Here is a 144,179-nt window from a genome sequence, read left to right as displayed (position 1 = left end):
TTCCTGAACACCAACGAATTATAATGCAACAGGCATCCCTGAGCCCTCTTTCGAGCCTGATCCCCATTTGGGTACCAAAGCAGAAATGGCTGCATCTCAAGGTCAGGCACTCATGGGGCAGCTCAGGGCGGCTCAGGGCCACCGGGTGTCATTCCTGGTGCTTTCCTGAGGTGATCCAGGGAGCATCTCTCCAGGGAGAGTCAGGGAAGTGGTGTCCCTGACTGTGCAAAGGGGTGGACCCTGCGAACATAGGCAAGTGAGGGCTGGAACCCTCCCCCCTGCAAGGGAGCAGGTCCTCTGACTGTCCAGAGGGTCCGGCTCCAGGGCACACACAGGGATGGTACATGGATAATTCCTCGTGTACCAACTCCTGTCCATTAGTATATGTTGGGAAGGATTCCATGACTGTGCTTGAGTTCAGTGGGAAAGAGCAGCTGATTGATTACTGTGTGAGTTTCCTGTGGCCGCTGTAAAAATCACCACAAACTTAATGACTTAAGGCAACATAAATTCATTGTCTCACAGTTACGGAGGTCAGAAGTCCACAACGGGTTTCACTGGGCTTAAATCAAGGTGTTGGGAGGGCTGGTTTCTCCTGAAAGCTCTAGAGGAGAATCTATTTCCTAGTCTTTTCTAGCTTCTAGAGGCTGCCCACATTCCTTGGCTTGTGGCCCCATCCAGCAATCACCTCACTCCGACATCTGCTTCCATCCTCACGTCTTCTCTGACTCAACTGCCTCCCTCTCATAAGGACCATTGAAATTACATTGGACCCAACCAGATAATCCAGGGTAATCTCCCCATCTCAAGATTGGCAGAATCCCTTTTGCCATGAAAGGTAACATATTCACAGGTTTCGGGGACTAGGGTATGGACACCGTTGAGGGGACATTACTCTGTCTACCACAGTTATCAGTGTCTGTTTCTTAGTTTGGGTTCCCCGATAAGCGTATTGATCCTAGGCCGAAGGTTGAAGTGCAAGCGGTTTATTTAGGAGGTGATCCCAGGACACACAGTAGGACGGGAGGGGGAAGTGGGTCAGGGAAGAGAGGGGGCCAATAAAGGAAGCGTTGTCAAGGAAGAAACGCCTGTGGGCAACTGGAGCTGAACCCGCTGGGGAACTGCAGGAGATGGCGTGGAGCACATGCCTCCGAGTTATCCCTGCATGCAGGCTGGGGGAGCTGGGGTGTTTTACACCAACTCTGGTCAGTCATGGGTTGAGGGCTATTGTGTGCGTAGTTCATTCCCCTTCACTTCTAGCCTGCTGTGCCTGGGCAGAGCAGGCTCTGCTCACCAGAGAAAGCCTATTGGCAAAGAGATGCAGGTCCTGGCAACAGGAAGTCAGCCTGTCAATCGCTAAAATGGTAAAGGCCAACAGGATGTGGTCAGAGCGTTGACAGTCTCTGCCAGTCTGCCGTGGGTACGGGAGGAGGGTGTGGTGGCAGCATAGCGAGTCCCTGTCCGTCTCTATATCCATAGGACTCTTGGAGGGGCATGTGGCCAGGGCCATCAGCCAGTCAGTCCACCTTCTTTGCTCATGACAAACAAATGACAAGCAATAGGATATACTGGAGGATATGAGGAAGCCATTTGGTGTAAACCTAATTTGGCCTGACCTTGTTTTTCCAAAAGGGCCCAACATGGCCGTCGAGCATGCGTTGTATATCTGCTTTAAGCATTTGCTGTGTCCCAAAGACAAGAACACATGGCCTTAAGATGAAGATGCAACTTCCCCCACATTAGCATTTCCTTAAGGATAAGCATCTCCCCCTAGGTTAGGGACTGATCACTGTGCTCACTCTGGGACCACCCAGCTTGAGACAATAGACCTGTTACCTACTGTGTGAATGGCACACTGTGTGAATAGCTGTGCTGTGCTAGCTAGGCAATCTCGTGACTGTTGTAAAAGGGACATTCTTATCATATGTGACGTCTGCTCTTTGTTCCAAGGGGGTATATAACCACTCTGTATCCCCCACTTCTTTGGTGCCCTTCCTTCCTTGGGGAAGGAAGGCCCTGGGCTAGTCTAGTGCTCACATCTGGCTCATAATAAACTCACCCTACTTGTGATTTATAGATTGGTTATGGTGAGAGGGTAGGCAAGAGTACGCCACCATCCCCTACCTCAGCCACCACACGTTCAGAGCCTCCATCTCATCTGACCTGTGAAATAGAGATTCGGGATATGACTTTTGCTCACTTGGAAGTCAGGGTGAGAAAGCTTCCCTTCCAGGACCCAGGGAAGACCGGAGGCAGAGGCGGGACATTGTGGAGACAAACGTAAAGAGGCCGTATTACCGGGTGAACAAATGGGCATTTACTGAGTGCCTCTGTCTGTTACGAAGCCCTCTGTCTGTCTGCATTCATCTAATTCCCACAGAAACTCTTATCCTTCTTCTTCTCTTTCTCCTCCTTCTCCTCTTTCATCTTCTATATTTTCCGTTCTTAAAATTGTCATTTTTGCCACTTTGGAATTAAAACACACACCAGACGCATGCACAAACACCAGCTCTGACTTGTACCATCGTTTACTAAAACTTTATCTTATGGAAATATTCAAACATATACTAAGATTCTTCAGCTTCAACATTTATCAGCATTTTGCTAATTTTATTTCACTTATATCCCCCCATATATTATCATTTTTAAAAGGACAATTAAACATTACAAACGTAAGAAGGATATGATCTGAAAATAAACGACAGTCTTAAATTGAAGAATTTTAGATTAAATGGAAACTTTTAGCATCTTATTCTTTCTCATTTTGCACCAAAGTGGAGTGCACAAAGTTAACCATTATGCCACCGGGCCAGCCCTCAGTGGGTACTATTCAAGGTTCTGCTTGCATCGTGATTGGTAACGTCTCGTCGGCCAAAGCAAGTCACACAGCCAAGGGGCTGGAGCAATAGACTCCCTTTATTTCACTACATTACGTGTTTATTACAAAGGATGTTAAAGGATATGAATCAACAGCCAGATGAAGAGATACATAGGGTGAGGTCCAGAACAAAGGAGTTTCTGTCCTCATGGAGTTTGGGGCTTGATACTGTGGCACATGGAAACGTTCTCCCCAACCTGGAACCCAGGCTCCACTTCTTGATGGAAAGATCAAATCTCATCACAGGGGTGTAGATGCAAAGGGGCAGGGGGGCAAGGATTTGTGGCCATTTCTGCTGTCTACCACAGTGTCCTAGTCTGCTTGGACTGCTGTAACAAAATACCATAGACTGGGTGGTTTAAACAACAGGAATTTATTTCTCTGAGTTCTGGAGGCTGGGAAGTCCAAGATCAAGGTGCTGGCAGGTTCAGTGTCTGGTGAGGACCCACTGCTTGGCTTGTAGACAGCTGCCTTCTTGCCCTGGGCTCACATGGCCTTTCCTCCCTGTGTGTAGAGAGAGGGAGATCTTGCTGTCTTCCTCTTATTGTAAGGGTGGTAATTCCATCATTAGGGTCCTACCCTCATGACCTAATCTAAGCATAATTTTCTCCCAAACCTGTTTCTCTCTCCAAATAACCTCACAATGGGGGTTAGGGCTTCAGTGTAAGATTTTGGAAGGACACAAACTTTCAGCTTATAACATACAGGAACCAAAGAGGATGTCAGTATATGGAAATAGAGTGGTTAGTTTATAATTAATATTATAATAATTATAGTTACTATTAGTTTCCTGAGGCTGCTGTAACAAATTAAAACAAACTGCGTGGCTTAAACCAACAGAAATTTATTCTCGTACAGTTTCGAAGGTTGGAAGGCAGAAGTCAGGATGTTGGCAGGGCTGCACCATCTCTGGAGGCTCCAGGGGAGGATTAGTTCCTTGCCTCTTCCAGCTCCTGCTGGCTCCTGGCGTTCCTTGACTTGTGGCCTCATCCCTCTAGTCTCTGTCTCCACGGTCACATTGCCTCCTTCTCTTCTGTCCGTCGAATTTCCCTCTGTCTCACTCTTTTTTCTTTTTTTTGTGAGGAAGATTGGCCCTGAGCTAACATCGGTGCCAATTTTCTTCCATTTTGTATGTAGGACGTCTGCTACAGCATGGCTTGAGGAGTGGTGTGTAAGTCCACGTCCAGGATCCGAACCCATGAACCCCGGGCCACTGAAGCAGAGCGCAGGAGCATAACCACTACACCACCAGGACAGCCCCATGTCTCACTCTTATAAGGACACTTGTCATTGAATGTAGGCTCCACCTAGATAATTCAGATAAGCCCTTCCTCTCAAAATCCTTAACTTAATCACACATATTTTTTCATATAACGTAATAGTCACTCTTTTACCTTATAAGGTACTGTTCACAGGTTTCGAGGTCTCGGATGTAGACATATCTTTCTGGGAGCCACCACGCAGACCTCTACAAGTGGATTTTGGAGCACTGGACTTACCTAGCTCAATTTCGTAAAGGTGGAAAGAGAGAGCATGGGTGAGAGAATAAGCAGGTGCTAGGAGAGTTCAGGAGGGAGTGGGCTTGTCGTGAAGCCACTGGATGGCTGTTAGGAATGTGATTCCGGAACTTTCCTTAATGGAGGCAGCATGCAGACTCAAAATGCACGCTTCTTCACTTGGCTGGAACTGGCCCTGCTGCTCAGTCCCTCCACTTCATTTCCATGTCATTCAGAGGAAAATCCAAACTTCGCTCTCCCAAATACGCATTGCAGATCCTTCCACAAAGAGATTCCTGTGGAACATACTTTCTTAGCTCCTCACTACTGTGTAACAAGTTACCCCCAAACTTAGTGGCTCAAAACAACACATATTTATTAGCTCACAGTTTCTGTGGGTCAGGATTCGAGACCTGGCTCAGCTGGGTGCCTCGGGCTCAAGGTCTGCTATGAACTTGCAGTCAAGCTGCTGGCCAGGGCTGGGGTCTTATCTGAAGGCTCCACTGGGGGCAGCGGATCTGATTCCATGCGATTGTTGTCTGGCCTTAGTTGTCTGGCCTTAGTCCCTCACCGTGTGGGCCTCCCAGAGTGAGTGATCTGAGAGAGAGCAAGAGAAAGAGAGAGACAGGCAGAGAGAAGGAGAGACAGAGAGAGAGGCTCAAGATGGAAGCCAAAGTCCTTTTATAACTTAATCTTGAAAGTGACAGCTTGTCACTTTTGCTGCTTTCAGTTTGTCAGAAGCAAGCCAATAAGTGCAGCCCACACTTAAGGGGGAGGATTACACAAGGGTTTGAATACCAGGAAGTGGGAGTTATTGGAGGCATCTTAGAGGTTGCGTGGGATAGTCTCCAAAATCTGATAGAAGACACAGAATGAATCTAATTACTTTTACAGCTAACAGTGGATTTGTTTCTTAATTTATGATAATAAACCCAAACATCCTAAAACGAATGTTTATGTTCCTGAATCGTCAATTACACCAACATCAAATGCCTCAGCGGGATTTTGAGTTAGATTGCATTTATCCCTTCCACCCTTTGTTTTTCTAGATGGAGAAAGGCTTAGAGAAGTGAAAAACGTCTCTGAAGGAAACCCAGCCAGTGAGCCAGCATTCAAACCAGGTCTACTCAGTTCCACATCCTAGATGTGCCCTTTCCACCCAGCCACCATGCTTCTCCAGGGGAGAGCAGGTTTTAGCAGGGACCCTGAACTGCCTGTTAGCAATCAGCTTCTCTTCCACTCAACTGACTCTGTTTGATTCATTTCCTAGGGCCACTGTAACAAAGTCCCCCAACCGTGTGGCTTAAAGCAACAGAAATTGTCTCACAGTTTTGAGGCTAGAAATCCAAAATTGAGGTGTCAGCAGTGTCGGTTCCTTCTGAAGTTTCTTAGGGAGAATCTATTCCACGCCTCTCTCCTAGCTTGTGGTAGCTCCAGGCCTTCCTTGACTTGTAGACGCCTCACTCCAAACCTTCGTCTTCACAGGGCATCCTCCCTGTGTGCCTGTCTCTTCTTGGAAGGACACCAATCACATTGGATTAGGGCACCTTCCCTACTCCAGTATGACCTCATCTTCTCTAAATATATCTGCAACCACCGTCTTTCTGAATAAAGTCACATTCTGAGGTAATGAGGGCTGGGACTTCAACATATCTTTTTGGGGAGACACAAATTCAACCCATAACAGACTCCCAATGAACGGAAAAGAGTAGAATTTAGGACATTTGGATTCAGGTTTAAAGCTAGTTAGAAAAACTACTTTCATTTTGCCTAATTAAAGGCAGTGTTTGAAGTTGCTCATTCAGCTTGATGTTTTTCAGAGCTTTTGACTCTAGCATTTGCCTGACAGATTAAGGCTGTCCCAATTTTAGCCACAGGAGGTATTTAATTGGGCTGCCACATGCACAAATACTCCACTTGAACCCTTCTTTGCTGTCAGCTATGGGACAAGGGCCTAGAGGCTGGGGGGATATTTCCTTTGGCAACTGTCCCTGTCACAAAATACTGAGCTATTGACTGGGGCTGGGAGGAGAGGATGTCCCTAGGACTTCTGGGGAGGCTTTATTCCAAGGCATCTCTAAAGCCTTCTTTAGAAGGTAGTGGCCTTCTTGGATAAGGGACCGACAACCCACCCATGCCTGGAGGGTGCTGGAACACTGCGGGAAGCTGGCTCATCTCAGTCCACTCCAGGCCAGGGACCATGTAAGCTCAAAGGACAGCTTGCATAGCAAAAATAAGCTGGTCCTAGAAGAGGGCTTTCCACCTCATTTTGCCCGTTCTTGGATCAAGAATCGTCTCAGTGTTAGGTGGGGATCCATTCAGTCCAGTCACCTGGAGAGTTCCTTAAATTGGCACTTTGTTCCAAAAACAAGAGAATATATTGAGAGTGATAAGATCCCTGGTCTGAAAAGAGAATTATAATAAATCCTGGATTTCCCCCCTTTTTCATCAACTCCCTCTCCCCCATCTAATCCACCAGCAAATCCTGTCGTCTCCACCTCCACAGTGCGGCCCAGTCCTTCCACTTCTGGTCCTTTACTCCTTCCTTCCTGATTCAAGACACCTTCCCCTTTCGTCTGGACTTCTGCAGTAATCTTCTGTCTGGTCTTCCTGCTTCCGTCCTTGTCCCCTACAATCCATTTTCCAACTAGAAGCGGGAGTGGTGTTTCAGAAACCCGAATCCAAGCATATGGCCCTTGCGTGAAAGCCCTACGCAAGTTCCAGCTGGTGTCCAAAGTCCTCTACAATCTGGCCCATGTTTCCGTCATCTCACACCACTTGTACTAAGTATTTCTCACTTGTTATCATCTGTTCCTTCCCCGTCCTTGTCCCCTCCTCCTCCCATTAGAATGTAAATCTTTGAGAGCAAGGATCTTGTTTGCCTTGATCAGGAGAGACAGAACCACGCCTGGACTCTGTGGGTGCTCAGTCAACGTGTTTAAAATGTGGATGACGTAAACAGGAATTAGGCAAGGAACCATGGTTATTCTGTACTCAGTTCTGACATTGGCTTTCAGTCCTTTTCGATAAAGAAGTGGTGAGAGTCCTGAGCCAGGTGGTAGGGGGAATGATCGGGATTTCTCCTCTCGTAGGTTCTGTTGATAGCGTTTTGCATATCTCCGTATTCTTGTTCTGCACTGACCCCTGTTGCCCAGGTGGCCCTTTTCACACTCTGCCCTCAGCTTTGCCAATGCCAAGTACCAGATCATTCCACTAGAGGGCAGTAGAGCACAGTGTTAAGAATTTGGGATCTGAAGGCAGTTCTTTAGATTAGCATCTCCTCCCTTTCAGGTGAGTAGAGTGCAGATGAGGGCATGAATCACTTTGGATCAGGATCATGAAGACAACACCCTAAGGATGGCAGACGAGAAGTCTGGAGCCAGTGGCAATATAACGCATATAATACGATGGTTAAGAGCTTAGGTTTTTGTTTTTGTTTTTGTTTTTCTTTTTTGGAGGTGGGCCGCCTAGGTTCAAAAGTGGCAGGAGAGGGCATATCTCTTCCCTTTTAAGACAACCTAGAGTTTGTGCACCTAACTTCTGCTCACATCCCATTGTCCAGGAAACACTGCTGCCAAGGATTCACGCGGCCACATTTTTCTGCAAGAGATGCTGTGAAATGTGTAGTCTTTCTTCTGAGGGGCCAACATTCTGTATTATGGAAGAAGGCAAAAATGGGTTTTGAAGGTTAACTGGCAGTTTTGACCACAAATTCTCAAACCAGCTGAGGTTAAATAATCTGGGTTATAAACGGACTGATTTTTAGTTAGAATAGAGGACACAAGGTTATTCAGATCCAAACCACTGGGCATCAGGCTTAGCTTCCTTCTTTGTTTATAGTTTAACTTAATTTGTTAAATCAAGTAGATTTTTGGATTTCATAACTTGGACCCTCCCCCTGTGAGGGTCTTTTTGAATTCTCTTTGCCTGGTGTCCTGTCATGATTATGCTGAACCAGTCTGTTAACATTATTAAATACTTTTGTTTGCACGATTAGCATATTCTTATATTTAGTGGGGCCATATGGAAATTTCATCTCCTAGGAGATGGGTGATGAAGCCTGAGTAGTCAGCTTTCTTCTTTTACATTTGGCTGATGGATCACTTTGGAATACAATGTTGACCCCACCCTTGTATTTGGCCATTTTGTGTCACTGCCAGGGCTGGTTCACTGTCGGACCTCTGATCCACCTGACTGACCATTGGTATTCTTCATACACTTCACACTCTTTCCAGACGATTTGGATGGCTCCCTGTCTACTCACACAAATGGGAAAAAAGTGCGTATTAACTACTTACAGACAAACATATACTTGCTAGAAGAAAAAAAAGCTCAAATATATAAATACTCTTCTACTTGTTAAAAATCAACATAAATGAATCATTTGTGTTTTTTTTTTGTATTTTAATTCCCTTTTCTTTTCCATGCACACTTGGTATTAACTTTTGTCTTTTGAATGTTATAAATTCTTGAAATTTCGCACATTCAACTTTTTTCAATTAACCGTCTTTCCCCGTTATTCTTTCCATACCCTCCCTCTTTCTCTTCTTCTTATGCCTCCTTATGCCTCTCCTTGAGGTTAAATTATTTCAACACTGCAAAAGGCAGCCCCTAGAAAGTGGCTTATTGGTTCTTTAAGCTTTGCCCTAGTATTTTTGACAGCATCATTGTTTCCTGGCAGCAACAGGCTTATCCTGGATGTTGCCTGTTTTCCAAACTTAATGTAAACTTTCTTCAAAAGACCCTGCTTCCTTTCAGTGGAGAACAGCATTCACGATTAAAGTCTGGGGTTAGGAAGTACGCATGAGTGTTCATGGTGGGCAAAAGTGCTGGCTGTGGTTGTTGGATTACGTTTAGTGATAAAGCTGGAAAAGAGATTTCTTTTTTAAAGTTAGAAACTCACATAGCGCTTATCTTTTGTGATTTTCTCAACAAGAGGTCAATTGTTCAGAATATTTGATGGACACTTAGGTTGTTTCCATGTCTTGGCTATTATAAAGAACGCTGCAATGAACATGAGAGTCCAGACACTTCTTTGATATCTGATAGTGATTTCATTTCCTCTGGCTATATGTTGCCAGAAATGGGATTGCTGGGTCATATGGTAGTTGCATTTTTGATTTTTTGAGAAACCTCTGTACTGTTTTCCACAGTGGCTGTACCAATTTACATTACTTCCAACAGTGCATAAATGTTCCTTTTTCTCCACATCCTCACTAGGACTTATCTCTTGTCTTTTTAATGATGCCATTCTAACATGTGTGAGGTAACATTTCATTGTGTTTTTTTTTTTTTAAAGATTTTATCTTTTCCTTTTTCTTCCCAAAGCCCCCTGGTACATAGTCGTATATTCTTCATTGTGGGTCCTTCTAGTTGTGGCATGTGGGACGCTGCCTCAGCGTGGTTTGATGAGCAGTGCCATGTCCGCGCCCAGGATTCGAACCAACGAAACACTGGGCCGCCTGCAGTGGAGCATGAGAACTTAACCACTCGACCATGGGGCCAGCCCCTCATTGTGGTTTTGAATTGTATTTCCCTAATGATTAATGATGTTGAGCATCTTTGCATGTACCTGTTGGCCATTTGGATATCTTTTTTGGAAATATGTCTATTTGTTCCTCTCCTTGTTTTTTAATTGGACCTTTTTTTTTTGCTATTGAGTTTTATGCATTCCTTATATATTTTAGATCTTAACCTCTTATCAAATATATGACTTTAAAATATTTTCTCCTAGTCTGTTGGTTGCCTTTTCATTTTGTTGACTGTTTCTTTTGCTGCACAGACACCGTGATATAGTCTCACTTATTTAGTTTTGCTTTCGTTGCTTGTGCTTTTGGCGTCGTAGCCACAAAATCATTGCCAAAACCAATGTCAAGGAGCATCTTCTCTATGTTTTCTTCTAGCAGTTTTACAGTCTTATGTTTAAATCTTTAATCCATCTCAAGTTAATTTTTGTGAGTTGTATAAGATAGGAATCCAATTTCATTCTTCTGCACATGGTTATCCAGTTTTCCTAACACTATTTATTAAAGCGACTATCCTTTCTGCACTGAGCATTCTTGGCTCCCTTGTCAAATATTAGTTGACTGTATATGTGGGAGTTTATTTCTGGACTCGCTATTCTGTTCTATTGGTTTGTGTGCCTATTTTTACGCCAGTACCATATTGTTTTGATCACTATAGCTTTGTTAGACAGTTTGAAATCACAAAGTGTGATGCCTCCAGCTTTATTCTTCTTTTTTGATATTGCTTTGGGTAGTCAGGATCTTTTGCGTTTCCATACAAATATTAGGATTATTTTTTCTATTGCCGTGAAAAATGCCATTGGAATTTTGATAGGGATTTCACTGAATCTATAGATGGCTTTGTGTAGTGTGGACATTTTGACAACATTAATTGTTCTGATCTGTGAACACAGGATATCTTTCCATTTATTTGTGTCTTCAATTTCTTTCGTTGAAGTCTTATAGTTCTCAGTGTATGGATCTTTCACCTCCTTGGTTAAATTTATTCCTAAGTATCCTTATTGTTTTTCATGCTATTGTGAATGGGATTGTTTTCCTTATTTCTTTTTCAGATATTTTGTTGTCAGTTTGTAGAAATGCGACTGGTTTTTTGAATATTGATTTTTTTTTGTGAGGAAGATTGACCTTGAGCTAACATCTGATGCCAATTTTCCTCTTTTTGCTTGAGGAATATTGTTGCTGAGCTAACATCTGTGCCAGTCTTCCTCTATCTTATGTGGAATCCACCACAGCATGGCTTGATGACTGGTGCTGGGTCCGCATCTGGGATCCGAACCTGCAAACCCTGGGTTGCCAAAGCAGAGAGCGTGAACTTAACCACTATGCCACTGGGCTGGCCATGCATGTTGATTTTTATCCTGCAGCTTTACAGAATGTTTCGATTAGTTCTAACAGTTTTTTGGTGGAATCTTGAGGACTTTTTACGTATAAGATCATATCATCTGCAAAGAAAGACAATTTTACTCCTTGCTTTCTGATTGGGAACCTCTTATTTATTTTTCTTGTCTGATTTCTCTGGCTAGAGTTTCCAGTGCTATGCTGAATAGGAGTGGCGAGTGTGGGCACCCTTATCTTATTCCTGATCATAGAAGGAAAGCTTTCACCTCTTTACCATTGAGTATGCTGTTAGCTGTAGGTTTGTCATATATGGCCTTTATCATGTTGAGGTATGTTCCTTTTGTATCTAATTTGTTGAGTTTTTATCATGAAAGGATGTTGAACTGTGTAAAATGCTTTTTCTGCATCTATTGATATGATCATATGATTTTTATCTTTTATTCTGTTAATATGATGTATCATATTTATTGTTTTGTGTATATTGAACCATCCTTTCATCCTAGAGGTAAATCCCACTTGATCATGGTGTATGATCCTTTTAATATGCTATTGAATTCAGCTTGCTAATCTTTTTTTGAGAATTTTTACGTCTATGTTCATTGCAGATATTGGCCTGTAGTTTCTTTTCTTGTGTCTTACTCTGGCTTTGGTATCAGGGTATTGCTGGCCTCATAAAATGAGTTTGGGGGTGTTTTCTGTTCTTAAACTTTTAGGAAGAGTTTGAGAAGAATTGGCATGAGTTCTTCTTTAAATGATTGGTGATATTCACCAGGGAAACTATCTGACCCTGGGCTTTTCTTCGTTGGCAGATTTTTTTTTCTTTCTGAGGGCGATTTGCCCTGCGTTCTGTGCCACATCTGTGCCAATCTTCCTCTATTCTGTATGTGGGTCGCTGCCACAGCATGGTCCGCACCTGGGAACTGAATCTGGGCTGCTGAAGCAGAGCACGCCAAATTTAACCACAAATCTGCAGGGCTGGCCCCTGGAGATTTTTGGTTACTGATTCATTTTCCTTACTTGTTATTAGTCTGTTCAGATTTTCCATTTCTTCTGATTCAGTCTTGGCAGGTTGTATATTTCTAGGAATTTATCCGTTTCTTCTCTGTTATCGAATTTGTTGGTGTGTAATTATTCACAGTAGTCTCTTAGGATCCTTTGCATTTCTGTGTTATCAGTTGTAATTTTTCATTTCTGATTTTCTTTATTTCAGTGATCTGTATTTTTTTCTTAGTTGAGCTAAAATTCTGTCAATTTTGTTTGTCTTTTTGGAACACCAGGTCTTAGTTTATTGATCTTTTCTATTGTTTTTCTTGTGTCTGCATAATTTGTTTCTGCTCTGTATAAATTGTTATAATTTCCATGTCTGTATAATTTGTTATTTCTTTCTGTCTGCTAACTTTAGGCTTAGTTTGTTCTTCTTTTTCTAGATCCTTGAGGTGTAAAATTAGATTGCCTATTTGAAATCTTTCTTGTTTCTTAATGTAGGCATTTACTGATATAAATTTCCCTCTTAGAACTGCTTTTGCTGAATCTCGTAAGTTGGTACGTTGTATTTCCATTTTCATTTGTTTCAAGATAATTTTTGATTTCTCTTTTGATTTCTTCTTTGACCCACTGTTCAGAAGTATGCTGTGTAATTTCCACATATTTGTGAATATTACAACTTTCTTCTTGTTATTGATTTCTAGTTTCATACCACTGTGGATGAAAATGATTCTTGGTATGAGTTCAGTCTTTTAAAACTTACTAAGACTTGTTTGTGGCTTATGATATGATCTATCCTGGAACAATGTTCCGTGTGTGCTTGAGAAGAATTTGTGTTCTGTTGCTATTGGATGGAATGTTCTGTGTATATGTGTTTGATTCATTTGGCCTAAAGCATAGTTCAAGTCTAATAGTTCCTTAAGTAAGTCCCCTACTGTTATTGTATTATTGTCTATTTCTTTCTTCATATCTGTTAGTATTTGCTTTATATATTTAGATGCTCTGTTATTGGGTGCATATATGTTTATGACTGTTATGTCTTCTTGATGACATGACCCCTTTATCATTATATATTGACCTTCTTTGTATGTTGTTACTACTTTTGACAAAGTCCACTTTGTTATAGGTATAGATATCCTTGTTCTCTTACGATTTTCACTTGCATGGAATATCTTTTTTCCATCCCTTCACTTTGAGACTATGTGTATTCTAAAAGCTGGAGTGAGTCTTTTGCAGGAAGCATATAGTTGGGTTTGTTTTTTTTTTTCCGTTCAGCTACTCCAGGCCTTTTGATTGGAGAATTAGTCCATTTACGTATGAAGTAATTATTGATAATTGAGGACTTACTAATACTGTCTTATTAGTTGATTTCTGGATTTTGTTGTTTTCTTGTTCCTTTCTTCCTCTTTTGCTGCTTTCCTTTGTGAATTGATTATTTCCCATAGTGGCAAGCTTTCATATCCTCTTCATCTTTTGTGAATCTACTGTAGGTTCTTGCTTTTGTTACCATGTGGCTTATGTTAAACTACTTATAGATGTAACAGTCTATTTTACGCTGATAAAAACTTAACTTTGATTGCATGAAAAACTCTGCCTTTTTATTCCTCCTTTTATTTGCTTGACGTCACAACTTACCCTTTTTATATTGTGTAGTCATTAACAAATTATTGTAGCTATTGTTATTTTTGATACTCTTGGCCTTTTACCTTTATGCTAGAATTAAGTAGTTAACACATCACCATATTAGAGTATTAGAGTTTTCTGAATTCGACCATATACTTATCTTTGCCAGTGTGTTGAATATTGTCATATGTGTTCATGTTACCAGTTACGTCCTTTCATTTAAGCGTGAAGAATTCCTTTCAGCCCTTTGTGTAAGTCAGGTCTAGTGGTGATGAACTCTTTCAGCTTTATTTTGTCTGAGATAGTCTTTATTTCTGATGGATAACTGTGCCATATGGAGTATTCTTAGTTGGCAGTATTTTTCTTTTGGCACTTTGAATATATCATCTCTCTCTCTCCTGGCTTGCAAGGTTTCTGCTGAGATATCCATTGATAGCCTTATGGAGTTTCCCTTGTAAGTTATGCTTCTTTTTTCTTGTTGCTTTTAGGGTCCTCTGTCTTTGATTTTTTGACAGTTTTATTATAATGTGTGTCTTATAGATCTCTTTAAGTTGAGTTTGTTGAGCTTCATAAATTTGGATATCCAAAATCTCTCCCCAGATGTGGGAAGTTCTCAGCCATTATTTCATTAAATAAGCTTTCTGCCCCATTCTTCCTCTCTTCTCCTTCTAGAATGCCAATAATTTGAAAATTATTTCTTTTGATGGTATCCCATAGGTCATGTAGGCTTTCTTCACTCTTTTTCATTCTTCTTTCTTTGTTCTCCTCTGATGGGATAATTTCAAAGTTCCTGTCCTCTAATCCACAGATTCTTTCTTCTGCCTGATCCATTATGTTGTTGATGCTCTCTATTGCAGTTTTCATTAGAATGCATGTCTTCCTCAGCTCCAGAATCTGTTTGGTTCTTTTTTTTGTGTGTGTGATTTCTATTTCATTTTTAAATTGCTCATTTTGTTTGTGAATTGTTTTCCTGATTTCATTGGATTGTCTTTCTATGTTTTCTTGTAGCTCATTGATTTTTCTTAAAAAACTATTTTGAATTATTTATTGGCTAAATCACAGATTACTATGTCCTTGGGATTGGTGACTGGAAGATTATTGTTATGCTTTGGTCATGTCATGTTTCCTTGATTTTTAATGTTTCAAACTTTTGCATTACTGTCTTTAGATTTGAAGTAACAGTATTCTCCTTCAATGTTTACTAACTGCTTTTGGGAGGGAAATAACTTCCATCAGTTCTGCTAGAGATTCTGAGGCTTTCTCAGACTTTCTATGGATACTCCTGTTTCACTCTTCGTGCTCTCTTGTGGCAGAATTCTTAAGCTTGTATGCCTTCTGTTGATTCTGCAATGCACCAGGCTGTCTGTTGATAACCTCTCTTTTGTTTTCCCAAAGGTGGCACTAAAACTCAAGTTTGTGGTCTCTCTCTGGCCTGCAGATTTGGGCTGGCTTTTTATGCATGCTCCTGAGATGTCTGCCAAAGCTTGATCTTGACTCTACTGTCAGGAGTGCACACAAAAAGCCAGTCACAGGGTGGGGAGGTGTGTGGTAAATGTGCATGAAGCACTGAGAGTTCCTGTGGGCCAGTTAGGGGCATCAATAGGTGAGGCGTCCCCAGCAGCTCATGAGTAGGCTTCTTGATGGAGTCTGCAATGCAGTTAGTAGGATTTGTGTCCCTTTAATGTCCTCTGAGAGTCCTATCTGCTGCTCTCTTACCCTCTTCCTGCCCGCCCAGTCATGTAGCTCATGATTCAGTACTCTGAATGGGGTGAGAGAAAAAGGAGCTTCTTTGGCAGCATCCCATGCAGCTGGGGAATCTCAATGCTCACTCACATGCTCTCGCGTTCCCCCATAGGAGAAATCATAGACCAAGAAGGTCTCTCCTGGCCCTAATCTGTGCTATGTTGGATGTAGAGTGATTCAGGTAAAGTCATACTCTTCCTCTTACCCTCTCCAATATGTCCAAACTTGTATTTTATTTTTCTCCAATGGTGTGCTGCAACTTCTTCACTGGAAACCCGGACTTCTAAAAAAGACTTTCTTGTCCATGGGTGATTGTCTAAGAAAGTGTTTTCCAGGGGCTCCTGGATTGTGATTGAGAGGGCCTGGAGACAGTTCAGGGGCCACTGCATGTTCCACAGCCAGGACGGAGGTACGTATTCCTATTACCCAACACATGGGTGAATGAGACTCCTCTTGGGTCCCTTGGTTTATGATGCTGGATCCCACAGGTCCCACAAAGGTACTCTTGTCCATGGACGGATGCAGAATTGTTGTTGTTGAGATGGGGGCCATGATAAGGGATGTTTCATTTAGCCATGATGCTGATATCACTGTCCCTGCAAACATTTCTTAACCAGTTTTTTTGTGGACATATGTTTTCAGTTCTCTTGAATAAATACCTAGAAGTAGAATTGCTGGATTATAGGATGGATGTGTGTTTACCACCATAAGAAACTGCCAGCTCTTCTCTGAAGTGATTGCATCATTTCACATTTGCACTAGCAATAATAAGAATTCTAGGTTGCTCCACATCCGTGCCAACACATGGTGGGGTTAGTCTTTTTGATTTTAGCTGCTCTAGAGGGTGTGAAATTGTATCTCATCATGGTTTTTGTATTTCCTTGGTGACTAATAACGTTAAGCACCTTTTCATGTGTTTGTTTGCCATCCATAGATTTTATTTTATGAAGTATCTGTCCAAATCTTTAGATAATTTAAGAAATTTGGCTTTATTTTTGATTTATAGGAGATCTCTATATATTCTATATACAGGTCCTTGGTTAGATATATGTATTATGAATATTTTCTAGTGGCCTGTGGCTTGCCTTTTCTTTTTCTTAACAGTGCCTTTTGATGACCAGAAGTGTTAAAAATTTTGATGAAGCCAAATTTATCATTTTTTCCTGTTATGGTTAATGTTTTTGTGTCTTATCTAAGAAATTATCATCTATCTCAAGGTCAGGAAGATATTCTTTTATGTTTTCTTTCAGAAATGTTCATGTTTAGGTCTATATTCCATCTGGAATTAATTTTTGTGTATGGTGAAATGTAGGGTCAAGATTCTTTTTTCCTATTCAATTATCTGGTTATTTCAGTGCCTTATTGAAAAGATTTTCATTTCTTCATTGGATTGGTTTATCCTCTTTGTCTAAAGTCAGTTGACTTTTTATGTGTGGGACTATTTCTGGATTCTCTATTTCATTCTATCGATCTATTTGTCTGTCTTTATGCCAACACCAGATTGTCTTCTTTATTGTAACTTTACACTGTCTTGAAGTCAGGCAGTATGAGTCCTTAAACTTTGTTGTTCTTTTAAAAATACTGTTGGCTCTTAGGTCATTTACATTTTCACGCACATTTTAGAATTAATATGACAGTATCTTCAAAAACACCCAATAATATGTTGTTTGGGATTGTACTGAATCAGAGAATGGACACCTTAAAAGTTTGAGACTTCTAATCCATGAATGTCTCTCCACTTACTTGGATCTTCTTTAATTTCTTTCAGCAGTGATCTTTACTTTTCAATGTAAAGGTCTTGCACATATGTTGTAAAATTTATTACTGTGTATTGCTACTGTAAGTAGAATTTTAAAATTTCATTTTCCAGTTGTTTGCTGTTAGTGTATAGGAATGCAACAAATTTTTGTACATTAGCTTCTATTGTGACTTTGATACATTCATTTATGAAGTCTAGCAGTCAAATTTACTTATGAAATCTAGCAGTCATTTTATAGATTTTTCTAATACAATATCACAGTGACTGTGAATAAAGGTGGTTTTTCTTCTTCACTTCAAATCATTATGCCTTTATATCTTTTCTTGCTTTATTATACTGGCTAGGTCATTCAGTACAATGGTGAATAGAAGTAGCAAGAGTTACACAACATCCCTTGCTCACAGTCATAGTAAGAAAGCATTTGGTGTTTCACCATTAAGTATGATAATAATTGTAATTTTTCATAGATACTCTTGATGGTATTGAAGATTTTTTTCTATTTCTAGTTTGCTGAAAGTTTTTTTTAAAAAAATGAATGTGATGGAAACACTCTAAGATGATGTTCCAGTGATTCACTCACATTTAATCCTCTCAGTGATAGGATATCCCTCCTAGTATTATGGTTTCTTGATGTCAGCCAGGGGCTATTCTCAGCTCCTAAAGGCCATCCACAGCTTCTTGCATGTGGCCCTCTGCATAAGCTCTCTTATAACCTGGAAACTTAGTTCTTCAAAGCTAGTGAGGGAGTCTCTCTTGCTGGAAGATGAATTTATACATATTTATATATATATTCATACATACATATAGGTACATACATATATACATTGTTGATTTACTTTTTTCTCTATTCTTTATTTCATTGACTTTTACTCAATTAAATAAACTTTATATTTTAAATATTTAAATAAATAAATTATTTATAAATGTAAATAATATATCTAATTATAAACATATTTAATAATTTAATATTATAAATAAATAAAATAAATTTATATTTATAAGTATAAATAAAATGATAAATTTATAAAAATAAAGTAATATTTAAATAAATAAAATAAATAAATATATTAAAAATATTTATATTTTATTATTTTTTTCTATTTTATTTTATTTATTTATTTTTTTAACTTTCAGGTGTACATCATAATATATTTCAAATTCTGTGTAGGTTACATCATGTTCACCACCCAGAAACTAATTATAGTGCATCCCCTCACATGTGAGCCTAATCATCCCTTTTGCCCTCCCCCCTCCCCTCTTCCCCTATGGTAACCACCAATCCAATCTCTGTTGCTATGTGTTTGTTTGTTGTCGTTTTTATCTTCTACTTATGAGTGAGATCATATGGTATTTGACTTTCTCCCTCTGACTTATCTCACTCAGCATAATACCCTCAACGTCCATCCATGTTGTCACAAATGGCCGGATTTCATCATTTCTTATGGCTGAGTAGTAGTCCATCGTGTATAAATACGACATCTTCTTCATCCATTCATCCCTTGATGGGCACCTAGGTTGCTTCCAAGTCTTGGCTATTGTGAATAATGCTGCAATGAACATAGGGGTGCATGTATCTTTATGCATTTGTGTTTTCATGGTCTTTGAATAAATACCCAGCAGTGGAATAGCTGGATCATACGATAGATCTATTCTTAATTTTCTGAGGATACTCCATACTACTTTCCATAGTGGCTGCACCAGTTTGCACTCCCACCAATAGTATATGAGGGTTCCCTTCTCTCCACATCCTCTCCAACACTTGTTGTTCCCTGTCTTGTTAATTATAGCCATTCTGATGGGAGTGAGGTGATATCTCATTGTAGTTTTGATTTGCATTTCTCTGATAGTGAATGATGTTGAGCATCTTTTCATATGCCTGTTGGTCATCCGTATATCTTCTTTGGAGAAATTTCAGTCCAGATCTTAGCCCATTTTTTAATTGAGTTGTTGGTTTTTTTTTTGTTGAGCTGTATGAGTTCTTTGTATATTTTGGATATTAACCCCTTATCCGATATATGCCTGTTATGTATTTTTGAAGTTAGATGCATACACATTTAGAGTTATTATTTTTTCTTAATGATTTTACCCTTTCATCATTGTTATATATACTTCTTTATTTTTGGTAATATTCCTTGTCTTGATGTCTATGATGTCTGATATTATCATGAGAAAGCCAGAGTGTTTATATTTAGTGTATGCATGGTGGATCTTTTTTTATCCTTTGACTTTTAAATTATTTGTGTCATTATAGTTAAAATATGTTTCACTTTTAAAACATCACCCAGTTAGAGTTTTGAGTTTTCATTCAGTATAAAAATCTTTGCCTTTTAATAGGAGTATTTAGCCCACTAGCATTTAATGTATTTGATTTGGATCTACCATCTTGTTACTTGTTATCTCTTTGTTCCATTTGTTCCTTGTCCTGTTTTTACTCCTTTCACTGCCTAACTTTGGATTAATCCAATATTTCTTGGTATTTCATTTTATTTATTGTGTTGACATTTTAGCTATTTCTTGTTTTATAGTTGTTGCTCTAAGGATTACAATTTGCATTCTTAACTAATCATAGCTTACCTTGAATTACTATTATGCTACTTCCTGTATAATGTATGAAACTTTCACTAAAATACTTCCATTTATCCTCACCTGTTTTTTATGCCAATATTGTCATTCACTTTACATGTATATGTATTACAAATGCTGTAATGCAATATTGTTTTTGCTTAAAACAGTTAGTTGTTTTTCAAAGACATTAATACAAGAGAAAAATGTCTTGGATTTGTCTACATATTTACCATTTAGTCTCTCTCCATTTCTTTACATAGATGTGATTTTCTGTCTGGTGTTTTTCCCTTTAGCCTGAAGAACTTTAACATTTCCATAGTACTTGTTGGGTGACAGCTGTTTTTCTTTCAACACTTTGAAAATGTCTTTCCATTGTCTCCTGGCTTGCATTGTTTCTAATGAGAAATTAGCCATCATTGTATTGTTTTTTCCCTTCATGTGATACATATTTTTTTCCTGTGGTTCAATTTAAGATTTTCTCTGTCTTTTTCACCCAAACATTTTGACTAATGTGCATAAATTTGATTTTATTTTTGTTTGTTTTGCTTAAGGTTTGTTGAACTTCTTGGATTTGGGGGCTGTTGTTTTCTTTAAATTAGGAAAAACTTGCTCATTATTATTTTAAATATTTTTTTCTGCTTCAAACTTTTCTTCTTTCTAGGAAACAATTTTCAAGTGCGTTAAACTGTTTGCTATTGCTTCATAGGTCATTGTGGCTCTGTTTTCTTTTTTCTAGCCTTTTGTCTCTTTATTACTATCAGCATGTCTTCAAATTCAGTGATCTTTTCTCTGCTGTTATGTCCATCTAGTAAAGTTTTCATTTTGAAAGTTATATTTTCAGTTTTAGAATTTCAATTTTGTTCTTTTATCATTTCCATTTCTTATCTTCCACTTTTTATTTCTTTCTTTACCTTTAAATGTTTGGATACATTTTAAATAACTGTTTTAAAGTAATTTTCTGCTAATTTTAAAATTTTTGTTATCTCTGGGACTGTTTCTATTGACTTTTCCCCCCCCTCAGTTATAAGTCACACTTCCTACTTTGTATGTGTAGTAATTCTTTTTAATTGTGGTGAAAAACATATAACATAAAATATACCATTTCAACATTTAAAAGTGTACATTCAGTGGCATTAAGTACATTTACAATGTTGTGTAACTATCATCATTATCTTGTTCCAGAACTTTTTAATCACCCAAGATGGAAATCCTGTACCCGTTTAGCAGTCACTCCTCATTCCTTCTCTTCCTCCCTCCATCCCCTCACAATCACTAATCTGCTTTTTATCTCTATGGATTTGTCTATTCTGGATATTTCATGTAAATAGAGGCATACAATATGTCGTCTTTTGTGTCTGGCTTGTTTTACTTATCAGAATGTTTGAGAGGTTCATCCATGTTGTAGAATGTATCAGTACTTCATTCCTTGTTATGGCTGAAAAATATTCCATTCCATCTAAAATGTGGATATACCACATTTTGTTTATTCATTCATCTGTTGATGGACATTTGGGTAGTTTCCACCTTTTTGGCTATAGGAGTAGTGCTGCTATGAAAGTTTCTGTTTTAATACCTATTTTCAATTCTTTTGGGCATGTAACTAGGAGTGGGATTGCTGGGTCAAATGATAATTCTATGTTCAGCTTATTGAAGAAATTTTGATTGCATAAAGAATGTTGAATTTTTTTCCAATAGCAGTTAATTTACTGGTGGTTCAGCTTGATTCTGGTGAAGATTGAGGTTCATCTTGTCAGGGTGTGTGAGTAACCCTGACTTTAGAGATAGAACAGGCTTATTCTTAAAATAAGGAGTTCCCAGGATTAGCTGTTTCTAGGTTAACTGATAGAGGGCCTAGGTTAATATTCTAATTAAGTTTGAGTGAGAAAAGGAAGAGAGAGTCCAAAGTGTATCTATATCATTATTTTTATTTGTTTTTAGAACAGAATACTCATAAGAATGTTTATAGGCTAAGGGAAAGGACTGAGAAGAGAAGCAGAAGTAGACAAAGAGTGAGGGAGTGTGTGAGGGGTGAGGTCACGGAGGAGGCAGGTGGGATACGCTAGAGCTCCCCAGCTCCATCTCCAGCCACAGTCCCTTGGCATCCCACACTCTAAACATACTGAACTTCTCTATTCTTTTCAAATGCTCCAGGCTCTCTCCCACCTGTGAACCTTCAAAAAACCTGTGTCTCTTATCTGAATAACATTCCCATTAATTATTAGTCAACCAACTCTCAAACTTTAATAACCGATAAACATCTTTCAAGTGTCAGCTTAAACATAATTTTTTCCAGGAAGCCGTCCCAATCCCAGTACATTATTTTAGGACCCCTGCTATGTTTCTATCTGTTATTTAGCACAATGATTCTTAACTTTGGCACATATCAATTACCTAGGTAAATTCCCAAAATCCACGTCTCTGAGCCCACAGCTAGAGTTTCTTATTTAACTGATCTCACTTGTTCATGTTTGTGAAGATCCTATTCAGATGAAGGAGCTGCCACTGGAGGTGGAGGAAATGTTGAGACTTCTATGGCCTTACTTTTGTGTTCTATGTGATGGAGATTCACACAGGAGCATTTAAGATCAGGGTCTCAGTACCATTAGCAAAGAGTGTCATGGTCGAGGATGTGCATCTGGCAGGAATGACCAGGGATGGCTTCAGTGAAGTTCTCCAACAGAATGAGAGTCTATTATCGTATTTAAAGTAATGAGGAAATCATCTAAAGGTTTGGAGGTTTCCCTAGCCTTCCAGCTTCAGGACCTCTTCAAATGCCATTGATTTCGAACAAGTGACCCCAGCTTGAGACAGAATGACTTTATGGAGATAAAAAGAAAATAGCTCCTCCCCACTAAGTCATATTATGTCACTGTTGACCCTAACAGCAATTACTCCTCATTGTTCCCTTCCCTAACATTTTAGCAAAGTAGTGTTAGCAGTTTCTCTAGGTTTTTCTTGGGTCAGGCAGACACATTTTTCAATAAAGTCACAGAGGCAATTATTTAAAATGTTACTTCCAACTATTGACAAATACACCTCTTAAACACTTCCTCTGGAAATGTCTCTGACCTCAGTGGGTCACCAGAGGACAAGAGTGGACTTGCAGTTAAATGTACCAACTATATAAACTAAAATACATTTGTTTAATGACCTGTAGTGATTTCTCCCTAAAATGGAATTTTGACTCAAGTTGGAACTGCAGTGTGATTTTCTTCTAGGAAGAATGAAGAACAAGTCCATTGCTTAGTTAGTATTGCGTTTGGTTAAGAGAGCTGGTTAAACAATCCTGAGTTAAATTAAATCAATGGAATTTTCAATGTAAAACAATTTTAGTAGCTGAAGATCTATTGCAATGGAGATCTAATCAGGGGTTCAGAAGGATTTTAAGTTTCTGGAAATTGGGGAATGGATTTGGGGAAAAGAGAGAAGGCACTGGAGAATAAATGCTTCTTCTGATAAAACAATGTATATCTTCTGTTTTATTTTTCATTTATTTAACATTTTTGAGACCTCATCTGTGCTAGTGCTAGGAACCCAGTGATATACAGAACATGTTGAGTGTCCTTAATGTCTCCTAGTCCATTCAAAGAAAAGAGTTAATATCATAAGTGTCGCATATGGAGGATGCCCAATGTGCTGTGGAAGAATTAATGAGTGTTTAATGCTACTGAGTAAATGGCATAAGGCAGGGAAGTCTTAATTGAGGGGTGAGGTTTCAGTCAGATATGGGGAACGAGTAGATCCTCATTCATTAAGAAGAGATGGTGGGAGTAAGAAGGGGAAGAAGATAATTTCAGGTAGAGTGAATAACAAGTACACAATTATGGCTGCAGGAATAGAAGAACATGGAGTGATTGTGGAATTACCACATATTTAACGTAGCTAAAACCTAAGGGCATGCATAACTGGAGAAGAGAGGATTTTCAATAAATAAATAAATAAATAAATAAATAAATAAAGGAATTTGGACTTTATCCTGCAAATCAGAGGTTCATGTTTTCAGCTTCATAATAATCACTTGTGGAACAAGTTATAATGATTCTGTTCAGTAAGTTATTCTGAGGAAGGAGGTTCAAGGCTCAAACTTGAGGAGTCAGTGCTGTAGACCACGGATTGGCAAACGTTTCCTGTAAGGTGTAGCACTGGACTTTTACATAGTAAAGAGCTTAGGATTTACAGGCCAAGAGGCAAAATTAAAGATATTATATAGGTGCTTGTATAACAAAAGATAAAACAAATTTCTAAATTTTTAGATGGACAAAGTTCAAAATATAATAATAGTAATTGAGTACAAGTGTTTGTAATATAGGTCTACCAATGAGAAGAATGGAATTCTTCTTTTTTTTGACATAACATTTCACTTAATTAGGGTTCAAAGTTAGTCTTACCTATCATCAAAATCAATTGCAAATGTTATTTACTAACGATAATCTGTAATGAGATTTTTGTGTATTTCATCTTGAAACTGTCCTTTCACACAGGCAGGTACTGCCAAATACTGATGCTAATCCATGAGCATGTGATTTTAATTGAGCATATGTATTTCTTGGAAGGCATTTATAGAATTCTATTCAAGTGTTCTCTTGGTATTAGATTAGGTGTAAGATCCTCAATTGCACAGTTACATGGATATTTAAATACAGAAATTTCCTTAGCACTTGCAATAAGGTGTGACAAATGCTGCTGAGTTATAATTTGAGATTGGAAAATACATCTGCTGCAAATTTGTGGGGAAATATGGTTCTTGCTTCTTGCTTTTACATTTGACAGCACAGGGAGCATCTAAAGTAGTGACATTACTTGTGATTTTATCAATATTAGTTGTCATTAGAGTGACTTTACTTTTATTACAGTGTAAAAGTTACCTCTAAATGATGTTTCACCTTGTAATTTCAGGTTGAACTAATTAAGAAGCATTATCAAGTCTGCAGCACAGTCTAATTTCCAAAGCCGTGTGGTGTTTAATAATAGAGGATGTTTTTCTCTTTATTCAGAAAAATTTCATTGTTGGCCCTGAGCTCAAAGCATTGTAATAGGGCCAGCCCAGTGGTCCAGTGGTTAAGTTCATGTGCTCCGCTTTGAATGCCTGGGGTTCATGGGTTCAGATCCCGGGCGTAGACCTAGCACCTGTCGTCAAGTCATGTTTTGGCGGCATCCCACATAAAATACAGGAGGGCTGGCACAGATGTTGGCTCAGTGACAACTTTCCTCAAGTGAAAAGAAGAAGATTGGCAAGAGATGTTAGCTCAGGGCCAAGCTTCCTCACACGCACACAAAATTATAATAAAATTGTACCATACTAATCCATAGATCAGCCTCTGTAAAATTAGCACAAGGTAGAGAAAGTCTAATTCAACAGTATGCAATAGAATCAAGTATTTTCTGCAAAGTTCATGCTGATGAACAATAAAATCACCAGTCATAAGCTTTAAACATCTTACATTTTCACCACCTTTCTAAATTTATCCAGTTAATCCTTTTTGTGCTCCACACACACTTTTACCAACAATCAGTGTAAGACATCTCAGCATATTGCACTTCATATTGTGTTGAATTAGTGTTTTATTAACTTGTTTAAAAATATTCTTGGGGCCGCCAGTGGTGTAGTGGTTAAGTTCATGCACTCTGCTTTGGTGGCCTGGGGTTTGCAGGTTCGGATCATGGGTGTGGACCTACACACTGCTCATTAACCTATGCCATGGTGGCATCCCACATACAAAATAGAGGAAGATTGGCACAGATGTTAGCTCAGCGACAATCTTCATCAAGTGAAAAGAGGAAGATTGGCAACAGATGTTAGCTCAGGGTCAATCTTCTTCACCAAAAAAAGAAAGAAAAAAAAATTCTTGTCTTGGTTGTGCAGTGGGCAGAGGCTGGAAGAATTTTGAGGAGCATGATAGAAAAAGTCTAGATTGCCTTGAAAGAGTGTTAGTTGAAATAAGAATGTTAATGACACTTCTGGTAGGACTCATAAGGAAGTAAAGAGCATGGTAGGAAAAACCTATTTAATCCTAGAGAACATCTAAATTGTCATAAACCAACTGTTGGTAGAAATACAGACATTAAAGTTGCTGCTGCTGAGGACTCACAAGGCAATGAGGAACGTATCATTGGAAACTGAAGGAAAGAAGATCCTTCAAGCACAGTGTCAAGAAAGCTTAGTGGAATTGTGTCCCACAGTATGTAGAAAGCAGTATTTCTAAGTGACAAACTTGGATATACAGACCGAGAGATTTACAAGCAGAGTGTTTAAGGTACTTGCTGGTTTCTTTTTGCTGCTCATGATAAAGTGTGAGAGGAGAGAGATAAATAGATGGAAGAATTATTAAACACAAAGGAGTCAGGTCTTGAAAACTGTGGGAATTCTCAGCCTATCCAGATCAAAAAAGATGCTAAAGTTAGGAAATTCACTGTCAGGAAAACTTTTGCTCATGCTTTCGGAGATTTACAAAGCTGGAGTTTGAGCATCCAGCTACAGAAAGGAGAGACCTAACAAAGAGACAGTTCCAGAGACCTGCACAGGGTCCACCACAAGGATTCATCAGAGGGACCACCTCGAGTATTCAGCTGAATAGTGATTGGCACATGCATGTGAGAAAAATACTCATGGCTGGGGAAAGACCCACCCAAATGGTCAGAGCTAAAAGTCCCTGGATTTCACATCAGGATAGGAATAGTGCCTATTCCTTCTCGGTAGGACAGAAAACTTTATCATTCAGGGATCCCTGAATAGAGTATCCACAAGAATTTTGGCTCAGTGATGGTGAGGGGTGTTTAACTATAGGCTAAATGCTTTTATGCTTTGCTTAGGAGTGCTAAACACAAGACCCAGGAGAATCAAACTATCTCCTAGTGACGGAGGCAAATCCCAGAGTTGTTCAAGAATATCTGTAGGAATAAAAAAAAATCAAGCATCTAAGTGAGTAAAATCATAATATCAGGCATGAAATAAAAAATTACCAGGCAAGCAAATAAGCAAGAACATATGACCCTTAATGAGGAGAAAAATTACGGAGGAAGAAATAGATAACTTGAAGAGCCTTGTACATCAAAAAAATGAAATTTGCAGTTAAAAAACTCCCTCTACCCTCTTTAAAAAACCAAGACCAAACAAAACAACGAACAAACAAACCCTATGGGGCCAGATAGATTCACGGGTGAATTCTACAAAAAAATTTAAAAGAGAAATAACTTCAATTCTATACAAACTCTTTCAGAGGAAAAAGCCAGAATTATTCTGTGAGGCCAGAATTATTCCAATACAAAAATGAGATGAAACTATTGCAAGAAAAATAACTGGAGACCAATAAGCCTCATGAATATAGATGCAAAATATCTCAACATAATTTTAGAAAACCATATCTAACATTATATAAGAATAATACATCATGACCAAGCAGAGGTTATCCCAGAATCACAAAGATGCTTTAACATTTGAAAATGAATTCCTATAATTTTCCATATTAGGAAGCTAAAAAGGAAAAAAAAAAGATTATCTCCATATATCTGGCAAATTATAGCATCTGTTCTTGATAAGAAATTTGCAGTATTGGAGGAATAAAAGGGAATTCTTCAAACTGTTAAAGGTAATCTATTGAAAATTTACAAATATCATAGTTAATACTGAAATATTGAAAGTTTTCCTGGAAACATCAGGAAAAAGGCAAGGATTTCTACTCTCACGACTTCTGTTCTATGTTGTGCTGGCGTTTCTCACCAGGGCAATAAGACAAAGAAATAAAAGGGAATCCAGAATGAAAAGAAACCTTTCTTTATTGGCAGAAGACAGGCTCTAGCATAGTAGGTTGTACTAGCTCAACAAGGGTTTGCTGAATGAATAAAGATTGTATTGAAGCTTGTGATAAGAAAGACACACTTCTTTAGCTTTATAGCGTGCTTTCCTTTATACTTCCTCGAGCTCTGAATGAGTGTCCATTTCACTGCACTTCACCCACTGCAAGAATGAATAGCACATTGAAAAGTCTTCACAGCTTTGGCAAATGAAAGTTGGAATTTCATTTTAGTGTGTTTTTCTTTGATCACTATTAAATTTGAGCATCTTTTCATATAATTACTATTCATGTGGATTTTCCTTTTGAAAATTATGTGTTCTTGCTCTTTGCTCATTTTTGCATTGAAGTATAGTCTTATTTATAATGATATTTATTAAATAATGTCCACGTGTATACTGTACATATACATTTTGAAATCATTTACCATGTCAATTGACCTTTAATACTTGAGTATTTAAAATATTTTTAAATGATTCATGTTAATTGTTTAAAATATGAAGCTAGAAAAAATGCAAAGGAAAAGCAATAAAATTTTGTTAATTTATTTCTAAAAAGCTAAGTAATGCTATTTATTACATAAGTTTTCAATTCATAAGTGATTTGGTTACCAGAATGTCATATAGCAAGTATTTATTCATACTTGGATGTGTCTATGGAATTATTCTGATTTGTGGTGGCGTCTGCTGTTACTGTTTGATGGTTGTGGTTTTGCATAAACTCCTCCATATGCTTCTTTACATACCAGCCAGTTCCACTGTCACTCCATGATGCTATTATTAATTTCTAGATGAATCTCAAACTAATTTTGCAGCTTATTCCCAAAACCAAGCGATTGTTCACAGAATTACTTGAACTCATAAATTATTTTAGGAAATTGTTATTTAGTGCTGTTAATTCTAATAGTCTATTATATTTTTGGCTAGTTTTTCAAGCATAAAGGAGCAATCTTGATTTTTTCCCCCCTTATTTTGCTTAGCTCTTGGAAACTCCTTAAAATTGGGTTAGTTTCATGGAAATATCTTCCTGCTTTGTTTTTCTTGAATCTCTTCTGCTGTGAAAAAGAAATACAAAAAATAAGAAAATCAGAAACAAACAAAGAAGGTATAGAATAAGTGAGTATAGGCTGCATGTCTGAGGACAAGCTGATCCTCTACCCACCAGCTTTGTTACCCAAGACCCCCAAGATATTGACGCCATTATGCTGGAAAAGGCCCTGAGACCTGGGCACCCTGGGAAGGCATTTTAGATCCTGCTACTCTCAACATTGTCCCTTTACACCTTTGACCGATGACATCTTAGGAAAATCAAAGGAAGAACTGAAATTTTTAAAGGTACTTTCTTATTTTTCCTCATTTCAAACTCTGTTTTCCTATTTGCTTTGTTTTTCTCTCTCCTCAAAACTTCCATTACCTGTGACAGAAAATTTAACTTAATCTCACAGGTATCACAGGAAGATCCACTTCCTTTAGATACACTGTCATCTTTGCAAGAAGGATCTTGTTCTATGCTCCAGTCCCTAAATTCTTCCTCAACCCAAGCAATAATCAGGTTGTATCTGTGAGGCAATCCTATTCCCTTCCCCAAAATTTATCAGGCACTCAGTGGGCTGATGGGTGATGAAACCAGCCTCATGAGAATGAGACATTTGAGTCTTAGCAGACTTATGAAAAAACATCAGGTGCCTGTCTCCCATGAGAGGCAGAGAGTATGTACCATTCACAATAGAACTAATTTTGATGTTTTCACCACTAAACCTACTGGTGCTAGGTGGTCTGTGGGACCTAGGGAGCCTCAAGAAGAGTCTGACACCATTGTGAGTAGGGGTGAAGCTGCTACAGAACCAAAGGACATGGACACAAGTGGAAATAGCCCAGATCTGAGCCTGCATGAAGGACAGAGGGCTCCAAATGGTCCTTTGCCTTCTTTATCACGGAGCTATAGCACACAACCCTTTCCCCATCTGGTGACAACTAGAGGGTTTACTCACTTAGTTTCCACATCCTGGATGGTGTTAGGAAGAGGCTGATTCCTGGTTTCAGGAAGGAGGAGGACAACAAGACCAGCAAGGATGGAGGAGACTCCATAGATGATCCAGGGCAGGTCGGGGGAATACACTGTCAGGATCATCAGGAGAGGAGCCAGAGTTGCCCCAAGCCTACTGAACATTGCATTAAGTCCTATAGCTATTGACCTAGGGTGCAAATAACAACAGGAAGAAGAGTTTGAAAAAACCTATACATATAAGTTCTTATTTATCATTTTCACTTCATTCTGGGGGACAGTCCAGCAGAGTTGTTAAACACGTGGGCTTTGATGGCAAGCCCTAAGTTCTACCTCTGTTGTTTTCTGATTGACAGTATCACGTTGGTAACTGCTTTAAACCTCAGTTTCATTGTTACTAAAATATGGGTACCCGTAGTACCAATCCTGTGGAGTGGTTCTTAAGATTAAATGAAGCGATGCATTAAAGGACTCGGCACAGTACCGGACATAAATTCATCTTTCATAATCGTTGGCTCTCAGTTGCTGCCTTGATTCCTGTCACCATTCACTCTTCTGACACCTAAGAAGTCTCAGTTTTACCCCCCCCAATACATGTCAATTATTTCAGAAAGTCCTGTTTTGAAATCAGATGGACGATCTGTTAGCCCATGTACCTGAGCACTGTGGGAACAAGTTCGTTGTGGTGGACGGTATGAGTTGTAAAAATGGCAGTAGTAGCACCAATTCCCAAAGTTGCTAGAGCCACACGCAGGGTCTGCATTTCTGGAGAGGAAGACCAGGGAGAGTCAGGAAATCTTGGCTGAAGAATCTGTCAACCCCCAAATAACCATAAAAAGATCCTACTGGAAGGTTTTACATACATATTCTAGTTGGGAGTGCCTCAGGTTGTGTTATGTGGCATGCCGCCTCAGCATGGCCTGATGAGCGGTGCCATGTCTGCGCCCAGGATCCGAACCAGTGAAACCTTGGGCCGCTGAAGTGGAGCGTGCAAATTTAACCACTTGGCCATGGGGCCAGCCTCAATTCTGTCTAATGTTTTGTGTGCACTTTCTGCAGGACGTAGGACTAGATGTGGATAATAACTAGGAGTTTATGACCTATGCCTTGAGTAGTTTAGAATTAAAGGGGTAGGAACAATTTTTGACCAGGGACAGGTGTTCCACCATACAGTAATAAAAGGACTGGACTTATTTGGTAGCAGACAGTGGGAAGAGAAACAAGTTCTAGAACAATTCAGGATTAAAAAAACAGTATTAAAACTTCTATTTGGAAGTAAATCATGTAATAGTGGGAACCACTGATACTGAAAATTCAAAAAGGTGCTTTTTATTCAATAAAACATCATAAATAGGACTTTATAACAATGGAGAGGGCTGCCTATAAGGCAGCAGGCTGTCATCAGGAGGACGACTGGGATCCTGAAAATTACCTTCTTGCTCTGGGAGGTAGGTGAAGCATGGTGACTACTCAAGTTCTCATAATCATTGCCTATGGTCATTCTGTTAATTTACTAAATAGATTTTAAGAGAGGCTGGATTAGCTTCTTAATCTATTACTTGTTTAGGGGTAGGCTAAGAGATATATTAAGATTAGCCTCTTCCCTTGTTTCTACTGTATGCTTCTCTGCCTGAAGACAAGTGTTTTTTATTCACTGAAGTCAAGAAGTCTCTCATAATAAAGTGTTGCATTTATGGTGAATTAATACCAGCCTCAAAAGTCAATACATGGGGATGAGGAAGTAGGCATATCACAGAGGCCTTAAAAATCAGTAAGAGCCCTAGACAGAGGAAGTAAAGCCCCCACTGTGGGATATAATTGCAAGGCCCAGCCCTTCCATGGTTGTTATTAAAAGTGTGATTGGCCAAAGGGCAAGTGGTTAGTTGTTTTTCTAAGGAAACCTGAGGAATAATTGGAACTGATGTCCAGATTCATCCTAGATGTGATGAAGACAAACATGGGTCTGAACTACTCCCTGCTGACATTTGTTCTGTAAGAGCCTAAGTCTTGCTAACAACTTTTTGTCAGACTCAGTTCTGAACCCTCACACAGACTTCAAGAAATCCTTTGATTTTCAGTGGAAAATGCCATTATTTTGGCATTAGGCAGGTAAGACAAATGTAATCCCTGAGGAATGGGGGGCAACCACTTACTTTCTCCAAACTCCTGTCTCTCTCACCTTGGGACAAAAAGATGTTGACCAGAATGGGAATTCCTACCAGGAAGGAGGACACCATCTGGCTTATTCGACGACCCACATGATTCATTGTCAAAAGAACAGCACATCTGACTATGAAGGTGACAGCTCCAAAGATAATCTGGAACAGGAAAATGTTGCTCCCAAAGTGCTGCAGATTGAGCATCAGGCCGAGAAAGGGTATAGTGGCTGCAAATCTGCAGTGAATAAATGGAGTAAAAACATATTTCATAAGATATAGAACTTAAGACACGCTCCTTCAGATTTCTAAGAAAAGTCCTACAATTGATGACAATATTGGCCCAGGTGGCCTGTGGTCAGTGTTACAGAAAAAGGTCCATCTTGTTCATAGAACATTTATTTTTAAGGCAATGATCTTAAATTAACATAAAATTATTGTGGAACATGATGTTAAAATGGGCTCTTTATTGTTATAGTTTTTACTGGGATCTCAAGAAAAGAGATAGCAAATACACGCATATTCTAGTGAATGTTATAAAACCCTCCATGCAAGGAAGAAATATTAAATTTGACCTCATCACTCAACTGGAGGGTATGAAGGGTTGAACATAGATAGGGTAGATGTTGGAAATCAGGGAATAGTTTCTGTGCAGAGGTTCAGCATTGTGCCAGTTTCTCTTCTTTGCTCCCCAGTGTGGACACCTTCTTCTTGACTTCATCTGAGTGAGACTTCAAGGATACTATAGGGAAGAGCTTGACATGTGCTTCCTGGATTCAAGAGTAGAGTGGCCTGACTTTTCTGAGTAATCGAAGATCTAGAAGCAATTGACTATTAGCCTGAAGCATCAGAAGAGAGATAAAGAGACCGGCATCTAAGAATACCTCCAGTAACATAGGCAAGGATGCATTTGCTCATAGATTAGTTAGGCTCTGGAAGAGAGAGTGGGTCTGGGTCATTTTAATTTCTGTGTGAGAAGAGGGAAGGGAAAAGGGTTTGGGATGGGCAAAGTTACCAAGAATAGGGCAATACATGACCAAATTTGCAGGGCCTGGAGAGAAAATGTACCCAGGAGCCAGGGAAAAATGCATTTCTTACATCACAGGAAATGGAGTGCCATGACAAATGGTTCCAGTGGCAGCCTCTAGGGAACCTACATACAAGTGCTCCAAGGAAAGGAGTCTGCTTTGATCGTCTACTGTGTCCAGCTTCCAACATTTACCAATGCTCAGACTTTTCCTTCCCATTAACTCAGCTCCTTCCCCAACTCTGAGTATGTGGAATTCAGAAAAGTGGCCCATAAATTAGAGCATTGAAGAGGACGCACAACATGACTAAATGGAGAAAGAGGCAACAATAGCTTTGCCTGTTGCCGTCTCAACCCCTAAGCCTTCTGAGACAGGTCTGAACTAGGCAGATAGAGAAGGTATAACTCTGAATGAAGATCTGAGGTCTAATTCCTGTACTTGGCTGAAATACACTAATTACTAAAATGAGGCTATTCTTGTGAGTGAAAGGATGGGAGGTTTTTCTTTAATGAGAAGAGTATACATTATGTGGCCTGTCGGAGGTTTCATCTAGGGATGGGGAAAGAGCCACAGAGCAGGTTTAAAAAGAAAGGTGAGGAGATATGAGGCGAAGATTACGATTTTTTGTATGGCCCTCTGCATTCTGATTATTCAACAAGAATTATTGTGATAAGAATCATAGACAAAATTTTTTTAAAAGCATGTTTTAGAAAAATACATAGACTATGATACAATTTATGTATACATTTTATAAATATGAAAGGATACTATGTATTACTTAGGGATAAATACCAATGTAGAAAGGTATAATGAAAGGCTTGGTAGTGATAAAAAATGGTATGCCAGTACCATTTGAAAAAAGTGATGGATATGTGCCTAAGGAAGATTACAGACCTCAATTGTCTTAGATTGGATTTCTTAATCTTGGAAGTGGATATAGATATGTTTATTGTTTTTATTACTATTATTATTAGTTATAACTTTATTATTTTTGTAACATTAAATAATCCATATTATATTTCAAAATTTTTAAATTTAAGTAAGCTAAATAATGGGTATTTGTTTCCTCCAGCTTTATTGAAGCATAACCGACAAAAATTGTATATATGTAAGATGTACAATGTGATGTTTTGAAAAACATATACATTGTGAAATGATGATCACAATCAAGCTAATTAACATATCCATCATTCCACATAGTTATCATATTTTTGTATGTGGTAAGGACACTTAAGATCTGTATCCTTCACAAATTACAAGTATACAATATAGTATTATTAACTACAGTTGCCATGCTGTACATTAGATCTCTACAACTTAATTCATCTTGCAAACTGAAACTTTTTAACATTTGACCTACATTTCCCCATTTCCCACTTCCTGCAGCTTCTGGCAACCACCATTCTACTCTCTGCTTTTATGAGTTCTACTCTTTTAGATTCCACATATAAGTGAGATCAAGTAGTATTTGTCTTTCTGTGTCTGGCATATTACACTTAGCATAATATCCTTTAGGTTCCCCCATGTTGTTGCAAATGGCAGGATTTCTTTCCTTCTGAAGGTTGAATAATATCTCATTGTGTATATATATTAATTTTCTTTATCCATTCATCTGTCAGTGGACACTTAGATTGTTTCCATGTCTTGGCTATGTTGAATAATGCTGCAATCAACAGGGGAGTGCAGCTATCTCTTCAAGATACTAGTTTCAATTCCTTTGGATATGTAACCAGAAATGGGATTGCTGGATCATAAGGTAGTTGCATTTTTTTAAAGATTGGCACCTGAGATAACATCTGCTGCCAATCTTTTTATTTTTCTTCTTCTTCTCCCCAAAGCCCCCCAGTACATAGTTGTATATTCTAGTTGTGAGTGCTTCTGGTTGTGCTATGTGGGACACTGCCTCAGCTGGCCTGATGACCAGTGCCATGTCCACACCCAGGATCTGCACCAGCGAAACCCTGGGTTGCTGAAGCTGTGTGTGTGAACTTAACTACTTCGCCTCAGGGCCGGCCCCAAGTAGTTTCATTTTTTGATGAAACTCCATACTGTTTTCCAGGATGGCTGTACCAATTTACATTTCTACCAACAGTGTACAAATCCTCTCCAACACTTATTGTTTTTTTGTCTCTTTGATCATACCCATTCAAACAGGTGTGAAGTGATATCTCATTGTGGTTTTGATTTGCATTTCCCTGATGATTAGTGATGTTGAGCACCTAGCTCTGGCTAGGATTTCCAGTATTGTGTGGAATAGAAGTGGCGAGAGTGGACATCTTTACCTTGCTCCTGATCTTTAGAGAAAATCTTGCAGCTTTCACCACTGAGTATGATGTCAGCTGTGGGCTTATCGTATATGGCCTTTATTGTGTCGAGGTAAGTTACCTCTATACCTAATTTGTTGCGAGTTCTCATCACAAAGTGTACTGAGTTTTGTCAAATGCATTTCCTGCATCTACTGAGGTGGTCATATGATTTTAATTATTAATTCTGTTAATGTGGTGTTTCACATTATGTGATTTACGTATGTTGTACCATCCTTGAACTCTAAGTTTAAATCCCATTTGATTGTAATATATGATTCTTTTAATGTGATGTTCAATCTGGTATGGTCATATTTTATTGAGAATTTTTGCATATGTTCATCAGGGATATTGACTTGTAGTTTTCTTTTCTTGTAGTGTCTTTGTCTGGCTTTGGAACTAGGGTAATTCTGGTATAATGAAACTAGTTTGGAAGTGTTCGCTACCTTTCAGTCTTTTGGAATAGTTTGAGAAATCGTGTTAATTTGTCTTTAATTGTTTCATAGAATTCACCAGTGAAACCATCTGATCCTGGGAAATTTTTGATGGCATATTTTAAATTACTGATTCAATCATTTTACCAATGGGTCAGCTCAAATTTTCTATTTCTTCATGATTCAGTCTTGGTAGGTTGTAAGTTTCTAGAAATTTATCTTTTTCTTCTAGGTTATCCAATTTCTTGGTGTATAATTGTTCATAATAGTCCCTTATGACTCTATATTTCTGTGGTGTCAGTTATAATGCCCCCTCTTTCATTTCTGATTTTGAGTCTTCTTTTTTCTTGTAGCTAAAGTTTTGTTAATCTTTTCAAAAACCAGCTCTTAGTTCCATTGATCTTTTTAAATTAAGATTATGACAGTTTACAACCTTGTGAAATTTCAGTTGTACATTATTGTTAGTCATGTTGTGGGTACACCACTTCACCCTTTGTGCCCTCCCCCCAACCCCCCTTTCCCCTGGTAACCACCGATCAGCTCTCCTTGTCTATATGTTAACTTCCACCTATGAGTGGAGTCATACAGAGCTCGTCTTTCTCTGTCTGGCTTATTTCGCTTAACAAAATACCCTCAAGGTCCATCCATGTTGTTGCGAATGGGACGATTTTGTCCTTTTTTATGGCTGAGTAGTATTCCATTGTGTATATATACCATATTTTCTTTATCCAATCATCAGTTGCTGGGCAAAGTTGCAGGGTATAAAATCAACATACACAAATCAGTAGCATTTCTATACACTAACAATGATCTAACAGAAAAAGAACTCAAGAACTCAAGCCCATTCACAATCGCAACGAAAATAATAAAATACCTTGGGATAAATTTAACCAAGAAAGTGAAAGATTTATACAATTAAAACTACAAGACTTTCTTGAAAGAAATTGATGACAACATAAAGAGATGGAAAGACATTCCATGCACATGGATTGGAAGAATAAACATAGTTAAAATGTCCATACTACCTAAAGCAATCTACAGATTCAACGCTATCCCAATCAGAATCCCAATGACGTTCTTTACAGAAATTGAACAAAGAATCCTAAAATTCATATGGGGCAACAAAAGACCCCGAATTGCTAAAGCAATCCTGAGTAAGAAGAACAAAGCTGGAGGCATCACAATCCCTGATTTCAAAACATACTACAAAGCTACAGTAATCAAAACAGCATGGTACTGATACAAAAACAGGTGCACAGATCAATGGAGCAGAATTGAAAGCCCAGAAATAAAACCACACATCTGTGGACAGCTAATCTTCGACAAAGGAGCTGTGGGCCTACAATGGAGAAAAGAAAGTCTTTTCAACAAATGGTGCTGGGAAAACTGGACAGCCACATGTAAAAGAATGAAAATTGACCATTCTTTTTCACCATTCACAAAAATAAACTCAAAATGGATCAAAGACCTAAAGATTAGTCCTGAAACAATAAGTCTTCTAGAAGAGAATATATGCAGTACACTCTTTGACATCAGTTTCCATCAGTTTCAAAAGAATCTTTTTGGACACCATAACTCCTCAGATGAGGGAAACAATAGAAAGAATAAACAAATGGGACTTCATCAGACTGAAGAGCTTCTTCAAGGCAGGGGAAAACAGGATTGAAACAAAAAAAACAGCCCACTAATTGGGAAAAAATATTTACAAGCTACTTATCCATTGATCTTTTTTAAAAATTGTTTTTCTGGTTTCTATTTCATTTATTTCTGCTCTGCTCTTTGTTATAGCCTATCTTCTGTTAACTTTGGGCTTAGTTTGTCCATCTTTTTCTACTTCCTTGAGATGTAAATTTAGGTGGTTTATTTGAAAACCTTCTTTTTTCTTAACATAGGAATTTATTGCTATAAACGTCCCTCTTAAAGCTACCTTTGCTGCATCCCATAACTTTTGGTGTGTTGTGTTTCCACTTTCATTTGTTGCAAGATACTTTTTGATTTCTTCTTTGGCACGTTATTTCAGGATTGTGTTGTTTAATTTCCACATATTTGTGAATTTTCCTATGTTTTTCTTGTATTGATCTCTAGTTTCATATCATTATGGTTGGAAAAGATAATTGATATGATTTCAATTTTTTATAATTTTTTGAGATTTCTTTTGTGGCCTAATGTGATCTATTCCTGGAGAATATTCAGTGTGTGCTTGAGAACAATGTGTATTCCTCTGTAGTTTGATGAAATGTTTTGTACATATTTTATGGGTCCATTTGATACATAGTGATATTCAATTCCACTATTTTCTTATTGATTTTCTGTCTGGATGATCTATCCATTGTTGAAAGACTTCTACTCTTATTGTGATGCTGCCTAATTCTTTCCTTAAATTCTGTTACTATTTGCGTCATACGTTTAAGTATTTCAATGTTGGGTGCATATATATTTACAATTGTTATCCTCTTGATGAATAGACCCCTTTATCATTATGGAATTATCTTTTTTGTCTCTTTAGATGTTTTATGACTTCAAGTCTATTTGTCTAATGTAAATATAGCCACCTGTGCTCTTCTTTGTTTACCATTTGCATGTAGCACCTTTTTCCATCTTTTTGCTTGCAGCCTGTTTGTGTTCTTTCAGTTGAAATGAGTCTCCCATAGGCAGCACATAGTTGAATCTTATTTTTTCCCATTCTGCCATTCTATGGTTAATATTAGGATCATATGCCTTCTCTTGCCCCTACAAAGCCAGGCCAGATACTGACAGTTTATTTTGCCTGAAGTGTTTATTTTCCCTGAAGTGTTTAAGGTTATCTGCTCTCTCTCAATTCATCTGAGTCACACTTGCCATCTGTATGTGCTGATGCATGACTGGCAGAGGCTCATGTGTGCTGTCTGTGGTGGTGCACACAAGGTGTTGGCTACAAGGGGGAGTTGTAGATGCACCGTGCTAGGGTAGAATGTGGGTTAGTTGGAGGGCTTTGCAGGTGATGATGCAGAAACTCCTGTTCTGCTATCTTAGTGACGTCACTCAGTAATGAGTATTCTTGATTTCATAATCTGCTTTGCCAGCCAGTTTTCACCTGAGGCAATAAATCAGTTTATATCATTCAATTTTTTTTAAGATTTTATTTTTCCATTTTTTCTCCCCAAAGCCCCCCAGTACATAGTTGTGTATTCTTAGTTGTGGGTCCTTCTAGTTGTGGCATGTGGAATGCTGCCTCAGCATGGCTCGATGAATGGTGCCATGTCTGTGCCCAGGATTCGAATCGGTGAAACCTGGGGCCACCGCAGTGGAGTGCTCGAACTTAACCACTCAGCCATGGGGCCAGCCTCTCACTGAAATTTTTGAATTAAAAGGAAGATAATTTATGGAGAGGTAAGGAAACAGCAAACAAAAACCAATGCCCATCTTTCTCTTTTAAGTTTCTTGAGTGCAGAGAGTAGATCTTGATGCCTCTTGTATCTTTTAAACATAGCACAGTGACTTTGCATGCTTTATTTTTTACTAAGAATCTGATGATGATGATGATGGCAAAGATGATGATGGTGATGATGATAAGCAACGTGTTATCATAATGGTGCCATGACTAATGATTATTCTCCCTGCATACATGGACAAAACTCATCTAGTTTCTGCTGTTGACTATAGTATTTCCACTAGCAGGTACTCCAGCCTTTAGTTCCAGAAGGCAGCCTGGTTGACAGTCTCCTAATCTACGATGAGAAACTTTATCAAGGACCAGATGACTATAGCTGCGTTATCCACTCTTTTTTTCTCCCCAGCTGAAGTGGTGGAATCTCTACTGGTCTGCAGAAAGGAAAGGACAGTTTTTCAGAGTAATAACTTCCAGTACAGGTAATAGTTCCAATGAATAAAAGTATGTTAGAGACAAATGAAAATGTTGAGTTATAAGAATTTACTTTTTATTATCTGATGACAAATTATTTCAGTTTTTAAATTTGTGGTGTGAAATTAAAAATCCTCAGTTCAACATGAAGGCATATTAAGTCCACATTCATCAATTAATATAGTTGCAAAATTTGTGAAGCAATTGTTTACAAAATTAATGTGAAAGATTCATCTACAATCATAGTTGAAAATTTAAAAACATGTCTCTAAGTTACTGATAAAAGATGGAAACAAAAGTTCAACAAGGATGTAGAAGTCTTGTATAACGTCATTATCCAACTTGATCTAATTTCAGTATATAGAACACTACAACCAGCAACAGTAGAAAACTTATTTTTAAAAATATCATATTAAATATTTACCAAAATCAACCATATTGTGGGTCACTAATCAATTCTCAATAAATGCCAAATGAATAAAATCATATGGGGAACTTAAGCTAGAACCAAACAGAGAGGAATGAAAGTAGAAATCAATAACAAAAATATCTAGAGTGTCCACAGGTAATTGGAAAGTAAGTAGACCATTTATAAATAATGATGGGTCAAAAAGGTGCCAAACTGCAAATCAGAAATTATTTTGAATTGATTTAGAATGAAAGATACAGCATCTCAAAACATATGAGTAATGCTAACAGGTAACTTTATGGTTTTGCATGCATTTATTAGAAAAGATGGGAGCTTGGAAAGAAATGAACTAAGCTTCCTTACCTGGAGGATAAACACAACACAACACACACACACACGCAAACAAACCCAAGTAAGTAGAAGCAAAGAAATAATAAAAATAAGAGCAGAAATCAACGAAATAGAAAGCATACAATAGTGCACATTAAGTTATTCTTTGGAAAAATTATTAAACTTCAGAAACTCCTAGCAAGGTGGATCAAAAAAAGTTCAAACACTTGTTATCAATATCAGGAATAAAAAAGGATAATATTCCATATTTCACAGTTTTCTAAAAGATACAAAGAGAAAATTGTGAATAATTTTATGCAAAAAATTTGACAACAAAGGTAAAATGGGCAATTTTCTTGAAAAAATAAGTTGACAAAATTAACACACGTAGAAGTAGAAGTTCTCAGTAGTCCTATCTCATTAGAGAAGTTGAATCTACAATTAACAATTTTCAAGAAAAACACTTAGGCCCAAATAGATTCACTCTTGAATTATTACAAACATTTAAGGCAGAAATAGTAACAATTCAACAGAATAGAGAGTTGAGAAACTGCATATATACAGTCACCTGATTTACAACAAAAGTGTCGCTGAAATTCAACGTGGAAAGGACAGTCTTTTCAATAAGTTGTGACCAAAAAACTGACAATGGGTCTGGAAAAAATGAACCTTGACCCCTTCCACATCTCAAATCCTACACAAAAATTAATTTGAGATGGATCATAGGCATAAACAGGAAAGGTGATAAAAGTTTTGAAAAGAAAACATAGAATATCTCTATAAACTTAGGGTAGCAAAAATTTCTTAAACAAGATACCAGCACCACTGACCATAAAAGAAAAGGTTAATAAGTAGAAATTCATGGAAAATAAAAAATCTAGTCCATCAAAGCACACCATTAGGGAATGGAAAGGTAATCCATAGACTGGGAAGAAATTTAGAATTTATATCTAAAAAAAGAAATAATTGAGAAAAAATTGACAATTTAATAAAAATGGACAAAATTCAGGCGAGAAATGATGTTCTACATCATTAGTAATCATGAAAATGCAAGTTTAAATCATGATATGATGCCATATACTGCCATTGGAAGAGCTACATTCAAATAATTCAGAATAATTAGGATTTGCGAGGATACGGAATAACCAAAACTCATACATTTCCTTGTTGGAGTGTGTATTTGTACAATGAGCACTTTGTATCCATGGGTTTGGCATCTGGGGATTCAACCAAACATGGATTGAAAGACCCATGATGGCTGCATTTGTATGAAACACGTATAGACTTTTTTCTTGTCACTTTTCCCTGAACAATACAACAGCTATTTATATAGCATTTACATTGCATTAACTATTATAAGCAATCTAGAGATAATTTAAAGTATACAGAGGATGTGCATAGGTTATATGCAAATGCTATGCATTTCATATAAGGCGCTTGAGCATCAGAGAATTTTGGTATCCATGGTAGGGAGGTGGTGGGCCTAGAACCATTCCCCCAAGGATCCAGAGGGATGACTATATATGCACTTTGGAATATTGTTTGTGGCTGACTATAGCCAAATATACACATGCCTTACTCCCAGGAATTCATAATAGCCAACAAGTGGGAAAAAACCCAAATCCATAAACAGCAGAATGGATAAATAACTTACGGTATATTCATATGAGGGAAAAAGACCAACAATTAAAAGGAATAAATTACTGCAAAACAAAACGGGAAAGTGATGTCAGCCTCATGGTGGAGTGAGCTTTTCCTTTTGTCTCTCCCCTCTAAGTTACAACTAAATGGACATTCATTAACAAATAGAGGATTCCCTACACAGCACAGTGGGAGGTCTGAGAGATCCATGCAGCCGTACAGCTGAAGGTGGGTAGACTGGATCCCCAGGAAGTGGTGGAACTGAGTGAGCAGACCCCTCCCCTTTCCTGGTGGCAGTGGTCCAGGTCGTGGGGCCTCACACAGTGGCCAGCATGACTGTAAGAGGAGACTGGGGCAGCCCAACCTGCATTCGAATGCCTTTGGAGTGGTGGCCTGGCCTGGGGGAGCACCCATCATGCTATGGCAGCCCCACCCTTGGGAACATTCCCCATGGAGTGATGGCAGCTCAGTCGCTATGAGAGATCCCAGCCATCAAACACAGTGGCTCAGTTGAGCCACCATGAGTGCAAGGCTGGCTCTTGTGTGAAAGAAAGTGCCTCTCCCCTCCTGACTAATGCAGCACCTCAGCTGGCTGCCTGCCAAGCACAGTGGTCCCATCTGCAGAGACCTACTGGCAGAGCACAAAGGCTCTGTCTGCATGTGTGTGCATGACTCACCAAGCAGCTGAGGCCAGCCTGAACAAACACTGAGCAGCCCTACCAGCACAACTTCCAGCAGATGAGTTGGGCTCAGAAAGCACAGCTCCTGCCTGTCCCTCAGTGGTGGCAGGTGAATCTGCTACTTGATACTACCATAAAATGCACTGTCAAAGGGTCAACTCATCAGAAACCATAAGAACTACAGAAACACTTCAGAGCAGAAGAAAAACAACAAGTCTCCAGAAACCAATCCCGAAGTCATAGAAATTTACAATCTAAATGACAGAGAACTCAAAATAGTTGAAGAAACTCAGTGAGTTACAGAAAAACTCAAAGATAGTTCAATGAGCTCAGGAGTAAAATTAATGAGCAAAGGAATTCTTCACTAAAGAGATTGAAGCTCTAAAAAAAAACAAAACAGAAATTCTGGATATGTAGAACACAATTCTTAATAAAAGATAATCTAGAAACCATAAGAAATAAAGCTGACGCTATAGAGGACAGGATTAGTGATTTAGAGGACAGAAATATAGAAATGCTTCAGGTAGAGGAGGAGAGAGAACTAAGATTTAAAAAAATGAAGACACTCTTTGAGAAATATCTGACTCAATTAGGAAAAGCAACATAAGGATTGTAGGTATTCCAGAGGGAGAGGGGAGGGAGAATGGAGCAGAGACCTTCTTCAAAGAGATAATTGTGGAGAACTTCCCACTGGGGAAGAAACTAGACTCACAAGGTTATTAAATCAATAGAACTCTTAATTATATCAGTGCAAAAAGACCTTCTCCAAGGAATATAAAATTAAAACTGACAAAAGTCAATGAAAAAGAAAAAATATTAAAGGCAGCAAGACAAAAGAAAATAGCCTACAAAGGAACACCTATCAGGCTTTCAGTGGATTTCTCAGCAGAAACCTTACAGGCTGGGAGAGAATGGAAGGATATATTCAAAATATTGAAAGACAAAATCCTTCAGCCAAGAATACTCTATCCAGTAAAGTTATCCTTCAGATATGATGGAGAAATAAAATCTTCCCCAGATAAACAAAAGCTGAGGAGTTCATCACCACTAGGCCTGCCTTACAAGAAACATTGAAAAGAGCCCTCCCATCTGAAACTAAAGTGAAAAGGTTTAGAAAACCTTGAGCAATGAGATAAATACTCAGTTAGAATCAGAAAATTTCAGCTCTATATCAGAATAGGTTAGTAAACAATTAAAACATAAAAGATAAAGGGAAGGAAAGCATCAAAAATAACTATAAACACTTCAGTTTAATCACAAATTCACAACACAAAAGAGAATTTGTGACAAAATAACTTATAAGGGGAAGCAGAAAGGGATAAAACCTGCTTAGGCTAATGGAGATAAGAGGCTATCAGAAAATGCACTATCTCATCTATGAGATTTTTTTTTTAAGATTTTATTTTTTCCTTTTTCTCCCCAAAGCCCCCCGGTACATAGTTGTATAATCTTCACTGTGGGTCCTTCTAGTTGTGGCATGTGGGATGCTGCCTCAGGATGGTTTGATGAGCAGTGCCATGTCCGCACCCAGGATTCAAATCAATGGAACACAGGGCCACCTGCAGTGGAGCACGAAAACTTAACCACTCGGCCACGGGGCCAAACCCAAATCTATGAGATTTTTTATACAAACTTAATGGTAATCACTAAGCAAATAATCAAAGTAGAGCCACAAATCATAAATAAAGGGAAAACTGAGAAAATCATAATAGAAAATCACCAAACAGGAATGGCAGTCAGAAATACAAGGGAAAAGAAATAATGGAAATATAGAACAACTGGAAAATGAGATAAAATAGCAATATTAAGCCCTCATATATCAATAATAACTCTAAATGTAAATGGATTTTCTCCAGTCATGAGACACAAAATGGTTGGATCGATTAAAAAACAAGACCCAACAATATGCTGCCTTCAGGAAACACGTCTCAGTTTGAATGACAAACATAGGCTCAGAATGAAGGAATGGAAGACGACATTCCAAGCAAATGGCAAGCAAAAGAATGCAGATGTTGCCATACTTGTGTCAGACAAAGCAGACTTCAAGATAAAAAAGACAAAGAGAGACAAAGAGGGGCAGGATATAATGATAAAAGGGACACTCTATCAAGAGGACATAGCACTTATGAATATATAGTGTTCTATAGTACATAGTATACCTTACACAGGAGCACCAAAGTATATAAAGCAACTATTAACAGATCTAAAGGAGAAATTGGCAGCAACACAATAATAGTAGGGGGCCTCAACACCCTACTTGCATCAATGGATAGATCATTCAGACAGAAAGTCAACAAGGAAACTGTAGCCTTAAATTAAATACTAGACTAGATTGACATATATATATATATATAACATTCCATCCAAAAACAGCAAAATACAGATTATTCTGGAGTTCACATGGAACATTCACAAAGATAGATCATATGTTGGGAAACAAGGCAAACCTCAATGAATTTAAGAAGATTGAAATCATATCAAGCATCTTTTCCATCCATGTGCTGTAAAAATTGCAATAAATTACAAGAAAAAGGCTGGGAGAGTCACAATATGTGGAGACTAAACAACATGATACTGAACAACCATTGGATCAATGATGAAATCAAAGTAGAAATAAAAAAATACCTGGAGACAAATGAAAATGAAAACAAAACATACCAACTCTTATGGGATGCAGCAAAAATAGTACAAAGGGAAATTTATAGCAATACAGGCTCGCCTCAACAAACAAGAAAAATCTGTCTGTTTTTGTGCCACAACCATGCTGTTTTGGTTATGATAGCTTTGTAGTATATTTTGAAATCAGGGAGTGTGATACCTCCAGCTTTCTTCTTTTTACTCAGGATTCGTTTGGATATTTGGGGTCTTTTGTTGTTCCATATAAATTTTTGGATTCTTAGTTCTATTTCTGTAGAAAATGTTGTTGGAACTTTGATAGGGATTGCATTGAATCTGTAGATTGCTTTAGGAAGTATGGATGTTTTAACTATGTTAATAATTCCAATCCAAGAGCACACAATATCTTTCCATTTCTTCTGGAGTGTCGTCTTCAATTTCTTTCAACAATGTTTTATAGTTTTCAGTATAAGATCTTTCACCTCTTTGGTTAAGTTTATTCCTAGGTGTTTTATTCTCTTCGTTGCAATTGTAAATTGGATTGTATTATTAATTTCTCTTCCTGTTACTTCGTTGTTAGTGAATAGAAACGCAGCTGATTTTTGTATGTTGATTTTGTATCCTGTGACTTGACTGTATTCATTTATTATTCATTTATTATTTCTAAAAGTTTTTTTAGTGGATTCTTTATAGTTTTCTATATATAAAATCATGTCATATGCAAATAGTGACAGTTTCACTTCTTCCTTTCCAATTTGGATCCTTTTTATTTCTTTTTCTTGCCTGATTGTTTGGGCTAGGATTTCCAATACTATGTTAAATTAGAGTGGTGAAAGTGGGCATCCTTATCTGGTTCCTGTTCTTAGAGGGATCTCTTTCAGTTTTTCTCCATTGAGAATGATATTAGCTGTGAGTTTGTCATATATAGCCTTTATTATGTTGAGGTACTTTCCTTCTATACCCATTTTATTTAGGGTTTTTATCATAATTGGATGCTGTCTCTTGTCAAATGCTTTCTCTGCATCTATTGAGATGATCATGTGATTTTTAGTCTTCATTTTGTTAATGTGGTGTATCACGTTGATAGATTTGTGGATTTTGAACCATCCCTCCATCCCTGGAATGAAACCCACTTGATCATGATGTATGATCTTTTTAATGTATTGTTGTATTCGATTTGCTAGTATTTTGTTGAGCATGTTTGCATCCACGTTCATCAGTGATATTGGCTTGTAATTTTCTTTTTCTGTATTGTCCTTGTCTGGTTTTGGTATCAGGGTAATGATGGCTTTGTAGAATAAGTTAGGAAGCTTCCATTTCTCTTCAATTTTTTGGAAGAATTTGAGAAGGATAGGTATTAAGCCTTCTTTGAATGTTTGGTAGAATTCACCAGGGAAGACATCTTGTCCTGGACTTTTATTTTTTGGGAGGTTTTTGGTTACTCTTTTGAGCTCCTTACTGGTGATTTGTCTAATCAAATTATCTCTTTCCTCTTGACTCAGTTTTGGAAGTTTGTAAGATTCTAAGAATTTATCCATTTCTTCTGGATTATCCAATTTGTTGGTGTATAGCTTTTTGTAGTATTCTCTTATAATCTTTTGTATTTCTGAGGGGTCTGTTGTAATTTCTCCTCTTTCATTTCTGATTTTATTTATTTGAGCCTTCTCTCTTTTTTTTCTTGGTGAGTCTAGCTAAAGGTTTGCCAATTTTGTTTATCTTTTCAAAGAACCTGCTCTTGGTTTCATTGACTTTTTCTGTTGTTATTTTAGTCTCTATTTAATTTATTTCTGCTCTGATTTTTACTATTTCCTTCCTTCTACTGATTTTGGACTTTTTTAATTCTTATTTTTCTAATTCCTTAAGGTGCACTGTTAGATTGTTTATTTGGGATTTTTCTTGTTTGTTTATGTAGGGCTGAATTGCTATAAACTTCTCTCTTACAACTGTTTTTGCTGTATCCCACAGATTTTGGTACGTCATATTTTCATTTTCATTTCTCTTTGGGTATTTTTTGATTTCTCCTTTGATTTCTTTATTGACCCAATCGTTGTTCAGTAGAATTTTCTTTAATCTCCACATATTTGTGGCTTTTCTGATCTTCCTACAGTTGATTTCTAGTTTCATACCTTTGTGGTCAGAAAAGATCCTTGGTATTGTTTCAGTCTTCTTAAATTTATTGACGCTTGTTTTGTGGCCTAATATGTCATCAATCCTGGAGAATGTTCCCTGTGCATTTGAAAAGAATGTGTATTTTGCCATTTTGGATGGAATGTTCTATGTATATCTACTAAGTCCATCTGGTCTAATGTGTCATTTAAGGCCAATAGTTCCTTATTGATCTTCTGTTTGGGTGATCTATCCATTGGTGTAAGTGGAGTGTTAAAGTCCCCTACTATGTTGTGTTAATGTCTATTTCTCCTTTTCTGTCTGTTAATCATTGCTTTATAGATTTAGGTGGCCCTATGTTGGGTGAATAGATATTTACAAGTGTTATATTCTCTTGTTGGATTATTCCCTTTATCATCATGTAGTGCTGTTCTTTGCCTCTTGTTGCTGTTTTTGTTTTAAAGTCTACTTTGTCTGATATATGTATTGCTATTCCAGCTTTCTTTGCCATTTTCACAGAGTATCTTTTTCCATTCCTTCACTTTCACTTTGTGAGTGTCTTTAGGTCTGATGTGTATCTCTTGTATGGAGCATATATATGGGCCTTTTTTTTTATCCAGTAGGCCACCCTGTGCCTTTTGATTGGAGCATTTAGTCCATTGACAATTAAAGTAGCCATTGATAAATATGTATTTATTGCCATTTTGTTACTTTTTTTCTGGGTGTTTTAGTAGTTCTTCTCTGTTCCTTTCTTCTTCTCTTGGTCTCTTCCTTTGTGGCTTGAAGGCTTTCTTTAGTATTATGCTTGGATTCCTTTCTCTTACTTATTTGTGTATTTATTATAGGTTTCTGGTTTGTGATTACCAAGAGGTTCGTATATAATAATCTATGTATATAGCAATCTATATTGAGTTGACGGTGTCTTTAGTTTGACCTCTTTTTAAAAACTGTAGTCTTTTACTCCTCTCCTCCCACATTTTATGTTTTTGATATTATATCTAGCCTCTTATTTTGTGTATATGTTTCCATTACCCTTTTATCATTGAAATAGGTAATTTTAGTACTTTTGTCTTTTGACCTTCATATTACCTTCATAGGTAGTTGATCCACTTATTCTTATTTGTGGTCTTACCTTTCCAACTTAAATTAGTCCCTTTAGCATTTCTTGTAAAACTGGTTTCTTGGTGATAAATTCCTTTAATTTTTGCTTGTCTGGGAAACTCTTTATCTCTCTTCCCATTTTGAATGATAACCTTGCCAGGTAAAGTATTCTTGGCTATAGGTTTTTTCCTTTCAGCGCTTTAAATATGTTGCACCACTCCCTTCTAGCCTGTGAGTTTTCTGTTAAGAAGTCAGCTGATAGCCTTATGGGGTTTCCTTTGTATGTCACTTGCTGCCTTTCTCTTGCTGCTTTTAGGATTCTCTCTTGATCTTTAATTTTGGACATTTTAATTATAATGTGTCTTGGTGTGGGCTTCTTTGGGTTTATCTTGTTTGATATTCTCTGTGCTTCCTGTACTTGGATGTCTGTTTCCTTCCTTAGGTTATGAAAGTTTTCAGCTATTAGTTCTTCAAATAGATTCTCTGTCCCTTTGTCTCTCTCTTCTCTTCTGGGACACCCATAATATGAATGTTATTGTGCTTGATGTTGTCCCAGAGTTCCCCTAGGCTGTTCTTGTTCTTTTTCATTCTTTCTTCTTTCATGTGTTCAGCTTGGGTGAAGGGAGTCAAAAGGTACAGACTTCCAGTTATAAAATAAATAAGTTGTGGGAATGTAGTGTACAGCATGGTGACTATAGTTAATAACACTGTATGGCATATTTGAAAGTTGTTAAGAGAGTAGATCTTAAATGTTCTCATCATAAGAATAAAAATTCTGTAACTATGTATAGTGATGGATGTTAAATAGACTAATTGTGGTGATTATTTTGAAATATATAAAAATATCAAATAATTATGTTGTTCACCTAAAACAAATATATATCAATTATACCTCAATGAAAAAGACAAAAAAGTTAATCATCACCAAATGGAACTTACCTCACAAAGGATAGGTAGAAGATTCTTACACGCAGTTTGGGTGGACGCAACAAATCAAAAAGCGACACGTTGGTCTGGCCTTCATCCAACTCCTGCTTCATGGTGGATTTCACAAACTTCAACAACAAAAATAACAATAAGTCTTTATGAGATGCAAGTAAGCACCAGGTATGGTGGTAAATGTTAGAGGATGAGATGGACGTGTTGTTCCCTATCCTCAAGGACACTTCCAACTAGTGGGAAACATGGGCATTAAACAATCTATCTTGTGTGGAGAGTTACAAAATGCATAGGGAGAAATGGAATTCAGGGAATTATACAGGATAGAGGTCAGTTTAAATACAGAGCTTGGGAGAGGGAAAAGGCATTGACAAAATGATTTAGTCTAAATTGGAACCAATGAAAAGGTACTTGTTTTTTTTTTTTTTAAAGATTTTATTTTTTTCCTTTTTCTCCCCAAAGCCCCCCAGTACATAGCTGTATAGTCTTCACTGTGGGTCCTTCTAGTTGTGGCATGTGGGGCGCTGCCTCAGCATGGCTTGATGAGCAGTGCCATGTCCGCACCCAGGATTCGAACCAATGAAACACTGGGCCGCCTGCAGCGGAGCGTGCGAACTTAATCACTCGATCACGGGGCCAGCCCCGAAAAGGTACTTGTTTTAAGGAGAGGTTTCTTTCCCATCCAGAGGACATGAAAGAATTGTCCTCCTCTTGTTAGAAGTGGAATTGTCTGCTTTTCCAAGGCCATGGCTTTCTTGAAAACTGGGTCCACTTTATGGTTTTGTTCAGAGCAATCTTTTTCAGGCATGCCAGGCAAGCTGTCTCCCTTCATGACTGGAGTGCATGGAGTTAAAGGCAGAGAAAATAGCAGAGGATATGCCGTCAGAGTATAGTCTATGTCTGGGCCAGATACTATGAAAGGTAGGGTACAGTGGTTGGAAAGGAATTGGTTTTAGGGTTGGACAAACCTGGTTTGGAATTCTTGCCCTGCCACTTGATAGGTTACTTAATATCTCAGGGCCTCAGTTTCCTTATCATTTAAAAAATGAAATTTGCACTTATCTCACAGAGGTTATCTAAGATTTACCTAAAGTCACACATTCAAATGTGAAATGTATCCAGCAGAGGGGTAGGCACTTATTATTTTTCAAAACAATATTATTTCTTATACCAGACCTATGGTTATTTGGTGCAGGAGATGGCGGACTTTCCCTGTACAGCTCCAGAAAGTAAATATTTTAGGTTGTGCAGGCAATAGTTTCCATCACATTTGTTGGATTATGATATCATAGCATAAAAGCAGCCATAGACAATATGGGAACAAATGGGTTTGGCTATATTCCAATAAAATTTTACTTTCAAAAACAGGTATTAGTTTGTATTTGGCCCATAGGCTAAAGTTTGCTAATCCTGAATTTAGTGGATGCTGTTGTGTTCTACTCAGATTTCCCATTCGAGTCTAAGACACTCACTTCTCCAAGTTCTTGGAATTTTGACAGCTGATGTCTCTCAGTTGTGGCCTTCTCTGGGAACTGCCCTTAGATGAAGAGATCCTCCTCACATGGGCCACTCCCCTGTCCTCATCCAATGGCTGATAACTTCAGACATATGACGCTAGGCCTCATTACCTTGGGCAGAGAAAATTTGATGCGCTATCCTGGCCCCAGAGTTCCCTGCAGGGTTAGCTGGGGACTCTGTTGCAACTGTATTGCATTTTGACTTCTCTTTTTGTCCATTCCTGTGCTCTCACTCCTCACAGATACTGTTCCTGAAAGAACTCCCCAATAAACCTCCTGTACCCAAATCTCAGATTTCCCAGATCCTGAGGAACTGGGCCTTAGATCCACTGCTACTGGCCGGGAGTGATCAAAGAAGTCAATGCCACAAGGAGAATTCAGAACTAGATCATCCTAGCATAGAATATGCTGTAACTAGTGGTAGTTGGGGCATGCAGTTGTGGTACAATCATTAAAAATTTCACTGGTGGTGAACAGGGATGGGATACTGGTGGAAGGCAATACACTGGTATGTGTATGATTCAGGATTTTGAGGGTTTCAAGAAAAATAATAATTACCAGGACTTTGGAATTGGATGGCTACTGTGAAGGGCCATAGATGCATTTAAGAAAGACAATTAAAGACTGATGGTGAATGACTATCAACAAACAGTGAAATGTAAAACTCAGATGATGCATATAAAGAGACCCTCATCTCCCACAGGTGGAGGGTAGAAAACACTGAAGATCAAGCTCCAGGATTTTTTTAAGAGTATCTTTAGGTGAACTGAAAAATCTGAAACTTGGGTGGTTTCCTTTGTCAAGCTCATGGCCCCAGTTGAGAGGAAGTAGGACTCTAATATTGGGATAGGTATATCTGAGTTGAGGCATTTAATCCTTTTGAATCCCTACAGTCACTTGTATTTCTTGGTCTGAAAAGCAGACCATTCCTCTCTGTTAGAAGCTAGTGCTCCTGCATTGCTTTAAAATGATGCAGAGCTTTGTGCTTTGCAGATAAATAGATGCCCACCCTCAATGATCTGTCACCATTTGTTTCCTACCAGACTAATAACTAGAGTTAAGAAAAAAATATTATTTAGCTTGGAAAGTGTTGTGTCTGTTAAAGTAGGAAAGGGGCCTGTATGCACAAAATACTCAAATAGGAAGCCAATACATCCTAGCAGGAGAGTAGATATGGGAATAAATTCTAAGGGTCCCAGATCAAGGTGAACAGAATATAGAGTTGAATAAAGGAGAATTTTTTTCATAGGAAAGCCGTGGTTGGCAGCTTTGAAAGATGGTCTTCTCTGATCCCCATCTCTGGTATTCATACTCCCATGTAACCCCTCCTCTTGAGTGTGGGTTGGATATAGTGACTTGCTTCTAACAAATAGAGTACAGCAAAAATTATGCATTAGCACTTCCATGAGTAGGTTAGAAAAAACCGTGACTTCCATCTTGCTGAATCCCCTGTATTGTCTTCTTGGTCTGTACACTTTCAAGAAACACCTGTCTTGTTGGAGACACGTATGACTGGAAATGAGATCCTTAGTCCAACAGTCTAAGAGGACCTGTGTCCTTTACAACAATCCTGTAAGTCAGCTTGAAAGTAAATCCTTCCCAGTGGAGTCTTCAAATGATACCACCGCCCCAGCAAACACCTTGATCGCAAACTGTGAGAGACCTTCAAGCAGAAAATCCAGCTAATCCCTATTCAGATTCCTGTTTTAAGTCAGCAAATTTTGAGGTAACTTGTTCCACAGCAAGCGATAACTAATTCTAATGCTGGTACTGGGAAGGGAGTGCTACTATAACAAAGAGCTAAAAATTTGGGAATGGATTTGGAACTGGGCAGTGGGTGGAGGCTGGGAGGGTTTTTGAGAACTGTGATAGAGAAAGCCTATATTGCTTTGCCAGATTGTTAATAAAAATCTGTACCTTGAGCAGGCTGTTTTGAGAGCCCAATAGGAAGTGATAAACATGTTATTGAAGACTGGAGGGCAGGGAATTCTTGCTATGTAGTGGCATAAATTTACGAACATCGTCATCTGTAGTTATGTGGAAAGCAGGCCTGTACTTAATGAACTTGATGTTCTAGCTAAGGGGACTTCCAGTCAAAGTATTGAAGATGCCTCCTGATTTCTTCTTGGTGCTAATAATAAAATTCAAGAGGAGGAATAAAATTGAGCAAAAACTTTTAAACAAAAATGAGCTAGGACTTGATGGTTTTGAAGATTTTCAGCCTCTCCAAATCCCAAATGATGCCAATGTTAAGAAATGGCTTTGGAGCACTGTCAGGAAAACATGGCCTAGAAATAAAGCCTGGTCTAGAGATGAAGTCCAGCATGTGATTATACAACTTTTCTCAAGGTCACAGAAAGATCAAAGTGTCAGTGTATTATTCAGAAACAAAAAGAACTCTTTAAAGATATTAAGGATGTACTTCTAGCATACTTAAGCGCCTTGTCTCTCAGCCATCTCACCAGAAGCCCAAGGTAGAGAAGGGCTTATGTCTGGAGCTGAGAGCCAATTGATTTCTATTTTTGTGAAATGGAACTATTTCCATGCCTAGAAACACAATTAAGGAACTTCTAACATTTGCCTAGCTGGATTTCAGATAGCCCTCGACTCCTTCAGGTCTCACATTTTCTTCATTTTTGAATAAGAATGTCAACAATAGCTATCCCATGCTTGTATCATCATTGTATGTTGGATGCGTTGGGGACAGGTGTCTTGTCTCTTTAGTTTCACAGATCTATATATAAAAAGGTGCTATAGTTAAAAAACCATAAATAAAGAGTTTCCTTCATACTTGGGCCACATTTAAATTTTAAGATTCTGACGTTGAGCACATGCTATAATGCAGTAAGACTTTTGGGGACATCGGGCAGGTGTCAATTTATTTTGCATCTCAGAGGGAGGGAATCATTTGGAACCAGAGGGTAGAAACTTTGGGTTTTTCTTTACTAACATTTTCTTCCAAAGGGCATTTTTTCACTTTCAGGGCTGATATGGGCTTCTGTCAATTGCACCTCTACGAACCAGTTCATGTGATGCTTGAAAAATGCCTTTCTCCCTCCTTTTATTTTGGCTGAGGAAGATTAGCCCTGAGCTAACACCTGTGCCAGTCTTCCTCTATTTTATGTGTGGGTTGCTGCCACAGCCAGGCTGACCAATGATGTAGGCCCACGCCTGGGATCTAAACCCGTGAATCTGGGCTGCCAACATGCAGCACGCTGAACTTAACCAGTAGGCCACAGTGCCAGACCCTCCTCCTCTTTACCAGCTAACTCCTAATCCTTTCCTGGCCCACTAAAGCTAGAGTAGATACTTTCTCTAGCTTGTCTCAAAAGCACTCTGCATACAACCTTGTCATAACACCTATTCTATATTATGATTTCTTAACTTTTGTGTCTCATAGTAAAATGTAAGTTCTTTGAGCACAGTCTCTAACTTATTCCCTTATTGATATCTAGCACCATGCTGGTGCGAATACATAAGTATTTGTAAATGAGTAAGAAAGAGCTTGAATGAGCCATGTCAGGATCTGGCATCCAGGGCAAGAGGAGAGAAACTTCCAAAAAAAATTAAAGGCTTCTCAGAAGTTTTCCTACTCAAGCACAATCTTGGTACTTTCTAATGAGGAGATTGTAAATAACAAAAGAAAAAGACTTTTATCTATTTCACTGCCATAGCCACATTGTGTAGAACAGATTTGGCTTATATTTGGTGCTTAATATTTATTGAATTATTGAATAAACGCATGAAAGTTAAAATCTTATGCCCTAAAGCTATCTTCCACATGGTGAATTACCCTTCCTTTTATTGACTTTCTTATTTCCCCTAAATGGGACCATGAGTTAGTGAAATAGTGATACATGAATTGTGCTTGATTGCTTTCCCTTACATGAATAGGGTAAGAGCAACTGCTTGTTTCTTTAACAATTAAGTGCACTTCTGCCAGTGAATTGCAATAGCTATGTGCAAATCCATGACAAAGATGAGATATGTTTTTTTTGCAATGCCCCTCCCTCTGCAGTGGTGAATCCACAGGGAACCAGGACAAACTTTAAGACCCATTCACAGCATTCTAGTTCTGGCCCAGTAGTCACCACAGGAACCCAGACTAGTGTGATTGCCAGGTCGTATCTTCATTTCACCCCAATAACCAGCTCCCTTTCCAGATCACCTCAATGGTCAGGGTCTCTCCAGTATCCTTTTTCCCGTTTATATGTGCAGCTCTTCTAAGCTCCTTTAAGGCCTCATCTAGCTGATTGGTAATAATCAGCCACTGCGCCGACTCCAGCACACTCCTGATGAGAGAAGACAATTATTCAATTGCTTATCTTCCACATGACATTTAACTTGAGATTCCTTTCCCTTCCATTTAATATAGAACAATGCTTGGGATTTACTCTTGAATGGAAACTCAGTTTCTCATTAGGGAAAACAAATAATCACAGGACGATATTGGGAGACATCCACAGGCAGTGTGTGGGCATGGTTTTCTCCCTTTCTTGATAGTATCCTTTGACATTCATGTTTAAAAAGAAATTTTGATAAAGAATAATTTATCTATTTTTTCTTTGGTTGATTGTGTATTTCGTGCCGTATCTAAGAAACAGTTGCTTAGTCTGAGTTCACAAAGGTTCACCTCCATGTTTTCTTCTAATAATTGTATCTATTACATTTAGATCTTTGATGTATTTTGAGTTAATGTTTATGTGATGTGAGGTAGGGGTCCAAAATAATTCTTTTGCATATGGTTATACATTTGTCATGGCACCACTTGTTAAGCAGGCTGTTCTTTTTTTCAGTTATTTCACTGAGGTCATGTTGGTTCATAACGTTGTGTAATTTCAGTTGTACATTATTATGCGTCAGTTTCTGTAGAGACTGCATCATGCTCACTACCGATAGTCTAATTCTTGTCTGTCACCAAATATATGTGCCCCTTTACCCCTCTTGCCCACTCTCCACCCCTTTCCAGTCTGGTAATCACTAATCTATTCTCTTTATCTATGTGTTTGTTGATCTTCCACATATGAATGAAATCATATGGCGTTTGTCTTTGTCTGGCTTATTTCACTTAACTTTATACCCTCAAGGTTCACCCATGTTGTGGCAAATGGGACCATTTTGTCTTTTCTACAGCTGGGTAGTATTCCATTGTTCTATATATGTATATATATAGAACATTTTTATCCATTCATCACTTGATGGGCACTTGGGTTGCTTCCACATCTTCGCTACTGTGAATAATGCTGCAGTGAACATAAGGGTGCATAGATCTCTTTGAATTGTTGATTACATGTTCTTTGGATAGATACCCAGTAGTGGGGTAGCTGGATCATATGGTATTTATTTTTTGAATTTCTTCAGAAATCTCCATACTGTTTTCCACAGTGGCTGCACCAGTTTGCATTCCCACCAGCAGTGTATGAGCATTTCCTTCTCTCCACATCCTCTCCAACACTTGTTATTTTTTTGTCTTGGTAACTTTAACCATTCTGACAGGTGTGAGGTGATATCTCATTGTAGTTCTGATTTGCATTTCCTTAATAATCAGTGATGTTGAATATCTTTTCATGTGCCTGTTGGCCATCTGTATATCTTCTTTGGAGAAATGTCTGTTCATATCCTCTGCCTATGTTATGATTGGCTTGTTTGTTTTTTTGTTCTTGAGCTGTATGAGTTCTTTGTATATTTTGGAAATTAACCCCTTGTTGGATATATGATTTGTAAATATTTTCTCCCACTTGGTGCGTTGTCTTTTCTTTTTGTTCATGATTTCCTTTGCCTTGCAGAAGGTTTTTAATCTGATGTAGTCTCATTTGTTTATTTTTCCTTTTGTTTCCCTTGCCTGGGCACACATCATATTTGAAAAGATGCTAAGACAGATGTCAAAGATTATACTCTTGCCTTTTCTTTCCGCTGGGTTCGTTATTAGTGTATAGAAATGCAACTGATTTTTCTAAGTTGATTTTGTACCCTGCAACTTTTCTGTAGTTGTTGATTACTTCTAATAGTTTTCTTGTGTATACCTTAGAATTTCTATATATATATGTTGTCTGCAAACAGCAAGAGTTTCACTTCTTCCTTTCCTGTTTGGATACCTTTTATTTCTATTTCTTGCCTAATTGCTCTGGCCCAAAGTTCCAGCAATATGTTGAATAGGAGTGGCAAGAGTGGGCATCCTTGTCTTGTTCTGTTCTCAGAGGGATGGCTTTCAGTTTTTCACTGCTAAGTTTGTTGTTGTCTGTGAGTATGTCACACATGGCTTTTACTATGTTAAGATTCTTTCCTTATATACCCATTTTATTCAGAGTTTTTAAAAAATCATAAATGGAAGTGGATCTTGCTAAATGCTCTCTCCATATCTATTGAGATGATCATGTGGTTTTTATTGCTCATTTTGTTACTGTGGTGTATCACGTTGAATGATCTGCAGATGTTAAACCATCCCTGTGTCCCTGGTGTAAATCCCACTTGGTCATGGTGTATGATCCTTTTAATGTATTGCTGTATTTGTTTTGCCAATATTTTGTTGAGGATTTTTGCATCTGTGTTCATCAGTGATATTGGCTTGTAATTTTCCTTCTGTGTGTTGTCATTGTCTGGTTTTGGTATCAGGGTAATGTTGGCCTCATAATATGAGTTAGGAAGTATTCCGACTTCTTCAATTTTAGCAATAATTTGAGAATGATAGGTATTAAATCTTCTTTGAATGTTTGGTGGAATTCTCCGGAGAAGCCATCTGGTCCTGGACTTTTGTCTTTTGGGAGGTTTTTGATTACTGTTTCAATTTCTTGACTTGTGATCAGTCTATTCAGATATTCTCTTTCTTCTTGATTCAGTTTTGGGAAGTTGTATGACTACAGGAATTTATCCATTTTTTTCTTGGTTATCCAATTTGTTGGCATATCATTTTTCATAGTATAGTCTTGTAATCCTTTGTATTTCTGTGGCTTCCCTTGTAATTTCTCCTCTTTCATTTTGAATTTTATTTATTTGAGTCTTCTCTCTTTTTTCTTAGCAAGTCTGGCTAAGGATTTGTCAATTTTGTTCATCCTCTCATAGAGCTAGCTCTTACTTTTGTTAATCCTGTCTATTGTTTTTTAACTGTCTATTTTATTTATTTCTGCTCTAATTTTTATTATTTCGCTCCTTCTGCCGACTTTGGGCTTTGTTTGTTCTTCTTTTTCTACTTCTGTTATGTGTAGTTTAATATTACTTATTTGAGATTTTTCTTGTTTGTTGAGGTGGGCCTGTATTGCCATAAATTTCTCTCTTGGCACCACTTTTACTGCATCCCATAAGAGTTGATGTATTGTATTTTCATTTTCATTTGTCTACAGGTATTTTTTTGACTTCTCCTTTGATTTCTTCATCGATCCAATGGCTGTTCAGTAGCATGTTGCTTAGTCTCCAAATATTGGAGTGGCATTCCTAGCTTTTTTCTTGCAGTTGATTTCTAGTTTTATAGTATTGTGGTAGGAAAAAATGCTTGATATGATTTCAATCTTCCTAAGTTTATTGAAGTTTGCCTTGTTTCCCAACATGTGGTCTATCTTTGAGAATGTTCCATGTGCACTTGAGAAGAATGTGTATTCTGCTGCTTTTGGATGGAATATTCTCTATATATCTATTAAATCAATCTAGTCTCTTGTTTCATTTAAGGCCACTGTTTCCTTGTTGGCTTTCTGTCTGGATGATTTGTGCACTGATGTAAGTGGGGTGTTGAGGTCCCCACTATTATTGTGTTGCTGTTAATTTCTCCTTTTAGGTCTGTTATAGTTGCTTTACACACTTTGCTGCTCCTGTGTTAGGTGTACGTATATTCACGTGTTATTTCCTCTTGGTGGAATATCCCTTTTATTATTATATCCTGCCCCTTTTATCTCTCATTGTTCTTTTTATCTTGAAGTCAGCTTTGTCTGATATAAGTATGGCAACATCTGGTTTCTTTGCTTGCCATTTGCTTGTAGTACTGTCTTCTATCCCTTCTCTCTGAGCTTATCTTTGTATTTATAGCTGAGATGTGTTTCCCAGAGGCAGCATATTGTTAGGTATTTTCTTTTAGTCCATCCAGCCACTCTGTGTCTTTTGATTGGAAAATTCAGTCCATTTACTTTTTGACTGATTATTGATATATGCGGGCTTAATGCTGCCATTTTATCTATTGTTTTTAGGTTGTTCTATATTTCCATTGTTTCTCTTCCTTTGTATTTCTGACTGCCATTTCAATTTGGCAGTTTTCTGTGATGGTTTTCTCAGTTTTCTCTTTATGATTTGTGGCTCTATTCTGAGTCTTTGTTTAGTGGTCACTGTGAGTTTGTATAAAATATCTCATAGATGAGACAGTCCATTTTCTGAGAGTCTCTTATCTTCTTTAGCCTAAGCTGGTTCCATCCCTTTCCTCTTCCCTGTCTGAGCTACCATTGTCACAAATTCTTCTTTTCTGAGTTGTGAGTTTTTGACTAAATTGAAGTGTTTATAGTTGTTTTGATTTTCCTATCCTTTATCTTTTATATTATACTTAAGTAGTTGCTAATCTTTTCTGATATAGAACGGCAATTTTCTAATTTTCTTTGTCTGTTTATCTCCTTCTGAAGGCTTTGTAAACCTTTGCATTTTTGTTTCAGGTAGGAGGGCTTCCTTCATAATTTCTTGTAAGGGAGGTCTAGTGGCAATAAACTCCCTCAGCTTTTGTTTATCTGGGAAAGCTTTCCTTTTCCCATTGAATCTGAAGGATAGTTTTGCTGAATAGTATATTCTTGGCTGTATGTTTTTGTCTTTCAGTATTTTGAGTATATCATTCCATTCTCTCCTAGCCTGTAAGGTTGCTGCTGAGAAATCCGCAGAAAGTCTGATGGCGTTTGTCTGCAGATTATTTTCTTCTTCCTTGCTGCCCTTAATATTTTTTCTATGTCATTGACTGTTTTAATATTATATGCCTTGGAAAAGGTCTTTTTGCATTGGTGCAATTCTGAGTTGTATTGGCTTTATGACCTTGTATGTCCAGTTCCTTCACCAGGTTCGGGAAGTTCTCAGCTATTATTTCTTTGAACAAGCTTGCTGCTCCTTTCTGGTCCTCTTCTCCCTCTGGAATGCCTCTAATTGTTATGTTGCTTTTCCTAATCAAGTCAGATATTTCTCAAAGAATTTCTTCATTTAAAAAAAATCTTAATTCTCTCTCCTCCTCTACCTGAAGCATTTCTATATTTCTGTCCTCTAATTCGCTAATTCTGTCCTCCATAAGTAAGCTCTATTTTTTTATGGTTTCTGGATTATTTTTTATCTCATTAATTGTGTTTTTCATTTTGAGATTTTCTTTTTCTTTCTTTTAAGGTTTTAATCTCTTTGGTTAAGTATTCCTTTTGCTCATTAATTTTATTCCCGAGCTCATTGAACTGTCTTTCTGAGTTTTCTTATAACTCATTGAGTTTCTTTATGACAACTATTTTGAATTTTCTATCATCTAGATTGTATATTTCCATGATTTCAAAATTGGTTTCTGGAGATTTGTCATTTTCCTTCTGCTCTGAAGTTTTGCTGTAGTTCTTCATGATTTTTGATGAATTGATCCTTTGGCAGTGCATGTGTAGTATCAGGTCACAGATTCTACCTGCCACTGCTGGGGCGGGGGGGGGGGGGGGGCGAGTAGGAGCTGTGTTTTCTGATCCTGCCCCATCTGCTGGAAGTTGTGCAGGTAGGGCTACCCTGTGTTTGCCCAGGCTGGCCACAGTCACTTTTCAGGTTGTGCTCATGTGGGCATGGTCTCTCTGCTGGGCATGTGGGTCAGACACCATAGGCGGGACGTCTGTGTTCACCAGCAGACTGGCTGAGCTGATGTGCACTCATTGGGAGTGGTGACTTTGAGAGGCTTAGCTGCTACTCAGTGGGTTCTGTGGGCTGCTGTGCTCCATGGGTGGTGGTGCCTTATTAGCAGGTGAGGCACCTTCTTGACCGTAGTGCTCTAGGGGAAAGGGATACCCACATGGTGGCTGAGACACCACTGAGTGGTCTTGTGTGCTGCTATGCTCTGTTGGTGGGGCCGCCTTTTGAGTGGGTGGAGTGCCTTCATGTGTGCACTGTGCTCTGAGGGTGAGCACCTTTGTGAGGCCTGAGCTGACACCACTTGGTGTAGAGCATTCCCACCTGTGAGGCTGCCATGGTACAGTAGATGGTCCCGTGGACCAGGCTGCAACTCTGAAATTGTTCGTGCAAGCCAAGCTGTCTCTGCCTTCTCTTATAGTCACACCTGACTGCTGTATGAGGATCACACAGGGAAGCGGATGGGTACACTCCCCTTGTTCCACTGCCTCTGGGGATCCAGACCTCTCACCTTCAGGAGTATAGCTGCTTGGATCTCTCAGATGTCCTTTTGTGTGGTGCAGGGAATCCTCTGCTGGTTAATGAATGTCCATTTAGTTGTAATTTAAAGGGGAGAAACCAAGGGAACAACTCACTGCCATGATGCTGATATCATGCCTAGACAGACTATTCTTTATCCATTGAAAGGTCTTGACACCTTGGTAAAAAATTAATCTACTATATTGTACAGAGTATATTTATGGGTAGTGTGGGTTAATTTATGGGATCTCAATAACTATCTATCTATCTATCTATCTATCTATCTATCTATCTATCTATCATCTATCTAGCTCCTTTCCTCATAGTTAACTGTCTTGAATACTGTAGCTTGTAGTAAGTTGTAACATCAGGAAATGTAGTCCTCTCATTTTTTTCTTATTCTTCAAGATTGTTTTGGCAATTTTGGAATTGATGAATGCCACTATGAATTATAGGCTCAACTTGTCCATTTATTCATAGGAAGGCAAAAAGGATTTTGATAGCAATTGCATTTAATATGTACACCAATTTTTCCATGTCAAAAATGTTGTCTTTCAATCTGTTTGTTTCAGTCTTTAATTTCTTTCAACAATGGCTTATAGTTTTCATTGTTCAAGTCTTGCTCTTCTTTTGTTAAGTTTATTCTTAAGTGTTTTCATTATTTTTGATGCTGTTGCAAACGGATTGTTTTTTGTAATTTTATTTTTGGATTATTCATTACTAGTGTAGAGTAGTACAACTGATCAATCACTTTTTTAAATTAATCTTGTATCCTACAACCTTTCTTACCTGTTCATAGTTCTAATAGTGTGGAATGTGTGTTTGTCTGTATGTGTGTGTCTGTGTGTCTGCTCTTAAGGTTTTCTATATTTTGGGTCATGTTGTCTGCAAATAGAGGTAGTTTTACTTGTCCATTTCCAATATGGAGATTTCTCAAAAAATTAAATATAGAAGTACCATATTATCCAGCTATTCCGCTACTCGATATTTATCCAAAGAACATGAAATAAATAATTCAAAAAGATATATGCACCGCTATGGTCAGTCACAGCATTATTCACAATACCAAGTCATGGAAGCAACCCAAGTGCCCATCAAAAGATGAATGGATAAACAAGATGTGGTATATATATATACAATGGAATACTACTCAAAAGACAAAATCATGCCATTTGCAACAACATAGATGGATCTTGAGGATATTATACTGAGCAAAATAAGTACAATCAGACAAAGACAATTACTGTATGATTTCCCTCATATGTAGAAGATAAACAAATATATAGGTAAAGAGAACAGATTAGTGGCTCCCAGAAGAGAAGGGAGTTGGGGGAGGGTGAAAGGGGTAAAAGGGCACATATGTATGGTGACTAGACTATTGGTGGTGAACATGATGCGATTTCTACAGAAATATAGAAACGTTATATAATAATGTACACTTGAAATTTGCACAATGTTATAAGTCAATATGACCTCAATAAAATAATTTAAAAAATGTTTTGAGGGCTTTTAAACTTTAAGACAAAGAAATATTTTGTCTTTTTACTTTTATATGAAAATTAAAAGTAATTTGTACACCACGATTATTGTGTTACAATTCTGTATTTTTTATTGTGTTTATCTTTTCTAGTGAGTTTTATACTTTCCAGTGCTTCTGGATTGCTGTTGAAGATTGTTTTATTTCAAATAATAGAATTACCTTTAGCCTTTCTTTGAAGGCAGATGTAGTGATGATGAACTCAGTCAGCTTTTGTTTATCTGGGAAAGTTTTCATTTGCCTTTTTCCTGAGGGACAGTTTCACCGGGTATGTTATTCTTGGTTGACAGTTATTTTTGCTTCAGCATTTTGAATATATTGTTCCACTCCCTCTGGCCTCCAAGATTTCTGCTAAGAAATCTGTGTATAGCCTCATTGGAGCTCGCTTGTATGTGATGAGTCACTTTCTTCTTGCTGTTTTCTAAATTGTCTCTTTGTGTTTGAGTTTTCACAATTTGGTTATGGATCTCTGTGTAGACTTTTTTGAATTTTTCCTATTTGGGTTCCTTTGGGCCTCATGATCTGGATGTCCATTTCCTTCCCGGATCTGGGAAATTTTCAGCTATTATTTCTTTAAATAAGCTTTCTGGTCTTTTCTCTCTCTCTTCTCCTTCTGAGGCTCCCATAATCCATATATTGGTTCATTTGATGATGTCCCATAGTCCACTAGCCATTCTTCACTCTGTTTCATCCTTTTTTCTTTTTTATCCTCTCACAGGATAATTTCAAGTAGCCCCTGTTTGAGTTTGCCAATTTTTTCTTCAAATTTGTCACATCTGCTATTGAAGGTCTTTGAATTTTTTCATTTCAGTGGCTGTACTCTTCAGCTCCAGAATTTCTGTTTGGTTATTTTGTTTTGTTTTCTATTTCTTTGGTGATATTCTCATTTTGTTTATGTATTATTTTCCTGATTTCATTTAGTTGTCTATATATGAGTAACAGGAGATCTTTACTTGATGAACTTCATTAAGATGATTATTTTGAATTCTTGTTAAGGAAATGAATAGATTTCAACTTCTTTAGGTTCAGTTAATATAGATATTTTTATTCCTTTGACTGTGTCTTCTGTTCCAGCAGCAATAATCCACCACCACTTTTCTTCATTCTTCTCTGCCCCTAGGTGTGTGAACTATGCTCTTTCTGTCAGTGCTCCATGTGAGATTAAGCAGTCCCCTGAAAGGCATGGGATGTTGAATGCACACTCCCATTTCTCTATCCCCTGAGTGAGAAATCACAGGCTGAGGTGTCCTCTCTCAGTGCTGAGCTGTGTTGGCTTTGGGTGGGTGTTGATGCCAGTAAAGTCAAATTGCTTGTCTTAACTGTTTTTGCAGCTGTTCTCAGTTTTGTGCTCATCTGGAGTACTACAAACTCTCCACTGGATTCTGGACCTCTCCTAAAGGTATTTTGGCCCATATAGTGTTGTTAAATAGGCATTTCTCTTGGGATGGTCGAAGGCTGGGTCTTCCTATTTTGCCACCTTACTGAAATCACTCAGCCATTATTTATTCAAATATATTTCCACACATTTCCCTGCTCTCTCCTTCCGGGACTTTCATTATGCATCTGTTGGTACACCTGGAGTCCCACAGGTGTCCGAGGCTCTGTTCATTTTCTTTAATTCTGTTTTTTTGGGCCATTGAACTGGATAATCTCAACTGACCTCTTTTTAAATTCATTGCTTATTTTCTGCCAGCTCCAATGTGCTGGTCACTAGGCTCTCTAGTGAATTTTTTACTTCAGTTATCGTACAGTTCAACTCCAGAATTTCTATTTTGCTCCTCTTTATAATTTCCATCTTCCCTCATATTCTGTTTGGTGAGATATCTTTCTCATAATTTTTTTTCAGTTCTTTAATTTTTGTGGATATTTTATTTTGTCTTGAGAATATTTAATATAGTAGATTTAAGCCTTTGTCTAAAAAGCCAACATCTGGGTTTTCTCAGATACAGTTTAAATTGACTGCTTTTTTTTCCTGTGTAAGAGTCATACATTCTTGTTTCTCTGCATGGCTCAGAACTTTTGTTGAAAACTGCATTTTTTAAAGACTATAATGTGGCAACTCTGAAAGTCAGATTCTTCCCCCCTTTCCCAGTGTTTGCTGTTCTTGCAGCTGCTTGTTGTAGTTTGTTTGTTTAGTGATTTTTTGTGAATGAATTGTGTAAAATCTGTATCCTTTTCCACATGTGGCCACTGAAGTCAGTACTTGGTTAGCTTAGTGGTCAGCTCATGAAACCAATAAATGTCTCAGACTTTCCTGAGAGGCTCTGAATGTCTGTTGGGGCATGCCTTCAATGTGCAGCCAGGCAGTCTGATATCTAACTTTGCCTTCCCTTACTGCTTGTACAGAGCCTCCAGGTCATCCAGAGGAGAGAGCTAGGGCATTCTCTAGACTTTCATGAATATGCACGCAGCCCTCCACTTGAACATCACCTTCTACACTCCAAGGAATAATTTGGAGATTTTCACAGCCAGTATAGATATTTCCTCCTCAGCTTCTCATTTTAACTTTTTTATTAGTCTGTTGTTCCCATAATTGTTATCCATCAACTCAGCCAACCTGTGACCTCAAAACACTTGCCAGTAAATATTTAACCGACTCCGTGTGAGGAGAGGCCTTTCTTGTTGGTCAAATATAGACTACTTTCCAAACGGGATGTTGGGGAAACCACCAGGAAGGTCAAATACTGACAGTTCTTTGTGAATGAAGCCTTGAAATAACTCCAGATTTGTTCTTCTCTCTCTTTTACTAAGAATGTAAGTCATCATTTTTCAATGCTGTAGCATAGCTGGGGAGCAAGAAATGGGACTAGGACATGTTAAAACACTTTAACAGTCACTATTCTTACTGGAATTTATTCATATTTTTGAACCAATGATTCCTTGACTTGCTGTGAACTGTTAGTTCATTTCCAGAGTTCTGAAAAAGCATATTCTGAAAAATTTTGCCTTTTTCTTTTGCTGTTATGGAGCAACTGAGTTTTGGAGGTCTTTATTCTGTCATTTTTGTGGAAATCACCCCCATGCCAATTCTTAGTGATAGAGAAAATATGCTCTTCTAATTTCAAATATTTATTGAGATAAATTTTTTGTTTTTTCCTTTTGTCCAATCTTTCTTATAATCAGAAAAAACCCTCAAGTAATGTCCACCACACAAAGTTATTTCCAAAGTTAAAAACATAATATAGTATACTTGCTTTATAAATAAGTGGGTATGTTATTTTTTTATCAAGAAAGATGATTTCATGATAATTCTGTGTCTGCTATGCAACAAGGATTAATAATTTTCAACCTCCCAGGTAGCTCATCCTTCTATTCCTTTTTTTATCCTCAAAAGTCACAGTAGGTACTAATGAAGACCATATCTCAGGACCAGGCCAGGGAACAAATAGATCCCAAGTGTCAGGATTCTCCTCTCTGTTCTCACCACCACCTCCCTTATAGGCAATTAATATGGAGATTGCCCATACCTGGAGAACAAGAAGAGGATGAATAAGGGTATAGACAATGTCAGTTGCAGTGTGCGCCAGTCTTGAATGACAAAGCCCAGTCCTCCCATGAGTATCTGTCCAATATTGCAGGAATTTAATATTATCCCTGTCATCAAAGCTATTGATTTGGGCCCTGTCCACTCTGACACTGGAAGAAAAGACAGACAATAATAATAAATTCAGAGAATGGGACATTTCAAGCCCAATTAAAGGCAAGGAGGCAATAAAAGTTCAAAATATTGACTTACTGGTACTGACAGCATTTGTTATAATATTCATGAGACAGATCCCACCCAGGAAGCGTAATGAGCAGTAAACTGGGAAGGTGGGAGCAATGGCTGCACAGGTCCCAGAGATGGCAAACAGGAGCAAACAACATCTGAAAATAATCTTCCGTCCAAACCTAAGAAATAGTGAACGAGGTAGGTTATTTAGGAACAATGATAACTCTTGGAAAGCTTGACGAAAGTTGACACATCTTGAAATTTAGAATAAATGTTTAACAAGTGAAACATTGCACTTGAGACCTGGAAGAATAATTATATTAGTTAATAGCAGAAATCACAGATGTCACCCTCCTTATTTGTCAATATGAGACTGCTGTCAAAGCTCTCTCACCAGCCTATCACCAGGAGGCCTCTTAAGCCGTATGAAACCATATAAAAGAAGATAAAATACGGGAAGTTGTCACAAATGTTTATTATAAATGACATGCATTTAGGATAGAGGATTTGTGTGCTGTGTTTAGAGCAGTGAGGATTTACTTGGGTCTGCATTATCAAGGTAAAAACGACATGTATTTGAAAGGAGGAGTAGGATTACAACACATCAAGTTTGCAGATAGAGTGCATAAGGGCCACTCTCAGCTGTGTCTGAGTTTGAAGACCTTGAGAAGTATGTTCCAGCTCAAACAGAAGATAACCCAGCAACCATTCCACTCACTGCAGGATCTGACAGGAAGTTCACAGAGGAGAGGATGGGGTGAGGCAGAGAATAAGGAAGAAAGAATGGAAAATAAGCAAAAGGAAGAGAATTCTATACATCAGGGAGTGGCAGGAAGGGGCCCAATGTGGAGTTAACTTGACAAAACTACATGTGCTGATACTAAATTCCCAGTAGTGTTAACATATGGACAAATCTTGGGTTTGGACCCCTGCTCTGAAACATTGGTTACCTTAGTAGTAGTATATTTAAGTCATTATAAATTTTGTAAAAGGCGTTACTTTTAGAGTATTTTTACATTTATTATATTACTATATTTGCATCAGAGAACTCATGATAGAATGAACTGTCTTTTTAAAAAGAGCTACAGTTGAGGACATGATGGAGTGGCAACCACTAGACAACTGAGAAATGAAAATACAATAAGTGTAATGAGAGTCCCTAGATCCTAAATAAACCCTCATGTTGCTGATGCCAGAGGTTCAGAGGGAGGGATGGATAGTTGGAGCACAGGGCACTTTGAGGGAGATAGTCTTCTAATGGTGGATAAATGACAATATCCATTTGGCCCTAAGACTGTACAACAAAAGAGTGTGCCTAAATGTAAACAATAGATTTATTCAATAATGTATCAATATGAGTCCATCAATTGAAACAAATGTACCACACGAATGGAAGATATTAATCACATGGGAAACTGCGTATGTGAGGGGCTATATGAGAACTCTCTGTACTTTCTACTCAATATTTCTGTAAACCTAAAATTGCTCTACAAATTAAAGGCTACTAGTAAAAAAAAGTCATCATAAAGGGACAACCATTCTGTTTTTCATTTTCAGTACAGTATTCAATAAATTCCATGACATATTCCACACTTTGTTTTAGAAGAGGATTTGCATTAGATGATTTTGTCCAACTGTAGGCTAATGTAAGTGTTCTGAGCATATTTAAGGCAGGCTAGGTTAAACTAAGAAGTTTGGTAGGTTAAGTGTGTTAAATGCACTTTTGACTTACGATATTTTCAATTTAAGATGGGTTCATTGGGAAGTAACCTCATCACAAGTTGAGGAAGATTTGTACCTGCATTCTCAATGATATTCCACGTTTTATAATACTATATACAAATAAAGGGATAAATAATAAACATATTAGAATGGTCTCTGATAAAGGATGAGAATGGAGACAAATGGAAATACATACAAACTGATGAACATACGCGAAAGAAGCCTTGCCCAAAATAAGGAGGATACTACATCATGAATGAGGAAGATGATTAACTGAACTTTTTTGATTCACTAAAGATACAGTTGGAGCAAGTTTGGTGACGTCATGGCACAATGAATTTACCCGGGATTCTCTCCCCTCCAACTTACAATGAACAGGGACATCCATACTTCAACAGAGGACATCCTAACACAACACAAAAGATGTCAGAGAGACATGCAGCCATACGACAGAGGGAAGAGAGGCTGGAGCCTCCTCAGAGGACCTGGAACAGGGTAAGAGAGAACTTCACTCACTCCCCTAAAGACTGCAATCTGTGACCACAGGAGATTCAGAGAGGGAAGGAATGGGGGAGAGGATGTTTGTTTGTGGGAACATCAAGGACCCCCGAGGTCCTCTGCAGCCTAGAGGGAAGACCTCTACCTGGGTGAGAACTTTTGCAGGGGGTGACCTCATCAAGCCAACACCCCAGGAGAGCAGATAGCGAGAGCAGAGTAAGAAAGCCCGGAGTGCACATAGGAGAAAGCACTCCTCCCCCCACCTGCTCTGCTGCTCCACTGCCTGGGATCTCAGCTGAAGGCAGAGGGCTCAGAATACGTGGCTCTTGACCCTCACCCAGTGGCAATAGGTGGTAACTGCAACCAAGTAATATCAGGATGCATAAGCACCAAACCACTTCCTCCAGCAATATCGAACACTATATCAAATTTCCAGAAGAGACAGAAAATGACAAGTACTCAGAATTCAGTCCTGAGGACACAGAAATATGTAATCTAAATGACAATGAATTCAAAATAACTATCATCATAAAACTCAACGAGGTAAAAGAGAACATAGAGAAAAAATTCAATGAGTTCAGGAGCTACTTCACAAAAGAGATTGAAATTAAAGAAGAATCAATCAGAAATATTAGAGATGAAAGACACAATGGAAGAGATAAAACAAAATGCGGGCTCCCTGAATGCTTGAGCAGACACCATAGAGGAGCATATCAGCATAATCGAAGAAATACATGTTGAAATGCTCCAGACAGAGGAAGAGAGAGAACTAAGGCTAAAAAGAAATGAAGAAAGTCTCCGTGAAATATCTGACTCAATTAGGAAATGCAGCATAAGAATTATAGGTATTCAAGCAGGAGAAGAGAAGGAGATTGGAGCAGAAATCATGTTCAAAGAAATAATAGCAGGGAACTTCCCAAACCTAGGGAAAGAGAGGGAAATCTGTGTGGAAGAGGTTTCCAGATCTCCTAGATATGTCAATGTAAAAAGACCTACTGCAGGGCATGTAGTAGTAAAACTAGCAAAAATGAATGACAAAGAAAGAATACTAAGGGCAGCAAGGCAGAAGAAAAACACCTACAAAGGAACCCTTATCAGGCTTTGAGTGGATTTCTCTGCAGAAACCTTATAAGCTAGGAGAGAATGGAATGACATACTCAAATCTTTGAAGGACAAAAATTTTCAGCCAAGAATACTCTATCCAGCAAAAAATATCCTTCAGATATGATGTAGAAATAAAACCTTTCACAGACAAACAAAAGCTAAGAGAGTTCATAGCCACAAGACTGCCCTTACAAGAAATCCTCAAGAAGCCCCCTCATACCTGAAAAAAGGGAGAAAGGGGTTGCAAAGCACAGAGTAAGGAGAGAAAAAGGTAGACAGAATCAGAATAGGATGACAAATACACAAGGATAGCATTAAAGATAACAGGGAAGGACAACACCAAAATCAAGATAATCTTGTCAGTTTAACCACAAACTCACAACACAAGATGGAATAAAATGTGAGAAAAACAACTTAGGAGGGGAGGAGGAAAGGGACTGAATCGGTTTAGACTAAGGAAATAAGAGGTCATCAGAAAATGGACTATCTTACACACTAGATTCTGAATACAAACCTCATGGTAACCACTAAACAAAAAAGCACAACAGAGACACAAAGAATAAATAAGGAGAAAACAAAGAAACACATCATAAAAAACTACATAATTCAATGGGTAGAGCAAAACACATAGGACAAGAAGCAAAGGAAATGCAGGAGAACTAGAAGATGAGTGATAAAATGACACCATTAAGCCCTTACATATCAATAATCACCCTAAATGTAAGTGGATAGAATTGTCCAATAAAAAGACAGAGTAGCAACATGGATTAAAGAACATGACCCAACAATGTGCTGCTTCCAGGAAACACATCTCAGCTCCAATGACAAACACAGGCTCGGAGTGAAGGAATGGAAGATGACACTCTAAGCTAATGGCAAATAAAAGAAAGCAGGTGTTGCAATACTTATATCAGACAAAGTAGACTTCAAGATAAGTAAGGTAAAGAGAGACAAAGGCGGCAATATATAATGATCAAAGGGACACTCTATCAAGAAGAAATAACACTTATAAATATTTTTGCACCTAACACAGGAGCACCAAAGTTCATAAAGCAGCTATTAACAAACCTAAATGGAGATATTAATAATAACACAATAATAGTAGGGGACCTCAATGCTCCACTCACATCAATGGATAGATCATCCAGACAGAAAATCAGTAAGGAAACAGTAGAATTAAATGAAAAGCTAAACCAGTTGGACTTAATAGACATATATAGAACACTCCATCAAAAAACAGCATAATACACACCCTTCTCAAGTGTGCATGGAACATTCTCAAGGATAGACTATATGTTGGGAAACAAGGCAAGCCTCAATAAATTTAATAAAATTGAGATAATAACAAGCATCTTCTCTGATCGCAATGCTATAAAGCTACAAATTAGTTACAAAAAAAAGTTGATAAAGGGACAAAGATGTGGAGACTAAACAATGTGCTATTGAACAAGCAATGGATCATTGAAGAAATTAAAGGAGAAATCAAAAAAAATCTGCAGACAAATGAAAATGATAACTTGCCATACCAACTCATATGGGATGCAGCAAAAGCTGTATTAAGAGGGAAATTCATCACAATACAGACAAGAAAAATCCCAAATAAGCAATCTCAAATTACACCTAACTGAATTAGAAAAAGAACAAACAAAGCCCAAAGTCAGCCGAAGGAGAGAAATAATAAGAATCAGAGCAGAAATAAATGTCATTGAAACAAAAACAGCAGTGGAAAGGATCAGTGAAACAAAGAGCTGGCTCTTTGAGAAGGTAAATAAAATTGACAAACCCCTAGCCAGACTTACAAAGAAAAAAAAGAGAGAAAGCTCAGATAAACAAAATTTGAAATGAAAGAGGAGAAATAACAATGGACAGCACAGAAATACAATGGATTATAAGAGAATACTATGAAAAACTATATGCCAACAAAATGGATAATCTAGAGGAAATGGATAAATTCTTAGACTTTTAAAACCTCCCAAAGCTGAATCAAGAAGAAACAGACAATCTGAACAGATCAATCACAAGGAAAGAGATTGAAACAGTAATCAAAAACATCCCAAAGAATAAAACCCCAGGACCAGACTGCTTCCCTGGGGAATTCTACCAAACTTTCAGAGAGGATTTAATACCTATTCTTCTCAAGCTATTCCAAAAAATTAGGGAAGATGGAATACTTCCTAACACATTCTACGAGGCCAACATCACTCTGATACCAAAGCCTGACAAGGACAATACAAAAAAGGAAAACTACAGACCAATATTGCTGATGATTATAGATGCAAAAATTCTCAACAAAATTTTGGCAACTCGAACTCAGCAATACATGAAAAGGATCATACATCATCATCAAGTGGGATTCATACCAGGGACACAGGGACAGTTTGATATCTGCAAATAAATCAATGTGATACACCACATCAACAGATTGAGGAATAAAAGCCACATGATCATCACAATAGATGCAGAGAAAGCATTTGACAAGATCCAACAGCCATTTATGATAAAGACTCTTAACAAAATGAGGGTAGAAGGAAATTACCTCAACACAGTAAAGGCCATATATGACAAACCCACAGCCAACATCATACTCAATGGGAAAAACTGAACACCGTCCCCCTGAGAACAGGAACAAGACAAAGATGCCCACTATCACCACTCTTATTCCACATAGTACTGGAGGTTTTGGCCAGAGCAATTAGGCAAGAGAAAGGAATAAAAGGAATCCAAATAGGGAGTGAAGAAGTGAAACTCGCTGTTTGCAGATGACATGACCTTATATAGAGAAAATCCCAAAGAATCCATTGGAAAACTAACAGAAATAATTAACAACTACAGCAAAGTTGCAGGGTAGAAAATCAACTTACAAAAATCAGTTGCTTTTCTATACTCTAATAACAAACTTACCGAAAGACAACTCAAGAATACAATTCCATTTACAATCGCAACTAAAAGAATAAAGTACTGAGGAATAAATTGAACCAAGGAAGTGAGGGACTTATACAATGAAAACCACAAGACATTACTGAAAGATATTGATAATGACATAAAGAGATGGAAAGAGATTCCATGCACATGGATTGGAAGAATAAACACAGTTAAAATGTTCATACTACCCAAAGCAATCTACAGATTCAATGCAATCCCAATCAGAATCCCAATGACATACATCATGGAAATAGAACAAAGAATGCTAAAATTCATGTGGGACAACCAAAGACCCTGAATTGCTAAGGCAATCCTGAGAAAAAAGAACAAAACTGGAGACATCACAATCCCTGACTTCAAAAAATGTACTACAAAGCCATAGTGATCAAAACGGCATGCTACTGCTACAAAAACAGGCACACAGATCAATGGAACAGAACTGAAAGCTCAGAAATAATACCACACATCTATGGACAGCTAATCTTTGACAAAGTTGCCAAGAACATACAATGGAGAAAATATAGTCTCTTCAATAAATGGTGTTGGGAAAACTGGACATCCACGTGCAAAAGAATGAAAGTAGACCATTATCTCATGCCATACACAAAAATAAACTCAAAATGGATCAAAGACTTGAAGATAAGTCCTGAAACCATAAAACTCCTGGAAGATAATATAGGTAGTACACTCTTTGACATCGAACTTAAAAAGATCTTTTAGAATACCATGTCTTCTCAGACAAGGGAAACAAAAGAAAAAATAAACAAGTGGGAGTTCATCAGACTAAAGAACTTCTGCAAGGCAAAGGAAAACTAGGATCAAAACAAAGAGATAACCCACCAACTGGGAGAAAATATTTGCAAATCACATATCTGACAAGGGGTTAATCTCCATAATATATAAGGAACTCACAACTGAACAATAAAAAAACCAAACAGCCTGATCAGAAACTGGGCAGAGGATATCAACAGAGATTTTTTCCAAAGAAGATATACAGAGGCCAATAAACACATGAAAAGATGTTCAACATCACTAATCATCAGGGAAATGCAAATCAAAACTACACTAAGGTGCCACCTTATGCTAGTTAAAATGGTTACAATCAGTAAGACTAAAAATAATAAATGTTGGAGAGGTTATGGAAAAAAGGGAACCCTCATACACTGCTGGTGGGAATGCAAACTGGTGCAGCCACTGTGAAAAACAATATGGAGATTCCTCAAAAAACTAAAAATAGAACTACCATATGACCCAGCTATCCCACTACTGGGTATCTACCCAAACAACTTGAAATCAACAATCCAAAGTAACATATGCACCCCTATGTTCATCGCAGCAGTATTCACAATAGCCAAGACATAGAAACAATCCAAGTGCCCATCGACACTGATGATTGGATAAAGAAAGTGTGGTATATATATACAGTGGAACACTACTCAGCCATAAAAAGACAAATTCATCTGATTTGCAGCAACATGAAAGGACCTGGAGAGAATTACGCCAAGTGAAATAATGCAGACTGAGAAAGACAAACACAAGATCATTTCACTCATATGTGGAATACAAACAAATACACGGACAAAGAAAACAGTTCAGTGGTTACTAGGGGAAGCGGGGTGGGGGGTGGGCACCGGGGGTGAAGGGGAGCACATATTTGGTGACAGTCAAGAAATAATGTACAACTGAAATCTCACATTGATGTAAACTATTATGAACTCAATAAAAAAATACAGTTGGATGACTCCATTCATAGAGGAAGTTAAACATGTAGACAAGGAGAACAGATTAGTGGTTACCAGCAGAAAGGGGTGGGGTGGTGGTGGGCACAAAGGGTGAAGTGGTGTACCTACAACACGACTGACAAACAATAATGTACAACTGAAATTTCACGAGGTTGTAAACTATCATAATCTCAATAAAAAGTAAAAAAAATTACAGTTGGTGCAGTGTCTTGCTAGAGACTTACCACCCCTTTCCTTCTTTCAGGACACAGAGGAAGACATTTTCCAAGACCGATTGTAGTTTCCATGGGGCCCTATAACTGGGACAATGAGACATGGCAAAGAGAGGCATGCCAATTTCAGGCCTGACAATAAATTGTCCATTGTGGTCTTAACACTCTCTCACAGGTATTAGAGTCCTACAATGGATGGAGCTGGTTCCCTGAGCCACTGCCTGAAAGACGGATACCTAGGAGGGTCACTCTACCATATCTGACTGAAACATCAGAGAGCACTAACATTTCATGATCGTAACCGATTGAGAGTTTGTGTAGATAACTACTGTGACTACTATGGCAGTACCGTGATGAAAATGCTGTTTGATGAAGATAAGTAGAAAAGCTTCAAGTGCATTTTTGATTGCAGGAGAAGGAAGGAGAGGAAGCAAGGAGAATATCTAGTGTGAAAAGGCGTCAGTCTTGATACAATTTAACGATGAGATGTTAGGTTAGGGCAAAAGTGAATGCTGGTGAAAAAGAAATGAAGGCACAGATGGATACATAGCACATGATCAACAACTTTGGGTAGATTTGCAATCTGACAAAGAAAGAAGTCAAGCCTGGAAAACTTGAGTAACCAGGTAAGGGAATAACAGTTCCAGCTGTGGTGATGTAAAATTGTGATCACTCGATGAGTTATTGCTTCAGGCAGGGTTGAATCTGCTTGACATCACTGGTATCTAGCTGTGTTTCTTTCCTGAGTTACCCTCCCACCCTCATAACTATAAAAATATTTATATGCTAATACAGTCCAAATTAATATCCAGTCTTGACCTCTTCTGTGGCCTCTATATCCATGTATACACCTGTCTGCCTGAATCTCCACATGTATGTCTAATAGGCAACTCCATCTCAGAAGGTCCAGACAGCTGTCTTGATTTTCTCCCCAAATTTGCTTCTACCCTTGTCCTCTCCCATCTTGCATAGTGGCATCAGAATTTACTCATTTGTTCAGGCCGAAAGTCTATATCCCCTTGAAGACATCTATTTCTCTCACTAGAAGTCCCCCAATAGTAAAAAAAAAAAAAAAAAAAGCTAAACCACCAGAAAGTCTTATTCCCTCTATGTCTAAAACACTTCCAAAATCCAGGTACATCTTACCATCTGCATGGATCCCTCTTCAATTTACACTCTTGTCATCTCTTGTCTGGACTATTGCAGTAGCCTCCTAGCTGGTCTCTGATACCACTCAGTGGAGAAGTGTCACTTTTAATTTGCCATGTTCTCAAATTTCACTTAAAAAATAAAGGCGGGGGGCCGGCCCCGTGGCTGAGTGGTTAAGTTGGCGCGCTCCGCTGAGGGCGGCCCAGTGTTTCGGCAGTGGAATCCTGGGCGCGGACATGGCACCGCTCATCGAGTCACACTGAGGTGGCGTCCCACATGCCACAACTAGAAGGACTCACAACTAAGAATATACAACTATGTACCGGGGGGCTTTGGGGAGAAAAAGGAAAAAAATAAGATCTTAAAAAAAAATAAAGGCTGGGAAATGGAATGAGAATAATTTGGGTGGAGGCATCACTAGATAGAAAGTCAGGGAAGAGCTCTTTGAGGAGGTGATATCGGAACTTGAGAAATTAGAAGATATAGGCTGAGCCATGTGCGGGGAAGAGTATCTGGAACAGAAGGAAGAGCACGTGTAAGTGCTGTGTGGTGGAACCAGCTTGATGCTTTGAAGACTAGAGGGAATGGGGGACAGTGGTAGGATAAGAGGTGAGATGGGATTCAGGGGCCACATCTCGTCCTTGGAGGACTTGGATTTTATTCCATGTACATTGGAGTGTCTCTTGGGTCCTGGGGTAAGAAAGACAGAAGAAAGCCCAAGCTTGAGAATGCACAGATAAGCTCAGTATGCGGATGAAATGTGTCCATTAACCAGAGTCACATATAAGCAGGTGGTGCCTTTTGAAGAAGTGAGCTACACAGTCTCAAAAGTTTTCCAACAGAAACTAGGCGGTTATTAGTCAGAAATGCAGAACCATCTTCATCGCATAGAGAGTTGAACTTCATACTTCTAAGGCTGCTTTAATATCTTCTAAAATACACTTTACTATTTAAGATTGACAAATCTGAGCGGTCGGTACTGAAATCAATCCTATTACAGTTGGTCTTGTGGCTGCCACTATTATCTCCTACCCAATTGGCCCCCCAACCCAACTGTCACATCCCCATCATTCTTATATCTATTATTAAGCATTTCCCTGAAGTTTATGTTATGTGCAAAAAAATGCACATATCAAATGCACACAAGTTTGTTAATTCTGTCAAAGTAAATGTACCCATTTAAGCAGTCGGGGGTAAAAATAAAACACCGCTATCACACAAGAAGCCCATCTTGTGCCTCATCCTAATCGCTGCTCCTACCAAAGATATCCAATATCACGACTTTTAATACCATAGATTAGTTTGCCTGCATTTGACCTTTGTAAAAATTGGAATCATACAATATGTGACATACAGTATATGAAATACAATGTATGACATAACCATATCGTCTATGACATAATCCTCATGTCATATAATGTTTTTCCATGTGGTTGGTTGTATGTGGCTATTGTTTGTTCTTATTGCTGAATATAAGTTTATATGAATCTACTACAGTTTACTTTTTCATCCTACTCTTGATGGGTATTAACTTGTACCTATGCTCCAAGAAAACTTATTTATCCATAATTTTTCATTAGATTGCTTCATTCGTTAATTCATTATACATTCATTCATTCACTCATTATGCTATTTGAATTAATAGTATAGAGGCCTGAGTCTGAACACTGGGGGAAATGAAAACTCTGGTACAAATACTTATATAGGTAATATTTAACTATGAAAAACTCAAAGGTCATGACTTTTAGTTGAACTGGGAGTGTCCAGTGACATACAAAGTCCCTCAGTACCCAAATGGGAGACATGGTTGGATGACAGCAATGGTTGACTGCCTCCTTCAGAAAGAGCTCTGCCAGGACACAGGAAGCCCCAAACTTCTCATCCCCTAAGCCATGTCATCCTAGGTTCTTATTATGATTTACTTTACATGGTTACAAATGTTACCTGTTAAAGCCATTTCACAAGGATCAGCATCCAGACTACAGGTGCAATGTGCTACCATACCATCAGTGTCACATTGCTATGCAAGCCACAGCTTTGATAATAATGATTATCCATTGCACATGTGTGCCTACATGGTGGGTATGCAAGGACGACCAGTCTAGAAGCGTCCATAATCATTTATCTAACAGGGACTAAGTGGTTCAGAGCATTGCCAAGGCCAATAATCCCGTTTCACAAATTTGTGCTTTCGAATATGTAGGTACTTTCTGCCTCAAAACCTATTCCCTTCCCTGCATTGAACTAACTCCTAGTCATAAACCTCAAATCCTGGCATCTACTCTAAAAATCCCTCCCTGAAATTTCCTTGAGTCTCATTTAGATATCCTTCTCTGTCTTCCTTCATGCAGCACAAGGACAGGTTAATCACCCCAGAGTATAATTTCCAGTTCCTGTGTCAAACACTCTTATTAGGTGGTAGCTCTCTGGAGTCAGAGACAAAGGTCAGCACACAGCACAATGAAAAGCACACAGTTAGAGCTCAGGAAGGAATTCTAAAATAAAGGGTTGAAAACAGCAGCTGATAAATAGCCCAGAAGAAAGTGAGGTGACACTCACCTGTCTGAAATATGGCCAAATATCAGACCTCCCAGCAGCTGGGCAACCATAAACAGGGATTGAGCCACTGATATTAGGGACTGCGATTCACACACCAGGTCCCACTGGAAGGGAAGGAAGGCGCACAGCACTTTTAGAAGGGTTTAAATCCTTTAGTGGGAACTGACTTCATACTCCTACGTATGATGTACACAACCTCCTGCTATGTGGGTCCTGCCTCCCTTTCCTAACCCTTCTCCCCTAAGATCCCACACTCTAAAAACAGTGAACTTTTCTCAATACTTCAAATGCAGCTAGCTCATCACTCTCTGTTCTCTCAGATCCTTTAAATAGTCTGTATCCTCGTGTCTATATATCTTTCTTCATTTTCCTCCTAGACCACCAATTCCTTTTATTGCATTAACTTACACACAGTCTTCAGATATTATTTCAAACATCATTTTTCCAAGAAACTGTTCCTCATCCTACAGTTAACATAATGGCCCTGCCTTTGAATTCACTTAGCAGTCAATATTCAGCTGCTACAGTAACCTTCATCTCTGGCTACAGATCAAACCACTCGAAAAACTTCAAAATACTCATTCCTGGATCCTTTGACCAGAGGTTCTAATTTACTTACACTGGGCATAAGTTTTCTTTGAGTATTGAGAATCAATGACTGAGCATAACATTACTTTTTAAATTATAGATCTCTCTCACTAGAGTAAAGGATATAGTGACAGGTTCATGTTTGGTTTATTCAATTCACTAACCTCAATACTAATACTCTTGACTGCCATAGTGTAGACAAGTAACACTATCTGCTGAAGGAATGAAGAACAGGCTGATTATGGTATTCCCTTGGGGACTAAATGTATAAAGCAAGCCCATCTTTTGTGTTAGGTCTAAACACTTTTTACATGGGGCCTCTTACCTCAGTCACGATGGTGGAGGAGAAGGAGCTTCGGTCATACACCCAGCCGTCCACACAGGGCTCCGTGTCTGGCTCACTCATGTTAGGGAAGGTCCCATTTAGGTCAAGGAACTGCCACTGGGGATGGATGAAGCGACGACACTTCTCTGGCCTCAAGTTTGAGTCCAGTGGGATGGAGATTCTCAGAAGGGTTTCTTGGCTGAGGATTTCAGTGCCATTAGCTGAGACAGTGTCATTGTCAAGGATGTGGACCCAGCAGCGGTGACCAGGGACGGCTGCAGTGAAGTTCTCCAATAGCATATGAGGGTATGCTATGAGGATGCAGATACAAAAGAAAGCTGTCTGAAGGATCTGGAATCTCCCCAGGCTTCCGACTTGATCCAGGAGGTCCTGAAAGGCCATCAAGGCTGAACAGGTGATCCCCAAGAGGAGGCACAACGACTTCACAGGGACAAGTTCAAAGAGAGAAAATATTTCCTTTCACTGTCACACCAAGTCCGTGTCGATCCTGACATGACTTTCTCCTCAGTGGCCCCGCCTCACCACTACTGAAGAGCAGTGGGAGAAGTTGTCCCCAAGTCTTTTGAGGTTAGGCAGCTAGACAGTTTCAATAAAGTCACAGATTTAATTATTTGGCAAAAAGACTTCAGCTGTTGACAAGTAAACCTGCTTAAAAGACTACTCACTGCATGACCCTGATCTTAGAGGCTCCTGAGAAGTCAACTGTACTTTAGGCAGAAATACACCTGTTCTCCACACATCCTTAAATACACCTGTTCTCCACACATCCTTAAATACACCTGTCCAATGATCTGCTATTATTTTCAGAAAAGAGATGTTTGGAGACTCAAAAGTAAACTGCTTTGTGATCTTCTGGTGCAAAGAGAAGAGGGCAGGGCTTTTCTTGGTTAGGACTGATTTTTGATTAAAAGTTAAAGGAAAAAATGCTTAGTTAAATTAAAGCAAAATGGAATGCTGTTCACAAACACTAATTTTTGGTGACTGAAGTTCTGCTTCAGTTCGAATCATACCAGTGACAGTGAACTTAAGATTTTTGAAATAACGAAATTTTGAAAAGGAGGAAGGAAATAGTATTTTTCTGTAACCATTTATTTTACCAGATTTATTGAGCCATTCAGGTAGCATTTCAGACTTTCTCTGCTGCTGCTATAAGTAAACGGTGTTATGTATTTACATATATTTGTATATTATATATTTATTTATAAATTTACAAATAAAATGTGAGGTCAGTGTTTCAAGGTCTCAAAATCCAGTTAATAAGAGACAGATGCATAAATAATTACACTGCAATGTCAAAAGATAACCATAAGGAAGATACACAATGTGCTATGGCAGAATTAAAGAGAAAATGTTAATGATTCCTGGAGAGATTTCACGGGGTTGGGAAGTGATCCTTGTAGAAACGGACTTTTACCTGCTCTTAAAGGAAGATTCTTGAGACTCTGAAGCAGCAGGTGAAGAAAGGGAAAAAAGTCAATTTCTGACCAAGAGACTAATAAGTACACAATTATAGTAAAAGGGTAAGTAATATTTGTGCACCTACAGGATAATCAAAAGCTAGACGCTAAAGAATATAGAAGGTAATAATGGGAGAAGGTAGGTTGACAAAAATAACGTTTAGAATTTATTCTGCATACTTGAGTTTCTTATCCTTGAATTTGAAATTCAGCACCTGTGGAACATCTCAGAATGCGGATTCCTGTGCAGCCCATAGAGATTCCTTTTCAGGAAATGACTTTGTCAGAGAAATTCCAAAGATGAAATTTAAGGAATTATTGAATGTTACTGTAAAATTTTAGAAAGGAGTATGTCTCAGTTTGCTAGGGCTACCATAACAAAATACCACATGCTGGGTGGCTCAAACAACAGAACTTTCCTTCCTCACAGTTCTGGAGGCTAGATGTTCAAGATCAAGGTGTTGGCACCTTTGGTTTCTTCTGAGGCCTGTCCCCTTGGCTTGCAAGATGGCCATCTTCTCACTGTGTCCTTACATGACCTTCCTCTGTGTGTGCACATACCTGGTGACTCTTCCTCTTCTTCTAAGGACACCCATAATATGGGATTAAGGCCCCACTCAAACGGTCTCATTTTAACTTATTCATCTCTTTAAAGTCTTTATCTTCAAATATGGTTATATTCTGGGGCATTAGGGGTTGAGAGCTCAACATACAAATTTGGGGAGACACAATTCAGGGTTATATAATTAAATTTTTATTTTAACGAAGTACTGATACCAAGTAAAAATAGTGAGAAGTGAGTGGTCCAGCAAGGCAGACCATTCAGAGCCATAGGAGTATAATGATATAAATGGTGACAGTCACAGCTAAGAATTCACTGAGTATTCACTAGGTGTCAATTCTGTCATAAGCACTTTTCACGTTTTTATTCCTTTAGTCTTCACCTCCTTATTGTCTGCATCTTACCACTGAGAAAACAGAGGTCCAGAGAGATTAAATAACTTGCCAAAGGATATCCAGAGTGTAAGTGGTGACGCCAGCACATGAACAAAGGTAGTTTAACGCCAAAGACAAACTTTTACTCACTTTTGATTTACTAGTTTTATCCTCATAAACAAAATGATTATTTTTATGAAATGATGAAGGTGTATCTAGAGTCAAGTAGACAGAGAGAGAGAAGAAGCTGACATCATTGTTCCCCATCCTCCAAATCTTCCACAAAACACAGAAAAATTAAAGGAGAGGAAATTCAGTACCATGGACTTAAGTAAGTACCATGATAATCAAACGTAGACACAAAAAATAATGAAGTTGAATGTTCCATGGATCAAACAGCAAGCATCTCTAGAGTAATGGGGGAAAAGGAGGATGAAGAGCAAAACATATTAAAAAGGCAATAACAATCACTAAAAACATATCGATATCTTCCTATGTGCCAAACACTGGGTGAGGTCCTTTCCATGCACCTGCTATTTATTCTTCACAACCACCCTGTGAGATGGGAATTATTCCCCTTGTTTTGCAGGAAAAATATATGCCCAATCAAGTTGGCTGAGCTAGTATGATGTGAACATAGTATAAATGTTAATAAAATCCGGCAGGAAGTCCAATGTTGGATATGTAGTGGAGGATGAACCTGGTGGCCAAGGATGGGCAGGAAATCAGGAAACTCTGCATAATTCTAGAAACACCTGGCTGTAAATTCTCATGCCATCCTTATAGTAAACTTCTTTTGCGGCTTCTTTTATGTCACAGATTCCACAATTATTTATAGGACAAAAGAATTCCAAGCACTGCAACGTTGATCTGAGAAGTTTATGTCTTACTGAAATGCAGGAGAGGTGAGAACTGCTCTCCTTCTTGATGAGCTCGCATTGGGTACCACCACTGCTATCTCTCTGGGTTTTGTTACATATGTGCTCTTAACCTGATATGTTGATTTATTTATGTCTCCTTTCCTTCCAGCATCACTGGTTGATTTGCTAGCTTGATTTAAGTTTCTCTAATTAGACATTTGCAGTGATTTGCTTCTGTGCTCAGTTTTCCCTTTGATCCCATTGAAACTCTTCAATATTACAAGAGGGCAAAACTAGGATTCACATTCATCATTGCTTCTTGGGGACAGATGTGCACTAGACCATGTGAGAAACTTCTGTAAGGCAAGGCTGCCTTCAAAACTGAGGCCTCCGCAATGATTCTCCTCAGAAATATGCCCCAGGAAGATGCTGCCCTCATCCCTGAATACATCTCCGAGTAACTCTGTGGAATCACAGCCTTCCCCACCTTTTGGGGAGGGAAGGAAATACAGGACATAGGCAGAAGAATTCTGTAGCATAAAATAAGCTTCATCCAAAATCACCAAATCCCACATGTACAAACAGGCTGTGATGTCACCGAACTTAAATAAAAAACAAAATAAACTTCTGATGAACCCACTTTCTCCTTCAGCTACTGCCCTATTATCCAATCTCATGGACAGAAAAAAATTCTTTTCTCATTTTCTTTTCTCTCATTTATATTTTTACCCAATCCTATCAGGCATTCATCTCTACCAAATTTCTTCTGAAGGTCCTAGTGTTTTCTATCTTTTTAGATCCAAATGTTTATGTTATAGTTGATAAATTGCTCTTCCTGGAAACAGTTTCTTTATTTGCCTATCAAGACCTTACTTTATGTTATTTTACTAATTCATTGCAGGCTGCTTTTTCTCATTCTTCTGTGTTGACTCTTCAAACATTTGGAGTGTTGGAGAGTTCCTGAATATTTTCTCTTCTCTATCTATACCCACTTTATCTCTTTACTAATGGTTCCTAAATTTACATCTCTGGCATGCTTCTTCCCTAAACCTCAAGTTTTAAAACTTGCTGCAATTTCGAATGACATCCAGAATCTGACGGCCCCTAACCACCTGCCTTATTACCCACCAAGTCTAACTCTCATTTCTCACCTGGTTACTGTCCCCTTCCCTATTCCTCCATATAAATCTTCAAGTAAGTCGTTTAAAATTAATCATGCAACGTCAGGTCTCTGCTCAAATGTGTCTTATGGCTTCCATCTCATGCAGAGGGAAAGGCAACTCTCTTTCCTTCTAGGCCCCATCAGATTTAGTCCCCTCTGTCTCTTTACATCTCTGACTTTATCTAACATTATTCTAGCCGCACTGGCCTCTTATATGTTTCAAAAGATACCAGGCACACTCTCACTGCAGAATTGCTGCATTTCCTTTTTCTACAACAGACTTTCCTCAAAAACTCCTTCAGTACTTTCAGTTCTCTGTTCAAATGTTATTACCACATTTGAGAGGTCTTCCCAATGTGTTCTCCTTAGATATTAATATAGACCTCATCTCTCACTCTCTATCTTCTTGCTTTGCTTTATTTTCTTCACACCACTTAGCACTCCAGCAATATATTTGCATATTGTCTGTTTCCTCACTACTCAATTAAAAGTCCAGTGAAATAAAACGGTCTGCTTTGTTCTATGTTGCATCCTCATCACCTTGAAGAGTTCTTGGAACATATTAAATAATTGTGGAATATTGAATAAAAGGGACACGAGAAAGTCTAAGGCACTGGGATCCTATCGCATTGAACTTAATGATTATGCTATGGGGACCGCCCTCCAAATTAAATTTTTTGTATGTGTATATCTATTTGTCCAAGCATCAGTTCCTAAAGACTTCCTTTCTTCCATTGAGTTTTTCTTGTTCCCTTTGTTAAAAACTCTATTGATCATAAATTTAGGGTTTACTTTTGTACTCTCAATTTTATTCCTTTATCTCTATGTCTACCCTTCTCCTGAATCACTCTATTCTACAGCTTTGCAGCAAGCTTTAAAATAAAAAAATACGACGCTAAGTTCATTCTTCTTTTTCAATATTGTTTTGGCATTCTGGGTCCTTGAATTTCCATATGAATATTAATGACAGTTTGTCAATTTCTGCAAAAGAAAAAGCCAGCTGATATTTGGGTATAAATTGTGTTGAATCTGTAGATAAATTTAGGCAGTATTGCTATATTAACAATATTAAGCCTCCTGATACAAGAATATGAGATAGCTTTCCATTTATTTACATCTTTATTGCCCTACAACACTGTTTTGTAGTTTATGGTGGACCATTCTTGCATTCCTTTTCTTAATTTTTCCATTATTTTATTCTCTGTGATACTATTGCAAATTGATTTGTTTTCTTAGATTTATTTCTTGATTGTTTATTGCTAGTGTACAGAAATAAGATTGCTTTTTGCAATGCAGTTGTGTCTGCAATGTTGGTAAACTCGTTTATTACTTCTAATAGATATTCAGTTGATTCCTTGGGATATTGTATATATGTCATCTGCAAATAAAGATCATGTCATCTGCAAATAGATAGTTTTGATTTTTCTTTTCCAATACAGATGTCTTTTATTTATTTTTCTTGTCTAATTACCCTCACTAGAACTTTCAATGTAATGTTGAATGTACATTGTATGAAGATATCATTATAGTGTTCCTGAACTTATGGTAAATAAATTAGCCTTTCACCATTTTGGATGACAATTTCTGTCAGTTCTTATATATGTTCCTTTTTAGCTTTATTGACGTATAATTGATATACCAAAAAATTTCACACATTAGTATACATATCTTGATGAGTTTCTACATATGCATACACCTATGATACCATCACTACAACCAAGGGGCTAACCATACCACTTACCTCCAAAAATTTCCTTGTGTTCTTTTGTAATTTTTTTTGTAGGAACGCTGAACTAGATCCATCCTCTTAACATATTTTAGCTATATTGTTAACTATATATATATATACAAAAACCTTTCACATTCTGAAGATTTGCTGTTTATCTGTATTGTCTCATAGGATTTTTAAGACTTGCTTTTCTTTACAATTTTAGCTCTTAAATTAATCACAATTTATTCCAATGTAATATAAAGCTATAATATTATTTCCCTAAAATAGTTAAATAACTTTTTCTAGACCTATGCTTTCCTCTCTATTTCTAATTTCACCTATATCATAGCATAATTTATTCTAGATACACTAGAATTTTTTTCTGAACTATCTTGTTTGATTGACTTTCCTAGAAATTACTTTGATTTGGAGATCTGCAAACAGACCCCACTGAGCTTTCGGCAGAAGATTCCTCACAAGTATTTATACATGTGAAAAAATACGTAAGAATGGAGAAAGACCCATCTAGATGATTAGAGGTAAAACTCTCTGAATTTCACACCAGGGTGGGGATAGTGCCTATTCCCAATAATCCAGAGTAGAAAAACTCATAATTCATGTGGAGTTTTTTGTAGAACTCTCAGAATTTGATTCAATAGGGTAAAAAATTAACCTTATGCTAAATGCTGCTTTTATGTCACATAAAGATGCTTAATAGCAAGACCCCAAAATATCAGTATTTCCGAATAACTTGAGCATATCTCATACAGCTCAATAATACTTTAAGGCATACAAAAATATCCAGCACCCAACAAAGTAAGAATCAAAATGCTTGGCTTCCAATAAAAAATTACCAGCAAGCAAAGAAATAGGAAAATAGGATCCATGTGAGGAGAAAAATCACTCAAGAAGAACTAGATAAACCGAATAGCCATATATCTACTAAGAAAAATAAATTTATAGTTAAACATCCTCCCACAAAGAAAACTATAGGTATCCTCACTGAAAGCTTTTACCAAGTTGTACACAGCCTCCTTCAGGAATAGAAGAAGAGACAATGTTTCCGAACATTTTATGTGGCCAGCATTGTTCTGATATCAAAAGCTGATGAAGATAGAGGGAAAGTAAACTACAGACCAATAACTCTCACTAACATAGATGCAAAGTTGACATAGATGCAAAATTTATCACGAAAATTTTAGCAAATCAAATAAAGCAATATGTTTTTTTCTAAAAAAAGGTTACTACATCCTGACCAAGCAGGCCTATCCTAGTGCAAGGTTAGCCTAACAGTTTAAAATATAACAATGTAATTCACCAGTTAAAGAGACTAAAACAAGAAAAAACATATGTTCCTGTCAATAAAATTGACAACATCTATTTGTAAAGGTGAAAAGTTGTAGGACTGCGAAGAGGACATGTTTCCGGTGTTTTTTCCGGAGATCTAGTAATCTTTTTGAACAGAAAAGTGAAATTCATTGGCACCCCTTCTTTGCTCTCCAATCCATAATTTTGGTATTGTATAAAGATGCTGGAATCTTGATATCTCAGATGGGGAGGTTTTGAGGTATATGGCCCCAAAATAACTCCAGAATCCTGCCAACTTAGAGAATTGAGCCTCCAAGTTAAAATCATTTGGCTTGTAGAAAAGTACAAGGTGACATCCAAGTTGCATTTGTGGACAACCTGATACTTCTGATTTTATGCTTTTGTCTCATTAAATCTCCGTATCCACGGGAACAAGCCAAGTATTCCTTTGTAAGTCATACATGCTCATTAAGTGTTTGTTGAACTAAAAATTGAATAAAACTCAATATAATGCTACCTGTTTCTAGCAGCTTTATAGCATGCTTGATTTTTTTATTATAGCGTGCATTCACCACTATCAATTCCCATTGCCATGTGCCCTAACCCACAATGACAATTAAGTCTGCTGTTTTGAACATGAAATCTTATATTTCAAGTTGGGGTTGTCTTAAATTACTAATATTTAAACAGTTTTCCATATATTAATTAATCCTGTGATTTGGAATATAATTTTTAATTTATGGTGATTTTATTAAGTGTGCATATATTTTGAAAATTGCTTATCCTGTTATTTGACTTTCTATTTTGGTAATGTTTTAAATGACACATGATAATTTTTTAAAATATGAAGAGAGACAATTACAAAGAAAATGTAACAATCACTTAAAATTCCATCATTGAAAGGTCACCATTGTTATTATTTCAAAGAATGTAATCAAAGGGCACATCATCTTTCTATTTGCCAGTGATTTATGAAGTCAAGCCGTCAAGACAACCACAAGTTGTCAACACAACCCCAAAATGGTTTAAATGAGCTTATATCAGAGGTGATACCAGTTTCTACCCCATAGCCCCCCTCCAAAGTATCATGTATTAAGTGTGTATATATTGGTATCTGTTTCTGGATTTCTTCTGATTTCTGGGTGCATATGCTATATTGTTCTGATTTTTGCAGATTTATGATATGCTGCTCCATGTGTCAACAAGCTACATCCTAATTCCACGGTTTTCCTTTGTTTCTGAATCATCTTGTCTATTAATATTTATTGATAAATTTGAAACTTTTTCACTTATCTCCCCAAAATATTGGATTGATCATAGAATTACATGTTCCCACAATTTTTTTAAACTGGAAATTAGTGCCATAAATGTAAATGAGATTGATTTTTCCAGTGTATTGTCTTGCAAATTTGTAGATATAACGGAAAACTTCTGTTTTTTTTTCATATTTTTTGTTTCCTCACCAGGGAGCCTATGAAAGTGCCTTAAAATTTTGTCAGATTTATGTAGGAATCTTTTTCATTTACTTTTCCTGAGAATTTTTCGCTGGAAAAAAAACAGAAACAACCAATCAAAAACCAAAAACAAACATTAAAAAAACAGAAAAGATAAAAAATAAGTTTATCTTTATCCATGCACAAGTACAAACTGATCCGCTAACTATCAGCTTTTTATAATCCAGTAAAACTCATGAGCGATTGACACTCATGTTGGAAAAGGCCCTGCTGCCTGTGCAGACCCAAGAAAGCAGTTTTGAAAGTTTCTACTCTCATTGGTCTCTTTAGACCTCTGGTCAATGACACCTTTTGAAAGTCAACAGGTGGATTGAAAATCTTAAGGGGACTGCCCATTTTTCTTGGGTTGAGTTGTGTCCCCCCAAAATTCATACGTTGAAGTCTTAACTCTCAGTATCTCAGGATGTGAGATTACCATGTTTGGAAATAGGGTTGTTGCAGATATAATTAGTTAAGATGAGGTCATACTGGAGTATGGGGGGCCTCTAATCCAATATGACTTGTGTCCTTATAAAAAGGGGAAATGGACACAGAGGCATGCAGGGAGAATGCCACGTGAAGACTGGAGTTCTGCTGCCACAAGCCAAGGAACTACCAGAAGCTAAGAGAGCAGCCTGAGCAGATACTTCCCTAGAGCCTTCAGAGGGATCATGGCCCTGCCGACAACTTGAGCTCAGACTTCCAGGTTCCAGAACTGTGAGAAAATAAATTTTTGTTGTTGAAATCACTCAGTTTGTGGAACTTTATAATGGAAGCCCTAGGAAACTAATATACCATTTGTCGCATTTAAAAATACCTTTTATTAGTTTCTTATTTTCTCTATCATCAATCTTTCCATTACGAGTGGCAGCAAAATTACCTGAATCTCACAGTCACCTAAACAGGATTTATTTCTTTTATTATCTTTTTAAAGAGAGTCTTTAACTCTATATGATCTTCCTAACATTATTCCTTCACTGGCTATCTCATTTCTTTTCCCTTCATACCTGAGGCTCTTATGGATCTGAGAATCGTGGAATATCATCATGAATGTGTGTCTTTCATGAGGGCAGGTCGTATGTGCCATCACAGCAGAGCTAATTTTCATCTCTTCATCACTAAAACTACAAAGCTCCTCCCAAAAGATGGCTAGAAGGTTTACTTACCCTTTTTCCACATCCTGAATGGTGTCAAGAAGAGGCTGGTTCCTGGTTTCAGGTAGAAAGAAGACAACAAGACCACTAATGATGGGAAAAGCTCCACAGACGATCCAAGGCAAAGTGGGAAGATATACTATGAGGATCATCAAGAGGGGAGCCAGTGCTGCCCCAATCCTACCAGCCACTATATCTAAGCCTGAAGATCTTGCCCTGAGGGATAAATGACAATACATAATAATCTGATAAAAATCCACACGTGTAATTTTTGATATGTTATTTTGACTTGATTATGGAAGACAATAGAACACAGCTGGTAAATACATGGGCTTTGATGACAAATGCTTGTTTCTGAGATTAGCCCTATGATTTTCTAGCTGTCTTTGTTAGGTTCAAAGTGCGTTAAGACTTATTTACATATTTTTAAACAGAATGCTACACAATGCACTACTCAGATGAGTGGTCCAAACGATTCATGAGATGACGCATTAAAGTACTGCTTGGCACAGTGCCTGGCACAAAAATCACCTTTCAATAAACTTTGGCTATAATTGTTGTTAGTATAATATTAGCATTACAATTGCAAATGGTTGCCTTTATGCTATACAGGTCTTATTGTGTTTATTGCCTCAATAAATGTTGATTAGCTGGGAAAGTCCTGTTTTGGGCCCTAGCAGAGAATCCATAAACTCATACCTGAGGACAGTGGGGATGAGTTCAACCATGTGGACAGCAGTACTGATGGTGGGGGCAGCAGAAGAGCCGATTCCCACGCTTGCTAAAACCACACGCAGGGTCTGCATTTCTGGAGACGGGAAGAGCAATCAGACTAAGAAATCTGGGCTGAAGGAATCAGCAACCACCAAATGTAGTCAGGAAGAAGACCCTATAGGTTATTTGTACATTTCAAATATACTGTAGAAAATTGCACAGTAGCAGAGAGCTTGGAGTGGTTGATAAGCTGAGAAATTTAGAATTTCAACATTGGTGGGAAAAAGCACTTAAAATTATCAGATTAATTGCAGCAAATCTTTCTGCATATCTGAGATTTCCCAGAGGAGAAGAAAAGGTGAGTCTGGCAGAAATTTACTCTTACTAATTCTGTCCAGTGCTCGCTATGTCCTTATTGTAGAAAGTAGGACCATCATGTGGACAATTATGGAGTCTAAGACTCAGCTCTAAACTCGAGGCCTTTCAATTAAAGTGCAGAATCTAAAGTGACCAGCCATCCTGGTTTTCCCGGGAATTAGAGGGTTTTAGTGATGTGAGCTTTTCACTGACAAAGCCAGGAAAGCTCCATGTAAACATGGATGAGTCAGTCAAACTAGCGCAGATATAACATTGTCATGGGGTGGGTATGGCATGATAAAGTAATCGAAGGGCAGGACTACTGTGCTGGTGGACAGGGTGAAGAGCGTCTAGCCCTAGAAGAATGTTAGACATAAAGAACCAAGAATGGAAACTTCTACTTGGAAAAAAAAATCAGAATTTTGGAACTACTAAAGAGAAGTTTCAGAGAGTCAGTTTTCTGCCCAATATAAACAGAAATCTAATTATAGCCTTATAATATTGGAAAGGACTCTATTGTAAAGAAGTAAGCCTGCATCATTTACAATATTCTGAGGAGTGCAGTCCATTAATTTGTAATGCTGTACAGTACATTCTTGCACTTGGAGATGGGTGAAGCATAGTGTCTGCTGAGGTTCTCCTAATCATTACACGTAATCATTCTATTAACTTATAAAGTAATATAACAGGGAATGGATTAGGCTTCTAATCTGCTTAATTCCTTGTTTCCACTGTACATTCCTTCACTACTACTCAAAGGGGAATTCTTTTCATTTCCTGAAAGTCAAGAAGACTCCCATGAGCAAGGGCTGCAGTTTTGGTGACTTAACACCACATTCATATGTGGATATGTAGAGATCAGGATACAGACTAGTTATCAAAGCTGATAATGAAGAGCTCAGACAGAGGGAGTGACCATATTGTGTCCTCGCATGGGCTATAATTGCAAGACCTACTCCCTCCATGCTTGTTATTAAAAGTGTGAATGGCCAAAGGGCAAGTGACCAATTGATGCCTTAGCAAAACTGTCAGGAATAGATGGCATCAGTTTCCAGATACTTCCAGGATGTGAAGAAGATAAATATATGTCTGAGGTGCCTCTTGCTGACCTTTGGCTCTTTTCCCAACAACTTATTAGCAGAATTTGTCATAAACCTTCAGATTGGCTTCAGAGATACTTAGCTCTTTATTGGGACTTCTTGTTGCTCCTTGCTTCGGACAAGTATGACAAATACAATCCCCAAAAGATGAGGAAAAGACCCTTCCTTTCCCCAAAGTCCAATATTCTCTCACCTTGGGGCACAAACATGTTCGCCAAAATGGAAAATCCCACCAGGAACATGAAAAGCATGTGGGCTACTCGACGGCCCATATGATTCAGTGCTAAAAGTGCAAGACATCGGGCTGAGGTAGTGAAAGCTCCAAAGACTACCTGGAACAGGAAAATATTGCTACCAAAGTGCTGTAGATTGATAAAGATGCCATAAAAGGGTAATGTGTTTGCAAATCTGTAGTGAACAAAAGAGTAAAGACACATGCCATAAGATTTAGAACCTACGTGCTGCAGCTGATGATCATATTGACCCAGGCGGCCAATGATCAATGTACAGAATAGAGGCCCAGTCTGATTTGTATAACACTTCATTTTAAGGTGATAATATAAACTTACCATAAATAATTGCATGACAATATATGAAAACAGTACTCTTTCTGTCATTCTTTTGTCTGAGTCCCTAAGAGTTGGCAGTGACAGGGAAACATAAGCTGACTCAATCACCAAACTGGATGGGATGTGGAAGTTGAGTATAGAAGGATTAACACTTGGAAATTAGGGAAAGAATTTCTTTTGTGAGGGTTGTCAGTATGTGGGACTCCTTCTCCTCCCCTAACCCAACACTGTGAGAAATTTCCCTTTGCTTGACTAGTGATCGATGCTTCAAAGAGACTATGTGTGGCCACTCGATTTGAAATCACAGTGTCCTTAGGTCTGGCTCAATTCTAGGGAACTTAAGGTTCATATGTGACTTCTAGGGCTGACAGACAATGTAAGAATTCAGGCAAACAAACATGCACCAGCTGTACCATATGAAATGGAATCAAAGGTTCCAAATGGGGATTTACAATTTACCCAGAAAGCATCTAAAGGAAAGGGGTCCACTTCAGTAATCTACTTCCCGCAGAGAGAGCTAGATTTCAACATTGTAGCAGAACAGACCACCACAGACCACAACAATCCCAAACTAGTAAGTCCTTTCTTGGCCATTATCTCTACTTTTCTTTCCGCTCTAATTGTCTAGGATTCAGAAACCTGAGTCTGTGACCAAGTGAATAGGGGAAAGGTGAAAAAGCACAATGCATTTAAATGAGGAACAGTGTCCTAGGATATGCCTAGGAAGAGGGAAACTGTACCATTCAATAGTTACTTTCTTAAGCTTGGCAGTGAGTCTATATTCTCCTGTGTGCTTTTTTTTTTTTGTAAGTCTTCAAAATTTCCCCTCCTGATGCTACCAAAGCAACTACTTATATCCTCCAAGAGATACTGGACAAGATTTTCTACAGAAGAAATTGGGAAAAAAAAACCCATGTCCTCTAACATCAAAGTATATGAAGAAATTGTAGTGTGTTCATCTAATGGAATACTAAAACACTGGGGACAAAAACAACCTACTATTACATGCAACAAAATGGATGAATCTCGCATGGATAAGCTTGAGCAAAAGGGGCCTGTCACAGAACCATTTTATCATTTACTTTATGTGAAGGTCAAGATCAGGCAACACTCCTTTGTTGTGATGGAGATTAGAACAGTCGTTAAGTCTTATTTGGCCTGGGAGAGGGCAGTGAGGAGGAAATGATAGTGGGGCAGTGGTGGTGGTGCTGGCTATTATCATAGGGGATACAAATGGAACCTTTGGGGAATTAGGATTTTTCTTTCTTGATCTGGACATTGGTTATGTTTTACATCTTGAAATATTCACTGAGCTGTGTGTATTCACTGTCTATTCACCTTTCTGTTTGCAAGATTTGCTTCAATTAAAATTGAAGGAAAAAAATAAAGAAAATTAAATGGCCAAATGGATATTGTGATGAAAGTTCTCAACATCAATCTCTAGTGAGGAGACTGATAAAGTGATATGACATAATTCCTTATTGTACAATCAGTTCCATGTGAGTCTTTTTATAACCCTTTGACACTCTCCAAACATAGCAATTATTTGGTGTGTTTTCCTCATCTTTTATCTCCAAATCAGCATATCCCCCTCACAACATTGTTATAACCTTTGAAACAAATAGATTCATATCTCCACAACCTTAATGTTGTCATGCACCGTGTGAAACCCACCTCAAAAAGAGCAGGAGACAGATCCTTTTACGCAGGTTGGGTGTGAGGAACAAGTCATACATAGTAGTTTTGGTTTGTGCTGCCTCCAGCTCGTCCTGCATGGTGGATCTCAAAACCTTCAACAACAACAAACATGTATCATTTGCCACCGTAGTGCCAGGTATTGTGGTGAGCACAGGCACCCAATAGCACAAGAAAGATGTGTTCCCCTTTTTCCTAGTGTAACATATTATACATGCAATCACAGGTGTGAAGTGATATGAAGGAACATGTAGGGAGCTAAAGGAGAGTCCAGAAAACTATTCAGCAACAATGGTATTTTGAAAATGAGGCCATAGAGGGTGCCGGGCATCCATGAGACTGCATAGGTTATAGATGCAGATCAGGAAGTGAACTAAAGGAAGAGGTAGTTGCTCAGTGCTGAGAGCTTCTCTTATATGAGATGGCCGTGAAAGACTACGGAATTGAGCTCACATCCTCAGCTGGCTGCCCTTGTTAGAGAGGCAGTTAGTCCATCTCAACAAAGAGAAGGTGGATGTCAGTTTATGTCTTCCCTCCAACCCAGTAAGCGCCTTCCCTTTCTTGCTCACCTCCATGTTCAGGGTTTCTTCAGCATTCTTCCTTCCATTTGTGTGTGCAGCGTTTCTAAGTTCCTTTAAGCCCTCATCTGGTTTATTGGTGACAATCAGCCAGCGAGCAGACTCTCTCAGCCACCTGATGAAATGAGAGCTCCCGAGTGCAGTCAACTCTCTCTTAGTTATTTGTCATATGATTGTTGAATATAGATGCTTGTTGCCTTCCATCTAATATCCACCATTCTTTGAGTTAGAAATAGAAACACAGGTTCTATTATACAAATACTAGGAAAATATGAGAATGATCACTCCATGCAGTACATCTTCCCAGGATAGGAGCACAGACTTTGAAGTTAAATTGCCTCTCTTCTTACTCAGCAAACGTTTTCCCAAGAAGTTTAGGAAGCTGAAGCTTGAGAATCTCTCAATACATAATTCCCTTCCAAAGCTTGGCATGAGTTCTAGCAAATTTCTGCTCATCATATATATTCTTTAAAAAAAGGGAGGCCTCAAATTATGAAAGCTTAAAGCCCAAGAAAGATTGGAAGTACTCCTTCCATTTCCAGCTACGTTGGTTACTTACTATATGAGTGAGTCACTTGTTTATATCTGCCTCAGTTTTTGCATCAATAAAATGGGGATACCAGTGTTATCTTCCTTGTGGGACTGTTGAGCATAGAATGACACAATGGATGAGTCTGACATGGAGTACACTCTGCTCTCTCTCTGAACTCATCTTGCTGTATTAAATCTATAGTCATCTCTGTGATCGACTAAATCTGACTCTCTCCTAGACCTGCTTTAAGTGTAGGGATGAAGTTATCCAAAAATAAGTGTTCATTAAAATTATTTAAGGGAAGAGGGAGTTCTGAACATATGATGTAAATCACCCAATCTGCAAGCCAGTTTTTAGTACTAGAAAAACTCTGCTGCTATTTTGTTAAATAACTATATGACTAAATTTGCTGTCTCTTCCTTTTATCCAGTTTCATCTACAAAGATGAAAATTACTGAAAACTTCACTGTAACCTGATTCATTCCAAAGCCAAAAAAGAATTAGAGGTATTTCTTTTTGAAATATTTGTCTATATTTTATATTAAGGAAAATAATATTGGAATAACTCTATGACCACTATCCTGGGTAAGACTTAAGAAGAAAGATGGCAGAAAATAACTAGAACTCTCAGGCAAAAGTGTTCTGTTTCTCAAATTACACAGAGTGAACAGATGAGAGACATGGGTTTTAGGTCTAGACTATAATAAAGGGTCCAAGGAATAAGAAAATCAGTATGTCCTGATTCAATATTAATTTTCATCCCAGGTGCTCCTAAGACAAAGTGAGGGAGAAGGCTCATACCTTGAGGAGAGAAACAAGACAAAGAAAGGTACAGACACCACCAGCTGCAGGGTGCGCCACTCTCGAAAGACAAAAGCCAGGCCTCCCAGGATTATCTGTCCCAAACTAAAGGCACAGCATACCAGTGTTATTACCATGGCTTTAGACTGAGACCTTGTCCACTCTACAACTGAAAGAAAACCCAGTTGGGATATTAGTGTCAGATAAAGGTGGAATTTCCAGGTCAAATTCAAGGCTTGGAAAATGGAGAAGACCAAAATTAATGACTTACTAAGCATACTGCTATTCGTCATGATGGCCACGGAAGAACAACCTGACAAGAAGCTTAGTAAGCAGTAAACGAGGAAGGTGGGAGCAAAATCTGCGCAGGTCCCTGAGATGGCCACCAGGAGCAAACAACATCTGAGAACCACCTTTCGCCCAAACCTGAAAAACAGAGTCAGATTAGATTATGAGAACAACAATAATTTGTGGCAAAAACTTAAGAAAATGAAAGCATATTCAGAAATTTAGAGAATATTTTAACAAGTGATTCTTTGTACCTGAAAGCTCAAAAAGTCAAGAGCTAAATCAACAACAGAAATCTCCTCAAAAATAATGCTCCCTCTTTGTAGTATAGACTGAAAATATCAAAACTTCATCATCCATCACCCAGAGACCTCTGACACCCGGTGATACCATATAAAAGAGACTACAGTGTTGGAAATTGTAATAGACCATAAGCATGCATTGCACTAGCATTTGTATTTAGCATAGTAGAGAGTCTCTATAGTGTCTAGAACACAAGAGAGCTAAATGTGTCCTTGTTTCTCTAGGACCAGACAGGCTAAGGCTAAACTGATGCAAAAGAAACATCAAACAATGCATCAAAGTTGCTTTGGGGTTGTGTAAGGGCCCTCTTTGTTGAGTCTGGATTTATAGGCCCCAAGCAATGTGCTTTATCTAGAACAGAATATAAGAATTCCACAACCCAGAAGAAGAAATCATAGAAAGTTCTGAGAGGAAAGAATTATCTAAGATGGAGAATGAAAGGGAAAGAAGATAAAGGACAAATAAGAAAAAGGGAATTGTGTGTTTCATTGGATGTCAAGAAAAGAGGGCCTTAGTGGAGACAACTTAGACTAAACAGGATGTGCTGATCTATATGCCCAGTAATGAAAACACATGGGCAAAGTTTGAGATTGGGGATTGCTCTGCAATGTTTGAAATAGAATTCTAAAAACATTCAAATAATTCTCCCTAAAGGCAGGGAATGTTAAAGGAACAAAAACAATTCCAGATAATCATAATGATTATCATCATCAAGCAAATAATGTGGAAAACAAAAAATAAAATAGTAAACTGAAACAAAACCATAACAATCAGCTCAAACTAATTGCTAATGGCCTAAGCATTCTATCAAATGATGGAGAGTACCAGAATGGGTTAAAAAACAAAAGACCTAATTACATGCTGTCCACAATAGTACTTAAAACATTATAGGTTGAAGGTAAATTGACAAAAACAGATATAGAATTTAAATAGTAATAATAAGGAGGCTGGAGTCTTTCTATTAATATCAAATAAAATAAATTTCAAAACAAATACACTTTCAGCAATAATAATGCTGAAAATGTCAAATTTATGTGAACTCAACAAAACTTCAAAAAACATGAAACAAAATGGACAGAATTAGGTACCCAATTAACAATGAATGTTGGAGAGATTTTTGAATATTTTTAACGTGGTAAAATATATACGGTCATGTGTCACAATACTGGGGATACGTTCTGAGAAATGCGTTTTTAGGTGATTTTGTCGTTGTGTGAACATCACAGAGTGCACTTACGCAAATCTGGATGGGATAGCCCACTACACACCTCTGGTGTAGGGCACTAATCTTATGGGACCCTCGTCAGAAATGCAATCTGTTGTTGACTGAAATGTGGTTATGTGGTGCATGACTGTATAATAAAAAACTTGCCATTTTAATCACTTTTAGATGCACAATTCAATGGTTAATTACATTCATCATGTTGTGCAACTGTCGCTATTATCTACTTCCAAAATGCTTTCATCCCACCCAAACAAAAACACTATCACCGTTAAGCAATAACTCCCCATTCCCTCCTTCCCTCTTATCCTTCTGATAATCTCTAATCTACTTTCTGTCTCCATTAATTTGCATTTTCTAGAAATTTCATAGAAGGGAATGAATACAACATTTGTCCTTTTGTGCCTGGCTTATTTCTTTTTGCCTAATTTTTTCGAGCTTCACCCATGGTGTACCATGTACCAGAACTTCATTCTTTTTCCTGGATGAATAATACTCCATTTTGTGTGTGTGTGTCTGTTTGTGTGTGTCTGTTTGTTTATCCATTAATCTGTTGATGAATACTTGGATTTTTTCACCTTTGGCTATTGTAAATAATGCTGTAATGAACATTGATATACAACTGTCTAAGTCCCCGTTTTCAATTTTTTAGGGTGTGTACCTAGGAGTGGAATTGCTGATTCATATGGCAATCCTATGTTTAGATTTTTGAGGAACTGCCAGATGGTTTTCCGCAGTAGCTTCACCACTTTGCCTTCCTACCACTAATGTGCAAGGGTTTCAATTTCTCCCCATGCTCACCAACGCTTGTTATTTTGGATTTTTTTTTTTTATTATAGCCATCTTAGTAGGTGTGGTTTCTCAAATAGTTATTTTTTTTTAAGATTTTTATTTTATTTTTTCCTTTTTATCCCCAAATCCCCCCAGTACATAGTTGTATATTCTTCGTTGTGGGTCCTTCTAGTTGTGGCATGTGGCACGCTGCCTCAGCGTGGTTTGATGAGCAGTGCCATGTCCGCGCCCAGGATTCGAACCAACGAAACACTGGGCCGCCTGCAGCAGAGCGCGCGAACTTAACCACTCGGCCACGGGGCCAGCCCCTCTCATGTAGTTTTCATTTGCATTTCCCTAATAACTGATGATGTTGAGGATCTTTTAATGTGCTTTTTGGCCATTCGTATGTCTTCTTTGTAGAAATATTTATTCAAGTCCTGTGTCAATTTTTTAAATTGGTTTATCATTTTGTTGTTGAGTTTTAGGAGTTTTTAATATATTCTGGATATTAAACCATCATCAGATATATGATTTTCAAATATTTTCACCCATTTTTAGGTTGTTTTTTCACTTTCTTGATAATGCTCTTTGATGCACAAGCGTTTTAATTTTGATGAAGTCCAATTTACATGTTTGCTTTCATTGTTTGAGTTTTTGGTATCTAAGAATCCATTGACAAATACAAGGTCATGAAGATTTACTTCTACTTTTTCTTTTATGAGTTTTACGGTTTTAGCTCATATATAAGTCACTGACCCATTGTGAGTTAATTTTTGCATATAATCTGAAGTAGGGGTAAATATCATTCTATTTTATGTGGAAATTTAGTTGCTCAACTCCATTTGTTGAAGAGATTGCTCTTTCCCACATTGAATGGTCATGGCACCCTTGTCAAAAGTCAGTTGGCTATAAATGTACTGGTTTATTTCTGAACTCTCAATTCTATTACATTGGGTTTTAGGTATATATTTATGCCAGTAACAAAATATTTGGTTACTGTAGCTTTGTAGTAGTTCCAAAACCAAGAAGTGTTAAGTCTTCTGAATTTCTTCTTTTTTTTTAACATTTTAGCTCTTTGGAGCCCCTTGTAATTTCATATGAACTTAAGGTTCAGCTTTTCCATTTGTGCAAAAAAAAAAGTTGGAGTTTTGATAGAGATTTCATTGAAACTGTAGATTACCTTTGGTACTACTGATTTATTGATAATATTATGTCTTCTTACCTCATTAACATGGGATCGTTTCCATTTTAAGGTCTTCTCTAATGTCTTTGTAGTTTGCAATGTAGAAGTCTTTCACCTCCTAGGTTAAATTTATTTCTAAGTATTTTCTTCTTTTAGAAGATGTTGCAAAGGTAGTAACTTTCTTAATTTCCTTTTCAGATTGTTCATTGTAGGTATATAAAAAGACGACTAGTTTTTGTCTTTATCTTGTACCCTGCAAGTTTGTTGAATTCATTTATTAGCTCTAGTAGCTTTCTGGTGGATTCTTTGGAATTTTCTATACATAGGATCATGTCGTCTACCAATAGAGGTAGATTTACTTTTTCCTTTTCCATTTGGGTGAATTTTATTTCTCTTTCTTGACTAATTGCTCTAACAAGATTCTCTAGAACAATGTTGAATAGCATCAATCAAAGCAGGCATCCTTGTCTTGTTCCTGATCTTTGTGTGTAAGTTTTCATTCTTTCATCACTGAGCATGATGTTAGCTGTGGCTTTTTTCTTAAATACTCTTTAATATATTAAGTTCTCTTTTATTCCTAGTAACCTTATTATTCTTCTCATGAAGAGTGTTCAATTTTATAAAATGTCTCCTCTGTGCCAGTTGACGTATTATGGGTTATTTCCTTCATTGTATTGAAGTAGTATATTACATTGATCAATTTTCTTATGACGAACCACCTTTGTATTCCTGAGGTAAATCCCACTCTTGATCATATATTATTCTTTTAATAGGCAGTTGGATTCAGAGTGCTAGTATTTTGTTGAAGATTTGGGAATCTATATTTATAAGGATACTACTCTGTTTTTTTCTTTTCTTGTGATGTCGTTATCTGGCTTTGGTATCAGAGTAACACTGGTCTCATAGAATGACTTAGGAAGCTTTCTTTCTCTTCTGTTTTATGGAAGAGTTCAAGAAGGATTGTTGGGGTTGGCCCTGTGGCTGAGTGGTTAAGTTTGTGTGCTCTGCTTCTGCGGCCTGGTGTTTGCCAGTTTGGATCCGGGGTCTGGACCTATGCACTATTCATCAAGCCATGCTGTGGTAGCATCCTGCATAGAAGAACTGGAATGACTTGCAACAATGTAGTGGGGCTTTGGGGAGGAAAAAAAAAGAGAAGAAGATTGGCAACAGGGTTTATATAGCTCAGGGCCAATCTTCCTCAGCAAAAGAAGAAGAAGAAGAAGAAGAAGAAGAAGAAGAAGAAGAAGAAGAAGGATTGGTGTTAGTACTTCAAATGTTTTGTAGAATTCACCAGTAAAGATATCTGGTCCTAGACATTTCTTTGGGAGTTTTTTAAAATTACTAATTCAATCTCTACTTGTTTTAGTTCTGTTGAGATTATCTACTTCTTCTGGATTCATTTTAGGTAACTTGAGTGTGTCTAAGAATTTTTCCATTTCATCTAGGTACCCAACGTGTTAGCATGCAATTATCTAAGTACTCCATCATAACCTTTTTTTATTATTTAATGTTTGTAGTAATGTCCCCACTTTCATTTCTGGTTTTGGTTATTTGTGCCTTCTCTCTCTCTCTTTTGATACTCTAGCTAAAGATATCTGTTCTGCCGATCTTTTCAAAGAACCAATTATTTACTTCACTGAATCTATTATTTTCCTATTTTTTATTTATCTCCCCTTTAATTTTATTATTTCCTTGCTTCTGCTGGCTTTGGAGTTAGTTTTTCTTTACTATCTCCTTAAGGTGTAAAATTAGGTTATTGATTTTATATCTTTCTTCTCTTTTTCATGTATTTTTAATTTTTCAGTTTTATTGAGGTATGATTGACAAATAAAAATTATATATATTAAGGTGTACAATGTGATGTTTTGACGTATGTATATCGTGCAGTGATCATCACAACTAAGCTAAATAATATATCCATCTTCTCACAGAATTACCATTTTGTGTCTGAAGAGAATGCTTAAGATCTACCCTTTTTGCAAATTTTGAGTATACAATACAGTATCGTTCACTATATTCACCATGCCATGGATTATAACTCCAGGACTTATTTATCCTGCAAAACTGAAACGTTGTACCCTTGACCAACATCTCCCCATTTCTCCCACCCCCAAAATCTTGGCAACCACCACTCTGCACTATGCTTCTCTGATTTGACTATTTTAGATTCCACATTTAAGTGAAGACATGCAGTATTTGTCTTGTGTCTGGCTAATTTCATTTAGGACAGTAAACTCCAGGTTCATTCATGTTGTTGCAAATGACAGGATTTCCTTCCATTTTAAGGCAGAATAATATTCCACTGAATATAAATACCACATTTTGTTTATCTAGTCATCTGTCAATGGACATTTAGGTTGTTTCCGTATGTTGAGTATGGGAGGACAGATATTTCTTTGAGATAGTTATTTCGTTTTCTTTGGATATATAGCCATAAGTGGGACTGATGGTTCATACGTCATTCTATTTTTATTTCTTGAGGAAACTCCAAAGTGTTTTCCATAATGGCTGTACCAATTTACATTCACAACAAGAGTGTGCGAGGATTCCCTGTTCTCCACAGCGTCACCAACACTTATCTTTTATCTCTTTGATAACAGCCATTGTAACAGGAATTAGGTGATATCTCATTGTGGTTTGATTTGCATTTCCCTGATGATTAATGATGTCAAGCATCTTTGCATCTATCTGTCGGCCTTTTGTAGTTCTCCTTCTGAGAAATGTCTATGCACGTCCTTTGACCATTTTTGATAGGGGTATTTATTTGTTTTTTTGCTATTAAGTTATTAAAGTTCTTTATATATTTTAGATATTCACCGCTTATCAAATATACAGTTTGCAGAAATTTTCTCCCATTGCTTAAGTTGTTTTTTCACTCTGTCGATTGTTTCTGTTGCTGTGCAGAAGCTTTTTAGTTTGACATAATCCTACTTGTCTACTTTTGCTTTTTTTGCCTGGGCTTTTGAGGTCATATCCAAAAAATCATGCCAAGACCAATGTCAAGAAGCTTTTTGCCTATGTTTTCTTGTAGAAGTTTTACTGCTTCAGGTCTTACATTTGTCTTTAATCCATTTACAGTTTATATTTGCATATGGTGTGAGATAAGGATCCAATTTCATTCTTCTGTTTATGCATATCCAATTCTACCAACACAGTTTGTTGAAGACACTATCCTTCCCCCATTGTGTGTTCTTAGCACCCACATACATATAACAGTTTAAAGTAAATGCATGGATTTATTGCTAGGCTGTCAATTTTGTACCATTGTTCTATATTTCTGTTTTTATGCCAGTCACATACTATTGTGATTACTGTAGCTCTGTAATCTATTTTGAAATCAGAGGCATGATGGCTGCAGATTTGTTCTTTTTTCTCAAGATTGCTTTGGCTGTTCAGAGTCTTTCATGATTCCATATGAATTTTAGTATTCTTTTCTATTTCTGTAAAGCAAGTCATTGGATTTTTATAGACTGCATTTAATCTGTAGATGACTTTGGGTAGTATGGACATTTTAATGGTATTAATTCATCTAATCCATGAATACAGGATATCATTCTACTTATTTGTGTCTTCTTTAATTTCCTTCACCAGTGTTTTATAATTGTCAGTGTACAAGTCTTTCACCTCTCTGGTCCAGTTTATTCCTAAGTTGTTCTTTGTTGCTATGGTAAATGGGACTTTTCCCCCTTAATATCCTTTTAGGATAGTTCACTGTGTGTAGAAATACCACTGATTTTTGTGTGTTGATTTTGTATCCTACATATTTACTGAATTCATTTGTTAGTTCAAAATCTTTTTTGGTTGAGTTTTTAGGGTTTCCTAGATATATGATCATGTCATGAGCAAGAAGAGATAATTTATTTCTTCCTTTCCAATTTGGATGCCTTTTATTTCTTTTTCTTGCCTGATTGCTCTGGATAGGACTTCCAGTATGATGTTGAATATAAGTGGTGAAAGTGGGCATCCTTGCCTTGTATTGGATCTTAGAGGAAAAGCTTTCAGTTTTTCACACTGAGTATGTTAGCTGTGGGCTTTTCAAGTATGATCTTTATTGTCTTGAGGTAAGTTCTTGTATGTCTATTTTTTTGAGAATTTTTATCATGCATGGATGTTGAATTTTGTCAAGTGTTTTTTCAACATCCATTGATATGATCATGTGGTTCTCATCTTTCATTCTCATAATGTGGTGTATCACATTAAATGATTTACATATTTTGAACCATCATTGCATCCCTGGGATAAACCCCACTTGATCATGGTGTATAACAGTATTAATATGTTGTCAAGTTTAGTTTACTAGTATTTTATTGAGGATTCTTACGTCTATGTTCATCAGTGATATTGGCCTGTAGCTTTTTTATTCTTGTAGTGTCATTGGCTATGGTATCAGGGCGATGCTGGTCTTATAAAATGGGTTTCAAGTGTTCTCTCTTCTTCAATTTTTTGGAAGAATTTAAGAAGGATTGGTATTAATTCTACTTTGAATGTTTGGTAGAATTCCCCTAAGAACTATCTCATCCCAGATTTCTCTTTGTTGTGAGATTTTTGGTTACTAATTCAAGATCCTTACTTGCTTTTGTTTGTTCGGGCTTTCTATTTTTTCTTGATTCTGTTTGGGTAGGTTGTGTGTTTTTAAGAATTTACCTGTATCCTCTAGGTTATACAATACAGCGGCTTATAGTTGTGCATGTAGTCCATTATGATCCTTTTTATTTCTGAAGCACCCATTGTCATGTCTCTTCTTTCATTTCTGATTTTATTTATCTGAGTCTTCTCTCCTTTTTTCTTATTCTAGCTAGTGATTTCTTCATTTTGATTTTTTTTTTAAAAAACGAACTCAGTTTTGTTGATTTCTTTCCCTTTTTAAATTCTCTCTTTGATTTCTTTCTGCAGTAATGTTTATTGTTTTCTTCCTTCTGCTAACTTTTGTCTTAGTTTGTTCTTTTTCTAGTTCCTTGAAGTATAAAGTTAGGTTATTCATTTGAGATATTTAATTTTTTTAATGTAGGCATTTATCACAGTAACTTCCCTCTTAGTACTACCTTTGCTGCATCTCATTAGTTATAGAAATTACGTTTTCATTTTTTGTTTGTCTCAGATATTTTAAAAATTCCCTTTTGATTTCCTTTTTGACCCAATGGTTGTTCAGGAGTGTGTTGTTAGTGTCCACATATTTGTGAATTTTCCTGCTTTCTATAGTTATTGATTTTTAGTTCCATTCCATTGTGGTCTGAAAAGATACTTAGAATGATTTCAATGTTCTTAAATTTGTTAAGATTTGTTTTGTGACTTAGCATGTGATCTGTCTTGGATAATGTTCCATGTGTGCTTGAGAAGAATGTGTATTCTGCTACTGTTGGGTGAAATGTTCTGTGTATGTCTTAGGTCCATTTGGTCTGTAGTGTTGTTCAAGTCTAATGTTTCATTATTGATTTTTTTTGTCTGGATGATGTATCCTTTATAAAGAGATGGGTATTGAAGTCTTGGTATTATTGTATTGCTGTCTATTTCTCCTTTTAGACCTTTCAATATTTGTTTTATATATTTAGGCGCTCTGATGTAGGGTTATATATATGTATAATTGTTATATCTTCTTATTGGATGATCTTTTTATCATTGTATAATCACCTTCTTTGTCCCTTCTAGCAGTTTTTGATTTAAAGTCTAGTTTTTCTGATATAAGTAGGGCTACTGCAGCTCTTTCTTGGTTACCGTTTGCATGGAATATCTTTCTCTACCTCTTCACTTTCAGCCTATGTGTATCCTTAAAAATAAAGTGAGTCTCTTGTAGACAGTATATAGTTTGGTCTTGTTATTTCTCTATTCAGTCACTCTATGTCTCTTGATTGGAGAATTAGGTCCATTTATATTTAAAATAATTATTGTAGGTAAAGATTTACTATTGCTATTTTGTTCATTCTTTTCTATTTTGTTGTCCCCTTTTTCCTCTCTTCTTCTCTTGTGTTTCTTTTTAACTTGATGACTTTTTAAATAGTGCTATGCTTTGATTCTTTTCTCCTTCTCTTTTGTGTATCTACTGTGCTTTTTTTGTGGTTACCATGGGGTACACAATGAGTATTTTAAGTTTTGCAGTCTGTTTTAAGATGATGACTTTAATTACATACAGAAGCACTACACTTTACTTCCACCCCATACTCTTTCTGGAATTGATGTCAGATTTTACTTCTTTCTATATTGCATTTCCATTAGAAAATTTCTGTGTTTATGCTGATTCTTCCTGCTTTTGTCTTTTCATTTACATACTAGAGTTAAAAGTGATTTACTCACCACCATTAGAGTAGTATAATATTCTGTTTGTCTTTATATTTACTGTTAGCAGTGAGATTTATACTTTCATCTTGCTATTTAATGTCTTTCTGTTTCAACTTGAAGAACTCCCTCTAGTATTTCTTGTAAGGCAAATCTAGTGGTGATATATTCTCTTGGTTTTTGTTTGGGGAAGTCTTTACATCTCTTTCAATCTTAAAGGACAATTTTACCAGATCAAGTATTCTTGGTTGGCAGTTGTTTCTTTCAATATTTTAAATATATGATACCACTCTTTTTTGGCCTGCAAGGTTTCTGAGAAATCCACTGATAATCTTATGATAGTTCTCTCGTATGTGACAAATCGCTTTTTTCTTGCTGATTTCAAAATTCTCTCTTTGTGTTTGACTTTTGATAATTTAATTTGACTATGTCTTGGTGTAGACTTCTTTGGATTTTACTTATTTGGGAACTTTTGGTCTTCATGAATCAAGATGTCCATTTCCTTTTCTGGATTTGGGGAATTATCACCCTTATTTCTTTAAATAAGCTTCATGCCACTTCATGGAAATATTTAATAAGAGATATAAGAACGATGGCGATGTGACAGTTGGGTTGGGAGGACAGTTGGGTAGGAGATAATAGTGGCAGCCAGAAGACTAGTTCTAAGAGGATTGATTTCAGTAGCCATGGCTCAGATTTGTCAAATGATCCTATTTGCTCTTAAACAGTAAGGATATTTTAGAAGATATTAAAGGAGACTCAGAAGTATAAGTTCAACTCTCTATCAGTGAACACAGGTCTGCATCTGACTAATAACCAGCTAGTTTCTGTTGGAAAACTTTTGAAACTAAGTAGCTCACTCCTTTCAAAGGCACTACCTGATTTTCTGCGACTCTTGTTAATGTGAGACATTTTATTCACATGCCAAGGTTATCTGTGTCTTCTCAAGGTTAGACTCCAATGAAATTCCGATGTACTTAGAACAAAATCTAAGTCCTGCCATAATGATATCTGGCCCAGGCATCCCTTCCCACCTCTTCTCCTAGCACTATCTTCCATTCCCTCTAGTCTTCAAAACATCACGCTGGTTCCACCACGCAGCCCTTCCTCTTGCTCTTCCTTCTGCTCCCAATATTCCTTTCCCTGAACATGATTCAGCCTATACCTTCTAATTTCTCAAGTTCCAATATCACCTACTCAAAGAGCTCTTCCCTGATTTTCTATCTAGTGTTGCCTCCACCCAATTTATTCTCATTCCATTTCCTGGTCCTTATTTTTCAAGGGAAATTTGAGAACATGGCCTTTCAAAGTCCACACTTTTCCATTGAGTGTTTGCAGGGCCCAGCTAGGAGGCTATTGAAATAGTCCAGAGAAGAGATGATAGGAGTGTAAATTGAAGAGGTATTCATGGAGATGATAAGAGGAGCCTGGAATTGGGGGATGTTTTAGAGATGCAGGCAATAAGACTTGTGTGTGGTTTAGATTACATTTTACTGTTGGGGGACTTCTGGCGAGAGAAATAGATGTCTTCAAGGGATTATACACTTTTGGCCTGAACAAATGAGTAATTCTGGTACCACTATACAAGATGAGAGAGGACTAGGGTAGAAGTCAATTTGAGGGGAAAATTCAAGACATCTGTGTTGACTTCCTGAGATGGAGTTGCTCATTAGACATATGTGTGGAGATTCAGGGAGATAGGTGTATATGTGGATATTAAGGTCACAGAAGAGGTCAAATCTGGATATTACGTTGTACGTTATCAGCATATAAATATTTTTATAGTTATGAGAGTGGGAGAAGTAACTCAGGAAAGAAACGCAGCCAGATATCAGTGATACCAAGGAGATGCAACCTTGCCTAAAGCAATAGCTCACTGTGTGATCACCATTTTACATCACCAAAGCTGGGGCGGACATTCTCTTTCTAGGTTACTCAAGTATTCCAAGATTGACTTCTTTCTTTGTCAGATTTCAAATCCACCCAAAGTTGTTCATTGTGCGCTATGTATCCATCTGTGCCTTCATTTCTTTTTCACTAGCATTCCCTTTTGCCCTAATCTAAGTTGCCATCACTAAATCCTATCAACACTGACACATCTTTTTCATCCTAGATGTTCTCCTTGCTTCCCGTCCTCCAGTCAAAAATGCACATGAAGCTGTAAGAGAGCAGAATTTACCACCCCAAGATGTGTCTCTTTGACGTGGGGATTATTTTTGGCTTGTTAATCTTTTAAAAAGCTGCAGACATGAGAGAAGCTCTGAAAACCAATTAGAAGTTACCCTTTTTAAGAGACATTTATGTTTGTGAGAGAAGTCTCCATTTCTAAAGGTATCTCTCTGTACCAGGAAGAGGGGCATGACCTTATCTCTAGAAACTCATGTCAATGTGGAAGACAAGGAATTAAATGTGCCTAATATCCTTACTCTTGTTTACTGTGCCCTTTCTAGTAATCTCCAAGAACTGACAACTCCCACCTCCAAAATCCTCTTGTGTCTTTAGCTGAAGATGGTATTTAAGGTGGAGACTTCAGGCATTCTTGCTGAGTGACTCAATTCTCCTGGGCTTTCTCCCAAATATACATATTATAAAGCTTTGTTTGATTTTATCCTGTTATTCTGTCTCATCTCAATTTAATTCTTAGACCAGCCAGAAGGACCTAGAGGGTAGAGGAATTATCTTTGTCCTCTACAGTTTAGTGATGAGGAGGGGACAAAACTTCACTGGCTGGACACTGCCCACTCCTGGACTACTGCAGCTGAGAGATCCTGGACCCCTGACAGAGCTGGCAGGAGGTAAGAATTCTTACCATGTCAGTATCCTCAATCTCTACCTGCAGAGTCCATTGGAAGTGAGAGTGGTGAACTTTTTTTTCCTTTTCTAAATTTAGATTAGCAGAAGAAAATATTGGTGAAGCTGACTTCTTGGACTCAGAGGCTCTGGGAAATTTGACTTGAGTTCTCATTGGTTTATTTATCCTTTTCCTCCCAGACATGGTCACCGTTTTCCCTTGTCTCTGTCTTTTTTTTTTTTGCCATTTTTCCTAAAAAAGGAAAAAACATAGGGCAAGATGCAGGCATATATAAGCCTGTTGTCCGGGAATACGTGCATGAGGTGAGAGCTGTTGCTAAGGGCATATTGGAAGTCAAAAAGGCTGCAAATTTTATGGATGTGGGTTGAGTAGTTAAGAGCCATTAGGGTGCTTACCACCTCAAGAAGACTCATCATAGGATAAGTTGGTCATGGACTGGGATAGATGACACAAGTCCCTCACTAACTTCAAGAAAATGTCCTTACAATGATGAGGTATTCTGTAAAGCCACACAATCCCCAATGCCACGATACCTCCCTCTTAGGTATTAATTTGCCTTCGAGAGACCCAGGGCTTAGTTAAGGCTGTTAATGTGCATATAAGATGAGGTTTTTTCTTTTATCTTATTCTCTGTCTTGAGAGCTTATCTTTATGAGCTTTCTGATCTCTGCCATCTGGAGGACGCACATCCTGGTGTGCATCTTGACAGCCAGTTGTATAGACTGGGGTTCTGAGACATCCTCTCTTTGTCCACCTGTGTCAACTCTCAGAAGAATTTGTCCTAAGGGGTCCCAGTTGCTTTCATAAGGGGCCTTTGTTGTTTCAACCTTCATTGCTTCTTAGTGCACTGTGCCTGTGCAATGAAGGCCTTTGCTTTCTTAGACTGTTTTTGGGAGTGAATTTTCTGGGTCTTGTGAGGGCTGCTTCCTTTGCACTCTCTTTTGGGGATGTCTCTTGCATCCATGGTTAAGCTGTAAAAGGCTTATTTGTTTGAGTTACTATTAAGATCCTACTTGTCAATGTGGCCAGATGATGGATCATTTAAATTGGAAAACTTCTTAATTGGAAAAAAAATTTTTGAGAGCTCTTGTTGTAATTATTTTATTGGTACCTATGAAAAGATTAAATTAAAAAGGAAATACAAAAAAAAAATAATAAGGACCCTGGATCAGGTTAAAATTGAATTGAGAAAATGTAAAAGTATAAGTGTTGATAAGATTATAAAGGTTGGAATGTTTGAGCTAATTTTATATAAAGAGCTTATATTAACTTTGCCTGAGTATGTTTTAAAAATGTCTAACTGGGAATACTTCCCTTTTCCAATATTATAAAACCGAAACCTATTGATAAAGTCCTAATGAAAGCTATGATAAGAGGTATAAGAGTTGATGGAATTCAGATTAAGTTTTGTAGCAAAATTGATATATTTATGGAATTTATGTGAAGTAATTACCTCTCTTTTTGCATGATTGTATTATAGATTGTATTGTGGGGAGAGACAACATGTCTTGCTGGGAAATGTTTCCCCTGCCTGATTGTAGGACAGCATATAAATCTGCCCTTCAGACAATGTTAATTAAACATACTAAGTGGAAGTCAATAAGGTTGCTTGAGCCCACACATTATGAGACAAAAACTAGAGGCTAACATCTGATGTTAATAAAAGAGATAATAAAAGCTCCTATCCCCAAGGTAAATTGGTCTATGGTTAAATTGTACACTTAGAAAGACAGCCTTTGTTAAATGCTTTGTGCAGACTTTTAAAGGTGTGGTATATTGTCCTCGAATTTTAAAACAATAGCTGTGGAATCTTTGTCTATATGTATGTATATATGTGTGATATTTTACCTCCAGATGGTATGGCTAAAATTAAGAGCTCTGTTTAATCAGCTTAAAGTAAGCACCTACATAAATTATTTCTAAATGTAATAGAAACTAACCCAAATATCTTTCAAGTTAACAGGATATGAAATAATCTTTGGTAAAAAAAAAAAGGTTGTTTAATTTTTTGGGTTTGATTAAAATAGGCATGTCCTCAAAGTTGTCAACATTGGAATTGGTACAAACATACAACCTGGCTTTACTAGTTAAATGAGCTCATGTTATCTGTTACAAACTTGTCAGCAAAAACAGCTTAGAATGATAGCTAATTTTGTCTAATGTCTCATAAAGTTTTTGTGAGTAGTCTAAACAACTGTTGAGAGCAAATGATTTAGATGTAAGTGAGATAAAAATTTATAGAAAAATTTTTAGCAATAATTATAGTTTATGGCATGTGTACTTAAAATAGCTTCCAAAATCTCTTTGGTAACTTTAAAGTCTTGCTACATTAATTTAAATGATAAAAATTCATTGAGTATCTAGATCATTTCCAAATAAGATAAAATACTGAAACATTAATTGCTAAACATGTGTAAGTTTACTTACTTTTGTCTTATTACAGAAAAACTAGAAAGTGTGTGGGTCTATTAACAAACATGTATTTATTAAAAGATTGTAGTATGATGCAACATGTTTTTATAAATTATGAAAAGTGTTTATAAACTTGTCAAGCCACAGAATGCTAATATGAGTGTTTATAATTGCTTACTTAGTTTTACTTAAAAATTAAGGTTTCTATGGGTTAAAAATTAATATGTATGACTAAAGCTACTAGAAATTAATAAGGAAATCACGTTTGTATTCAAGAAAAGTGAGATGTATGTTCTCCGTAAAGAAGTATAAAGAATGGAAATATTTTTGTTTGTTTTGTTAAAAAAGATACATTTGTCCTAAAGTACTAGGAGGGAAAAAAGAAAAGAAGGCATGGGACAAATTCTGTGTTATAGAAGGTTTATGGAGGAGGAACCCTGAAAAAAGAGTTGTACATGGTCAAGTTGGCTAATGGTTAGTTAAGTAAATAAGTTTTTATATTTAAGTAAATAAGTTTTAATATCAAAAGTAAGCTGGTACAGGCTTAGAAGTTTTTTCCCTTTCTTAGAAGGATGATTTTCTTAAACTTTTAGTCTGCTCTTGCTAAAGGGATTATGAAAGGTTTTTTCTTTGAATAGTCTATCAGAAGGGTAGTGATTTTATGCTTTATCAAAATAAATTTCCTGTATTGCTTTATCAGGTATTTAATCACAGGTGCTAAGATTTTTCTTACAGCTACTTGATTCTCTGAATTAACCTGAGAATCTTTAATTGTCACCATGGTTAAATGGATAACTAAGCATTGTTTCATAGGGACCTATGATATTCTGTGGGTAAATGTTATTGATACAAGCGTTTAAAAATCATATAACATTCCTAAAATTCTGATCTCTCTTGGTTGTCAGTCATAATTCTAGTTATTATCTTAAAGTGTTGTATGTCACAGAATTAACTAAATTTCTTTGTTAATTACCATTTTTGTCTCTTGTCATTTACAGACAGTTTCCCAATACTCTGCTCTTGCAAATTCATTTCATTTTCAGACACTTTCATGAAAAAGACTCTGACACTTACTCCAGAATACAGGTTTCTGATAAACCTCAGATCCTAAAAGTGAAGGAAAGAAATTACAAAACTGTAATGGAAAAACTGACTTCATGAAACTGCTAACAAAAGATCAAGCCCAAGAGTTGATTATGTGGGACTGAGTGAACTGATGGGGATGATTATAATTTTTATGAATTTTCATTTTAAATGCTCCTGATTTTTAGTGTTTTGTTTTTCTAGTTTAAGAAAACTTTTTTCCTCTTAAAGTAACAATGACATAGTAGTTTGGTAAATTGTACTTTTGTAAGCAGAATTTAAACACTCATCTTTATCTCCCTACCTGATCCCTCCAGAATTTGGAAACTCTTAGTGATGAATGTTCTTATTTTCATGGCAATATAGTTATACACATAAGTTCAACAAGAATTTGATCTCCTTATAATGCCACAATTAGAAACATTGGTTATATTACCAAAGCTTTGACTGGAATGTCATATTTGAGAGAAATATACATAGACTTGCATATGACTGAGCTTTAAGAAACAAAGATTGGACTTTATGGAATAAAACCATTTGGAAATATTGGCCTGGTACCTTGTTTACAGGGTTCCCATCAAACTTAGGTAAGTAAAGAAGGTCACTTCTCCGACAGGTTCCTGGAAACTCAAAATATTTTGGGGACCTGTAGGGGAGAGGAATTCATACAAATCTATATGTATTGCAGGTGGAGTCTGATGACAAGTCCTCAGCTTTGCTTTACTGCCTTGAAAGGCCTTTAAAGTTCAATCTGAGGTTCCTTATAAAAACTTCCAGCAAAGCAAAGTTAAATGAGCTTAAATGATAAATTGGTATTCCTGCTGTACTTATGCAAATAATTGGGCCCAATTTATTGAAATGACTTATTTTGCAAACCAGTTAGTCTTAATTTGGCTATATTTGGTAAAATGAGGGTGATTTTAGAAAGAAAAATTATGTTTCAGTAGAAAACTATAGCACATTTGTGAATATTAGATTCTAGTTCTATTAATTGTGTTTCATGTTTTGATTTTCTACGCATAGACCAGACTGGATCTTGAATTCTTCTAGTCTCCTTGAACTCTTCTAGTCTCATGTCACTACAAATCTCCAAACTGTGTTCAATTAGTTTTTCTGTCATTTTCATTTGAAATAATTGAGAACTGAAACCATGCATTTTCCTGAAGCCCTGCAAACTGATATAAACTTAATAAACTTGATATAAGCTTAAAAGAGATCATCACAATAGCATGCTTCTTGCTGTGTAAGCCACTCAAAAAAGATAACTGAACACTCAATGACACCATCAGAGACATGTCAAACTGCAAAAGATGCTTTGACTCTGATATCTAGAAATCTTCTTGACTGATTGTACCCTGGACTCAAAAACTGGTTTATAATTTGCCCCAACTGTTAACCTTGTTCTTTTCTTTTGTTTCCATAGAAATGCTTCTTATTAAATACGTGATTGCTTGCTTCCACAATATAGGTCTAGATTTAGGAGCCCACCTACATCACCACCTTCTAAAATCAATTTAAAGGAAATAATGTATTATAAGGACTAAAAAAAATGTGTTTAATGAGATGGAACAATACTCAGCTCCTGGACTGTCAGACTTCTTCAAGTTTCAACGGTGGGACTGTAGGGGAACAGAATTTACCACCTCAAGATGTGCCTCTGTGGCACAAGGATTATTTGGGGCTGGTTATTCTTTTAAATACTGTAGACATGAGAGAAGCTCTGGAAACCAAGTAGAAGTTACCCTTTGTAAGAGACATTTACACTTGTAAGTGAGATCTCAATTTGTAAAGGTGTCTCTCTGTACCAGGAAGACACCTTTTATCTCTAGAAACTCTTATCAAGAAAGAAGGCAAGGACTTAAATCTGCATAATAACCTTACTCTTGTTTACTGTACCTTTTCTTGTAATCTCCCATAACTGACTCCCACTTCCCCCAACATCTTCTTTTATCTTTGGCTGAAGATGCTATTTTAGGCAGCAGCTTCCTCCATTCTGGCTGAGTCACTCAGTTTTCCTGGGCATCTCCTACGTTTGCATGTTGTAGAGCTTTGTTTGATTTTCTCCTCTTATTCTACTCATCTAAATTTAATTCTTAGACCAGCCAGAGGATCTAGAGGGTAGAGGAATTGTCTTCCTCCCCTACAAAGCTTTTCTACTTATCTTCATCAAACAGCATTTTCATCATAGCACTGCCATATTAGTCATGGTAGTCAGCTATCCCAATTCTCAATCAGTTACCATAATAAAAGGATAGTGCTCACTGATGGTTCAGTTAGATATGATACGGTGATGCTCCCGGGTATCTATCTTTCAGGCTCCATCCATTGTGGGACTCTAACATCTGTAAGAGAGTGTCTAAGACCACAATGGACATTTTATCGTGAGGCCTGGAATTAGCATGCCTCCCTTTACCACATCCACCGGACCCAGCTATAGGGTTCCATGGTAATTACAATTAGTTTTGGGAAATGTTGTCTTCCTGCATACCCTGAAAGAAGGAAAGGTCTGGTAAGACTCTAGCAGGACTCTGCATTGATTGTATTTTTAATGTATCAAAAAGTTCAGTTAATCATTCTCCTCATTCATGATGTACTATCTTCATTAGTTTCGGCAAGGCTTCTTTCTTATATGTACATCTGTTTGTATGTGTTTCCACTTATCTCCATTCCCATCCTTCACCAGAGACCATTCTAATATGTTGATGATTTATCTCTCTTTTTTTAAAAAAGATTTTATTTTTCCTTTTTCTACCCAAAGCCCTTTGGTACATAGTTGTGTATTTTTAGTTGTGGATCCTTCTAGTTGTGGCATGTGGGATGCTGCCTCAGCATGGCCTGATGAGCAGTGTCATGTCCACGCCCAGGATTCGAACAGGCAAAACCCTGGGCCGCCGAACCAGACCAAGCAAACTTAACCACTTGGCCATGGGGCTGGCCCTGATTTATCTCTTTATTTTTATATGTTATTATAAAATGTGTAATATCATTGGGTGTCTAAGTATGTATAGATCACCCTCAATTTATGATGAGATTACTTCCCGATGAGTCCATATTTAGTTGAAAATATCATTTATGTCAAAAATGCATTTAATACACCTAACCTAGCAAACATCATAGCTTAGTCTGGCCTACCTTAAACATGCCCAGAACACTTACCTTAGCCTATAGTTGGGCAAAATCATCTAACACAAAGCCTATTTTGTAATAAAGTATTGAATATCTCATGTAATTTATTGAATATTGTACTTAAAGTGAAAAATAGAATGGTTGTATGGGTACAGAATGGTCTTAAGTGTATCGGTTGTTTACTTTTGGTATTTCAGGGCTGACTGTGAACTGTGGTTCACTGCTGCTGTTGAGCATCGCCAGAGAGTATCATACCACATATTGCTAGCCCAGGAGAAGATCAAAATTCATAATTCAAGGTAAAGTTTCTACTGAATGCGTATCATTTTCACACCATCCTCGTGTAGAAAAATCATAAGTTGAACCATAGTAAGTTGGAGACTGCCTGTATTTTAATTTACATAGTCATCATAGTATTTATCCAATGTCTTTGTTACACTTTATCATTCAGCAGTAAGTTTTTGAAATCTTCTTACATTTCTGCATGTATATATAGGCTGTGGCTTCAAACTACTCTGTAGCTCTGCATGGTGAGCCCCTAATACTTTTTCCCATTCTCTTTCCCAGAGATAGTTCCCTGATTGACGCACTATCGCTAACACCACACCTTTCTCTATATTTACATTTTGACATATGTCCCTTTACCATGTTATTATTTTGTTTTTTGCTGAAGGCTTTAATTTTTAGAGCAATTTTAGGTTTACAGAAATATTGAATAGAAAATACAGACGGTTCTCATGTAACCCGTCACACACACAGTTTCCCATGTTTTACATCTTCCATTAATGTGGTACATTTATTACAATTGATGGAACAATATTGATACATTATTGAATAAATTCCTAGCTTACATCAGGGCACACTCTTTCTGTTATATAGTCTTAGGGACAAATGTATAATGCCATGCATCTACCATTAGAAGACTATCTCTGTAAAAGTTCCCTGTGCTCCGACTATTCACCATTCCCCCTGAATTTCTGGCACCAGTACCATGAGGATTTATTTAGGATATATAGACTCTAGTTATACTTATTGTATTTTCATTACTCAGTTTTTCTAATGGTTGCCTCTCCATCATGGCATCATCATAGCTCGTTTAAAAAAGACAATTCCATTCTCTCAAGAGTTCTTTGATACAAACATAGTAATAAAATTTATGTTGTAAAGATAAAAATGCTCCAAAAGTAACACCTTTACAAGACTTATAATGACTTAAGTATACTACTACCAAAGTAACAAAAGTTTCAGAGCAGGTGTCCAAAACCAAGATTTGTCCATATGTTAATACTACTGAGAATTTAATGTCAGTGCATATAGTTTTGTTCAAGTTGACTCCAGAATGGGTCCCTTCCTGCTGCTCCTGGACATACAGAATTCCTTTCTTTTTATTTATTTTCCCTTCTTTCTTCTTTATTTTCTGTCTCACCTCATTCTCTCCTCTGTGAACATCCTATCAGATCCTTCACTAAGTGGAATGGTTGCTGGGTTATCTTCTGTTTGAGCTGAAACATATTTCTCAAGGTCTTTAAACCCAGAGACAACTGAGAGTGGCTCTTATGCAATCTAAACACAACTTCGATATATTGTAATCCCACTCTTCCTTTAAAATACGTTTAGCCTTTACCTTGATAATGCGGACCCAAGTAGAGATCTCTTGATTTTACTCCTCTGGTGCTCTAAACACAGTACACAAATCCACTATCCTAAATGCATGTATTTTATCGTAAACACTGGTGACAACTTTCCATATTTTATCTTCTTTTATACGGTTTCACATGGCATAAGAGGCTTCCTGGAAATAAGTTGGTGAGAGAGCTTTGACAATAGTCTCATATTGAAAAATAAGGAGAGTTATATCTGTGATTTTCTGCTGTTGACTAATATAATTATTCTTCCAGGTCTCAAGTCAATGTTTCATTTATTCTAAATTTCAAGATGTGTCAACTTTTGTCAAGTTTTCCACATACTATCTTTGCTCCTAAATAATCCACTTGGTTCACTATTTCTTAGGTTTGGACAGAAGATGCTGTTCAGATGGTGTTTGCTCCAGTTAGCCATCACTGACAACTGTGTAGCCTTTGCTCCCACCTTCCTCATTTACTGCTCATTGCAGTTCTTAGGAGGGATCTGTATCATGACTATTATGGCAAACACTTGCACTATCACTAAGTTAATATTTTGAGGTTTTGCTGTTTCCAGAACTTTGATTGACCTTGAAATTGCCCTTAGTCTGAAATTATTATCTGTGTTTTCCTCCAGTGACAGAGTGGGCAGGGCCCAAATCAATAGATATGGTACCAGGGCTAATAATAAGTTTCTGCAGTTTTGGACAGATACTCCTAGGAGGACTGGTTGTTTTTGGTTTTTTGGTGAGGAAGATTGCCCATAAGCTAACATCTGTGCCAATCTTCCTTTATTTTTTTGCATCTGGGATGCCACCACAGCATGGCTTGCTGAGTGATGTGTAGGTCTGTGCCCAGGATCTGAACTTACGAATCCCAGGCTGCAGAAGCGGAGTGTGTGAACTTCATCACAATGCCACTGGGCTAGCCCCTAGAAAGACTGGCTTTTGTCATTTGAAACTGGCACACACTGCAACTGACAATGACTATTCACTTATTGGTCCTCCTCTTGCGTGGACAGTCTCCATATTAATTGCCTATAAGGGAGGCTGTGGTGAGAACAGAGAGGAGAATCATGACACTTAGGATCTGCCTGTTCCCTGGGCTGGTCCTGAGCTGTGGTTCTCATTAGCACCCACTGTGACACTCGAGGAAAAGACAAAGAAGGAATAGAATGACACGCTATTTAGGAGACTGGCATTTTTAAAACATCATTGTTGCATAGTAGTTACAGAATTATCATAAAATCATTTTTCTTAATAGAAAATTACATACCCACTAATTTTGAGGCAAATACACTGTATTCTTTTTTTAACTTCAGAAAGCATTGTATGATGAAAGTGATTTGAAGACTTTTTGCCATTGTAAGGAAGACTGGATAAAGGGAAAAGACAAAAATTTATCTCCATAAATATTTGCAATTAGAAGAGCATATTTCCTCTAGCACTAAGAATTGGCATGGGGGTGATTTTCACAAAAATGATAGAATGAAGACCTCTAAAAATCAGTTGCTCCATAATAACAACAACAAAAATATGGCATAAATTGTCATCATAAACTTTTTCTGAACTCTGGAAATGAACTAAAGAATTGCAGCAATACAAGAAATCTTTTGTTAAAGAAAAATGGATGAATTCTAGTAAGAATAGTGAGTGTTAAGGTATTTTAACATATCTTAGTCCCATTTCCTACTCCTCAGCTATACTGCTGCCTTGAAAAATGTTGACTTACATTCTTAGTAAAAGAGAGAAGAAGAAAGCTTGAGTTATTTCAAAGCTTCATTCACAAAGAACACTCACTATTTGACCTGCCTGGTGGTTTGCCTAAGATCCCTTTTAGAAAGCAGTCTGTATTTGACCAGCATGAAAGTCCTCTCCCTGTGTGGGGCATTTGCTGCAAATATTTACTGGCAAGTGTTTTCAGGTCACAGGATGCCTGAGCTGATGGATGGCAATTAGGGAAACAATAGGCTAACATGAAAGGCTTAAAATGAGAAGGTGCAGAACAAAATATCTATACTGGCTTTGAAAACCTCCAAACTATTCCTTGGAGTGTAGAAGGTGATGTGCATGTGTAGGGCTGCGTGCATACTCACGAAAGTCTAGGGAATTCCCTAAGCTCTCTCCTCTGGATGACATGGAAGCTCTGTACAAGCGGTAAGTGGAGGCGAAGTCAGAGATCAGAGTGCCGGGCTGAGTGTTGAAGGCATGCCCCAACACATATTCAGAACCTGTCAGGAAAGTCTGAGACATTTATTGGTTGCAGGTCACTAATTCATGAGCTGACCACTGAACTAACCAAGTATAGAGTTCAGTGGCTGCACGTGAAAAAGGATACAGATTTTATAGAGTTTGTTCACAAAGATTCACTAACCAAGCAAACTACAACAAGCAGCAGGAACAACAGCAAACACAGGGAAAGGGGGAAGAATGTGATTTCCAGAGTTGCCATGTTATATTATTGAAAAGATCCAGTTCTCAACGAAAGTTCTGAGTCATGCAAAGAAACAAGAAAATATGACTCCTACACAGGGAAAAAAAGCACTCAGTATAAACTGTACCTGAGAAAACCCAGATGTTGGCTTATTAGACCAAGGCTTAAATCTGCTATATTAAATATTGTCAAGAAAAAAATAAAATATCCAGAAAAATTAAAGAAATAAAGAAGAGGATGAGAAAGACGCCTCACCAAATAGAGAAAATATGAATGAAGATGGAAATGTTAAAGAGGAACAAAATAGAAATTCTGGAGTTGAAATGCACAATAACTGAAACAAAATATTCACTAGAGGGTCTAGCGACCAGCATATTTGAGCTGGCAGAAAATAAGCAATGAATTTAAAGAGAGATCAGTTGAGATTATCCAGTTTAAGGAACTTAAAAAAATGTATAAAGAAACCTGAAGAGAACCTCAGACACTTGTGGGACTCCATCAAGTGTACTGACATAGGCATAATGAAAGTCCCAGAAGAGAAGAGCAGAGAAAAGAGTGGAAATATATTTGAAAAAACAACGACTGAGCAACTTCAGTAAGATGGAGGAATAGGAAGACACATTTATGCAGGTGAGAAAAATACATAAGAATGGAGAAAGTCCCATCCTAGACAATTAGAGGTAAAACTCCCTGAATTTCACACCAAGGTGGGAATAGTGCTTATTCCCATCATCCAGAGTAGAAGACCTCATAATTCACGTGAAGGTTTTGGTAGATCTCTCAGAATTTGATTCAGTAGGGGAGAAAATTAACCTAGGCCACATCCTGCTCTTGTGTAATTCGGAGATGCTTAAACGGAAGACATGAAAAGATCATTATTTCCAAGTAACTTGAGCAAATCTCATACAGCTCAATAATACTTTTAGGCATACAAAAATATCCAGCAAGGTAAGGGTCACAATGCTTAGTTTCCAATAAAAAATTACCAGGCAAGCAAAGAAATAGCAAAATAGGATCCATGTGAGGAGAAAAGTCGCTCAAGAAGAAATAGATAAACTGAATAGTCCTATATCTACTACATAAAATAAATTTATACTTAAATGTCCTCCCACAAAGAAAACTATAGCTATCTTTACCGGCAACTTTTACCAAATATTTAAGGAAGACGTAATTCCAATTGTACACAAACTCTTTCAGGAATAGAAGAGGAGAAAATGTTTCTGAACATCTTATGTGGCCAACATAATTCTGATACCAAAGGCAGATGAAGTTAGAAGAAAAACATATTATACACCAATAACTCTCATTAAAACTGATGCAAAACTTGTCACTCAAATTTAAGCAAATCAAATAAAGGAATTTTTTTTTATACAAAAAAAATGGTTACTACATCCTGACCAAGCAGGCCTATCCTAGTGCAAGGTTAGCTTAACATTTTAAACTATGTCAATGTAATTCACCACTTAAAGAGACTAAACAAGAAAAATGATATGTTCGTCTAAATAAAATTGACAAAATCTATTGGGAAAGGCAAAGAGTTGTAGAACAGCAAAGTGGCAATGGAGAAAGTGTGCTTTTACAGAGACCTAGCAATCTTTTTGAATAGAAAAGTGAGAACCATTGACACCCCTTCTTTGTTCTCTAGGCTATAATTTTGGCATTGTATAGAGATACTGGAATCTTGATACCTCTGGAATTCTGCCAACTTAGTGAACTGAGTCTCCAAGTTAAAATCATGTAGACTTGTAGAGGAGTACAAGGTGACATCCTAATTGCCTTCGTGGAGTATCTGATACTTCAGATTCTATGCTTTTGTCTCATTAAGTCTCTGCATCCACAGGAACAAGACAAGTATTACTTTGTACATCACACATGCTCAAAAAGTGTTTGTTGAGCTAAAAATTGAGTAAAACTCCTAATATAACGCTAAATGTTTTCAGCAGCTTTGTAGCATGCTTGATTACTTTTTTATTATAGCATGCATTCACCTTTATGAATTCCCATTGCAATGTGCCCTCACCCACAATGGGAATTACTAGCACTTTTAAACCCGCTGTTTTGAAAATGAAATCTTATATTTCAAAGTGGGTTCATCTTAAATTGTTATTATATTTGAACAGCTTTTCATATATTAACAATGTCACTCAGATTATAATTTTTAATTTATAGTGATTTTTATTGTGTATATACATTTTGAAAATTGCTTATTTTGTTATTTGTCCTTCAATTTTGATAGTAGGTTTATAATATTTTAAATGACATATGGTAATTGTTTAAAATATGAAGAGAGAAAATTGCAAAGAAAACATAACAATCACCTAAAATTCCATCATTGAAAGATCAGCATTGTCATAATTTCAATGAATATATCCAAAGAGCACATAATCTTTCTATTTGTGAGTGATTTCTGACGTCAAAGTATAAGGACAAACACAAGGTGTCAACTCATTCTTAAAATGGTTTAAATGAGCTTATATCAGAGGTGACACAGTTTTTACCCCATATACCCCCCTCCAAAAAGTGTCATGCATTAAGTGCATATATATATTGGTATCTGTTGCTGAATTTCTTTTGATTTCTGGTTGCATATGCTATATTGGTCTGATTTTAGTAGATTTATGATAGAGTTCATGATATGCTGGTCCATACATCAACCAGCTACACCCTATTTCCATGGTTTTCCTTTGTTTCTGAATCATCTTGTGTATTAATATTTATTGATAAATTTGAAACTTTTCCAACTACTTCCCCAAAATATTGGATTGTTCACAGAATTACATGTTTCTATGAATTTTTTTAATTGCAAATTTGTGCCATAAATGTAAATAAGATTGACTTTTCCTGTGTATTGTCTTGCTAGTTTGTAGATATAAAGGAAAACTTTTGTGTTTTTTTTCTTTCATATTTTCCTTTTCCTCACTGGTTAGCTCACAACAGCAGCTTAAAATTTTGTCACTGTTATGTAAGAATCTTTTTCATTTACTTTTCTTGAGAGTTTTTTGCTGAAAAAACAAAACAGAGACAACCAATAAACAAACAAAAGTGAGTTATAAAGACAGAAAAGATAAAGTTTATCTTTAACCATGCACACGTACAAACTGATCTGCTAACTATCATCTTTTTATAATCCAGTAAAATTCATGAGGGATTGACACTTGTGCTGGAAAAGGCCATGCTGCCTGTCCAGACCCAAGAAAGCAGTTTTGAAAGTTTCTACTCTCATTGGTCTCTTTAGACCTCTGGTCAATGACACCTTTTGAAAGTCAACAGGTGGATTGAAAATCTTAAGGGGACTGCCCATTTTTTTTTGGGTTGAGTTGTGTTCCCCCAAAATTCATATGTTGAAGTCTTAACTCTCAGTATCTCGGAATGTGAGATTACTATATTAGGAAATGGGCTTGTTGCAGATATAATTAGTTAAGATGAGGTCATACTGGAGTATGGGGTGCCTCTAATCCAATATGACTGCTGTCCTTATAAAAAGGGGAAATTTGGACACACAGGCATGCCAGGGAGAATGCCACGTGAAGACTGGAGTTCTGCTGCCACAAGCCAAGGAACTACCAGAAGCTAAGAGAGCAGCCTGAACAGATACTTCCCTAGAGCCTTCAGAGGGATCATGGCCCTGCCGACAACTTGAGCTCAGACTTCCAAGCTCCAGAACTATAAGAAAATAAACTTCTGCTGTTGAAGTCACTCCGTTTGTGGACCATTATTATGGAAGCCCTAGGAAACTGATATACCATTTGCCTCATTTAAAAATACCTTTTATTGGTTTCTTATTTTCTCAATCCTCAATCTTTTGTTACTTGTGGCAGCAAAATTACCCAAATCTCATAGGCACCTAAACAATTATTTCCTTTATCATCTTTTCAAAGAGACTCTTTAACTCTGTGTGATCTTCCTAACATTATTCTTTCACTGGCTGTCTCATTTCTTTCCCCCTTGGTTCCCAGGCTCATATGGATCAGAGAATCACGAATGTCTTTCTTTCATGAGGGCCACCACAACAGAGCTAATTTTCATCTCTTCACCACTAAAACTACACAGTTCCTCACAAGAGATGGCTAGAAGTTTTACTCACCCTTTTTCCACATCCTGGATGGTGTCAGGCAGAGGCTGATTCCTGGTCTCAGGTAGAAAGAAGACAACAAGACCACCAATGATGGGAAAGACTCCATAGATGATCCAGGGCAAAGTGGGAAGATACACCACGAGGATCATCAAGAGGGGAGCCAGTGCTGCCCCAATCCTGCCGATCACTAAACCTAATCCTGAAGCTCTTGCTCTGAGGGGTAAACAACAATGCATAATAATCTGGCAAACATTCACATGTGTAATTTGTGATATATTATTTGACTCGATTAGGAAAGACAATAGAGCACAACTGTTAAATACATGGGCTTTGAGACAAACACTTGTTTTTGAGATTTGCCCTATGATTTTCTAGCTGTCTTTGTGTTAAGACTCATTTTCATCATTTTAAATAGAATGTTACATATTGCACCTGCCCTGATGAGTGGTCCAAAATTGAATGAGATTACGCATTAAAGTACTGCTTAGCACAGTACATGGCACAAAATCAGTTTTCAATAAACTTTGGCTGTAATTGTTGTTAGTATATTATTACCATTACTACTACAAACGATTGCTTTTATAATATACAAGTCTTCCTGGGCTTCTTCTCGCAATAAGTGTTGATTAGCTGGGAAAGTCCTATTTTGGCTCTGGCAGAGCATCCATAAACTCATACCTGAGGACAGTTGGGTTGAGTTCAGCCAAGTGGACAGAAGCACTGCAGGAAGAGGCAGCACAAGAGCCGATTCCCACACTTGCCAAAGCCACACGTAGGGTCTGCATTTCTGGAGACGGGAAGACCAGTGAGACTAAGAAATCTGGGCTAACGGAATCAGCATCCAACAAATGTAGTCAGAAAAAAGACCCTAGAGGTTATTTGTGTGTTTGAAATATATTGTGGAAAATTGTACAGTGGCAGAGAGCATTGAGCAGTTGATAAATTGAGAAATTTAGAATTTCAACATTGGTGGTAAAAAGCACATAAAATTACCAGATTAATTGCAGCAAATCTCTCTGCATATCTGATATTTGCCAGAGGAAAAGAAAATGTGAGTCTGGCAGAAATTTATTTTTACTTGTTCTGTCCAGGGCTTGTTATGCGCTTAGTGTAGAAGATAGGACCATCATGTGGAGAATAGCGGAGTGTAAGACCCAGCTCTAAACTTGAGAATTTTCCAATTAAAATGCAGAATTTAAAGTGACCAGCCATCCTGGTTTTCCTGGGAATTATGGAGTTTTAGCAACGTGGGATTTTCATTGATAAAACCAGGAAAATTCCAGGTAAACCTGGATGAGTCAGTCAACATAGTGTAGATACAACATTGTCATTGGGTGGGTATGGCGTGATAGAGTAAGCAAAGGACTGGACTACTTTGTTAGTGGACAGGCTGGAGAGAGGCTGGGGCTAGAAGAATGTTAGACATAAGAACCAAAAATGGAAACTTCTATTTGGAAAAAAGTGTCAGAGTTTTGGAACCACTAAAAATAAGTTTCAGATAGTTTTTTGTCAATATCAAAAGAAATATAATTATAGCTTTATAATACTGGAAAGAACTCTAGTGTAAGGGAGTAGGCCTGCATCATTAACGATATTCTGAGCAGTAGAGTCCAACTATCTGTAATGCTGCAAAGTACATTCCTGAATTGGGAGATAGGTGAAGAATAGTGCCAGTGAGTTTCTCCTAATCATTACATGTCATCATTCTATTAACTTATAAAGTAATCTAACAGGAAATGGACTAGGCTTTTAATCTGCTTAATTCCTTATTCCCACTGTCCATTCCTTTGCTACTTGAAACGGGGAATTTTTCATTTCCTGAAGGTCACGAAGACTCCCATAAGCAAAGGCTGCAGTCATGGTGACTTAACACCACACTCATGTGTGGATATATAGGGATCAGGAACCTGATTAGTCATCAAAGCTGGTAATTAAAAGCCCAGACAGAAGACATGAGTGTATTGTGTCCTCACATGGGTGATAACTGCAAGACCTAACCCCTCCATGCTTGTTATTAAAAGAATGAATCGCCAAAGGGCAAGTGACCAATTGCACTAAATGGTACCAGTTTGCACATACTTCCAGGATGTGAAGAAGACAAATATATGCCTATGCTGTCCTTTGCTGAATTTTGGCTCTTTTCCCAACAATTTATCAGCAGAATTTGTCGCAAACCTTCAGATTGGCTTTGGAGAATACTTAGCCCTTACTTGGGACCTCTCTTTGCTCCTGGCTTCAGACAAGTGTGACAGATACAATCCCTAAAAGATGAGGAAGAGACATTTCCTTTCCCCAAAGTCCAGTCTTCTCTCACCTTGGGGCACAAAGATGTTGACCAAGAGGGAAAATCCCATCAGGAACATGAAAAGCATCTGGGTTATTCGACGGCCCATATGATTCAGTGATAAAAGTGCAAGACATCGACCTGAGGCAGTGAGAACTCCAAAGACTACCTGGAACAGGAAAATATTGCTTCCAAAGTGCTGTAGGTTGATAAAGATGCCATAAAAGGGTAATGTGTTTGTAAATCTGTAGTGAACAAAAGAGGAAAGACACATGCCATATTTAGAGCCTACGTGCTGCAGCTGATGATCATATTGACCCAGGCAGCCAGTGATCAATGTACAGAATAAAGGCCCAGTCATGTTTGCATAACACTTCTTTTTAAGATGATAATTTAAAGTTACCATAAATAATTGCATGACAATATGTGAAAACGATACTCCTTCTATTGTTCTCTTGTCCGAGTCCCTAAGTGTTGGCAATGACAGGGAAATAGAATCTGACCCAATCACCGAACTGCATGGGATATAGAAGTTGGACATAGAAGAGTTAAAACTTGGAAATTAGGGAAAGTACACTTTTTCTGAGGGTTATCAGTATGCTGTGAGTCCTCCCTCTCTCCTCCCAACCCCCATACCATGAAGAAATTTCACTTTGCTCAACTAGTAATTGAAGCTTCAAAGAGACTATGTGAATTCCCTTGATTTGGAAGCACAGTGTCCTGGGCTCTGACTGAATTCTAGGGAACTTAAGGTTCATATCTGACATCCTAAGGCTAAGAGAATACAGGCAGACAAACATGCACCAACTATATGATAGGAAATGAAATCAAAGGTTCCCCCTGGAGATTTACGATTTACCCAGAAAGCATCTAAAGGAAAGGAGTCCACTTCAATAATATACATCGCACAGAGAGAGCTAGAATTCAACATTACAGCAGAAGAAACCACCACAGACCACAGCAATCCCAAGCTAGTAAGTCCTTTCCTGATCATAATCTCTACTTTTTCTTTCCATTCTGATTGTTTAGGATTCAGATATGTGAGTCTGTGACCTAGTAAATAGCGGAAATGTGAAAAAGCACAATGCAGTGAAATGAGGAACAGTATCCTAGGATATGCCTAGGAAGAGGAAAACTGTACACTTCAATAGTTACATTCTTAAGCTTGGCAGGGGTAGGGGGATGTATATATTGTCTTCAAAGTCTTCAAAATTGCCCTTCCTGACTCTACCAAAGTAAGTAGTTATATCCCCCAAGATATAATGGACAAGATTTTCTATAGAAGCCCTAGTGTTAACACCCCAAATTGGAAACAAATACACATCCACCAACATTCAAGTACATGAAGAAATTGTAGTGTATTCATCTAATGGAGTACTGAAACAGTGGGAGAAAACAACCTACTGCTACATGCAACAAAATTGATGAATCTTGCATGGCTAAGCTTGAGGAAAAAGTGTGTGTCACAGAACCATTTTGTCATTTATGTTATGTGAAGGTCAAGATCAGGCAACAGTCCTCTGTGGTGTTGGAGATCAGAACAGTTGTTAAGTTTTATTTGTCTTGGGAGAGGGCAGTGAGGAGGGAATAAGAGTGGGTCAGTGGTAGTGGTGCTGGCTATTGTTATAGGGGATACATGAAGGGACCTTCTGGAGAATTAGGATTTTTCTATCTTGGTCCGGAAATTGGTTACATTTTTACATATTGCAATATTCACTGAACTGTATATATTCATCATGTCTTCATCTTACTGTTTGCAAGATTTCTTTCAATTAAAATTGAAAACAAAAATGAAAAAATTAAACGCCAAAATGTGTACTGTGATGGAAGTTCTCAACATCAATCTCCAGTGAAGAGACTGATAAAGTGATATGACATAATTAACTCCTCAGTGTATAATCAGTTCCATGTGAGTCTTTTTATAACCCTTTGATGATCTCCAAATATAGCAATCATTTGGTGTATTTTCCTCATCTCTTATTTCCAAATCATCATCTCCCCCTCACAACACTGTTATAACCCTTGAAATAAATAGGTTCATATCCCCACTCCTTTAATGTTGTGATGCACTGTGTAAAGCCCACCTCAAAAAGGACCCGAGACATATCCTTTTACGCATTTTGGGTGTGCGGAACAAGTCACACATAGTAGTTTTGTTCTGTGCTGCCTCCAGCTCCTCCTGCATGGTGGATCTCAAAACCTTCAAAACAACAAACACGTATCATTTGCCAGCATAGTGCCAGGCCTTGTGGTGAGCACTGGCACTCAATAGGACGAGAGAGATATGTTCTCTTTTCTTCTAGTGTAACATATTATACATGCAATCACAGGTGTGAAGTGATATGAAGGAAGATGTAGGTAGTTAAAGGAGAGTCCAGGAAATTATTCAGCCGCAATGGTATTTTGAAAATGAGGGGTGCAGGGCATCCATGAGACTGCATAGGTTATAGATGCAGATCAGGAAGTGAACTAAAGGAAGAGGTAGTTGCTTAGTGCTCAGAGCTTCTTTTACATGAGATGGCCGTGAAAGACTAGGGAACTGGGCTCGCATTCTCATTAGCTGCCCTTGTTAGAGAGCTGGTTTGTCTATCTCAATAAGAAGGCAGATGTCAGTTTTCCCTCCAACCCAGTAAGTGCCTTCCCTGTCTGGCTCACCTCCATGTTCAGAGTTTCTTCAGCATTCTTCCTTCCATTTGTGTGTGCAGCTTTTCTAAGTTCCTTTAAGCCTTCATCTGGTTTATTGGTGACAATCAGCCAGCGAGCAGACTCCCTCAGCCACCTGATGAAAGAAGAGCTTACAAGTGCATTCAACTCTCTCTTACTTATTTGTCTTATGGTTATTGACTACAGATGCTTTTTCCCTTCCATCTAATATCCACCATTTGTAGGGTTTGGGATAGAAACTCATGTTCTATTATACAAATGCTAGGAAAGTATGAGAATGACCACTCCACGTAGTACACCTTCATGGTTAGGAACACAGACTTTGGAGTCAAATTTCCTCTCTGCTTACTTAGCAAAAAATTTGCCGAGAAGCTTATGAACCCTAAGCTTCAGAATTCCTCACATACGTAATTACCTTCCAAAGCTTGACATGAGTTCTAGCAAATTTATGCTCATAATATATATTCTTTTTTTAAAAAAGGAGGTCTCACATTATGAAAGCTTAAAGCCCAACAAAGATTGGGAGTACTCTTGCCACGACCAGCTATGTTGGTACCTTACTACACAAGTGAGTCACTTATTTACATCTGCCTAAGTTTTCTCATCAATAAAATGAAGACAGTAGTGCCATCTTCCTTGTAGGGTTGTTGAGTATAGAATGACACAACGGATGAGTCTGACATGGATTACACTCTCCTCTCTCTCTGAACTCACCTTGCTGTTTAAATCTATATCATCTCTCCATGATCGATAAATCTGACTCTCCCCTAGACTTGTTTTAAGTGTAGGGATGAAGTTGTCAAAAAATAAATGTTTGTTACAATTATTTAAGTGAGCAGGGAGTGGTGAACACATGATGTAAATCACCCAATCTGCATGACCGTTTTCAGTACTAGAGAAACGTGGCTGCTATTCTGTCAAATAGCTATGTGAATATATTTGCTGCCTCTTCCTTTTATCCAATTTTATCTACAAAAGTGAAAATTACTGAAAACTTCACTATAACCTGACTCCTTCCAAAGCCAAAAAAGAATTGAAGATATTTCTTTTTAAATATTTGAGTCTGTATTCTATGTTAAGGAATATAATGTTGGTATAACTCTATGACCATTCTACAGGGTAAGACTTAAGAATAACGATGGCAGAAAATGCCCAGAACTCCCAGGTGGAAAGTTCGTTGCTACTCCCTATTCTGCTTCTCAAATTGCACTGAGTGAACAGATAAGATGCATGGGGTTTAGGTCTAGATGGTAAGGAAGGGTCCAGGGAATAAGAAAATCAATTATGTCTCAATTCAATATTCATTTTCATACCATGCTCCCATAAGACACAGTGAGAGAGAAGGCTCATACCTTGAGGAGAGAAACAAGACAAAGAAAGGTACAGACACCACCAGCTGCAGGGTGCGCCACTCTCGAAAGACAAAAGCCAGGCCTCCCAGGATTATCTGTCCCATACTAAGGGCGCAAGATACCAGTGTTATTACCATGGCTTTAGACTGAGACCTTGTCCACTCTACAACTGAAAGAAAACCCAGTTAGGATATTAGTGTCAGATAAAGGTGGAATTTCCAGGTCAAATTCAAGGCTTGGAAAATGGAGATCAAAATTAATGACTTACTAAGCATACTGCTATTCATCATGATGGCCATGGAAGAACAACCTGACAAGAAGCGTAGTAAGCAGTAAACGAGGAAGGTGGGAGCAAAGGCTGCGCAGGTCCCAGAGATGGCCAGCAGGAGCAAACAACATCTGAGAACCACCTTTCGGCCAAACCTAAGAAAAAAAGTGTTAGGTTAGATTATGGGAATAATAATAATTTGTGGTAAAAACTTCAGAAAATGAAAGCATACTCTGAAATTTGGAGAATTTTAACAAGTGAGTCTTTGTACTTGAAAGCTTGACAAATCAAGAGCTAAATCAATAACAGATATTTCCTCAAATGTAATGCTCCCAGTTTATAATATAGACTGAGAATATCATATGGTATTTCCATTTTTAGTCTTTTGAGAAATCTCCATACTGTCTTCCATAGTGGCTGCACTAGTTTGCATTCCCATCAGCAGTGTATGAAGTTTCCTTTTCTCCACACCTTCTCCAATGTTTGTTATTTTTAGTCTTAGTGATTATAGCCATTTTAACAGGTGTAAGTTGGTATCTTAGTGTAGTTTTGATTTACATTTCCCTGATGATTAGTGATGTTGAACATCTTTTCGTGTGTTTATTGGCCATCTGTATATCTTCTTTGGAAAAATGTCTGTTGATATCCTCCGCCAATTTTTTGATCGGGCTGTTTGTTTTTTTGTTGTTCAGTTGTATGAGTTCCTTATATATTATGGAGATTAAACCCTTGTTGGTACATGCTTTGCAAATATTTTCTCCCAATTGGTGGGCTGTCTTTTTGTCTTGATCCTAGTTTCTTCTGCCTTGCAGAAGCTTTTTAGTCTGATGAAGTCCCAGTTGTTTATTTTTTCTTTTGTTTCCCTTGTCTGAGAAGACATTGGATTGGAAAAGATCCTTTTAAGTTCAGTGTCAAAGATTGTACTACCTATATTGTCTTCCAGGAGTTTTATGGTTTCAGGACTTATCTTCAAGTCTTTGATGCATTTTGAGTTTATTTTTGTGTATGGCATGAGATAATGGTCTACTTTCAATCTTTTTGCATGTGGCCGTCCAGTTTTCCCAACACCATTTGTTGTAGAGACTATTTTTCCTCCACTGTATGTTCTTGGCACCTTTGTCAAAGATTAGCTATCCTTAGATGTGGGGTTTTATTTCTGGGCTTTCAGTTCTGTTCCATTGATCTGTGTACCTGTTTTTGTACCATTACCATGCTGTTTTGATAACTATGGCTTTGTACTACATTTTGAAGTCAGAGATTGTGATGCCTCCAGCTTTGTTCTTTTCCTCAGGATTGCTTTAGCAATTTGGGGGTCTTTGGTTGCCACATATGAATTGTAGGATTGTTTGTTCTATTTCCATGAAGAATGTCATTGGGATTCTGATTGGGATCGCATTGAATCTGTAGATTGCTTTGGGTAGTATGGGCATTTTAACTATATTTATTCTTCCAATCCATGTGCATGGAATCTTTTTCCATTTCTTTTTGTCATCATCTATTTCCTTCAATAATGTCTTATAGTTTTCATAGTATAAGTCCTTCACCTCCTTGGTTAAATTTATTCCTAGATACTTTTTCTTTTTGCTGTAATTGTAAATGGAATTGAATTCTTGTGTTCTCTTTCTGTAAATTCGTTATTAGAGCATAGAAATGCAACTGAGTTTTGTAAGTTGATTTTGTACCTGGCAGCTTTACTGTAGTTGTTTATTATTTCTGATAGCTTTCTGATGGATTCTTTAGGGTTTTCTATATATAAGATCATTTCATCTGCACACAACCAGAGTTTCAATTCTTCACTCCCTATTTGGATTCCTTTTATTCCTTTCTCTTGCCTAATTGCTCTGCCCAACACCTCCAGTACTATATTGAATAAGAGTGGTGAAAGTGGGTAACCTTGTCTTGCTCTTGTTCTCAGAGGAATGGCGTTCAGTTTTTTCCCATTGAGTATGATGTTGGCTGTGGGTTTGTCATATATGGCCTTTATTACGTTGAGGTAATTTCCTTCTATCCTCATTTTTTAGGAGTTTTTATCATAAGTTGATGTTGGATCTTGTCAAATGCTTTCTCTGTGTCTATTGAGATGATCATGTGCTTTTTATTCCTCATTTTGTTAATGCGGTGTACCATATTGATTGATTTGCGGATGTTGAACCATCCCTATGTCCCTGATGTAAATCCCACTTGATCATGATCTATGAACTGTTTGATGTATTGCTGTATTTGGGTTTCGAATATTTTGTTGAGGATTTTTTCATCTATGTTCCTCAGCGATATTGGCCCATAGTTTTCCTTTTTTTGTGTTGTCCTTGTCAGGCTTTGATATCAGAGTGATGTTGGCTTCACAGAATGTCTTAGGAGGCATTCCATCTTCCCTAGTGTTTTTGAATAACTTGAGAAAGATAGATATTAAATCCTGTCTGAAAGTTTTCTCTTTGTTTTTTTTTCTTCTCCCCAAAGCCCCCAATATTCTAGTTGTGAGTGGTTCTGGTTGTGGTATGCGGGAAGCCCCCTCAGTACGGCCTGATGAGTGGTGCCATGTCCACATCCAGGATCTGAACTGGTGAAACCCTGGCCCACTGAAGTGGAGTGTGCGAACTTAACCACTTGGCCACGGGGCTGGCCCCCCTCTATGAAAGTTTGTTATAATTTTCTGGGAAGCTCTCTGTTCCTGGGTTTTTATTTTTGAGGAAGATTAGCCCTGAGTTAACATCTGCTGCCAATCCTCCTCTTTTCGCTGAGGAAGACTGGCCCTGAGCTAACATCCGTGCCCATCTTCCTCTACTTTTGTGGGACGCCCACCACTTGCCAAGCAGTGCCATGTACACACCTGGGATATGAATCGGCGAACCCTGGGCCACCGAAGTGGAACATACACACTTAACAGCTGTGCCACTGGGCCGGCCCCATGGGCTTTTATTTTTTGGGCTGCTTTTGATTACTGTTTCAATCTCTGTACTTGTGATTAGTTTATTCAGATTATCTTTTTCTTCTTGATTCAGCTTTAGGGGGCTGTAAGAGTCCAAAAATTTATCCATTTCTTCTAGATTGTCGATTTTGTTGGCATATAGCTTTTCGTAGTATTCTCTTATAATCCTTTGTAGTTCTGTGGTATCTGTTGTTATTTCTTCTCATTCATTCCTAATTTTATTTATCCAATCTTTCTCTCTTCTTTTCTTTGTAAGTCTGGCTAGGGATTTGTCAATTTTGTTTATCTTCTCAATGAACCAGCTCTTTGTTTCATTGATCCCTTCTACTGCCTGTTTTGTTTCAATAGCATTTATTTCTGCTCTGACTTTTATTATTTCTCTCCTTCTGCTGACCTTGGGCTTTGTTTCTTCGTTTTCTAATTTGGTTAGCTGCCGTTTGAGATTGCTTATTTGGGATGTTTCTTCTTTGCTAAAGTGAGCCTGTATTGTGATGAATTTCCCTCTTAATACTGCTTTTGCTGCATCCCATACGAGTTGGTACGGTGTGAATTCATTTTCATTTGTCTCCAGATATGTCTTGATTTCTCCTTTAGTTTCTTCAATGATCCATTCATTGTTCAATAGCCTGTTGTTTAGTCTCCAAATCTTTGTCCCTTTCTCAGATTTTTTCTTGTAATTAATTTCTAGATTCATAGGATTGTGATCAGAAAAGATGCTTGTTATTATTTCAGTCTTCTTAAACTTATTGAGGCTTGCCTGTTTTCCCAACATATGGTCTATCATTGAAAATGTTCTGTGTGCACTTGAGAAGAATGAGTCTTCTGCTGTTTTTGGATGGAGTGTTCTATATATGTCTATTAGTCCAACTGGTCTAGCTTTTCATTGAATTCTACTGTTTCCTTGTTGATTTTCTGTTTGGGTGATCTATCCATTGATGTGAGTGGAGTGTTGAGGCCCCCTACTATTAGTGTGCTATTGTTAATATCTCCTTTTAGGTTTGTTAATAGTTGCTTTATGTACTTTGGTGCTCCTATGTTGGGTGCACAGATGTTTAGGTGTTATGTCTTCTTGGTGGAGTGTCCCTTCAATCATTATATACTGCCCCTCTTTGTCTCTGTTTAGCAGTCTTATATTGAAGTTTACTTTGTATTATATAAGTATTGCAACACCTGCTTTCTTTTGTTTGCCATTAGCTTGGAGTATCATCTTCCATCCCTTCACTCTGAGCCTGTGTTTGTTGTTGAAGCTGAGATGTTTCCTGGTGGCAGCATATTTTGGGTTCTTGTTCTGTAATCCATCTTGCCACTCTGTCTTTTTATTGGAGAATTCAATCTATTTATGTTTAGGGTGATTATCAATATATGAGGGCTTAGTGCTGCCCTTTTATTACTTGTTTTCTGGTTCCCCTGCATTTCCTTTGTTTCTCGTCCTGTATATTTTGGTCTATCAATTGAGTTATGTAGCTTTTTTATGTTCTGTTTCTTTGTTTTCTCCTTATTTGTTATTTGTGTCTCTGTTCTGCTTTTTTGTTTAGTGGTTACCATGAAGTTTGTATTCAAAATCTCATAGATAAGATAGTCCATTTTCTGATTGCTTCTTATTTCCTTAGACTAAACCAATTCAGTGCCTTTCCTCTTCCCCTCCGAAGTTGTTTTTCTCACATCTTATTCCATCTTGTGTTGTGAGTTTGTGATTAAAATGACAAGATTATCTTTGTTTTTGGTGTTTTCCTTCCCTTTATCTTTAATGCTATTCTTGAGTATTTCCTAACCTGTTCTGATACATAGGTAAAATTTTCTGAGTTTTTCTACCTATTTATCTCCTTACCCCATGATTTGTAACTCCTTTCTCCTTTTTTTTCCAGGTATGAGGTCCTTCTTGTGGATTTCTTGTAGAGAGGGTCTTGTGGCTACGAACTCCCTTAGATTTTATCTGGGAAAGTTTTTATCTCTGCATCATATCTGAAGGACATTTTCACTGCATGGAGTATTCTTGGCTGAAAGTTTTTGTCCTTCAAAGATTTGAATATGTCATTTGAGTCTCTCCTAGCCTGTAAGGTTTCTGCAGAGAAATCTGCTGAAAGCCTGATAGGAGTTCCTTTGTAGGTTATTTTCTTCTCCCTTGCTGCCCTTAGTATTTTGTCTTTGTCATTCACTTTTGCCAGTTTCACTAGTATATGCTTTGCAGTAGGTCTTTTTACATTTACATATTCAGGAGATCTGATCGCCTCTTCCACATGGATTTCCATCTCTTTCCCTAGGTTTGGGAAGTTTGTTATGATTTCTTTGCACAAGCTTTCTGCTCCATTATCCTCCCTCTTGAATACCTACAATTCCTATGTTGCATTACCTAATAGAGTTGGATATCTCTCGGACATTTTCTTCATTTCTTTTTAGTCTTAGTTCTTTCTCCTCCTTTATCTGGAGCATTGCAACATGTCTGTCCTCAATTATGCTGATTTGCTGCTCTGTGATGTCTGCTTGAGCATTGAAGGAATCCATATTTTATCTCTTCCATTGTGTCTTCCATCTCTAATATTTCTGATGGCTTCTTCTTTGTAGTTTCAATCTCTTTTGTGAAGTAGCTCTGGAACTCATTGGGTTGTTTCTCTACATTCTCTTTTAACTCGTGTAGTTGTTTGATGGTAGCTATTTTGAATTCTCTATCATTTAGATTTTATATTTCTGTGTCCTCAGGACTGATTTCTGGGTACTTGTCCTCTTCTCTCTGGTCTGGAGATTTAATATTATTTTTGATACTGCTAAATGATGTGGCTCTGTTTTTGTGCATCATGGTATTATTTGGTTATGGTTACTGCCTATTGCCACTGGGTAGTGGTCAAGAGTTGTGTATTCTAGCCCTCTGTGTTCTGCCAGGATCCCAAGTGCTGGAGCCAGTGTTGTCTGGGTGGGGTGGAGGGGCACTTTCTTCTGTGTACTCTCAGGGCTTTTGCACTCTGCCCTCACTATCTGCTCTCCTGGGGTGTTGTGATGAGGTCATTCCCACATTAGCTTTCACCTCTGTAGGGGCTTTCCCTGAGGCTGTGAGGGCCCTTGGGGATCTTTGATGTTCCAACAATGAACATCCCCACCTCTGTTCCTTCCCATTGGGAGGTTGCCCGAGGCCCCAGATCCCAGTGTTTTGGGGAGTGAGTGAAGTTTTCTCTCACCCCATTCTACCTCCTTGAAGGAGTGATCAACCCTCTCTGCCCTCTGTCATTTGGCTGCGTGGGTCTCTTAGACGTCTTTTGTGTTGTGTTTGGATGTCCTCTCTTGAAATATGAATGTCTTTTTCATTGTATGGTGGAAGGGAGAGATTACCAGTTCAGCTCACTCCACCATGATGCTGACATCTTTCCCCAATCCTTATTGCTTTTTTCTTTTTATTTATACACTAGAGTTAAAAGTGATTTAAATGCCACCATTAGAGGATTATAATATTCTGTTTGTCTTTATATTTACTGTTAGCAGTGAGGTGTACCCTTTCATACACTTTTACATTGTTATTTAGTGTTTTTAATTCAACACTTCTTGTAAGGCAAATCTTGTGATGATAAATTCTCTCAGTTTTTGCTTGTCTAAAGAAGGCTTTATTTCTTCTTTAGTCTTAAAGGAGAATTTTTCCAGATAAAATATTTTTTGTTGGCCATCTTTTTCTTTCAATATTTTGAGTATATCATCCCACTCTCCTCTTACCTGCAAGATTTTTGAGAAATCCACTGATAGTCTTATGAGAGCTCCCTTGTTTGTGACAAATCACTTTTCTCTTGCTGCTTAATAATTTATTTATACTATGTCTTTGTGTAGACATCTTTGGCTTTTGCCTATTTGGAAACTTTTGGGTTTCATGAATCAAGATTTCCATTTCCCTTTGTAGATTTTGGGAGTTCTCAGCCATTACTTCATTAAGTAAACTTTATGCCCCTTTCTCTCTTCTTCTTTGGAGAAACCCATTATGCATATATTATTTCAATAGATTTTGTTCTATAAGTTACATATGTGTTCAGAACTCCTTTTTCTTGATTGAGAAAGATTGACCATAAGCTAAAATCTGTTGCCAATCTTCCTCTTTTTGCTTGAGGAAGATGGTCCCTGAGCTGAAATCCATGCCAATCTTCCTGTATTTTGTATGTGGAATGCTGTCAGAGCATGGCTTGATAAGCAGTGTGTAGGTCTATGCCTGGGATCCAAACCTGTGAATCCCTGGCCACCAAAGTGAAGTGCACAAACTTAACCACTGCACCACTGGGCCTGCCCTCAGAACCCATTTTCAATCTTTTATTTTTTGTTTCTCTAACTGGATAATTTCAAAAAATCTCTCTTTGAGTTCATTTATTGTTTCTTCTGAATGATCGAATCTTATGTTGAAGTTCTTTATTGAATTTTTCAGTTCAGTCACTTTATCCTTCAGTTCTAGGATTTCTTTTTGGTTCTTCTTTATGATTTTTATTTCTTTATTAGATTTCTCATTTTTTTCATATACTCTTTTCCTGGTTTCATTTATTTGTCTATCTATGTTCTCTTGTAGTTGATTGAGCTTCTTGCAGATGATTATTTTGAATTCTTTCTCAAGAAGTTAACTGGCCTCCATTTCTGTAGGGTCAATTACTTGGGCTTTGTTAGTTTCCTTTGGTAGTGGCATGTCTGCCTGATTCTTCATAATCTGTGTACCTCACATTGGTGTTTCTGCATTTGAAGGAGCATACAACTCTTCCAGTCTTTATGAATTCATTTTGGCAGATAAAGACTTCCTTCTGTGTCCTAAGACTGATGGGACCTCCTCTAGGATCACAGTTTAGTGAGGGTATATCTGGGTCATATGCCTGCTGCTGGGTCCATGGTCAGGTCTGGTCAGTGGGCCTTTATTGATAGTATGGATGGGTGTGGTTCCTGCCAGGCCCCTGGACTGACAGGACTCCTTGCACCCTGGTCAGCAAGGTTTAAGCATGGTCACAGTTCTGTGTCAAGGTCTACGGTAATGTCTAAGAACAGTGGGTCTATTATCAGGGGCATCAAAGGGTGTGGCAACTCCCAAGTCCCTAGGTGTATGGGGCTTGTGGTAGGACTGCAGACATATGAGGCTGGAACTATGGCTGCTTGGGGATATGCTGCTTCTGGGTCTGTAGATGAGACCATGGTCAGTGGGCCTGCCACTGAGGTGTAGGCCTGCTTTCTCAATGCTGCACTTCTTGATCTTGTGTTTCGCTGAGATTTTGCAATCTTTAACCTGAATCCCAAGTGTCCTACAAGGGCACTTTTGTCTGTGAATGACTGCCAAATCATTGTTTGTATGTGGGAATGAGAGCTGGGGCCTTGCTGTTCTGCAGCCTTGCTGACATCACTATTCCATTTTCTTCCTTTTTTTTTTTCCTGAGGAAGATTTGCTCAGAGCTAACATCTGTGCCAATCTTGTTCTATTTTGTATGTGGGTCACTGCAACTGCATGCTTGCTGATGAATTGTTTAGGTCCATCCTGGGAACTGAACCTGGACCACCAAGGCAGAGTGTGTTGAACTTAACCCCTAGGCCATGGAAGTGGCCCTTCTTCTTTTTAATGTAGATGTTTACAGTTATAAATTTCCCACTGAGCATTGTCTTCACTACAACCCATAAGTTTTGAGATGTTGAGTGTTTGCTTTAATTCACTTCTAAATATTTTCTATTTTTTTGTGATTTCTTCTTTGACACATCGTTTAAAAGTGTTTTGTTTAATTCCCATACATTTATAAACTTTACAGTTTTCTTCCGGCTGTTGATTTCTAGTTTCATTCTATTGTAATCAGAGAAAATAATTAGTATGATTTTGATGTTTTGAAATTTATTGATTGCTGATTTTGGGCCTCATATGATCTAAGTATGGAGAATTTTTCCATGTGCTCTTGAAAGGAATGCAATTCTGCTGTCACCAGGTAGAGAGTTATATACATGTCTATTAGCTCTAGTAGTTTGTGGTGTTGCTCAAGTCCTGTATTTCTTTAATATTCTTCTGTCTAGATGTTCCATCCATTATTAAAATTGAAGTATTCTAGTTTTCAACTATTATTAGAGAAATATCTTGCCCTTCAGTGATGTTAATTATTGCTTCACGGGTTTGCGGTCTCTATTCTTTGAGGCATATATGGTTAAAATTGTTATATTTTCTTGAGGAATTGACCCTTTAGTCAATATTTAATGTCCTAGTGTCTTGTAGCAGTTTTTGGCTTACAGTCTATTTGATCTATTATTAGTATAGCTAACCCAACTCTCTTTTGATTACTATTTGAATGAAATGTCTTTTTGTGTATTTTCTCTTTCAATCTACTTTCTCTTGATCCAAAATAAGTCTCTTGCAGGTAGCATATATGTGAATCATGTTTTGTTATGGTTGGGTCATGCTTTATTTTTCCATTCTGCAGATCTGTGTCTTTTTAGGAGGACTTAATCCATTCATATTTAAATAGGTTTTTGATATGGAATTACTTCTGTCATTTTACTATTTTTTTTCTTTATGGTCTTATACATTTTTTGTCATTCTTTTCTTCCTTTACTGACTTCTTTTACGTTTAGTTAATTTTGTTTGTGAACTATTTTGAGTCTTTTTTCTGCTTCCTTTTTTGTATGAGATATGTTCTTTGTGGTTACCATGGTGACGACATTTAACATTTAACTTTTAAATAATCTAGTTTGAGTTGTCCTAACTTTTAAATAATCTAGTTTGAGTTGATGTCAACTTCAACAGCATATAAAACTCTGCTCATAAACATCTTCATCCTCCCTTATGGTGTTGTCAAAAATCACATCTTTACAGGGGGCCAGCCCAATGGCTGAGTGGTTAAGTTCATGTGCTCCACTACAGTAGCCTGGGGTTCACCAGTTTGGATCCTGGGCGCAGACCTACACAAGGCTCATCAAGCTATGCTTTGGTGGCATCCCGTATAGAAGAACTAGAATGACTACAGTTATGTTATACAACTATGTACTGGGGCTTTGGGGAGAAAAAAGCATAAAAAGAGGAAGATTTGCAACAGCTCTTAGATCAGGGCCACTCTTTCTCACCAGATAAAAAAGCATACTTAAAAAAACGCTCTTCTTTAAGAAAAATTGTATCTTTACATATTCCATGCCCAACGACATACATTTTTAATTATTTTTAATGAATGTCTCTTTTAAAGCCTGTAGGAAATTAAAAATGGAGTTACATATCAAAAATATAATCATACTGGCTTCTATGTTTGCTTATGTATTTACCTATATCAATTATCTTTATTTCTTAATACAGCTTTGAGTTACTGTGTAGTGTTCTTTTATTTGAGGAGGTCTCTGTTGTATTTTTTGCAGGACGAATCCACTAGTAACATATCTCCTCATATTTTGTTTATAAGGAAATGTCTTAATTTATCCCTTATTTTTGAAGGACAGATTTGCAGATATAGAATTCTTGGATAACAGTTGTTTTCTTTCAGCACTTTAAATATATCACCTCACAGTTTTCTGAACTCGTGGTTTCTGATGAGAAATAGATTGCAAATCTTATTAGCAATTTTTAGTAAGATGTGGGATATATATATATATATACAACTCAGCCATAGAAAAAACAAAATAGTGCCATTTCTGACAACATGGTTGGACCTTGAGGGTATTATGCTAAGCAAAATAAGTCAGACGGAAAGACAAACACTATGATTTCACTTATATGTGGAAGATAAACACATATAAGATAAGGAGAAAAGATTAGTGGTATCAGAGGAGAAAGGTGTGTGGGGGAGAGTGAAAGGGATAGAGAGGCACATATGTATGATGATGGCTAAACACTAGACTCTTGGTGGTGAACATGATGCAATCTCTACAGAAGCTGAAATAATAATGTACACCTGAAATTTGCACAACGCTATAAGCCAATATGACCTCAATAAAATTAAAAAAAAGAGCTCACATACAAGATTTGTGCTCTTCAAAAGACATAGTTAGGAAACAATGTGTTAACCACTGAGCAAGTATCTCACATAAAGTATATGCTCAAAAATTTTTGTTACTTGATAAATGGGAAAAAATACACTAACAGATAAAGCAATAACTGAAGTCCTTTCAGCTCATATTTTTGCATTGGGCAATTCTTATTTCATTTTCTTTGATGTATACAAATCCTTTATATATCAAAGTTGATTTATCCATTCTATTGTTGTTGGATCCTTATATTATTTCCAGTTTGGAAATAGTAAATCGTTGCGTGTTATGTGTCAAAAAATCAATGTGATAATGCTCATTTCTTAAATATAAATCATTCAATAACCATTCCAATATCTGAACAAGTTGAACAAAATTTTTTGCAAAAGATCAAAGTTAACCGTATAATAATAACCATACATAAATGGTTTAAACACACCAAAGAACAGGATTGTCATATTAGGCAATAAGCAAAACTCTAGAAAAATTAACTGTATTACAAATGTGTGCAACAACTTCAGCGAAGGGGTAGGGGAAAGGTGTTGATCTGAACCATTTTGGAAATGAGTGGAATGTGTAAGACTAAAGCAACTGCATGTAAGCCCTGCAATCCAGTTAATAAATTTGTTTCCCTGGGGGATACAAGTTAGCAACTCTGACACTGCTGTACATGTATACTAGAATTGAACAAATGACCATATGGATAGTAGTTGATAGAACATAGCTTTCTCACTTTGGAGAGGGAATTTACAGGCAAGCAAGAGTGGAGACTAGAGTGGCCATTATAGTAATGGATTACAGTTGGAGACATCAATATGAACTCATTTTTAGCTTAATATACATACAGATAGTTAGATGTAGAAACATTTATACATGTGTTTATATACATGGTTTAGAATACACACATACAGTTCCTTGTTCTACCAGCTAAGAGGGCTTAGAAACAATTGCACCCCAGATCAAAAAGCAATCCTGGTGCTCTGATATTACTTAAGGTTTTACTTTTCTATTTTTGACATACAAAACCTGTATATAATCTATGTACACAATTTGATGAGTTTAGAAAAAAGTATACACCTGTGAAATTGTCACCAGAAAGCATGTCATACATATTACCAGCAAAGGTTCCTCCTACTCTTTTTTTTAAATTTTAGTAAGAAGCACTTAACATAACAAAAACATAAAAAAGAGGGAGTAAAAGGATAGAGTTTTTGTATGTGAATGAACTTAAGTTCTTATCAGTATAAATAAACTGCTACGTCTTTGAGATGTCTTATGTAAGCCTCATAGTAGCCACAAAGCAAAAAGCTATACTAGATTCACAAAGAAGGAGAAGGGAACCAAAGTATTCCTTTAAGTAATATTATCAACTCACAAAGGAAGACAGCAATAGAGGAAGGAAGGAACAAGGGAAATACAAAACAGCCAGAAAGCAATTAATAAGATGGAATTAGTCAGCCTGGCCTACCAATAATTACTCTAAATACAAACGAATTGAATTCTCTAATCAAAAGACATAGAGTAGCTGAATGGATTAAAAAAAGACTGAGCCGTAATCTGCCTACAAGAGGCTCACTTCAGCCTTAAGGACACAGAGGCCAAAATGAAGGGATGGAAGAACATATTTTACACAAAGGGAAATGAAAAGAGAGCAGAGGTAGCTATACTTATATCAAACGAGTAGACTTTATGCCAAAAATGGTAACGAAAGATGAAGAAGCTCATCACATAACGATAAAGGGGTCAATTCATTGAGAAGACATATAAATAATAAATAAATATGCAGCTAACATCAGAACATCTAAATTTATTAAGCAAATACTAACATATCTTAAGAAAAATAGAGACAAAAATACAATAACTGTAGGGGACTTTATTATCCATTTCCAACAGTGGATAGATCTTCCAGACTGCAAATCAAGAAGGAAACTGGAACTTTATAACAAATGAAAAACAAGAACAGTGTACTTTAGAGCAAATTCCCCTAACAGATACACAGAACATTCCATCAAACAACAGCAGGATACACATTCTTCTCAAGTGCACATGGAACATTCCTCAAAACAGAGCATATGTTAGGTCACAAAAAATTTAGCAAATTTAAGAAGATTGAAATTATATCAAGTATCTTTTGCAACCACAATGGGATAAAACTAGAAATCAATACAGGAGGCAAGCTAGAAAATCCACAATATGAGGAAATTAAATAATTGAAAAAAATTGAGTCAAAGAAGAAATCAAATGAGAAATCAAAAAAATCTTGAAACAAATGAAAATGGCAACATAACATACCTAAACCTACGAAATGCCACAAAAGCAGCTTTAAGATGGAAATTTATAGTAATAAATGCTTATGTAAAGAAAAAAGAAAGATCTCAAATAAACAACATAAGTTTACACCTCAAGGAACTAGAAAAGAGGAATAAACTAAGCCCAAAGTTAGCAGAAGGAAGGAAATAACAAAGACCAGAGCAGAAATAAATGAAATAGAGACCATAAAAACAGTAGAAAAGATGATTTTTTGAAAAAAGATAAACAAAATTGACAGACTACAGCTAGACTAAGAAAACAGGAGAGAAGACAAATAAAAACATCAAAAATGAAAGAGGAGACATTTCAACTGATACCACAGAAATACAAAGAATCATAAGAGACTACTATGAACATTTACATGCAACGAAGTGGAGAACATAGAAGAAATGGATAAATTCCTAGAAACACATAACCTACTGAGACTAACTCATAATGACATAGAAAATCTGAATAGACCAATAATGCTTAAGGAGATTTAATCAGTAATCAACAACCTCCCAACGAAAAACAACCCAGTACCAGACGATTTCATGGGTAAATTCCACCAAACATTTTAAGAAGAATTAACACTAATCCTTAAATATTTTCAAAAAATTGAAGAGGAAGAAATACTAAGAAACTCATTTTAGAAGGCCACTCTTTCCGTGATACCAAAACCAGATAAGGAGACTACAAGAAAACTACAGACCAACATCGCTGATGAATATAGAAGCAAACCTTTTCAACAAATATTAACAAACTGAATTCCACAGTACATCAAAATGATCATACACCATGATCAAGAGGGATTTATCTCTAGGACATAAGGATCATTCAACATATGCAAATTAATAAATGTGATACGACACATTAATAGAATGAAAGATAACCATCATATGATCATCTCAATAGATATAGAAAAAGCCTTTTGATTAAAAAAAATTCTTTCTTGATAAAAATGCCTAACTAATTATGTATAAAAGGAATGTACCTCAACATAATAAAGGCCATATATGACAAGCTCACAGCTAACGTCATATTCAATGGTGAAAGGTGGAAAGAGTTTTCTCCAAGTTCAGAAAAATAGAAGGGTGGCCACTCACACTACTCCTATTCAACATAGTACTGAAAGTCCTAGCCAGGGCAATCAGGCAAGAAAAAGAAATAAAGGCATCCAAATTGGAAAGAAAGAATTAAATTATCTTTGC

General features: G+C 37.5%; 3 protein-coding genes across 7 annotated transcripts in view; all 3 read right to left on the bottom strand.

The window, feature by feature from the left end:
* Positions 1–27,659: 27,659 nt before the first annotated feature.
* Positions 27,660–80,063, bottom strand: LOC124228604 (steroid transmembrane transporter SLC22A24). 2 transcript variants are annotated; one of them, XM_046643128.1, is made up of 10 exons: positions 79,212–80,063; positions 78,299–78,402; positions 66,415–66,569; positions 66,146–66,314; positions 54,975–55,098; positions 49,290–49,405; positions 31,885–32,099; positions 30,362–30,470; positions 29,692–29,895; positions 27,660–28,755 (listed from the first exon to the last, which is right to left on the bottom strand). In XM_046643128.1, exons 1-10 carry the CDS (start codon positions 79,611–79,613, stop codon positions 28,695–28,697), a joined length of 1,659 nt encoding a protein of 552 aa, XP_046499084.1. In that variant the 5' UTR covers positions 79,614–80,063; the 3' UTR covers positions 27,660–28,694. The 2 variants fall into 2 exon arrangements, with proteins under 2 accessions (XP_046499084.1, XP_046499085.1); XM_046643129.1 differs by having other exon boundaries at positions 27,660–28,752.
* Positions 80,064–89,321: 9,258 nt separating this feature from the next.
* On the bottom strand, positions 89,322–109,344 carry LOC124228998 (solute carrier family 22 member 10-like). The gene is made up of 8 exons (XM_046644108.1): positions 109,199–109,344; positions 95,931–96,085; positions 95,660–95,828; positions 94,318–94,441; positions 93,728–93,843; positions 91,678–91,892; positions 90,013–90,121; positions 89,322–89,529 (listed from the first exon to the last, which is right to left on the bottom strand). The coding sequence occupies exons 1-8, from the start codon at positions 109,342–109,344 to the stop codon at positions 89,322–89,324; spliced, it is 1,242 nt and encodes a 413-aa protein (XP_046500064.1).
* A 12,036-nt stretch (positions 109,345–121,380) lies between these two features.
* Positions 121,381–144,179, bottom strand: part of LOC124228493 (solute carrier family 22 member 10-like) — a 26,693-nt gene continuing 3,894 nt past the window's right edge. For 2 of the 4 annotated variants that reach the window (XM_046643034.1, XM_046643037.1), the window contains 8 exons: positions 129,831–129,985; positions 129,563–129,731; positions 128,202–128,340; positions 127,631–127,746; positions 125,577–125,791; positions 123,941–124,049; positions 123,272–123,475; positions 121,381–122,189 (listed from right to left, as the gene is read on the bottom strand). In XM_046643034.1, coding sequence (XP_046498990.1) covers positions 122,129–122,189; positions 123,272–123,475; positions 123,941–124,049; positions 125,577–125,791; positions 127,631–127,746; positions 128,202–128,340; positions 129,563–129,731; positions 129,831–129,985 — 1,168 coding nt within the window. In that variant the 3' untranslated portion in view covers positions 121,381–122,128. Of the gene's footprint in view, positions 122,190–123,271; positions 123,476–123,940; positions 124,050–125,576; positions 125,792–127,630; positions 127,747–128,201; positions 128,341–129,562; positions 129,732–129,830; positions 129,986–144,179 lie in introns of those variants that run through there. The other 2 variants (XM_046643035.1, XM_046643036.1) reach the window with 2 other exon arrangements.

Source organism: Equus quagga, chromosome 17, assembly GCF_021613505.1.
Source record: "Equus quagga isolate Etosha38 chromosome 17, UCLA_HA_Equagga_1.0, whole genome shotgun sequence".
NCBI classification, from domain to species: domain Eukaryota; kingdom Metazoa; phylum Chordata; class Mammalia; order Perissodactyla; family Equidae; genus Equus; species Equus quagga.
Note: the sequence above shows the minus strand (reverse complement) of the source record. Positions and strands in the feature narration are given on the sequence as shown.

What these genes read in the sequence shown, in the direction of transcription:
- LOC124228604 (XM_046643128.1), bottom strand. Translation starts at nt 79,613, where the DNA reads ATGGCCTTTCAGGACCTCCTGGATCAAGTCGGAAGCCTGGGGAGATTC. An exon ending in ATCCTCTTCTTGTTCTCCAG is followed by an intron (nt 55,099 to 66,145) that starts GTATGGGCAATC and finishes TTCTCTCATCAG; the next exon opens with GAGTGTGCTGGAGTCGGCGC. An exon ending in GAGAGACCCTGACCATTGAG is followed by an intron (nt 49,406 to 54,974) that starts GTGATCTGGAAA and finishes TTGTTGTTGAAG; the next exon opens with TTTGTGAAATCCACCATGAA.
- LOC124228998 (XM_046644108.1), bottom strand. Translation starts at nt 109,344, where the DNA reads ATGAAGGTTGAAACAACAAAGGCCCCTTATGAAAGCAACTGGGACCCC. An exon ending in GACGAATAGCAGTATGCTTA is followed by an intron (nt 95,829 to 95,930) that starts GTAAGTCATTAA and finishes GTTTTCTTTCAG; the next exon opens with TTGTAGAGTGGACAAGGTCT. An exon ending in GAACATGTTTGTGCCCCAAG is followed by an intron (nt 90,122 to 91,677) that starts GTGAGAGAATAT and finishes TCCCGTCTCCAG; the next exon opens with AAATGCAGACCCTGCGTGTG.